This window comes from Bombina bombina, unplaced genomic scaffold, assembly GCF_027579735.1.
Source record: "Bombina bombina isolate aBomBom1 unplaced genomic scaffold, aBomBom1.pri scaffold_504, whole genome shotgun sequence".
Taxonomy (NCBI): Eukaryota; Metazoa; Chordata; class Amphibia; order Anura; family Bombinatoridae; genus Bombina; species Bombina bombina.
Genome location: NW_026511258.1, coordinates 260001 through 372806, shown reverse-complemented (window position 1 = coordinate 372806; position 112806 = coordinate 260001). Strand labels below are relative to the sequence as shown.

The 112806-nt window shown below is 42.2% G+C and overlaps 1 protein-coding gene across 1 annotated transcript; it reads left to right on the top strand.

Moving 5' to 3' along the window:
• Positions 1–8138: 8138 nt before the first annotated feature.
• On the top strand, positions 8139–92958 carry CLPTM1 (CLPTM1 regulator of GABA type A receptor forward trafficking). Its single transcript, XM_053696511.1, has 14 exons — positions 8139–8268; positions 16477–16586; positions 16670–16793; positions 16872–17030; positions 39047–39164; positions 39248–39333; positions 39440–39560; positions 39718–39962; positions 46503–46596; positions 46736–46926; positions 66081–66176; positions 66265–66400; positions 77434–77601; positions 92351–92958. The coding sequence occupies exons 1-14, from the start codon at positions 8209–8211 to the stop codon at positions 92536–92538; spliced, it is 1896 nt and encodes a 631-aa protein (XP_053552486.1). The 5' UTR covers positions 8139–8208; the 3' UTR covers positions 92539–92958.
• The last annotated feature ends 19848 nt before the right edge of the window (positions 92959–112806 follow it).

Sequence of the window (112806 nt, the reverse complement as noted above, 5' to 3'; positions counted from 1 at the left end):
ACAGTACCAGATTACTGTACATACTGTATATATAACAGTACCAGATTACTGTACACACTGTATATATAACAGTACCAGATTATTGTACACACTGTATATATAACAGTACCAGATTACTGTACATACTGTATATATAAAAGTACCAGATTACTTTACACACTGTATATATAACAGTCACAGATTACTGTACACACTGTACATATATAACAGTACCAGATTACTGTACACACTGTATATATAACATTACCAGATTACTGTACATATTGTATATTTAACAGTACCAGATTACTGTACACACTGTATATATAACAGTACCAGATTACTGTACATACTGTATATATAACAGCACCAGATTACTGTACACACTGTATATATAACAGCACCAGATTACTGTACACACTGTATATATAACAGTACCAGATTACTGTACATACTGTATATATAACAGTACCAGATTACTGTACACACTGTATATATAACAGCACCAGATTACTGTACACACTGTATATATATAACAGTACCAGATTACTGTACACACTGTATATATAACAGTACCAGATTATTTTACACACTGTATATATAGCAGTACCAGATTACTGTACATACTGTATATATAAAAGTACCAGATTACTGTACACGCTGTATATATAACAGTCAAAGATTACTGTACACACTGTACATATATAACAGTACCAGATTACTGTACACACTGTATATATAAAATTACCAGATTACTGTACATACTGTATATATAACAGTACCAGATTACTGTACACACTGTATATATAACAGTACCAGATTACTGTACATACTGTATATATAACAGCACCAGATTACTGTACACACTGTATATATAACATTACCAGATTATTGTACATACTGTATATATAACAGTACCAGATTACTGTACACACTGTATATTTAACAGTACCAGATTACTGTACATACTGTATATATAACAGTACCAGATTACTGTACATACTGTATATATAACAGTACCAGATTACTGTACACACTGTATATATAACAGCACCAGATTATTGTACTCACTGTATATATAACAGTACCCGATTACTGTACACACTGTATATATAACAGTACCAGATTACTGTACACACTGTATATATAACAGCACCAGATTACTGTACATACTGTATATATATAACAGCACCAGATTACTGTACATACTGTATATATAACACCACCAGATTACTGTACATACAGTATATATATAACAGCACCAGATTACTGTCATACTGTATATTTATAACATTACCAGATTACTGTATATAGTGTATATATAACAGCACCAGATTACTGTATATAGTGTATATAACAGCACCAGATTACTGTACATACTGTATATATAACAGCACCAGATTACTGTACATACGGTATATATAACAGTACCAGATTACTGTACACGCTGTATATATAACAGTACCAGATTACTGTACATACTGTATATATAACAGTACCAAATTACTGTACACACTGTATATATAACAGTACCAGATTACTGTACATACTGTATATATAAAAGTACCAGATTACTGTAAATGCTGTATATATAACAGTACCAGATTACTGTACACACTGTACATATATAACAGTACCAGATTACTGTACACACTGTATATATAACATTACCAGATTACTGTACATACTGTATATATAACAGTACCAGATTACTGTACACACTGTATATATAACAGTACCAGATTACTGTACATACTGTATATATAACAGCACCAGATTACTGTACACACTGTATATATAACAGCACCAGATTACTGTACACACTGTATATATAACAGTACCAGATTACTGTACATACTGTATATATAACAGTACCAGATTACTGTACACACTGTATATTTAACAGTACCAGATTACTGTACATACTGTATATATAACAGTACCAGATTACTGTACACACTGTATATATAACAGTACCAGATTACTGTACACACTGTATATATAACAGCACCAGATTACTGTACACACTGTATATATAACAGTACCAGATTACTGTACATACTGTATATATAACAGCACCAGATTACTGTACATACTGTATATATAACACCACCAGATTACTGTACATACAGTATATATATAACAGCACCAGATTACTGTCATACTGTATATATATAACAGTACCAGATTACTGTATATAGTGTATATATAACAGCACCAGACTACTGTATGTAGTGTATATAACGGAGCAAGATTACTGTACATACTGTATATAACAGCACCATATTACTGTACATACTGTATATATAACAGTACCATATTACTGTACACACTGTATATATAACAGTACCAGATTACTGTACATACTGTATATATAACAGTACCAGATTACTGTACACACTGTATATATATAACAGTACCAGATTACTGTACACACTGTATATATAACAGTACCAGATTATTGTACACACTGTATATATAACAGTACCAGATTACTGTACATACTGTATATATAAAAGTACCAGATTACTTTACACACTGTATCTATAACAGTCACAGATTACTGTACACACTGTACATATATAACAGTACCAGATTACTGTACACACTGTATATATAACATTACCAGATTACTGTACATATTGTATATTTAACAGTACCAGATTACTGTACACACTGTATATATAACAGTACCAGATTACTGTACATACTGTATATATAACAGCACCAGATTACTGTACACACTGTATATATAACAGTACCAGATTACTGTACATACTGTATATATAACAGTACCAGATTACTGTACACACTGTATATATAACAGCACCAGATTACTGTACACACTGTATATATATATAACAGTACCAGATTACTGTACACACTGTATATATAACAGTACCAGATTATTGTACACACTGTATATATAGCAGTACCAGATTACTGTACATACTGTATATATAAAAGTACCAGATTACTGTACACGCTGTATATATAACAGTCAAAGATTACTGTACACACTGTACATATATAACAGTACCAGATTACTGTACACACTGTATATATAAAATTACCAGATTACTGTACATACTGTATATATAACAGTACCAGATTACTGTACACACTGTATATATAACAGTACCAGATTACTGTACATACTGTATATATAACAGCACCAGATTACTGTACACACTGTATATATAACATTACCAGATTATTGTACATACTGTATATATAACAGTACCAGATTACTGTACACACTGTATATTTAACAGTACCAGATTACTGTACATACTGTATATTTAACAGTACCAGATTACTGTACATACTGTATATATAAAAGTACCAGATTACTTTACACACTGTATCTATAACAGTCACAGATTACTGTACACACTGTACATATATAACAGTACCAGATTACTGTACACACTGTATATATAACATTACCAGATTACTGTACATATTGTATATTTAACAGTACCAGATTACTGTACACACTGTATATATAACAGTACCAGATTACTGTACATACTGTATATATAACAGTACCATATTACTGTACACACTGTATATTTAACAGTACCAGATTACTGTACATACTGTATATATAACAGTACCAGATTACTGTACACACTGTATATATAACAGTACCAGATTACTGTACACACTGTATATATAACAGCACCAGATTACTGTACACACTGTATATATAACAGTACCAGATTACTGTACATACTGTATATATAACAGCACCAGATTACTGTACATACTGTATATATAACACCACCAGATTACTGTACATACAGTATATATATAACAGCACCAGATTACTGTCATACTGTATATATATAACAGTACCAGATTACTGTATATAGTGTATATATAACAGCACCAGACTACTGTATATAGTGTATATAACAGAACAAGATTACTGTAGGTACTGTATATAACAGCACCATATTACTGTACATACTGTATATATAACAGTACCAGATTACTGTACACACTGTATATATAACAGTACCAGATTACTGTACATACTGTATATATAACAGTACCAGATTACTGTACACACTGTATATATAACAGTACCAGATTATTGTACACACTGTATATATAACAGTACCAGATTACTGTACATACTGTATATATAAAAGTACCAGATTACTTTACACACTGTATATATAACAGTCACAGATTACTGTACACACTGTACATATATAACAGTACCAGATTACTGTACACACTGTATATATAACATTACCAGATTACTGTACATATTGTATATTTAACAGTACCAGATTACTGTACACACTGTATATATAACAGTACCAGATTACTGTACATACTGTATATATAACAGCACCAGATTACTGTACACACTGTATATATAACAGCACCAGATTACTGTACACACTGTATATATAACAGTACCAGATTACTGTACATACTGTATATATAACAGTACCAGATTACTGTACACACTGTATATATAACAGCACCAGATTACTGTACACACTGTATATATATAACAGTACCAGATTACTGTACACACTGTATATATAACAGTACCAGATTATTTTACACACTGTATATATAGCAGTACCAGATTACTGTACATACTGTATATATAAAAGTACCAGATTACTGTACACGCTGTATATATAACAGTCAAAGATTACTGTACACACTGTACATATATAACAGTACCAGATTACTGTACACACTGTATATATAAAATTACCAGATTACTGTACATACTGTATATATAACAGTACCAGATTACTGTACACACTGTATATATAACAGTACCAGATTACTGTACATACTGTATATATAACAGCACCAGATTACTGTACACACTGTATATATAACATTACCAGATTATTGTACATACTGTATATATAACAGTACCAGATTACTGTACACACTGTATATTTAACAGTACCAGATTACTGTACATACTGTATATATAACAGTACCAGATTACTGTACATACTGTATATATAACAGTACCAGATTACTGTACACACTGTATATATAACAGCACCAGATTATTGTACTCACTGTATATATAACAGTACCCGATTACTGTACACACTGTATATATAACAGTACCAGATTACTGTACACACTGTATATATAACAGCACCAGATTACTGTACATACTGTATATATATAACAGCACCAGATTACTGTACATACTGTATATATAACACCACCAGATTACTGTACATACAGTATATATATAACAGCACCAGATTACTGTCATACTGTATATTTATAACATTACCAGATTACTGTATATAGTGTATATATAACAGCACCAGATTACTGTATATAGTGTATATAACAGCACCAGATTACTGTACATACTGTATATATAACAGCACCAGATTACTGTACATATGGTATATATAACAGTACCAGATTACTGTACACGCTGTATATATAACAGTACCAGATTACTGTACATACTGTATATATAACAGTACCAAATTACTGTACACACTGTATATATAACAGTACCAGATTACTGTACATACTGTATATATAAAAGTACCAGATTACTGTAAATGCTGTATATATAACAGTACCAGATTACTGTACACACTGTACATATATAACAGTACCAGATTACTGTACACACTGTATATATAACATTACCAGATTACTGTACATACTGTATATATAACAGTACCAGATTACTGTACACACTGTATATATAACAGTACCAGATTACTGTACATACTGTATATATAACAGCACCAGATTACTGTACACACTGTATATATAACAGTACCAGATTACTGTACATACTGTATATATAACAGTACCAGATTACTGTACACACTGTATATTTAACAGTACCAGATTACTGTACATACTGTATATATAACAGTACCAGATTACTGTACACACTGTATATATAACAGTACCAGATTACTGTACACACTGTATATATAACAGCACCAGATTACTGTACACACTGTATATATAACAGTACCAGATTACTGTACATACTGTATATATAACAGCACCAGATTACTGTACATACTGTATATATAACACCACCAGATTACTGTACATACAGTATATATATAACAGCACCAGATTACTGTCATACTGTATATATATAACAGTACCAGATTACTGTATATAGTGTATATATAACAGCACCAGACTACTGTATGTAGTGTATATAACAGAGCAAGATTACTGTACATACTGTATATAACAGCACCATATTACTGTACATACTGTATATATAACAGTACCAGATTACTGTACACACTGTATATATAACAGTACCAGATTACTGTACATACTGTATATATAACAGTACCAGATTACTGTACACACTGTATATATATAACAGTACCAGATTACTGTACACACTGTATATATAACAGTACCAGATTATTGTACACACTGTATATATAACAGTACCAGATTACTGTACATACTGTATATATAAAAGTACCAGATTACTTTACACACTGTATCTATAACAGTCACAGATTACTGTACACACTGTACATATATAACAGTACCAGATTACTGTACACACTGTATATATAACATTACCAGATTACTGTACATATTGTATATTTAACAGTACCAGATTACTGTACACACTGTATATATAACAGTACCAGATTACTGTACATACTGTATATATAACAGCACCAGATTACTGTACACACTGTATATATAACAGTACCAGATTACTGTACATACTGTATATATAACAGTACCAGATTACTGTACACACTGTATATATAACAGCACCAGATTACTGTACACACTGTATATATATATAACTGTACCAGATTACTGTACACACTGTATATATAACAGTACCAGATTATTGTACACACTGTATATATAGCAGTACCAGATTACTGTACATACTGTATATATAAAAGTACCAGATTACTGTACACGCTGTATATATAACAGTCAAAGATTACTGTACACACTGTACATATATAACAGTACCAGATTACTGTACACACTGTATATATAAAATTACCAGATTACTGTACATACTGTATATATAACAGTACCAGATTACTGTACACACTGTATATATAACAGTACCAGATTACTGTACATACTGTATATATAACAGCACCAGATTACTGTACACACTGTATATATAACATTACCAGATTATTGTACATACTGTATATATAACAGTACCAGATTACTGTACACACTGTATATTTAACAGTACCAGATTACTGTACATACTGTATATATAACAGTACCAGATTACTGTACACACTGTATATATAACAGCACCAGATTATTGTACTCACTGTGTATATAACAGTACCCGATTACTGTACACACTGTATATATAACAGTACCAGATTACTGTACATACTGTATATATAACAGTACCAGATTACAGTACACACTGTATATATAACAGCACCAGATTACAGTACACACTGTATATATAACAGCACCAGATTACTGTACACACTGTATATATAACAGTACCAGATTACTGTACATACTGTATATATAACAGTACCAGATTACTGTACACACTGTATATATAACAGTACCAGATTACTGTACATACTGTATATATATAACAGTACCAGATTACTGTACATACACTGTATATATAACAGCACCAGATTACTGTACACACTGTATATATAACAGTACCAGATTACTGTATATACTGTATATATAACAGTACCAGATTACTGTACACACTGTATATATAAAAGCACCAGATTACTGTACACGCTGTATATATATAACAGTGCCAGATTACTGTACACACTGTATATATAACAGCACCAGATTACTGTACATATTGTATATTTAACAGTACCAGATTACTGTACATACTGTATATATAACAGTACCAGATTACTGTACACACTGTATATATAAAAGCACCAGATTACTGTACACGCTGTATATATATAACAGTGCCAGATTACTGTACACACTGTATATATATAACAGTACCAGATTACTGTACATACACTGTATATATAACAGTACCAGATTACCATAACAAATATGGCCGCCACGGTTTCACATATAGGAAGTAGGGCAAGGTGACTCTGGCTTCTAGGCGACGCACCGCTTCCGGTGATGTCACGCACTGTGATTGGCCAGGATCACGGAAGTAGTGTGAAACATTAAAAACCCAGTTTTGGCGAAGGCGCAGTGACAGAGCAGGAGACGAAAAACATGGCGGCGCCGGGAGGTGAAACCCAGAGACCAGCAGAGGAGGCCCAGAGAGACAGCCAGGTGAGGGGGAGACATTCGGGATCCGGAGTCGCATAGAGACCCAGGGACATTCTATTAGAGAAGCCTCCCAGGATAGTCATTCAGTGAGACCCTGAGATAGAGAGATACCCAAGTGAGACCCTGAGACAGAGAGACCAGATCCAAGTGAGACCCTGAGACAGAGAGAGACCAGACCCAAGTGAGACCCTGAGACAGATAGAGACCAGACCCAAGTGAGACCCTGAGACAGAGAGACCAGACCCAAGTGAGACCCTGAGACAGAGAGACCAGACCCAAGTGAGACCCTGAGACAGAGAGACCAGACCCAAGTGAGACCCTGAGACAGAGAGAGACCAGACCCAAGTGAGACCCTGAGACAGAGAGACCAGACCCAAGTGAGACCCTGAGACAGAGAGACCAGACCCAAGTGAGACCCTGAGACAGAGAGACCAGACCCAAGTGAGACCCTGAGACAGAGAGACCAGACCCAAGTGAGACCCTGAGACAGAGAGACCAGACCCAAGTGAGACCCTGAGACAGAGAGACCAGACCCAAGTGAGACCCTGAGACAGAGAGAGACCAGACCCAAGTGAGACCCTGAGACAGAGAGAGACCAGACCCAAGTGAGACCCTGAGACAGAGAGAGACCAGACCCAAGTGAGACCCTGAGACAGAGAGAGACCAGACCCAAGTGAGACCCTGAGACAGAGAGAGACCAGACCCAAGTGAGACCCTGAGACAGAGAGAGACCAGACCCAAGTGAGACCCTGAGACAGAGAGAGACCAGACCCAAGTGAGACCCTGAGACAGAGAGACCAGACACAAGTGAGACCCTGAGACAGAGAGACCAGACACAAGTGAGACCCTGAGACAGAGAGAGACCAGACACAAGTGAGACCCTGAGACAGAGAGAGACCAGACCCAAGTGAGACCCTGAGACAGAGAGACCAGACCCAAGTGAGACCCTGAGACAGAGAGAGACCAGACCCAAGTGAGACCCTGAGACAGAGAGAGACCAGACCCAAGTGAGACCCTGAGACAGAGAGAGACCAGACCCAAGTGAGACCCTGAGACAGAGAGACCAGACCCAAGTGAGACCCTGAGACAGAGAGAGACCAGACCCAAGTGAGACCCTGAGACAGAGAGAGACCAGACCCAAGTGAGACCCTGAGACAGAGAGAGACCAGACCCAAGTGAGACCCTGAGACAGAGAGAGACCAGACCCAAGTGAGACCCTGAGACAGAGAGAGACCAGACCCAAGTGAGACCCTGAGACAGAGAGAGACCAGACCCAAGTGAGACCCTGAGACAGAGAGAGACCAGACCCAAGTGAGACCCTGAGACAGAGAGAGACCAGACCCAAGTGAGACCCTGAGACAGAGAGAGACCAGACCCAAGTGAGACCCTGAGACAGAGAGAGACCAGACCCAAGTGAGACCCTGAGACAGAGAGAGACCAGACCCAAGTGAGACCCTGAGACAGAGAGAGACCAGACCCAAGTGAGACCCTGAGACAGAGAGAGACCAGACCCAAGTGAGACCCTGAGACAGAGAGAGACCAGACCCAAGTGAGACCCTGAGACAGAGAGAGACCAGACCCAAGTGAGACCCTGAGACAGAGAGACCAGACCCAAGTGAGACCCTGAGACAGAGAGAGACCAGACCCAAGTGAGACCCTGAGACAGAGAGACAAGACCCAAGTGAGACCCTGAGACAGAGAGACAAGACCCAAGTGAGACCCTGAGACAGAGAGACCAGACCCAAGTGAGACCCTGAGACAGAGAGACCAGACCCAAGTGAGACCCTGAGACAGAGAGACCAGACCCAAGTGAGACCCTGAGACAGAGAGACCAGACCCAAGTGAGACCCTGAGACAGAGAGACCAGACCCAAGTGAGACCCTGAGACAGAGAGACCAGACCCAAGTGAGACCCTGAGACAGAGAGACCAGACCCAAGTGAGACCCTGAGACAGAGAGACCAGACCCAAGTGAGACCCTGAGACAGAGAGACCAGACCCAAGTGAGACCCTGAGACAGAGAGACCAGACCCAAGTGAGACAGAGAGACCAGACCCAAGTGAGACCCTGAGACAGAGAGAGACCAGACCCAAGTGAGACCCTGAGACAGAGAGAGACCAGACCCAAGTGAGACCCTGAGACAGAGAGAGACCAGACCCAAGTGAGACCCTGAGACAGAGAGAGACCAGACCCAAGTGAGACCCTGAGACAGAGAGAGACCAGACCCAAGTGAGACCCTGAGACAGAGAGAGACCAGACCCAAGTGAGACCCTGAGACAGAGAGAGACCAGACCCAAGTGAGACCCTGAGACAGAGAGAGACCAGACCCAAGTGAGACCCTGAGACAGAGAGAGACCAGACCCAAGTGAGACCCTGAGACAGAGAGAGACCAGACCCAAGTGAGACCCTGAGACAGAGAGAGACCAGACCCAAGTGAGACCCTGAGACAGAGACACAGAGAGACCCAAGTGAGACACTGAGGCAGAGACAGAGGGAGACCAAACCCAATTGAGACCCTGAGACAGACAGAGACACAGAGAGAGGGAGTGAGACACTGAGACGGAGACAGGGAGAGATACCTAGGTGAGGCAGAGACAGGGAGAGATACCTAGGTGAGGCAGAGACAGGGAGGGATACCTAGGTGAGGCAGAGACAGGGAGGGATACCTAGGTGAGGCAGAGACAGGGAGGGATACCTAGGTGAGGCAGAGACAGGGAGGGATACCTAGGTGAGGCAGAGACAGGGAGGGATACCTAGGTGAGGCAGAGACAGGGAGGGATACCTAGGTGAGGCAGAGACAGGGAGGGATACCTAGGTGAGGCAGAGACAGGGAGGGATACCTAGGTGAGGCAGAGACAGGGAGGGATACCTAGGTGAGGCAGAGACAGGGAGGGATACCTAGGTGAGGCAGAGACAGGGAGGGATACCTAGGTGAGGCAGAGACAGGGAGGGATACCTAGGTGAGGCAGAGACAGGGAGGGATGCCTAGGTGAGGCAGAGACAGGGAGGGATACCTAGGTGAGGCAGAGACAGGGAGGGATACCTAGGTGAGGCAGAGACAGGGAGGGATACCTAGGTGAGGCAGAGACAGGGAGGGATACCTAGGTGAGGCAGAGACAGGGAGGGATACCTAGGTGAGGCAGAGACAGGGGGGGATACCTAGGTGAGGCAGAGACAGGGAGGGATGCCTAGGTGAGGCAGAGACAGGGGGGGATGCCTAGGTGAGGCAGAGACAGGGGGGGATGCCTAGGTGAGGCAGAGACAGGGGGGGATGCCTAGGTGAGGCAGAGACAGGGGGGGATGCCTAGGTGAGGCAGAGACAGGGAGGGATGCCTAGGTGAGGCAGGGAGGGATGCCTAGGTGAGACAGGGAGGGATGCCTAGGTGAGGCAGAGACAGGGAGGGATGCCTAGGTGAGGCAGAGACAGGGAGGGATGCCTAGGTGAGGCAGAGACAGGGAGGGATGCCTAGGTGAGGCAGAGACAGGGAGGGATGCCTAGGTGAGGCAGAGACAGGGAGGGATGCCTAGGTGAGGCAGAGACAGGGAGGGATGCCTAGGTGTGGCAGAGACAGGGAGGGATGCCTAGGTGAGGCAGAGACAGGGAGGGATGCCTAGGTGAGGCAGAGGCAGGGAGGGATGCCTAGGTGAGGCAGAGGCAGGGAGGGATGCCTAGGTGAGGCAGAGGCAGGGAGGGATGCCTAGGTGAGGCAGAGGCAGGGAGGGATGCCTAGGTGAGGCAGAGGCAGGGAGGGATGCCTAGGTGAGGCAGAGGCAGGGAGGGATGCCTAGGTGAGGCAGAGACAGGGAGGGATACCTAGGTGAGGCAGAGACAGGCAGGGATACCTAGGTGAGGCAGAGACAGGGAGGGATACCTAGGTGAGACGCTGAGATAGGCTAGCAGTCTCTCTCTCTCGTTCCAAAAGTGCATAGATCACATGACCGCTTCATCCATTGCGGCGGCACCAGTTCACTATGAACACTGTAGCTGGATAGACAGCAGAAGAAAAGAATGAGAGCTGGCGAGCTGTTAAAATTTACCAACCTTTATTGCGGATCAAGTCCAGCTTAAAAGCAGCAACAGACCAGTGTAGACCACATGAGATAAATAAGGCTGACCTGTTTCAGCTACTCTGCCGAATCATAGCCCTAAAATCAATCTGTTAAAGTCGCCCCTATAACTGGTTACCTCGTATTTCATTAGTGAAAACCTAACGTGATGTCACTCCATCTCTTAAAGGGGAATACCCCTAACACACAATGCAAATACTACAGCAAATAAGCAAACACATGAAGCATAAATACACTATATACAAAGTGTAATATATAATTCAATGAAATGTATATAAATAAATAAATGTGCCAATTGTGATGAATTAATCATTAATTAATATACTCAACTTTATAGCATCACTTACTAAAGCACAATCCTAACTTTGAAGAGATCTCTTTTGCTAGAAACATTGGGAATTCTTTTAAAAATCTGTTTAATTTTTATCCTTTTTATAGTAGGGGCTCAGTCACTGAAATGTTATACCAACGAATAGAAAAATATTTTGTGTTTCTGGTATCACTCATGGTAATCTTGATACTGAAGAGCGTAAAGCCCTCCAAAGTTTACGTAATTCTCAGGATTTGGTTATTCTTAATCTGAAAAGGGGGGATGGTCATTGGTCGTAATGAATCGGCTACTTATATGCGAGAAGCTCATACAGTTGTCTAATGATGCTAATTATTCAGTGTTACATTGTGACCCTACTAAGAAATTCCACCAGGAGCGTTATGGACTTTTAGATGACGGGCTGGTGGCAGGACATATAGACAAAGAGACTTTTGAGCATCTATATGTGCAAAATCCGGTTATACCCATATTTAATTTATTTGCAAAGGTCCATAAATCCCTTGAGGACATGAGTGAAATAGGTTTATTACTTGAACACCTATTCAAGTGACTTGACGATTTGAGTTTGGATGGCTAACTCTTGATGTAGATGCTCTTTATACCTCTGTCCTTCTTGATAAGGGTTTAGAGGCCATACAATATTTGTTGGAACACCAATCAGATTGTACTATTTCATTTCGTCAATATATACTCTTGAGTATTGTCATTTGCCCTTACTCACAATTTTTTATTTGAGGGGGTTCATTATCTCCAAAAATGTGGGACAGCGATGGGGGGAAATTTGCCCCCTCTTGTGCTAACCTACATCTGGGTTAGTTGGAGCTGTGGGACATCTGAACCCCTTCAGAAAATATATTCATTGCTATTAGCGCTTTTATAGATGATTTTATCTTGATATGGAATGGTCTATTGGATTGGATATTTTACAAGAATTTGTTGAGTGGATTAATGGGAGTGATATAGTCCTGAAATAAACTATCTCCAGCTTAATAGGTAAATCTCATTCTTATTTGATCAACTTTTCAGTTGTACTTTATTGGAAGGAGATACATTATTACATTAAAAACAATTTAAGTAGCTTTATTTAACTAAAACAACAATATTTATGTTTCATTTTTAATGCTTGACCCTTCCAACTCACTCTTAGGTCATACAATCTTCTATTCAGTGAGCTTCTTGAAACTTAGTATGGGTAACGCATGGACAGGTCCAGTTTGCGTGATACCATTGGTGGTGATAAAGTGTGATTATTGGAAAGGCAAGAAATGTATTGGATATTCAAGTTAAGGGCTAGAAAACAATATTAATTATTGGTAGTAACTTAGCTTAATCTTGTAATTAGACCCGTGTGTGTGTGTATATATACACACATATACAACAAAACTCTGTGTAGTGGGTATTGGATGTGGGTTCCACTTGTTGGTGCCCGGTCGGACCATGGGCTCACAGCACAAGCCATGGGGAGCATTTTTGTGTCCCTAGTGACTTGTGGAAGTCTGATAATCTTAGAGTGGTTACCTTTACATTACACACCTGACTGGCAATTTTTACTACGAGGTGAAATAAGGTGACTGGCCTGAAAACATCTACCTAGAGGAGAGACACAATGGACAGTCCATATGGGTATTGAGTTACAGCTCCTCTGTGAATGTATTGGGTATAAATGCCGTTGAGCGATGTACTATGTTCTGACGCATATGAGTATGTATGTAATATCTCATCTGTTCCCATAATAGTTGAGGTTTACCTGTCAAATTGAGGTATGATAGCAAGGGAAGTGACATTGGCTATCTGTATATGGCAATACAGTCTATATGTGCATTATATGCACGTTTTGTCTTTGGTTGTAAATAGTGTGGGTTAAAATGTCATGTATTGTAATGCTATTAGCGTTGTATATGGTAATATATCTACTTCCTTTGAGTGAAGTGGCTTAGGTTTTATTTACGTAGCATAACATATATCTGCCATAAATGTGGCGTGACATCCGATAATCTAGGTGATGAGAATAGAGTTGCCGCTTACTGAAGACCCCAATGTAGTGCTCTGACTGAAAATAATACATCACCATGGAAGTTGGGAGTCAAAGCTTTAACTCTGTGGTCCACTAGAACGTTTGTACATGCCTTTATATTAGCAGCCTAAGCCCCGCATATAAGATCTTGCCAATTGCACAAATACACACACGGTTATTGGACATTTAGTAAGTTACCATGACAACGCTTAAGCGTAGGTGTAAATATACCCGTATGTTATACTTACTTTTCACAAATTTAAGGAATATATGTTAGGCAGTTGATATGCTACAACACTGTGTTTGAATAAGAATTCCGTCACACGTCTATGAGTAATTAGTCAAATCTCCCTGGTTAAACCTTTCCTTCTGTATATCAGTATCTATGACAACCGGGAGCTTGACAAGTTGCCATGACAACGTTTAAGCGTAAATGTAATTGCACACATTTTTTCCACACTTAAATGAGGGCATCACTGTAGTACTAAAGTCCCTCAGTTATATAATATGTTTTTTCACGATTATATACACTTGACAAAGAATGATACATTGATCACGATATTTTACATAGAAGTACGAAACCGGAAGAGATGTATGCACTACATTCGGTCTAGTGAGTCAGTGGAACTCAAGCAGCGTTCCATAGCGGAGGTTTTGGCGCCACTGTTTGAGCTGGGTATGAGTTTTGTTTGTTTGTTATGTACACTATAAATGTTTGACACATTCACTGTTGTTTTATGCTGACGAATGGGGACAAGTTCCCCGAAAACGTTCCAAATAAAGTAATCTTGTTACTTCACTTCAAAAAGCCCTGAGAGTGCATCTTTTTTGGTTGTATAGGTATTACTTGTAAGTCTGCACCCAGGCGGTTGTCCTTTGTGGGAGAAGCTGGTATTTAGATGCATATATATTATATTTATTATTTTTATATATAAACATACTGTATATATGTGTGTGTGTGTATATATACACAGTGTGTGTGTGTGTATGTATATATATATATATGTACACACATACACACACACACATATATACAACCTAACTTTGGAAGTTAGGATTGTGCTTTAGTAACTATAAAGTTGAGAGTATATTAATTGATGATTAATTCATCACAATTGGCACATTCTTTCATTTATTTATATACATTTCATTGAATTATATATTACACTTTGTATATAGTGTATTTATGCTTGATGTGTTTGCTTATTTTCTGTAGTATTTGCCTTGTGTGTTAGGGGTATTCCCCTTTAAGAGATGGAATGACATTACGTTAGGTTTTCACTAATGAATTACGAGGTAACCAGTTATATGGGCGACTTATTGATTTTAGGGCTATGATTCGGCAGAGTAGCTGAAACAGCCTTATTTATCTCATTTGTTCTACACTGGCTGTTGTTGCTTTTTAAGCTGGACTTGATCCGCAATAAAGGTTGGTGAATTTTAACAGCGCTCTACTAATTTTATCTTCTAGAATGTCACCAGGCAGAGAGCGTTAGAGAACTGTCCTTATATAGATGCACTTGTCAGGCCTAGAGCTGTATAAAACCTGAGCATTGAGTAAATACAATCCTATCCTTTAGGGAAGGCGATATTACAATGTGTAATCGAGATCTCATCAGGAAGTGTCACATTTGGCTGCTTTTGTCCCTTATTCTGTGTTGACCTTTGTGCTGCTTGTTTTATAGTTGACTGATCCTCGCATATTTCTATCACACATTAGGTGGTGAGGGGGGGGATGGAAGGTGACACTTCAAATCTCCTCTGTCTCTTTCGTCTTAAGTTGTTTGTTTATTTTTACAGACCAGCCTCAATGGATCAGCAGGAACAGAAGCCGTGGTGGCGCCCGACCAACAAAACCAGCAGCAGCCTCCCCCCAATGCCTGGCAGGTGATTAAAGGCGTCCTGTTCAGGTGAGTGACTGTTGTCTCACAAGCTGGACATGTCACCAGTGATCGGTTTTATGCTCTAATATTCATCTCTGTGTCATGTTCAGGATCTTTATAATCTGGGCCATCAGCAGCTGGTTTCGAAGAGGCTCCACCCCCCAGGACCAAACCACACCCGCTGGTGTTCCGCGACCCCCAAGCCGTAACCTGTTCCCCAAGGACACCCTGATGGTACGTTATCTATTCTGTGTGACTTGTGCTGTGCAGAAGAGTGTTAGTTGGGTTATAATGCAGTCCCCTCTTTTTTAGGACCTCCATGTATTCTTGTCTGAGCACGAGCATTTTACAGAGTTTAACTCAACGTCAGCGCTGTTCTGGGAGCAGCGGGATCTGGTTTATGGGGACTGGAGTAGTGGGCAGAACGGTGATGGCTGCTATGAACAATACGCTGAGATAGACGTTCCAGAGGTTACTAATGTCTCTATCTGTTATTTCTGTGTGCGCTTCCCCTGACACCCTGTTAGTGACACCTCTGTGCGCTTCCCCCTGATGCCCTGTTAGTGATACCTCTAATCTGTGCGCTTCCCCCTGACACCCTGTTAGTGACACCTCTAATCTGTGCGCTTCCCCCTGATGCCCTGTTAGTGATACCTCTGTGTGCGCTTCCCCCTGACACCCTGTTAGTGACACCTCTGTGCGCTTCCCCCTGATGCCCTGTTAGTGATACCTCTAATCTGTGCGCTTCCCCCTGACACCCTGTTAGTGACACCTCTAATCTGTGCGCTTCCCCCTGATGCCCTGTTAGTGATACCTCTGTGTGCGCTTCCCCCTGACACCCTGTTAGTGACACCTCTGTGTGCGCTTCCCCCTGACACCCTGTTAGTGACACCTCTGTGTGCGCTTCCCCCTGATGCCCTGTTAGTGATACCTCTGTGCACTTCCCCCTGATGCCCTGTTAGTGACACCTCTAATCTGTGTGCTTCCCCCTGATGCCCTGTTAGTGATACCTCTGTGCGCTTCCCCCTGATGCCCTGTTAGTGATACCTCTGTGCGCTTCCCCCTGATGCCCTGTTAGTGACACCTCTAATCTGTGTGCGCTTCCCCCTGATGCCCTGTTAGTGACACCTCTAATCTGTGTGTGCTTCCCCCTGATGCCCTGTTAGTGACACCTCTAATCTGTGTGCGCTTCCCCCTGATGCCCTGTTAGTGACACCTCTAATCTGTGTGCGCTTCCCCCTGACGCCCTGTTAGTGACACCTCTAATCTGTGTGTGCTTCCCCCTGATGCCCTGTTAGTGACACCTCTAATCTGTGTGCGCTTCCCCCTGACGCCCTGTTAGTGACACCTCTAATCTGTGTGTGCTTCCCCCTGATGCCCTGTTAGTGACACCTCTAATCTGTGTGCGCTTCCCCCTGATGCCCTGTTAGTGACACCTCTAATCTGTGTGTGCTTCCCTCTGATGCCCTGTTAGTGACACCTCTAATCTGTGTGCGCTTCCCTCTGATGCCCTGTTAGTGACACCTCTAATCTGTGTGTGCTTCCCTCTGATGCCCTGTTGGTGACACCTCTAATCTGTGTGCGCTTCCCCCTGACGCCCTGTTGGTGACACCTCTAATCTGTGTGCGCTTCCCCCTGATGCCCTGTTAGTGACACCTCTAATCTGTGTGCGCTTCCCCCTGATGCCCTGTTAGTGATACCTCTAATCTGTGTGCGCTTCCCCCTGATGCCCTGTTAGTGACACCTCTAATCTGTGTGCGCTTCCCCCTGATGCCCTGTTAGTGACACCTCTAATCTGTGTGCGCTTCCCCCTGATGCCCTGTTAGTGACACCTCTAATCTGTGTGTGCTTCCCCCTGATGCCCTGTTAGTGACACCTCTAATCTGTGTGCGCTTCCCCCTGACGCCCTGTTAGTGACACCTCTAATCTGTGTGCGCTTCCCCCTGACGCCCTGTTAGTGACACCTCTAATCTGTGTGCGCTTCCCCCTGATGCCCTGTTAGTGACACCTCTAATCTGTGTGCGCTTCCCCCTTATGCCCTGTTAGTGACACCTCTAATCTGTGTGCGCTTCCCCCTGATGCCCTGTTAGTGACACCTCTAATCTGTGTGCGCTTCCCCCTGATGCCCTGTTAGTGACACCTCTAATCTGTGTGCGCTTCCCCCTTATGCCCTGTTAGTGACACCTCTAATCTGTGTGTGCTTCCCCCTGATGCCCTGTTAGTGATACCTCTAATCTGTGTGCGCTTCCCCCTGATGCCCTGTTAGTGACACCTCTAATCTGTGTGCGCTTCCCCCTGATGCCCTGTTAGTGATACCTCTAATCTGTGTGCGCTTCCCCCTGATGCCCTGTTAGTGACACCTCTAATCTGTGTGCGCTTCCCCCTGATGCCCTGTTAGTGACACCTCTAATCTGTGTGTGCTTCCCCCTGACGCCCTGTTAGTGACACCTCTAATCTGTGTGCTTCCCCCTGACGCCCTGTTAGTGACACCTCTAATCTGTGTGCGCTTCCCCTGACGCCCTGTTAGTGACACCTCTAATCTGTGTGCGCTTCCCCCTGACGCCCTGTTAGTGACACCTCTAATCTGTGTGCGCTTCCCCCTGACGCCCTGTTAGTAACACCTCTAATCTGTGTGCGCTTCCGCCTGACGCCCTGTTGGTGACACCTCTAATCTGTGTGCGCTTCCCCCTGATGCCCTGTTAGTGACACCTCTAATCTGTGTGCGCTTCCCCCTGATGCCCTGTTAGTGAAACCTCTAGTCTGTGTGCGCTTCCCCCTGACGCCCTGTTAGTGACACCTCTAATCTGTGTGCTCTTCCCCCTGACGCCCTGTTAGTGACACCTCTAATCTGTGTGCGCTTCCCCCTGACGCCCTGTTAGTGACACCTCTAATCTGTGTGCGCTTCCCCCTGACGCCCTGTTAGTGACACCTCTAATCTGTGTGCGCTTCCCCCTGATGCCCTGTTAGTGACACCTCTAATCTGTGTGCGCTTCCCCCTGATGCCCTGTTAGTGACACCTCTAATCTGTGTGCGCTTCCCCTGATGCCCTGTTAGTGACACCTCTAATCTGTGTGTGCTTCCCTCTGATGCCCTGTTAGTGACACCTCTAATCTGTGTGCGCTTCCCTCTGATGCCCTGTTAGTGACACCTCTAATCTGTGTGCTTCCCTCTGATGCCCTGTTAGTGACACCTCTAATCTGTGTGCTTCCCTCTGACGCCCTGTTAGTGACACCTCTAATCTGTGTGCTTCCCTCTGATGCCCTGTTAGTGATACCTCTAATCTGTGTGTGCTTCCCCCTGACGCCCTGTTAGTGACACCTCTAATCTGTGTGCGCTTCCCCCTGATGCCCTGTTAGTGACACCTCTAATCTGTGTGCGCTTCCCTCTGATGCCCTGTTAGTGACACCTCTAATCTGTGTGCGCTTCCCTCTGATGCCCTGTTAGTGACACCTCTAATCTGTGTGCGCTTCCCCCTGACGCCCTGTTAGTGACACCTCTAATCTGTGCGCTTCCCTCTGACGCCCTGTTAGTGACACCTCTAATCTGTGTGCGCTTCCCCCTGATGCCCTGTTAGTGACACCTCTAATCTGTGTGCGCTTCCCCCTGATGCCCTGTTAGTGACACCTCTGTGTGCGCTTCCCCCTGATGCCCTGTTAGTGACACCTCTAATCTGTGTGCGCTTCCCTCTGATGCCCTGTTAGTGATACCTCTAATCTGTGTGCGCTTCCCCCTGATGCCCTGTTAGTGACACCTCTAATCTGTGTGCGCTTCCCCCTGATGCCCTGTTAGTGACACCTCTAATCTGTGTGCGCTTCCCCCTGATGCCCTGTTAGTGACACCTCTAATCTGTGTGCGCTTCCCCCTGACGCCCTTTTAGTGATACCTCTAATCTGTGTGTGCTTCCCCCTGATGCCCTGTTAGTGACACCTCTAATCTGTGTGCGCTTCCCCCTGACGCCCTGTTAGTGACACCTCTAATCTGTGTGCGCTTCCCCCTGATGCCCTGTTAGTGACACCTCTAATCTGTGTGCGCTTCCCCCTGACGCCCTGTTAGTGACACCTCTAATCTGTGTGCGCTTCCCCCTGATGCCCTGTTAGTGACACCTCTAATCTGTGTGCGCTTCCCCCTGATGCCCTGTTAGTGACACCTCTAGTCTGTGTGCGCTTCCCCCTGATGCCCTGTTAGTGATACCTCTAATCTGTGTGTGCTTCCCCCTGATGCCCTGTTAGTGATACCTCTAATCTGTGTGTGCTTCCCCCTGATGCCCTGTTAGTGACACCTCTAATCTGTGTGCGCTTCCCCCTGACGCCCTGTTAGTGACACCTCTAATCTGTGTGCGCTTCCCCCTGACGCCCTGTTAGTGACACCTCTAATCTGTGTGCGCTTCCCCCTGATGCCCTGTTAGTGATACCTCTGTGCGCTTCCCCTGATGCCCTGTTAGTGACACCTCTAATCTGTGTGCGCTTCCCCCTGACGCCCTGTTAGTGACACCTCTAATCTGTGTGCGCTTCCCCCTTATGCCCTGTTAGTGATACCTCTAATCTGTGTGCGCTTCCCTCTGACGCCCTGTTAGTGACACCTCTAATCTGTGTGCGCTTCCCTCTGACGCCCTGTTAGTGACACCTCTAATCTGTGTGCGCTTCCCCCTGATGCCCTGTTAGTGACACCTCTAATCTGTGTGCGCTTCCCCCTGACGCCCTGTTAGTGACACCTCTAATCTGTGTGTGCTTCCCCCTGATGCCCTGTTAGTGATACCTCTAATCTGTGTGCGCTTCCCCCTGACGCCCTGTTAGTGATACCTCTAATCTGTGTGCGCTTCCCCCTGACGGCCTGTTAGTGACACCTCTAATCTGTGTGCGCTTCCCCCTGATGCCCTGTTAGTGACACCTCTAATCTGTGTGCGCTTCCCCCTGATGCCCTGTTAGTGACACCTCTAATCTGTGTGCGCTTCCCCCTGATGCCCTGTTAGTGATACCTCTAATCTGTGTGTGCTTCCCTCTGATGCCCTGTTAGTGACACCTCTAATCTGTGTGCGCTTCCCCCTGATGCCCTGTTAGTGATACCTCTAATCTGTGTGTGCTTCCCCCTGACGCCCTGTTAGTGACACCTCTAATCTGTGTGTGCTTCCCCCTGATGCCCTGTTAGTGATACCTCTAATCTGTGTGTGCTTCCCCCTGATGCCCTGTTAGTGACACCTCTAATCTGTGTGTGCTTCCCCCTGATGCCCTGTTAGTGATACCTCTAATCTGTGTGCGCTTCCCCCTGACGCCCTGTTAGTGACACCTCTAATCTGTGTGCGCTTCCCCCTGATGCCCTGTTAGTGATACCTCTAATCTGTGTGTGCTTCCCCCTGATGCCCTGTTAGTGACACCTCTAATCTGTGTGTGCTTCCCCCTGATGCCCTGTTAGTGACACCTCTAATCTGTGTGCGCTTCCCCCTGATGCCCTGTTAGTGATACCTCTAATCTGTGTGTGCTTCCCCCTGATGCCCTGTTAGTGACACCTCTAATCTGTGTGCGCTTCCCTCTGATGCCCTGTTAGTGACACCTCTAATCTGTGTGTGCTTCCCTCTGATGCCCTGTTAGTGACACCTCTAATCTGTGTGCGCTTCCCCCTGATGCCCTGTTAGTGACACCTCTAATCTGTGTGTGCTTCCCCCTGATGCCCTGTTAGTGACACCTCTAATCTGTGTGTGCTTCCCCCTGATGCCCTGTTAGTGACACCTCTAATCTGTGTGCGCTTCCCTCTGATGCCCTGTTAGTGACACCTCTAATCTGTGTGCGCTTCCCTCTGATGCCCTGTTAGTGATACCTCTAATCTGTGTGCGCTTCCCCCTGATGCCCTGTTAGTGACACCTCTAATCTGTGTGCGCTTCCCCCTGATGCCCTGTTAGTGATACCTCTAATCTGTGTGCGCTTCCCTCTGATGCCCTGTTAGTGACACCTCTAATCTGTGTGCGCTTCCCCCTGATGCCCTGTTAGTGATACCTCTAATCTGTGTGCGCTTCCCCCTGATGCCCTGTTAGTGACACCTCTAATCTGTGTGCGCTTCCCCCTGACGCCCTGTTAGTGATACCTCTAATCTGTGTGCTCTTCCCCCTGATGCCCTGTTAGTGATACCTCTAATCTGTGTGCGCTTCCCTCTGATGCCCTGTTAGTGACACCTCTAATCTGTGTGCGCTTCCCCCTGACGCCCTGTTAGTGACACCTCTAATCTGTGTGCGCTTCCCCCTGATGCCCTGTTAGTGATACCTCTAATCTGTGTGCTCTTCCCCCTGATGCCCTGTTAGTGATACCTCTAATCTGTGTGCGCTTCCCTCTGATGCCCTGTTAGTGACACCTCTAATCTGTGTGCTTCCCTCTGATGCCCTGTTAGTGACACCTCTAATCTGTGTGCGCTTCCCTCTGATGCCCTGTTAGTGACACCTCTAATCTGTGTGCTTCCCCCTGACGCCCTGTTAGTGACACCTCTAATCTGTGTGCTTCCCCCTGACGCCCTGTTAGTGACACCTCTAATCTGTGTGCTCTTCCCCCTGATGCCCTGTTAGTAACACCTCTAATCTGTGCGCTTCCCCCTGACGCCCTGTTAGTGACACCTCTAATCTGTGTGCGCTTCCCTCTGATGCCCTGTTAGTGACACCTCTAATCTGTGTGCGCTTCCCTCTGATGCCCTGTTAGTGACACCTCTAATCTGTGTGCGCTTCCCTCTGATGCCCTGTTAGTGACACCTCTAATCTGTGTGCTTCCCCCTGATGCCCTGTTAGTGACACCTCTAATCTGTGTGCGCTTCCCCCTGACGCCCTGTTAGTGACACCTCTAATCTGTGTGTGCTTCCCCCTGATGCCCTGTTAGTGACACCTCTAATCTGTGTGCGCTTCCCCCTGACGCCCTGTTAGTGACACCTCTAATCTGTGTGCGCTTCCCCCTGATGCCCTGTTAGTGACACCTCTAATCTGTGTGCGCTTCCCCCTGATGCCCTGTTAGTGACACCTCTAATCTGTGTGCGCTTCCCCCTGATGCCCTGTTAGTGACACCTCTAATCTGTGTGCGCTTCCCCCTGACGCCCTGTTAGTGATACCTCTAATCTGTGTGTGCTTCCCTCTGACGCCCTGTTAGTGACACCTCTAATCTGTGTGCGCTTCCCCCTGACGCCCTGTTAGTGATACCTCTAATCTGTGTGTGCTTCCCCCTGACGCCCTGTTAGTGACACCTCTAATCTGTGTGCGCTTCCCCCTGACGCCCTGTTAGTGATACCTCTAATCTGTGTGCGCTTCCCCCTGATGCCCTGTTAGTGACACCTCTAATCTGTGTGCGCTTCCCCCCTGACGCCCTGTTAGTGACACCTCTAATCTGTGTGCGCTTCCCCCTGACGCCCTGTTAGTGACACCTCTAATCTGTGTGCGCTTCCCCCTGACGCCCTGTTAGTGACACCTCTAATCTGTGTGCTTCCCCCTGATGCCCTGTTAGTGACACCTCTAATCTGTGTGCGCTTCCCCCTGATGCCCTGTTAGTGACACCTCTAATCTGTGTGCGCTTCCCCCTGATGCCCTGTTAGTGACACCTCTAATCTGTGTGTGCTTCCCCCTGACGCCCTGTTAGTGACACCTCTAATCTGTGTGCGCTTCCCCTGACGCCCTGTTAGTGACACCTCTAATCTGTGTGCGCTTCCCCCTGATGCCCTGTTAGTGATACCTCTAATCTGTGTGTGCTTCCCCCTGACGCCCTGTTAGTGACACCTCTAATCTGTGTGTGCTTCCCTCTGATGCCCTGTTAGTGACACCTCTAATCTGTGTGCGCTTCCCCCTGACGCCCTGTTAGTGATACCTCTAATCTGTGTGCGCTTCCCCCTGACGCCCTGTTAGTGACACCTCTAATCTGTGTGTGCTTCCCTCTGATGCCCTGTTAGTGACACCTCTAATCTGTGTGCTTCCCCCTGACGCCCTGTTAGTGACACCTCTAATCTGTGTGCGCTTCCCCCTGATGCCCTGTTAGTGATACCTCTAATCTGTGTGCTTCCCCCTGATGCCCTGTTAGTGACACCTCTAATCTGTGTGCGCTTCCCTCTGATGCCCTGTTAGTGACACCTCTAATCTGTGTGCGCTTCCCCCTGACGCCCTGTTAGTGACACCTCTAATCTGTGTGCGCTTCCCCCTGATGCCCTGTTAGTGACACCTCTAATCTGTGTGCGCTTCCCCCTGATGCCCTGTTAGTAACACCTCTAATCTGTGTGCGCTTCCCTCTGATGCCCTGTTAGTGACACCTCTAATCTGTGTGCTTCCCTCTGATGCCCTGTTAGTGATACCTCTAATCTGTGTGTGCTTCCCTCTGATGCCCTGTTAGTGACACCTCTAATCTGTGTGCTTCCCCCTGACGCCCTGTTAGTGACACCTCCTAATCTGTGTGCGCTTCCCCCTGATGCCCTGTTAGTGACACCTCTAATCTGTGTGCGCTTCCCCCTGACGCCCTGTTAGTGACACCTCTAATCTGTGTGTGCTTCCCCCTGATGCCCTGTTAGTAACACCTCTAATCTGTGTGCGCTTCCCCCTGATGCCCTGTTAGTAACACCTCTAATCTGTGTGCGCTTCCCCCTGATGCCCTGTTAGTAACACCTCTAATCTGTGTGTGCTTCCCTCTGATGCCCTGTTAGTGACACCTCTAATCTGTGTGCTTCCCTCTGATGCCCTGTTAGTGATACCTCTAATCTGTGTGTGCTTCCCTCTGATGCCCTGTTAGTGACACCTCTAATCTGTGTGCTTCCCCCTGACGCCCTGTTAGTGACACCTCCTAATCTGTGTGCGCTTCCCCCTGATGCCCTGTTAGTGATACCTCTAATCTGTGTGCTTCCCCCTGATGCCCTGTTAGTGACACCTCTAATCTGTGTGCGCTTCCCTCTGATGCCCTGTTAGTGACACCTCTAATCTGTGTGCGCTTCCCCCTGACGCCCTGTTAGTGACACCTCTAATCTGTGTGCTTCCCCCTGATGCCCTGTTAGTGACACCTCTAATCTGTGTGCGCTTCCCTCTGATGCCCTGTTAGTGATACCTCTAATCTGTGTGCTTCCCCCTGATGCCCTGTTAGTGACACCTCTAATCTGTGTGCTTCCCCCTGATGCCCTGTTAGTGACACCTCTAATCTGTGTGCGCTTCCCCCTGACGCCCTGTTAGTGATACCTCTAATCTGTGTGCTTCCCCCTGATGCCCTGTTAGTGACACCTCTAATCTGTGTGCGCTTCCCTCTGATGCCCTGTTAGTGACACCTCTAATCTGTGTGCGCTTCCCCCTGATGCCCTGTTAGTGACACCTCTAATCTGTGTGCGCTTCCCCCTGATGCCCTGTTAGTGACACCTCTAATCTGTGTGCGCTTCCCCCTGATGCCCTGTTAGTGACACCTCTAATCTGTGTGCGCTTCCCTCTGATGCCCTGTTAGTGACACCTCTAATCTGTGTGCGCTTCCCCCTGACGCCCTGTTAGTGATACCTCTAATCTGTGTGTGCTTCCCCCTGACGCCCTGTTAGTGACACCTCTAATCTGTGTGCGCTTCCCCCTGACGCCCTGTTAGTGATACCTCTAATCTGTGTGCGCTTCCCCCTGACGCCCTGTTAGTGACACCTCTAATCTGTGTGCGCTTCCCCCTGACGCCCTGTTAGTGACACCTCTAATCTGTGTGCGCTTCCCCCTGACGCCCTGTTAGTGACACCTCTAATCTGTGTGCGCTTCCCCCTGACGCCCTGTTAGTGACACCTCTAATCTGTGTGCTTCCCCCTGATGCCCTGTTAGTGACACCTCTAATCTGTGTGCGCTTCCCCCTGATGCCCTGTTAGTGACACCTCTAATCTGTGTGTGCTTCCCTCTGACGCCCTGTTAGTGATACCTCTAATCTGTGTGCGCTTCCCCCTGACGCCCTGTTAGTGACACCTCTAATCTGTGTGCGCTTCCCTCTGATGCCCTGTTAGTGACACCTCTAATCTGTGTGTGCTTCCCCCTGACGCCCTGTTAGTGACACCTCTAATCTGTGTGTGCTTCCCCCTGATGCCCTGTTAGTGACACCTCTAATCTGTGTGTGCTTCCCCCTGACGCCCTGTTAGTGACACCTCTAATCTGTGTGTGCTTCCCCCTGACGCCCTGTTAGTGACACCTCTAATCTGTGTGCGCTTCCCCCTGACGCCCTGTTAGTGACACCTCTAATCTGTGTGCGCTTCCCCCTGACGCCCTGTTAGTGATACCTCTAATCTGTGTGTGCTTCCCCTGACGCCCTGTTAGTGACACCTCTAATCTGTGTGCGCTTCCCCCTGACGCCCTGTTAGTGACACCTCTAATCTGTGTGCGCTTCCCCCTGACGCCCTGTTAGTGATACCTCTAATCTGTGTGTGCTTCCCCTGACGCCCTGTTAGTGACACCTCTAATCTGTGTGCGCTTCCCCCTGACGCCCTGTTAGTGACACCTCTAATGTGTGTGTGCTTCCCTCTGACGCCCTGTTAGTGACACCTCTAATCTGTGTGCGCTTCCCCCTGATGCCCTGTTAGTGACACCTCTAATCTGTGTGTGCTTCCCTCTGATGCCCTGTTAGTGACACCTCTAATCTGTGTGTGCTTCCCTCTGATGCCCTGTTAGTGACACCTCTAATCTGTGTGCTTCCCTCTGATGCCCTGTTAGTGATACCTCTAATCTGTGTGTGCTTCCCCCTGATGCCCTGTTAGTGATACCTCTAATCTGTGTGCGCTTCCCCCTGATGCCCTGTTAGTGACACCTCTAATCTGTGTGCGCTTCCCCCTGATGCCCTGTTAGTGACACCTCTAATCTGTGTGTGCTTCCCCCTGACGCCCTGTTAGTGACACCTCTAATCTGTGTGTGCTTCCCCCTGACGCCCTGTTAGTGACACCTCTAATCTGTGTGCGCTTCCCCCTGACGCCCTGTTAGTGACACCTCTAATCTGTGTGCGCTTCCCCCTGACGCCCTGTTAGTGACACCTCTAATCTGTGTGCGCTTCCCCCTGACGCCCTGTTAGTAACACCTCTAATCTGTGTGCGCTTCCGCCTGACGCCCTGTTGGTGACACCTCTAATCTGTGTGCGCTTCCCCCTGATGCCCTGTTAGTGACACCTCTAATCTGTGTGCGCTTCCCCCTGATGCCCTGTTAGTGAAACCTCTAGTCTGTGTGCGCTTCCCTCTGATGCCCTGTTAGTGACACCTCTAGTCTGTGTGCGCTTCCCCCTGACGCCCTGTTAGTGACACCTCTAATCTGTGTGCTCTTCCCCCCTGACGCCCTGTTAGTGACACCTCTAATCTGTGTGCGCTTCCCCCTGACGCCCTGTTAGTGACACCTCTAATCTGTGTGCGCTTCCCCCTGACGCCCTGTTAGTGACACCTCTAATCTGTGTGCGCTTCCCCCTGATGCCCTGTTAGTGACACCTCTAATCTGTGTGCGCTTCCCCCTGATGCCCTGTTAGTGACACCTCTAATCTGTGTGCGCTTCCCCTGATGCCCTGTTAGTGACACCTCTAATCTGTGTGTGCTTCCCTCTGATGCCCTGTTAGTGACACCTCTAATCTGTGTGCGCTTCCCTCTGATGCCCTGTTAGTGACACCTCTAATCTGTGTGCTTCCCTCTGATGCCCTGTTAGTGACACCTCTAATCTGTGTGCTTCCCTCTGACGCCCTGTTAGTGACACCTCTAATCTGTGTGCTTCCCTCTGATGCCCTGTTAGTGATACCTCTAATCTGTGTGCGCTTCCCCCTGACGCCCTGTTAGTGACACCTCTAATCTGTGTGCGCTTCCCCCTGATGCCCTGTTAGTGACACCTCTAATCTGTGTGCGCTTCCCTCTGATGCCCTGTTAGTGACACCTCTAATCTGTGTGCGCTTCCCTCTGATGCCCTGTTAGTGACACCTCTAATCTGTGTGCGCTTCCCCCTGACGCCCTGTTAGTGACACCTCTAATCTGTGCGCTTCCCTCTGACGCCCTGTTAGTGACACCTCTAATCTGTGTGCGCTTCCCCCTGACGCCCTGTTAGTGACACCTCTAATCTGTGTGCGCTTCCCCCTGATGCCCTGTTAGTGATACCTCTAATCTGTGTGCGCTTCCCCCTGATGCCCTGTTAGTGACACCTCTAATCTGTGTGCGCTTCCCCCTGATGCCCTGTTAGTGACACCTCTGTGTGCGCTTCCCCCTGATGCCCTGTTAGTGACACCTCTAATCTGTGTGCGCTTCCCTCTGATGCCCTGTTAGTGATACCTCTAATCTGTGTGCGCTTCCCCCTGATGCCCTGTTAGTGACACCTCTAATCTGTGTGCGCTTCCCCCTGATGCCCTGTTAGTGACACCTCTAATCTGTGTGCGCTTCCCCCTGATGCCCTGTTAGTGACACCTCTAATCTGTGTGCGCTTCCCCCTGACGCCCTTTTAGTGATACCTCTAATCTGTGTGTGCTTCCCCCTGATGCCCTGTTAGTGACACCTCTAATCTGTGTGCGCTTCCCCCTGACGCCCTGTTAGTGACACCTCTAATCTGTGTGCGCTTCCCCCTGATGCCCTGTTAGTGACACCTCTAATCTGTGTGCGCTTCCCCCTGACGCCCTGTTAGTGACACCTCTAATCGGTGTGCGCTTCCCCCTGATGCCCTGTTAGTGACACCTCTAATCTGTGTGCGCTTCCCCCTGACGCCCTGTTAGTGACACCTCTAATCTGTGTGCGCTTCCCCCTGATGCCCTGTTAGTGATACCTCTGTGCGCTTCCCCTGATGCCCTGTTAGTGACACCTCTAATCTGTGTGCGCTTCCCCCTGACGCCCTGTTAGTGACACCTCTAATCTGTGTGCGCTTCCCCCTTATGCCCTGTTAGTGATACCTCTAATCTGTGTGCGCTTCCCTCTGACGCCCTGTTAGTGACACCTCTAATCTGTGTGCGCTTCCCTCTGACGCCCTGTTAGTGACACCTCTAATCTGTGTGCGCTTCCCCCTGATGCCCTGTTAGTGACACCTCTAATCTGTGTGCGCTTCCCCCTGACGCCCTGTTAGTGACACCTCTAATCTGTGTGTGCTTCCCCCTGATGCCCTGTTAGTGATACCTCTAATCTGTGTGCGCTTCCCCCTGACGCCCTGTTAGTGATACCTCTAATCTGTGTGCGCTTCCCCCTGACGCCCTGTTAGTGACACCTCTAATCTGTGTGCGCTTCCCCCTGATGCCCTGTTAGTGACACCTCTAATCTGTGTGCGCTTCCCCCTGATGCCCTGTTAGTGATACCTCTAATCTATGTGTGCTTCCCTCTGATGCCCTGTTAGTGACACCTCTAATCTGTGTGCGCTTCCCCCTGATGCCCTGTTAGTGATACCTCTAATCTGTGTGTGCTTCCCCCTGACGCCCTGTTAGTGACACCTCTAATCTGTGTGTGCTTCCCCCTGATGCCCTGTTAGTGATACCTCTAATCTGTGTGTGCTTCCCCCTGATGCCCTGTTAGTGACACCTCTAATCTGTGTGTGCTTCCCCCTGATGCCCTGTTAGTGATACCTCTAATCTGTGTGCGCTTCCCCCTGACGCCCTGTTAGTGACACCTCTAATCTGTGTGCGCTTCCCCCTGATGCCCTGTTAGTGATACCTCTAATCTGTGTGTGCTTCCCCCTGATGCCCTGTTAGTGACACCTCTAATCTGTGTGTGCTTCCCCCTGATGCCCTGTTAGTGACACCTCTAATCTGTGTGCGCTTCCCCCTGATGCCCTGTTAGTGATACCTCTAATCTGTGTGTGCTTCCCCCTGATGCCCTGTTAGTGACACCTCTAATCTGTGTGCGCTTCCCTCTGATGCCCTGTTAGTGACACCTCTAATCTGTGTGTGCTTCCCTCTGATGCCCTGTTAGTGACACCTCTAATCTGTGTGCGCTTCCCCCTGATGCCCTGTTAGTGACACCTCTAATCTGTGTGTGCTTCCCCCTGATGCCCTGTTAGTGACACCTCTAATCTGTGTGTGCTTCCCCCTGATGCCCTGTTAGTGACACCTCTAATCTGTGTGCGCTTCCCTCTGATGCCCTGTTAGTGACACCTCTAATCTGTGTGCGCTTCCCTCTGATGCCCTGTTAGTGATACCTCTAATCTGTGTGCGCTTCCCCCTGATGCCCTGTTAGTGACACCTCTAATCTGTGTGTGCTTCCCCCTGACGCCCTGTTAGTGATACCTCTAATCTGTGTGCGCTTCCCTCTGATGCCCTGTTAGTGACACCTCTAATCTGTGTGCGCTTCCCTCTGATGCCCTGTTAGTGACACCTCTAATCTGTGTGCGCTTCCCCCTGATGCCCTGTTAGTGACACCTCTAATCTGTGTGCGCTTCCCCCTGATGCCCTGTTAGTGATACCTCTAATCTGTGTGCGCTTCCCTCTGATGCCCTGTTAGTGACACCTCTAATCTGTGTGCGCTTCCCCCTGATGCCCTGTTAGTGATACCTCTAATCTGTGTGCGCTTCCCCCTGATGCCCTGTTAGTGACACCTCTAATCTGTGTGCGCTTCCCCCTGACGCCCTGTTAGTGATACCTCTAATCTGTGTGCTCTTCCCCCTGATGCCCTGTTAGTGATACCTCTAATCTGTGTGCGCTTCCCTCTGATGCCCTGTTAGTGACACCTCTAATCTGTGTGCGCTTCCCCCTGATGCCCTGTTAGTGATACCTCTAATCTGTGTGCGCTTCCCCCTGATGCCCTGTTAGTGACACCTCTAATCTGTGTGCGCTTCCCCCTGACGCCCTGTTAGTGATACCTCTAATCTGTGTGCTCTTCCCCCTGATGCCCTGTTAGTGATACCTCTAATCTGTGTGCGCTTCCCTCTGATGCCCTGTTAGTGACACCTCTAATCTGTGTGCGCTTCCCCCTGACGCCCTGTTAGTGACACCTCTAATCTGTGTGCGCTTCCCCCTGACGCCCTGTTAGTGACACCTCTAATCTGTGTGCGCTTCCCTCTGATGCCCTGTTAGTGACACCTCTAATCTGTGTGCGCTTCCCCCTGATGCCCTGTTAGTGACACCTCTAATCTGTGTGCTTCCCCCTGACGCCCTGTTAGTGACACCTCTAATCTGTGTGCTCTTCCCCCTGATGCCCTGTTAGTGACACCTCTAATCTGTGCGCTTCCCCCTGACGCCCTGTTAGTGACACCTCTAATCTGTGTGCTCTTCCCCCTGATGCCCTGTTAGTAACACCTCTAATCTGTGCGCTTCCCCCTGACGCCCTGTTAGTGACACCTCTAATCTGTGTGCGCTTCCCTCTGATGCCCTGTTAGTGACACCTCTAATCTGTGTGCGCTTCCCTCTGATGCCCTGTTAGTGACACCTCTAATCTGTGTGCGCTTCCCTCTGATGCCCTGTTAGTGACACCTCTAATCTGTGTGCTTCCCCCTGATGCCCTGTTAGTGACACCTCTAATCTGTGTGCGCTTCCCCCTGACGCCCTGTTAGTGACACCTCTAATCTGTGTGTGCTTCCCCCTGATGCCCTGTTAGTGACACCTCTAATCTGTGTGCGCTTCCCCCTGACGCCCTGTTAGTGACACCTCTAATCTGTGTGCGCTTCCCCCTGATGCCCTGTTAGTGACACCTCTAATCTGTGTGCGCTTCCCCCTGATGCCCTGTTAGTGACACCTCTAATCTGTGTGCGCTTCCCCCTGATGCCCTGTTAGTGACACCTCTAATCTGTGTGCGCTTCCCCCTGACGCCCTGTTAGTGATACCTCTAATCTGTGTGTGCTTCCCTCTGATGCCCTGTTAGTGACACCTCTAATCTGTGTGCGCTTCCCCCTGACGCCCTGTTAGTGATACCTCTAATCTGTGTGTGCTTCCCCCTGACGCCCTGTTAGTGACACCTCTAATCTGTGTGCGCTTCCCCCTGACGCCCTGTTAGTGATACCTCTAATCTGTGTGCGCTTCCCCCTGATGCCCTGTTAGTGACACCTCTAATCTGTGTGCGCTTCCCCCTGACGCCCTGTTAGTGACACCTCTAATCTGTGTGCGCTTCCCCCTGACGCCCTGTTAGTGACACCTCTAATCTGTGTGCGCTTCCCCCTGACGCCCTGTTAGTGACACCTCTAATCTGTGTGCTTCCCCCTGATGCCCTGTTAGTGACACCTCTAATCTGTGTGCGCTTCCCCCTGATGCCCTGTTAGTGACACCTCTAATCTGTGTGTGCTTCCCTCTGATGCCCTGTTAGTGACACCTCTAATCTGTGTGCGCTTCCCCCTGATGCCCTGTTAGTGACACCTCTAATCTGTGTGCGCTTCCCCCTGACGCCCTGTTAGTGACACCTCTAATCTGTGTGTGCTTCCCCCTGACGCCCTGTTAGTGACACCTCTAATCTGTGTGCGCTTCCCCCTGACGCCCTGTTAGTGACACCTCTAATCTGTGTGTGCTTCCCCCTGACGCCCTGTTAGTGACACCTCTAATCTGTGTGCGCTTCCCCCTGATGCCCTGTTAGTGATACCTCTAATCTGTGTGTGCTTCCCCCTGACGCCCTGTTAGTGACACCTCTAATCTGTGTGTGCTTCCCTCTGATGCCCTGTTAGTGACACCTCTAATCTGTGTGCGCTTCCCCCTGACGCCCTGTTAGTGATACCTCTAATCTGTGTGCGCTTCCCCCTGACGCCCTGTTAGTGACACCTCTAATCTGTGTGTGCTTCCCTCTGATGCCCTGTTAGTGACACCTCTAATCTGTGTGCTTCCCCCTGACGCCCTGTTAGTGACACCTCTAATCTGTGTGCGCTTCCCCCTGATGCCCTGTTAGTGATACCTCTAATCTGTGTGCTTCCCCCTGATGCCCTGTTAGTGACACCTCTAATCTGTGTGCGCTTCCCTCTGATGCCCTGTTAGTGACACCTCTAATCTGTGTGCGCTTCCCCCTGACGCCCTGTTAGTGACACCTCTAATCTGTGTGCGCTTCCCCCTGATGCCCTGTTAGTGACACCTCTAATCTGTGTGCTTCCCTCTGATGCCCTGTTAGTGATACCTCTAATCTGTGTGTGCTTCCCTCTGATGCCCTGTTAGTGACACCTCTAATCTGTGTGCTTCCCCCTGACGCCCTGTTAGTGACACCTCCTAATCTGTGTGCGCTTCCCCCTGATGCCCTGTTAGTGACACCTCTAATCTGTGTGCGCTTCCCCCTGACGCCCTGTTAGTGACACCTCTAATCTGTGTGTGCTTCCCCCTGATGCCCTGTTAGTAACACCTCTAATCTGTGTGCGCTTCCCCCTGATGCCCTGTTAGTAACACCTCTAATCTGTGTGCGCTTCCCCCTGATGCCCTGTTAGTAACACCTCTAATCTGTGTGTGCTTCCCTCTGATGCCCTGTTAGTGACACCTCTAATCTGTGTGCTTCCCTCTGATGCCCTGTTAGTGATACCTCTAATCTGTGTGTGCTTCCCTCTGATGCCCTGTTAGTGACACCTCTAATCTGTGTGCTTCCCCCTGACGCCCTGTTAGTGACACCTCCTAATCTGTGTGCGCTTCCCCCTGATGCCCTGTTAGTGATACCTCTAATCTGTGTGCTTCCCCCTGATGCCCTGTTAGTGACACCTCTAATCTGTGTGCGCTTCCCTCTGATGCCCTGTTAGTGACACCTCTAATCTGTGTGCGCTTCCCCCTGACGCCCTGTTAGTGACACCTCTAATCTGTGTGCTTCCCCCTGATGCCCTGTTAGTGACACCTCTAATCTGTGTGCGCTTCCCCCTGACGCCCTGTTAGTGATACCTCTAATCTGTGTGCTTCCCCCTGATGCCCTGTTAGTGACACCTCTAATCTGTGTGCGCTTCCCTCTGATGCCCTGTTAGTGACACCTCTAATCTGTGTGCGCTTCCCCCTGATGCCCTGTTAGTGACACCTCTAATCTGTGTGCGCTTCCCCCTGATGCCCTGTTAGTAACACCTCTAATCTGTGTGCGCTTCCCTCTGATGCCCTGTTAGTGACACCTCTAATCTGTGTGCGCTTCCCCCTGACGCCCTGTTAGTGATACCTCTAATCTGTGTGTGCTTCCCCCTGACGCCCTGTTAGTGACACCTCTAATCTGTGTGCGCTTCCCCCTGACGCCCTGTTAGTGACACCTCTAATCTGTGTGTGCTTCCCCCTGACGCCCTGTTAGTGATACCTCTAATCTGTGTGCGCTTCCCCCTGACGCCCTGTTAGTGACACCTCTAATCTGTGTGCGCTTCCCCCTGACGCCCTGTTAGTGACACCTCTAATCTGTGTGCGCTTCCCCCTGACGCCCTGTTAGTGACACCTCTAATCTGTGTGCGCTTCCCCCTGACGCCCTGTTAGTGACACCTCTAATCTGTGTGCTTCCCCCTGATGCCCTGTTAGTGACACCTCTAATCTGTGTGCGCTTCCCCCTGATGCCCTGTTAGTGACACCTCTAATCTGTGTGTGCTTCCCTCTGACGCCCTGTTAGTGATACCTCTAATCTGTGTGCGCTTCCCCCTGACGCCCTGTTAGTGATACCTCTAATCTGTGTGCGCTTCCCCCTGATGCCCTGTTAGTGACACCTCTAATCTGTGTGTGCTTCCCCCTGACGCCCTGTTAGTGACACCTCTAATCTGTGTGTGCTTCCCCCTGATGCCCTGTTAGTGACACCTCTAATCTGTGTGTGCTTCCCCCTGACGCCCTGTTAGTGACACCTCTAATCTGTGTGTGCTTCCCCCTGACGCCCTGTTAGTGACACCTCTAATCTGTGTGCGCTTCCCCCTGACGCCCTGTTAGTGACACCTCTAATCTGTGTGCGCTTCCCCCTGACGCCCTGTTAGTGATACCTCTAATCTGTGTGCGCTTCCCCCTGACGCCCTGTTAGTGATACCTCTAATCTGTGTGCGCTTCCCCCTGACGCCCTGTTAGTGACACCTCTAATCTGTGTGCGCTTCCCCCTGACGCCCTGTTAGTGACACCTCTAATCTGTGTGCGCTTCCCCCTGACGCCCTGTTAGTGACACCTCTAATGTGTGTGTGCTTCCCTCTGATGCCCTGTTAGTGACACCTCTAATCTGTGTGCGCTTCCCCCTGATGCCCTGTTAGTGACACCTCTAATCTGTGTGTGCTTCCCTCTGATGCCCTGTTAGTGACACCTCTAATCTGTGTGTGCTTCCCTCTGATGCCCTGTTAGTGACACCTCTAATCTGTGTGCTTCCCTCTGATGCCCTGTTAGTGACACCTCTAATCTGTGTGTGCTTCCCCCTGATGCCCTGTTAGTGACACCTCTAATCTGTGTGCGCTTCCCCCTGATGCCCTGTTAGTGACACCTCTAATCTGTGTGCGCTTCCCCCTGACGCCCTGTTAGTGACACCTCTAATCTGTGTGCGCTTCCCCCTGACGCCCTGTTAGTGACACCTCTAATCTGTGTGTGCTTCCCCCTGATGCCCTGTTAGTGATACCTCTAGTCTGTGTGCGCTTCCCTCTGATGCCCTGTTAGTGACACCTCTAATCTGTGTGTGCTTCCCCCTGATGCCCTGTTAGTGATACCTCTAATCTGTGTGTGCTTCCCCCTGACGCCCTGTTAGTGACACCTCTAATCTGTGTGCGCTTCCCCCTGATGCCCTGTTAGTAACACCTCTAATCTGTGTGCGCTTCCCCCTGATGCCCTGTTAGTGACACCTCTAATCTGTGTGCGCTTCCCCCTGACGCCCTGTTAGTGACACCTCTAATCTGTGTGCTTCCCCCTGATGCCCTGTTAGTGACACCTCTAATCTGTGTGCGCTTCCCCCTGATGCCCTGTTAGTGACACCTCTAATCTGTGTGCGCTTCCCTCTGATGCCCTGTTAGTGACACCTCTAATCTGTGTGCGCTTCCCCCTGACGCCCTGTTAGTGACACCTCTAATCTGTGTGTGCTTCCCCCTGACGCCCTGTTAGTGACACCTCTAATCTGTGTGTGCTTCCCCCTGATGCCCTGTTAGTGACACCTCTAATCTGTGTGTGCTTCCCCCTGACGCCCTGTTAGTGACACCTCTAATCTGTGTGTGCTTCCCCCTGATGCCCTGTTAGTGACACCTCTAATCTGTGTGCGCTTCCCCCTGACGCCCTGTTAGTGACACCTCTAATCTGTGTGCGCTTCCCCCTGACGCCCTGTTAGTGATACCTCTAATCTGTGTGTGCTTCCCCTGACGCCCTGTTAGTGACACCTCTAATCTGTGTGCGCTTCCCCCTGACGCCCTGTTAGTGACACCTCTAATCTGTGTGCGCTTCCCCCTGATGCCCTGTTAGTGACACCTCTAATCTGTGTGCGCTTCCCCCTGATGCCCTGTTAGTGATACCTCTAATCTGTGTGTGCTTCCCTCTGACGCCCTGTTAGTGATACCTCTAATCTGTGTGTGCTTCCCTCTGATGCCCAGTTAGTGACACCTCTAATCTGTGTGTGCTTCCCTCTGATGCCCTGTTAGTGACACCTCTAATCTGTGTGCGCTTCCCCCTGACGCCCTGTTAGTGACACCTCTAATCTGTGTGCGCTTCCCCCTGATGCCCTGTTAGTGACACCTCTAATCTGTGTGCGCTTCCCCCTGATGCCCTGTTAGTAACACCTCTAATCTGTGTGTGCTTCCCTCTGATGCCCTGTTAGTGACACCTCTAATCTGTGTGCGCTTCCCCCTGACGCCCTGTTAGTGATACCTCTAATCTGTGTGTGCTTCCCCCTGACGCCCTGTTAGTGACACCTCTAATCTGTGTGTGCTTCCCCCTGACGCCCTGTTAGTGACACCTCTAATCTGTGTGTGCTTCCCCCTGATGCCCTGTTAGTGACACCTCTAATCTGTGTGTGCTTCCCCCTGACGCCCTGTTAGTGACACCTCTAATCTGTGTGTGCTTCCCCCTGATGCCCTGTTAGTGACACCTCTAATCTGTGTGCGCTTCCCCCTGACGCCCTGTTAGTGACACCTCCAATCTGTGTGCGCTTCCCCCTGACGCCCTGTTAGTGACACCTCTAATCTGTGTGCGCTTCCCCCTGACGCCCTGTTAGTGATACCTCTAATCTGTGTGTGCTTCCCCTGACGCCCTGTTAGTGACACCTCTAATCTGTGTGCGCTTCCCCCTGACGCCCTGTTAGTGATACCTCTAATCTGTGTGTGCTTCCCTCTGATGCCCTGTTAGTGACACCTCTAATCTGTGTGTGCTTCCCTCTGATGCCCTGTTAGTGACACCTCTAATCTGTGTGTGCTTCCCTCTGATGCCCTGTTAGTGACACCTCTAATCTGTGTGCTTCCCTCTGATGCCCTGTTAGTGATACCTCTAATCTGTGTGTGCTTCCCCCTGATGCCCTGTTAGTGACACCTCTAATCTGTGTGCGCTTCCCCCTGACGCCCTGTTAGTGACACCTCTAATCTGTGTGCGCTTCCCCCTGACGCCCTGTTAGTGACACCTCTAATCTGTGTGTGCTTCCCCCTGATGCCCTGTTAGTTATACCTCTAGTCTGTGTGCGCTTCCCTCTGATGCCCTGTTAGTGACACCTCTAATCTGTGTGTGCTTCCCCCTGATGCCCTGTTAGTGATACCTCTAATCTGTGTGCGCTTCCCCCTGATGCCCTGTTAGTAACACCTCTAATCTGTGTGCGCTTCCCCCTGATGCCCTGTTAGTGACACCTCTAATCTGTGTGCGCTTCCCCCTGATGCCCTGTTAGTGACACCTCTAATCTGTGTGCGCTTCCCCCTGACGCCCTGTTAGTGACACCTCTAATCTGTGTGCTTCCCTCTGACGCCCTGTTAGTGACACCTCTAATCTGTGTGCGCTTCCCCCTGATGCCCTGTTAGTGACACCTCTAATCTGTGTGCGCTTCCCCCTGACGCCCTGTTAGTGACACCTCTAATCTGTGTGCGCTTCCCCCTGACGCCCTGTTAGTGATACCTCTAATCTGTGTGCGCTTCCCCCTGACGCCCTGTTAGCAAGAGTGCTGTTCGGTGTGAACTTCTTAATGTCTTGCAATGTGTTTCTCTCATGTTCATCATGGTAGTACGGAAGCAGGTGATGATTAATATTAAGCCGCCAGAATATTTAAACAAATTAATGAACAGAAACTCCTCCTGCCCACTTCCCTTCATGAACTTTTTGATTAAAGGCAGAAATATGCTGTAGATATGACATACAGTATGTATTATGTCTAAACCTTGGGAAACAGTTTTATGAATTATGAGGCGTCCAGTCATCAATCAATGCGCTGTGATTTTGCAGCGCTTCGCTGTTTTCTTCAATCAGTGCTTCGCTGTAAGTGCACCGTGTTAAGGAAAGCTTACACCGCCAGAGCAGTGTCTTCTCCTTTCTGCAATGACATTGCAGATCACGGCATCTTCTGCCCTGGGGTTCAGAAAACTTAACTCTTGTAATTACAAAGTGTTTTATGTCCTTTTTAATCTAATAAATAATCTCCTGCTTCATGTGCAGTTACAATGAACTTAAAGAAACCTAACTGTAAGTACATAAAAAGTATTGTATAAGTCCGGTAGACCCCAGACATCGCTTTTCTGTGTAGTGTAACTACATGTTTGTACCGTATGCATGATATGTGTCTTTTTGCAGAGCGTGAAAATGAACGGCTCTTACTATATCCATGTGTATTTAACAAAGAGTGGCTTCCACCCAGATCCAAGTGACAAGGCGCTACACAGGAGGCTTGCCACCGTGCACACGTCACGCAGTAAGGACTTGTTTCTGCCTTGTATCTACATCCCCCCCCCCCGTCTTCCTGTTACCGTGACATTCTCTTTCTCTTGTTCACAGTGCTAAATAAATACAAACGTCGTCGCTTTCTCAAGACCAAAAATCTTCTGACTGGAGAGACAGAAGCTGACCCAGAGATGATCAAGGTGATTCTGTCTTTCTCTCACACATGTATCTCTGTCTGTCTGGGTTTAACTATATTTAGTGCAATTTATTACTTCCAGGACATTGTGTTTTTGTTTTTATTTGCAGAGAGCTGAGGACTATGGTCCTATTGAGATTATCTCTCATTGGCATCCAAATTTAACAATTAACGTTGTAGATGACCACACACCATGGGTACAAGGTAGTGTCCCACCGCCTCTGGACCAATGTAAGTTTTTGTGTAGCTACCCCTTGAGTTAATCCTCCTTACCTTATTGTTATCTTATAAGTCTACCTACAACTTCCCCTTAGTAACCTCCCTGACCCTTAAGTTTTATAAATGTTCCAACAGATCCCCCAACTTTACGATATGGTTTCCTCCACAGTTGTGAAATTTGATGCGGTGAGCGGAGATTACTACCCTATTCTCTACTTCAATGACTACTGGAACCTACAGAAGGACTATACACCGCTTAATTCCAGTTTGACTTCTTTACCCTTGCGGGTGTCCTTCTGTCCTCTTTCCCTATGGCGGTGGCAGTTATATGCTGCTCAGAGCTCTCGGAGCCCCTGGAATTTCTTTGGGGAGGAGATGTATGAGCAGTCAGATGAGGAGCAAGACTCTGTGAAGGTGAGAATGGTTAGACATAGTGGTTAATCCTACTAGAGAGACTAATAGCAATGAATCCTGGGTAGATCATTCAGCAATGCCGTTCATAATTTAATGTATATGGAGCAAAATGTCTGGCATTCTTGCTCACTGAACGTAGGTTGCTTGCCTGAAGCATACATTTGTAGCAAAAATAAAGTCTGCCGGTTAAACCAACTGCTCTGCATTGTAATTAAAATGGAGCCCATCTCTCAAAAACGTGTGCTGAGATGACATTGAGCCCAAACATATATTTCTTCTGTTAAGTGTGATCAGTCCACGGGTCATCATTACTTCTGGGATATTAACTGCTCCCCTACAGGAAGTGCAAGAGGATTCACCCAGCAGAGCTGCATATAGCTCCTCCCCTCTACGTCACTCCCAGTCATTCTCTTGCACCCAGCAACTAGATAGGTCGTGTGAGAGGACTATGGTGATTATACTTAGTTTTATATCTTCAATCAAAAGTTTGTTATTTTAAAATAGCACCGGAGTGTGTTATTACCTCTCTGGCAGAGTTTGAGGAAGAATCTACCAGAGTTTTGCTATGATTTTAGCCGGAGTAGTTAAGATCATATTGCTGTTCTCGGCCATCTGAGGAGTGAGGTAAACTTCAGATCAGGGGACAGCGGGCAGATGAATCTGCATAGAGGTATGTAGCAGTTTTTATTTTCTGACAATGGAATTGATGAGAAAATCCTGCCATACCGATATAATGTCATGTATGTATACTTTACACTTCAGTATTCTGGGAGAATGGTACTTCACTAGAATTACACTGTAAGAAATACATAAAGCTGTTTAATAACTAGAGATTATGTTTAACGTTTTTGCTGGAATGTAAAATCGTTTTCATTTGCTGAGGTACTGAGTGAATAAATGTTTGGGCACCATTTTTCCACTTGGCAGTTGCTTAAATCTGTTTTTTCTGTCAGTTTCTGTTCTCCCTCACTGCTGTGTGTGTGGGGGAGGGGCGCTTTTACTATGCATCAAATATTTCAGTCAGCAACTCATTGTATTCCCTGCATGATCTGGTTCATCTCTACAGAGCTCAGGGGTCTTCAAAACTTATTTTGAGGGAGGTAATTTCTCTCAGCAGAGCTGTGAGAATTATAGTTTGACTGAAATAAAAACTTTTATTCTGTAATTTGTTTCCTGCTTTCAGAAATTGTTATCTTTGCTAATGGGATTAAACCTTTGCTAAAGTTGTGTTGTTTACAAGGATTGAGGCTATAACTGTTTCAATTTATTAATTTTTAACTGTCATAGATCTTCTGTGCTTCTTAAAGGCACAGTACGTTTTAATATTATTCTATTTGAATTGTATTTCCAAGTTGCAAGTTTATTTGCTAGTGTGTTAAACATGTCTGATTCAGAAGATGATACCTGTGTCATTTGTTGCAATGCCAAAGTGGAGCCCAATAGAAATTTATGTACTAACTGTATTGATGCTACTTTAAATAAAAATCAATCTGTACAAATTGAACAAATTTCACAAAACAACGAGGGGAGAGTTATGCCGACTAACTCGCCTCACGTGTCAGTACCTACATCTCCCGCTCAGAGGGAGGTGCGTGATATTGTAGCGCCGAGTACAGCTGGGCGGCCATTACAAATCACATTACAGGATATGGCTACTGTTATGACTGAAGTTTTGGCTAAATTACCAGAACTAAAAGGTAAGCGTGATCACTCTGGGGTGAGAACAGAGTGCGCTGATAATATTAGGGCCATGTCAGACACTGCGTCACAGGTGGCAGAACATGAGGACGGAGAACTTCATTCTGTGGGTGACGGTTCTGATCCAAACAGACTGGATTCAGATATTTCAAATTTTAAATTTAAACTGGAAAACCTCCGTGTATTACTAGGGGAGGTGTTAGCGGCTCTGAATGATTGTAACACAGTTGCAATACCAGAGAAAATGTGTAGGTTGGATAAATATTTTGCGGTACCGACGAGTACTGAGGTTTTTCCTATACCTAAGAGACTTACTGAAATTGTTACTAAGGAGTGGGATAGACCCGGTGTGCCGTTCTCACCCCCTCCGATATTTAGAAAAATGTTTCCAATAGACGCCACCACAAGGGACTTATGGCAAACGGTCCCTAAGGTGGAGGGAGCAGTTTCTACTTTAGCTAAGCGTACCACTATCCCGGTGGAGGATAGCTGTGCTTTTTCAGATCCAATGGATAAAAAGTTAGAGGGTTACCTTAAGAAAATGTTTGTTCAACAAGGTTTTATATTGCAACCCCTTGCATGCATTGCGTCGATCACGGCTGCAGCGGCATTCTGGATTGAGTCTCTGGAAGAGAACATTGGTTCAGCTACTCTGGACGACATTACGGACAGGCTTAGAGTCCTTAAACTAGCTAATTCATTCATTTCGGAGGCCGTAGTACATCTTACTAAACTTACGGCGAAGAATTCAGGATTCGCCATTCAGGCACGCAGGGCGCTGTGGCTAAAATCCTGGTCAGCTGATGTTACTTCTAAGTCTAAATTGCTTAATATACCTTTCAAAGGGCAGACCTTATTCGGGCCCGGGTTGAAAGAGATTATCGCTGACATTACAGGAGGTAAAGGCCATGCCCTGCCTCAGGACAAAGCCAAAGCCAAGACTAGACAGTCTAGTTTTCGTTCCTTTCGTAATTTCAAAGCAGGAGCAGCATCAACTTCCTCTGCACCAAAACAGGAAGGAGCTGTTGCTCGCTACAGACAAGGCTGGAAACCTAACCAGTCCTGGAACAAGGGCAAGCAGACTAGGAAACCTGCTGCTGCCCCCAAAACAGCATGAATTGAGGGCCCCCGATCCGGGATCGGATCTAGTGGGGGGCAGACTTTCTCTCTTCGCCCAGGCTTGGGCAAGAGATGTTCAGGATCCCTGGGCGCTAGAGATAATATCTCAGGGATACCTTCTGGACTTCAAATACTCTCCTCCAAGAGAGAGATTTCATCTGTCAAGATTGTCAACAATCCAGACAAAGAAAGAGGCTTTTCTACGCTGCGTACAAGAGCTCTTGTTAATGGGAGTAATCCATCCAGTTCCACGATCGGAACAGGGACAGGGGTTTTACTCAAATCTGTTTGTGGTTCCCAAAAAAGAGGGAACTTTCAGACCAATCCTGGACTTAAAGATCCAAAACAAATTCCTAAGAGTTCCATCGTTCAAGATGGAGACTATTCGGACAATTTTACCTATGATCCAAGAGGGTCAGTACATGACCACTGTAGATTTAAAAGATGCTTACCTGCACATACCGATTCACAAAGATCATTACCGGTACCTAAGGTTTGCCTTCCTAGACAGGCATTACCAGTTTGTGGCTCTTCCATTCGGATTGGCTACAGCGCCAAGAATCTTCACAAAGGTTCTGGGTGCTCTTCTGGCGGTACTAAGACCGCGGGGAATCTCGGTAGCTCCATACCTAGACGACATTCTGATACAAGCTTCAAGCTTTCAAACTGCCAAATCTCATACAGAGTTAGTGCTGGCATTTCTAAGGTCACATGGATGGAAGGTGAACGAAAAGAAAAGTTCACTCGTTCCACTCACAAGAGTTCCCTTCCTGGGGACTCTTATAGATTCTGTAGAAATGAAGATTTACCTGACAGAGGACAGGCTAACAAGACTTCAAAGTGCTTGCCGCACTCTTCATTCCATTCAACACCCGTCAGTGGCTCAATGTATGGAGGTAATCGGCTTAATGGTAGCGGCAATGGACATAGTACCCTTTGCACGCTTACACCTCAGACCACTGCAACTGTGCATGCTAGGTCAGTGGAATGGGGATTACTCAGACTTATCCCCTTATCTGGATCAAGAGACCAGAAATTCTCTTCTATGGTGGCTTTCTCGGCCACACCTGTCCAGGGGGATGCCATTCAGCAGACCAGACTGGACAATTGTAACAACAGACGCCAGCCTTCTAGGTTGGGGTGCCGTCTGGAATTCCCTGAAGGCTCAGGGACTATGGAGTCAGGAGGAGAGTCTCCTGCCAATAAACATTCTGGAATTGAGAGCAGTTCTCAATGCCCTCCTGGCTTGGCCCCAGTTGACAACTCGGGGGTTCATCAGGTTTCAGTCGGACAACATCACGACTGTAGCTTACATCAACCATCAGGGAGGGACAAGAAGCTCCCTAGCTATGATGGAAGTATCAAAGATAATTCGCTGGGCAGAGTCTCACTCTTGCCACCTGTCAGCAATACACATCCCGGGAGTGGAGAACTGGGAGGCGGATTTCTTAAGTCGTCAGACTTTTCATCCGGGGGAGTGGGAACTTCATCCGGAGGTCTTTGCCCAAATACTTCGACGTTGGGGCAAACCAGAGATAGATCTCATGGCGTCTCGACAGAACGCCAAGCTTCCTCGTTACGGGTCCAGATCCAGGGATCCAGGAGCAGTCCTGATAGATGCTCTGACAGCACCTTGGGACTTCAGGATGGCTTACGTGTTTCCACCCTTCCCGTTGCTTCCTCGATTGATAGCCAGAATCAAACAAGAGAGAGCATCAGTGATTCTAATAGCACCTGCGTGGCCACGCAGGACTTGGTATGCAGACCTGGTGGACATGTCATCCTGTCCGCCTTGGTCTCTACCTCTGAAACAGGACCTTCTGATACAGGGTCCCTTCAAACATCAAAATCTAACTTCTCTGAAGCTGACTGCTTGGAAATTGAACGCTTGATTTTATCAAGACGTGGGTTTTCTGAGTCAGTTATTAGTACCTTAATACAGGCTAGGAAACCTGTTACCAGAAAGATTTACCATAAGATATGGCGTAAATACCTACATTGGTGTGAATCCAAAGGTTACTCTTGGAGTAAGGTTAGGATTCCTAGGATATTGTCTTTTCTACAAGAAGGTTTAGAAAAGGGTTTATCTGCTAGTTCATTAAAGGGACAGATCTCAGCTCTGTCCATTCTGTTACACAAACGTCTGTCAGAAGTTCCTGACGTCCAGGCTTTTTGTCAGGCTTTGGCCAGGATTAAGCCTGTGTTTAAAACTGTTGCTCCACCATGGAGTTTAAACCTTGTTCTTAATGTTTTACAGGGCGTTCCGTTTGAACCCCTTCATTCCATTGATATAAAGTTGTTATCTTGGAAAGTTCTATTTTTAATGGCTATTTCCTCGGCTCGAAGAGTCTCTGAATTATCAGCCTTACATTGTGATTCTCCTTATTTGATTTTTCATTCGGATAAGGTAGTCCTGCGTACTAAACCTGGGTTCTTACCTAAGGTAGTTACTAACAGGAATATCAATCAAGAGATTGTTGTTCCTTCTTTATGCCCAAATCCTTCTTCAAAGAAGGAACGTCTACTGCACAACCTGGATGTAGTCCGGGCTCTAAAATTTTACTTGCAGGCAACTAAGGAATTCCGACAAACGTCTTCTCTGTTTGTCATTTACTCTGGGCAGAGGAGAGGTCAAAAAGCTTCCGCTACCTCTCTTTCTTTTTGGCTTCGTAGCATAATTCGTTTAGCTTATGAGACTGCTGGACAGCAGCCCCCTGAAAGAATTACAGCTCATTCTACTAGAGCTGTGGCTTCCACTTGGGCCTTCAAGAATGAGGCCTCTGTTGAACAGATTTGCAAGGCTGCAACTTGGTCTTCGCTTCATACTTTTTCCAAATTTTACAAATTTGACACCTTTGCTTCATCGGAGGCTATTTTTGGGAGAAAGGTTCTTCAGGCAGTGGTTCCTTCTGTATAAAGAGTCTGCCTATCCCTCCCGTCATCCGTGTACTTTTGCTTTGGTATTGGTATCCCAGAAGTAATGATGACCCGTGGACTGATCACACTTAACAGAAGAAAACATAATTTATGCTTACCTGATAAATTCCTTTCTTCTGTAGTGTGATCAGTCCACGGCCCCACCCTGTTTTTAAGGCAGGTAAATATTTTTTAATTTATACTCCAGTCACCACTTCACCCTTGGCTTTTCCTTTCTCGTTGGTCCTTGGTCGAATGACTGGGAGTGACGTAGAGGGGAGGAGCTATATGCAGCTCTGCTGGGTGAATCCTCTTGCACTTCCTGTAGGGGAGCAGTTAATATCCCAGAAGTAATGATGACCCGTGGACTGATCACACTACAGAAGAAAGGAATTTATCAGGTAAGCATAAATTATGTTATTGTAGACCCTTGAATGTTGTGTGTTTTGAAATAAAATGAGTTTAGTTAAGAAATATGGCATCGACCCTTGGAAGCCGCATGTTGGGGCTAAAGTGGCAAGTGATGCCCAGAAATATGTATCGTAGGTATTTGGTGGAGAGTTTTTGGGATAATATGATGAATAAAACATCAATATGCAACAGGTTTCTGGAAATTGCAAGTTTTGACTTAAAATTGAAAAATGGACTTAATAACATATGTTGTAGGCCCTTATCTGTTTTGAAATGGAGAGATGAGCACAGGCATATGCTGTAGGCATCTAGTTGTTGCTTGTTCAGGTAGAGCACTGAAAGAAAAGCCCACAAGGACAAGCCGAATGTCTTGGTAAAACATGTCCTCTCTTCCAGGTTGCCCTTCTGGAGACCAACCCATATCTCCTGGCTCTGACCATCACAGTATCCATTGTGCACAGCATCTTTGAGTTCCTGGCCTTTAAAAATGGTTAGTAGAGGACAAGGGAGGGCACATGAGGGATGCCGAGACACAAGGGGAATAGAAAGGTAGAGGTGACAGACAAGTTGTGGTCACTTCTGACAGTTCAGAATTTGTTACATGATCTTTAATAATATTTTCTGTTTAGACATCCAGTTTTGGAACAGTCGCCAGTCTCTAGAGGGCTTGTCTGTGCGTTCGGTCATTTTTGGAGTCTTCCAGTCGCTGGTGGTCCTACTGTATATCTTGGATAATGAGACCAACTTTGTGGTGCAAGTCAGTGTAGGCATTGGCCTGCTCATAGACTTCTGGAAGATCACCAAAGTCATGGATGTAAAGGTAAGTAGCATCCTGGAGGACCAGGTTATTGTTCTCAATGAAGTTTTCTAATAACTGCTTTTCCTTGACTCATCCTTTGTCATATTTAATAATGCGCATTCTTAATGCGGTGGGCAAGAACCCAAATCCACCTCCCATGATTCCCCTGTTGTCTTTATTTTCTAGTCTAACATCTCTTGAAGGTCTTCGTGTGTTCATATAGAATGATCCTTACATTTATCTGACATTATAAGACGTTCTGTGCTTTACTTGTGGTATTCTCTTGCAGCACTATGTATTCTGATTTTTCCCTATCTCACTCCTGTCTTTTTTACCAAGTGTAGAAAATATGGGAGTCAAAATTAATTTTTCACAGTTTAGATTCAAATACACCACTTGTTCTTGGTCTCTCTTGTTGAAAATGATCTTCTTGCAGTGAGATTGTACTGAGGTAGGCGTAGGAGTGTCTTGAGATATATATAGAAATGTGTTGATGTTGAGGGCAAATAACAATGCAAGTTTATTTCCAAATTTGTTTCACATGAATAAAATGTCGATGTTTTGACCCATATGTGGGCCTTCTTTGAGACAATTATTATCTGAAAAAATACAGAATATGCAAATGTAATCTAAGTAGACAATATACTGTACCAAACACTAAACATTAATTAACAATTAATTACAACAGTGACAACCCTTCACCATAGAAAACATCAAGAAAATAGCGTACTAGATCACTTCTGAGCTCACCATATTAAAAGCCAAGGAAAAGAAAAAAATCAAATCTCTCTCACACAGTAACCACATAAGCATCTATTGTTCACTACATCAAAAGTGTATGGGCCACAACTCCCACAATCAATAAAATAGTACATAAGCACTAGCTGTTATGTACACACCCACCTATGATAAAACCAGTATGACCCAAAACGATGTAATCGTATCATTCCAGATGGAAAATCACTGTGTGCACAGGCATGCAGAGCAGAGACCCCAATACTACACAATCCGCTACACACACACAAGAAAAGAGCAAGTACGATTCACGCACCCAAATGCCATATTCCGCATAGCCCCTGTGTACAAACCCAAAGATCTGATACACTGATCACAGTTCAAGCATAACAATACACTTTAATAGTACATATGCGTGTAAACCAACATGAGATTTATTACCCACATGCTGTTAACAAAAATGTTCCCACTGCCGATACCACCATCACCCCACAGATCAACATGCACTAATCTAGGCATAGCCAACTGATAAACATATCAACGCTTGCATAAATGAGTAGTGTTCTCAACCAGAACAATAAATAACTTACTATTGTAGTGCAGTCTTCATTACTCGCAATGGCGTTCAATGCCGGACTCCCAGTAGAGCAGAGATATCAGATACTGGAAGCGTTATACACAGCCTATAAATGGAGCAGTCACAGTGAGTAATAGCCAATCATCTGGGCGCATACACGCACACCCATAAACAGGAGAGCCCCGTATACATGCAACCTGTACAGACTCCTTGGTGAGGTAATCATTATGTAGCATTCACGCATAGACAGAGAAACAGTGATAAATTAATACAGGCATAAGCGATGGACAGCCGCAGTGGGGTGTGAATGCAAGATCTAAAAATAAAATAAATACATACCGACTGCCACCCTTTACGTGACAAATGTTACACCATGTAGCAATAGTAACACCCCGCAATGGACATATAGAGCCTAACTAATGTCCCCTCAGCTACCCACACACACAAAAACAATTGCCTACAATAAATAGAGCAGATCTTGACAAGCCTCATAGTGCAATGTAGTGTCCACTATGTAGCACTGACCGTAATAATGGCAAGAATGTATCAAAACAAAGGCTAAACAATGGTAACATAATGGAGTGCCAGATTCACATGCATGGACCCTAATATAAAGTCCCATATAACATCATACAATAAGCCTACTACTATAGACCAGGGCAAAAAAAATAAACTACTCCACCTAGCCACCAGTGCTGGCCACCACCAGCGAACTCACCTGGAGGTGGCAGCAGGGGCTGTCAGGTACAAACCCCTACATCACACTGTAAGTATACTTTGATTATTCAAACCAAACCAGACCGTACACACAACCTTGTAGTGTAACCAAGCCACAAGAAAACCACCCAATACTGACACAGGATGGGTGCATAACCCCATTAGGGATCACCATCTGATATCACCACAACAATATGTTGAAGCAAGGGATCACAACCGAGTGGCCCCTAATAGCATAATATCAGCAAGAGGCATGTATACAAAAACAAGGAAAAACAAATAGTAGCGGAGATAGTACACCAAACGAGACCACACTCCATGCTCAAAAGTGGCACTATTAGAGAGGACTGACATATGTAGAGAAGAAACAGGACACCCTGAGAAGTGACCAAAGAAACACATAATCAATGCTTATAACTAGGTGTTCATAGTGACATCCTATGCTCAGATGGAAAACTTCAATAAAATAGAGCATAGTCAATGCTGGCATTCAAGCCAACTGGAGTAAGTGTGTTCAGCCTGTGTATCCATTTTGCTTCACACTTCAACAGTTCCCGGTTCCTGTCACCACCTTGTTTTAAGGGGACCACTCTTATCAATCAGCATGAACCCTGAGTGATGAAATGGGTTGTTGATGTTCTAGAAAGTGCCTTGCCACAGGCTGTTCCGATTGTCCCCCCTTGAGGGCAGTTCTAATTGCACTTTTATGATATGCAGGTCTCTCATGGAAAGTAGTGCTGGTCTTGCCAATGTAATAATGACCACACGGGCAAGACAGAAAATATACCACAAAGTCCGAAGTCTAGGTAAGCCGGTGTCTAATCCAATAAGTCTTGGTTGTTCCCGGATGGTGGAACTTCTCTCCTGTGAGGAGGGTGCTACAGGTCACACAGCTGCCACATTTGTAGCAGCCATTTTTTACTTTTTGGAGCCATATCTTTTCCGGTATCTCTGATGCTCTACTGGGAGTCCGGCATTGAACGCCATTGCGAGTAATGCAGACTGCACTACAATAGTAAGTTATTTATTGTTCTGGTTGAGAACACTACTCATTTATGCAAGCGTTGATATGTTTATCAGTTGGCTATGCCTGGATTAGTGCATGTTGATCTGTGGGGTGATGGTGGTATCGGCAGTGGGAACATTTTTGTTAACGGCATGTGGGTAATAAATCTCATGTTGGTTTACACGCATATGTACTATTAAAGTGTATTGTTATGCTTGATCTGTGATCAGTGTATCGGATCTTTGGGTTTGTACACAGGGGCTATGCGGTATATGGCATTTGGGTGCGTGAATCGTTCTTGCTCTTTTCTTGTGTGTATGTAGCGGATTGTGTAGTATTGGGGTCTCTGCTCTGCATTCCTGTGCACACAGTGATTTTCCATCTGGAATGGTCATACTGGTTTTATCATAGGTGGGTGTGTAAATAACAGCTAGTGCTTATGTACTATTTTATTGATTGTGGGAGTTGTGGCCCATACACTTTTGATGTAGTGAACAATAGGTGCTTATATGGTTACTGTGTGAGAGAGATTTGATTTTTTTCTTTTCCTTGGCTTTTAATATGGTGAGCTCAGAAGTGATCTAGTACGCTATTTTCTTGATGTTTTCTATGGTGAAGGGTTGTCACTGTTGTAATTGTTAATTAATGTTTAGTGTTTGGTACAGTATATTGTCTACTTAGATTACATTTGCATATTCTGTATTTTTTCAGATAATAATTGTCTTGAAGAAGACTTACATATGGGTCAAAACGTCGACATTTTATTAATGTGAAACAAATTTGGAAATAAACTTGCATTGTTATTTGCTACCTAATAAGTCCTGTGACTGCCCTCCAACATCAACACATTTCTAAATATTAACAAGAGGATAGCACCCAGGCTGTGATTACACCTGTGTGGAAGGAGTGCTGGGCCACCGGCTATTTATTATATATATTTATAGATAGACCTTATTGCAGATTTATATGTGATGTACGTACTGATCTGGTGCACATTAGTAACGGTGTGAGATTTGTGTGTTTATTACAGATTTATATGTGATGTACGTACTGATTTGGTGCACATTAGTAACGGTGTGAGATTGTGTGTGTTTATTACAGATTTATATGTGATGTATGTACTGATCTGATGCACATTAGTAACGGTGTGAGATTGTGTATGTGTTACAGATTTATATGTGATGTATGTACTGATCTGGTGCACATTAGTAACGGTGTGATATTGTGTATGTGTTACAGATTTATATGTGATGTACGTACTGATCTGATGCACATTAGTAACGGTATGATATTGTGTGTGTTTATTACAGATTTATATGTGATGTATGTACTGATCTGATGCACATTAGTAACGGTGTGAGATTGTGTGTGTTTATTACAGATTTATATGTGCTGTATGTACTGATCTGGTGCACATTAGTAACGGTGTGAGATTGTGTATGTGTTACAGATTTATATGTGATGTAGGTACTGATCTGGTGCACATTAGTAACGGTGTGAGATTGTGTGTGTTTATTACAGATTTATATGTGATGTACGTACTGATCTGATGCACATTAGTAACGGTGTGAGATTGTGTGTGTTTATTACAGATTTATATGTGATGTACGTACTGATCTGGTGCACATTAGTAACGGTGTGAGATTGTGTGTGTTTATTACAGATTTATATGTGATGTATGTACTGATCTGGTGCACATTAGTAACGGTGTGAGATTGTGTGTGTTTATTACAGATTTATATGTGATGTATGTACTGATCTGGTGCACATTAGTAACGGTGTGAGATTGTGTGTGTTTATTACAGATTTATATGTGATGTATGTACTGATCTGGTGCACATTAGTAACGGTGTGAGATTGTGTGTGTTTATTACAGATTTATATGTGCTGTATGTACTGATCTGGTGCACATTAGTAACGGTGTGAGATTGTGTGTGTTTATTACAGATTTATATGTGATGTATGTACTGATCTGGTGCACATTAGTAACGGTGTGAGATTGTGTGTGTTTATTACAGATTTATATGTGATGTACGTACTGATCTGGTGCACATTAGTAACGGTGTGAGATTGTGTGTGTTTATTACAGATTTATATGTGATGTATGTACTTATCTGGTGCACATTAGTAACGGTGTGATATTGTGTATGTGTTACAGATTTATATGTGCTGTATGTACTGATTTGGTGCACATTAGTAACGGTGTGAGATTGTGTATATGTTACAGATTTATATGTGCTGTTTGTACTGATCTGGTGCACATTAGTAACGGTGTGAGATTGTGTGTGTTTATTACAGATTTATATGTGATGTACGTACTGATCTGGTGCACATTGGTAACGGTGTGAGATTGTGTGTGTTTATTACAGATTTATATGTGATGTATGTACTTATCTGATGCACAACATTAGTAACGGTGTAATATTGTGTATGTGTTACAGATTTATATGTGATGTATGTACTGATCTGGTGCACATTAGTAACGGTGTGAGATTGTGTGTGTTACAGATTTATATGTGCTGTATGTACTGATTTGGTGCACATTAGTAACGGTGTGAGATTGTGTATATGTTACAGATTTATATGTGCTGTTTGTACTGATCTGGTGCACATTAGTAACGGTGTGAGATTGTGTGTGTGTGTTACAGATTTATATGTGATGTACGTACTGATCTGGTGCACATTAGTAACGGTGTGAGATTGTGTGTGTTTATTACAGATTTATATGTGCTGTATGTACTGATCTGGTGCACATTAGTAACGGTGTGAGATTGTGTGTGTGTGTGTTACAGATTTATATGTGATGTACGTACTGATCTGATGCACATTAGTAACGGTGTGAGATTGTGTGTGTTTATTACAGATTTATATGTGATGTACGTACTGATCTGATGCACATTAGTAACGGTGTGAGATTGTGTATGTTTATTACAGATTTATATGTGATGTATGTACTGATCTGGTGCACATTAGTAACGGTGTGAGATTGTGTGTGTTTATTACAGATTTATATGTGATGTATGTACTGATCTGGTGCACATTAGTAACGGTGTGAGATTGTTTGTGTTTATTACAGATTTATATGTGATGTACGTACTGATTTGGTGCACATTAGTAACGGTGTGAGATTGTGTGTGTTTATTACAGATTTATATGTGATGTATGTACTGATCTGATGCACATTAGTAACGGTGTGAGATTGTGTATGTGTTACAGATTTATATGTGATGTATGTACTGATCTGGTGCACATTAGTAACGGTGTGATATTGTGTATGTGTTACAGATTTATATGTGATGTACGTACTGATCTGATGCACATTAGTAACGGTATGATATTGTGTGTGTTTATTACAGATTTATATGTGATGTTTGTACTGATCTGATGCACATTAGTAACGGTGTGAGATTGTGTATGTTTATTACAGATTTATATGTGATGTATGTACTGATCTGGTGCACATTAGTACACCTGTGTGGAAGGAGTGCTGGGCCACCGGCTATTTATTATATATATTTATAGATAGACCTTATTGCAGATTTATATGTGATGTACGTACTGATCTGGTGCACATTAGTAACGGTGTGAGATTGTGTGTGTTTATTACAGATTTATATGTGATGTACGTACTGATTTGGTGCACATTAGTAACGGTGTGAGATTGTGTGTGTTTATTACAGATTTATATGTGATGTATGTACTGATCTGATGCACATTAGTAACGGTGTGAGATTGTGTATGTGTTACAGATTTATATGTGATGTATGTACTGATCTGGTGCACATTAGTAACGGTGTGATATTGTGTATGTGTTACAGATTTATATGTGATGTACGTACTGATCTGATGCACATTAGTAACGGTATGATATTTGTGTGTGTTTTATTACAGATTTATATGTGATGTTTGTACTGATCTGGTGCACATTAGTAACGGTGTGAGATTGTGTGTGTTTATTACAGATTTATATGTGATGTACGTACTGATCTGATGCACATTAGTAACGGTGTGAGATTGTGTGTGTTTATTACAGATTTATATGTGATGTACGTACTGATCTGGTGCACATTAGTAACGGTGTGAGATTGTGTGTGTTTATTACAGATTTATATGTGATGTATGTACTGATCTGGTGCACATTAGTAACGGTGTGAGATTGTGTGTGTTTATTACAGATTTATATGTGATGTATGTACTGATCTGGTGCACATTAGTAACGGTGTGAGATTGTGTGTGTTTATTACAGATTTATATGTGATGTATGTACTGATCTGGTGCACATTAGTAACGGTGTGAGATTGTGTGTGTTTATTACAGATTTATATGTGCTGTATGTACTGATCTGGTGCACATTAGTAACGGTGTGAGATTGTGTGTGTTTATTACAGATTTATATGTGATGTATGTACTGATCTGGTGCACATTAGTAACGGTGTGAGATTGTGTGTGTTTATTACAGATTTATATGTGATGTACGTACTGATCTGGTGCACATTAGTAACGGTGTGAGATTGTGTGTGTTTATTACAGATTTATATGTGATGTATGTACTTATCTGGTGCACATTAGTAACGGTGTGATATTGTGTATGTGTTACAGATTTATATGTGCTGTATGTACTGATTTGGTGCACATTAGTAACGGTGTGAGATTGTGTATATGTTACAGATTTATATGTGCTGTTTGTACTGATCTGGTGCACATTAGTAACGGTGTGAGATTGTGTGTGTTTATTACAGATTTATATGTGATGTATGTACTGATCTGGTGCACATTAGTAACGGTGTGAGATTGTGTGTGTTTATTACAGATTTATATGTGATGTATGTACTTATCTGATGCACAACATTAGTAACGGTGTAATATTGTGTATGTGTTACAGATTTATATGTGATGTATGTACTGATCTGGTGCACATTAGTAACGGTGTGAGATTGTGTGAGATTGTGTATGTTGTTACAGATTTATATGTGATGTATGTACTGATCTGGTGCACATTAGTAACGGTGTGATATTGTGTATGTGTTACAGATTTATATGTGATGTACGTACTGATCTGATGCACATTAGTAACGGTATGATATTGTGTGTGTTTATTACAGATTTATATGTGATGTTTGTACTGATCTGATGCACATTAGTAACGGTGTGAGATTGTGTATGTTTATTACAGATTTATATGTGATGTATGTACTGATCTGGTGCACATTAGTACACCTGTGTGGAAGGAGTGCTGGGCCACCGGCTATTTATTATATATATTTATAGATAGACCTTATTGCAGATTTATATGTGATGTACGTACTGATCTGGTGCACATTAGTAACGGTGTGAGATTGGGTGTGTTTATTACAGATTTATATGTGATGTACGTACTGATTTGGTGCACATTAGTAACGGTGTGAGATTGTGTGTGTTTATTACAGATTTATATGTGATGTATGTACTGATCTGATGCACATTAGTAACGGTGTGAGATTGTGTATGTGTTACAGATTTATATGTGATGTATGTACTGATCTGGTGCACATTAGTAACGGTGTGATATTGTGTATGTGTTACAGATTTATATGTGATGTACGTACTGATCTGATGCACATTAGTAACGGTATGATATTGTGTGTGTTTATTACAGATTTATATGTGATGTTTGTACTGATCTGGTGCACATTAGTAACGGTGTGAGATTGTGTGTGTTTATTACAGATTTATATGTGATGTACGTACTGATCTGATGCACATTAGTAACGGTGTGAGATTGTGTGTGTTTATTACAGATTTATATGTGATGTACGTACTGATCTGGTGCACATTAGTAACGGTGTGAGATTGTGTGTGTTTATTACAGATTTATATGTGATGTATGTACTGATCTGGTGCACATTAGTAACGGTGTGAGATTGTGTGTGTTTATTACAGATTTATATGTGATGTATGTACTGATCTGGTGCACATTAGTAACGGTGTGAGATTGTGTGTGTTTATTACAGATTTATATGTGATGTATGTACTGATCTGGTGCACATTAGTAACGGTGTGAGATTGTGTGTGTTTATTACAGATTTATATGTGCTGTATGTACTGATCTGGTGCACATTAGTAACGGTGTGAGATTGTGTGTGTTTATTACAGATTTATATGTGATGTATGTACTGATCTGGTGCACATTAGTAACGGTGTGAGATTGTGTGTGTTTATTACAGATTTATATGTGATGTACGTACTGATCTGGTGCACATTGGTAACGGTGTGAGATTGTGTGTGTTTATTACAGATTTATATGTGATGTATGTACTTATCTGGTGCACATTAGTAACGGTGTGATATTGTGTATGTGTTACAGATTTATATGTGCTGTATGTACTGATTTGGTGCACATTAGTAACGGTGTGAGATTGTGTATATGTTACAGATTTATATGTGCTGTTTGTACTGATCTGGTGCACATTAGTAACGGTGTGAGATTGTGTGTGTTTATTACAGATTTATATGTGATGTACGTACTGATCTGGTGCACATTAGTAACGGTGTGAGATTGTGTGTGTTTATTACAGATTTATATGTGATGTATGTACTTATCTGATGCACAACATTAGTAACGGTGTAATATTGTGTATGTGTTACAGATTTATATGTGATGTATGTACTGATCTGGTGCACATTAGTAACGGTGTGAGATTGTGTATATGTTACAGATTTATATGTGCTGTTTGTACTGATCTGGTGCACATTAGTAACGGTGTGAGATTGTGTGTGTGTGTTACAGATTTATATGTGATGTATGTACTGATCTGGTGCACATTAGTAACGGTGTGAGATTGTGTGTGTTTATTACAGATTTATATGTGCTGTATGTACTGATCTGGTGCACATTAGTAACGGTGTGAGATTGTGTGTGTGTGTGTTACAGATTTATATGTGATGTACGTACTGATCTGATGCACATTAGTAACGGTGTGAGATTGTGTGTGTTTATTACAGATTTATATGTGATGTACGTACTGATCTGATGCACATTAGTAACGGTGTGAGATTGTGTATGTTTATTACAGATTTATATGTGATGTATGTACTGATCTGGTGCACATTAGTAACGGTGTGAGATTGTGTGTGTTTATTACAGATTTATATGTGATGTATGTACTGATCTGGTGCACATTAGTAACGGTGTGAGATTGTGTGTGTTTATTACAGATTTATATGTGATGTACGTACTGATTTGGTGCACATTAGTAACGGTGTGAGATTGTGTGTGTTTATTACAGATTTATATGTGATGTATGTACTGATCTGATGCACATTAGTAACGGTGTGAGATTGTGTATGTGTTACAGATTTATATGTGATGTATGTACTGATCTGGTGCACATTAGTAACGGTGTGATATTGTGTATGTGTTACAGATTTATATGTGATGTACGTACTGATCTGATGCACATTAGTAACGGTATGATATTGTGTGTGTTTATTACAGATTTATATGTGATGTTTGTACTGATCTGATGCACATTAGTAACGGTGTGAGAGTTGTGTATGTTTATTACAGATTTATATGCTGTAAGTACTGATCTGGTGCACATTAGTACACCTGTGTGGGAAGGTGTGCTGGGGCCACCGGGCTATTATTATATACTATTTATAGATAGACCTTATTGCAGATTTATATGTGATGTACGTACTGTCTTGGTGCACATTAGTAACGGTGGTGTGAGATTGTGTGTGTTTATTAACAGATTTATATGTGATGTAACGTACTGATTTGGTGCACATTAGTAACGGTGTGAGATTGTGTGTGTTTTATTACAGATTTATATGTGATGTATGTACTGATCTGAATTGCACATTAGTAACGGTGTGAGATTGTGTATGTGTTACAGATTTATATGTGATGTATGTACTGATCTGGTGCACATTAGTAACGGGGGTGTGATATTGTGGTATGTGTTACAGATTTATATGTGATGTAAGCTACTGATCTGATGCACATTAGTAACGGTATGATATTGTGTGTGTTTATTACAGATTTATATTGATGTTTGTACTGATCTGGTGCACATTAGTAACGTGTGAGATTGTTGTGTGTTTATTACAGATTTATATGTGATGTACGTACTGATCTGATGCACATTAGTAACGGGTGTGAGATTGTGTGTGTTTATTACAGATTTATATGTGATGTACGTACTGATCTGGTGCACATTAGTAACGTGTGAGATTGTGTGTGTTTATTACAGATTTATATGTGATGTATGTACTGATCTGGTGCACATTAGTAACGGTGTGTGAGATTGTGTGTGTTTATTTACAGATTTTATATGTGATGTATGTACTGATCTGGTGCACATTAGTAACGGTGTGAGATTGTGTGTGTTTATTACAGATTTATATGTGATGTATGTACTGATGCTGGTGCACATTAGTAACGGTGTGAGATTGTGTGTGTTTATTTCAGATTTATATGTGCTGTATGTACTGATTTGGTGCACATTAGTAACGGTGGTGAGATTGTGTATATGTTACAGATTAGTATGTGCTGTTTGTTACTGATCTGGTGCACTTAGTAACGGTGTGAGATTTGTGTGTGTGTGTTTACAGATTTATATGTGATGTACGTACTGATCTGGTGCACATTAGTACGGTGTGAGATTGTGTGTGTTTATTACAGATTTATATGTGCTGTATGTACTGATCTGGTGCACATTAGTAACGGTGTGAGATTGTGTGTGTGTTACAGATTTATATGTGCTGTATGTACTGATTTGGTGCACATTAGTAACGGTGTGTGAGATTGTGTATATGTTACAGATTTATATGTGCTGTTTGTACTGATCTGGTGCACATTAGTAACGGTGTGAGATTGTGTGTGTTTATTACAGATTTATATGTGATGTATGTACTGATCTGGTGCACGATTAGTAACGTGTGAGATTGTGTGTGTTTTATTACAGATTTATATGTGATGTATGTACTTATCTGTGCACAACATTAGTAACGGTGTAATGATTGTGTATGTGTTACAGATTTATATGTGATGTATGTACTGATCTGGTGCACATTAGTAACGGTGTGAGATTGTATGTGTTACAGATTTATATGTGTTGTATGTACTGATTGGTGCACATTAGTAACGGTGTGAGATTGTGGTAGTTATGTTACAGATTTATATGTGCTGTTTGTACTGTATCTGGTGCACATTAGTAACGTGTGAGAATGTGTGTGTGTGTACAGATTTATATGTGATGTACGTACTGATCTGGTGCACATTTTAGTAACGGAGTGAGATTGGTGTGTGTTTATTACAGATTTATTTGTGGCTGTATGGTACTGATCTGGTGCACATTAGTAACGGTGTGAGATTGTGTGTGTGGTGTGTTACAGATTTATATGTGATGTACGTACTGATCTGATGCACATTAGTAACGGTGTGAGATTGTGTGTGTTTATTACAGATTTATAGGTGCTGCTATGTACTGATCTGGTGCACATTAATAACGGTGTGAGATTGTGTATGTTTATTACAGATTTTATATGTGATGTATGTACTGATCTGGTGCACCACTTAGTAACAGTGTGAGATCGTATATTGTGTTACAGATTTATATGAGATGTATGTACTGATCTGGTGCACATTAGTAACGGTGTGAGGATTGTATGTGTTACAGATTTATATGTGATGTATGTACTTATCTGTGCACATTAGTAACAGTATGATATTGCTGGTGTGTTTATTACAGATTTATATGTGATGTATGTACTGATCTGATGCACATAGTAACGGTGTGAGATTGGTGGTGTGTTTATTACAGATTTATATGTGATGTATGTACTGATCTGATGGCACATTAGTAGACGGTGTGAGATTGTGTGTGTTTATTACAGATTTATATGTGATGTATGTACTGATCTGATGCACATTAGTAACGGGTGGTGATATTGTGTTATGTGTTAGGATTTATATGTGCTGTACGGATACTGATCTGATGCACATTAGTAACGTGTGATATTGTGTGTGTTTATTACAGATTTATATGTGATGTATGTACTGATCTGGTGCACATTAGTACGGTTGTGATATTGTGTGTGTTTATTACAGATTTTTATGTGATGTACGTACTGATCTGGATGCACATTAGTAACGGTGTGAGATTGGGTGTTACAGATTTATATGTGTGATGTATGTACTGATCTGGTGTATATTTTACCAGTTTCTGTATTTTGGGTCATCAAGCTATATACCCTTTTCTCTTGTAAGTGTATCCAGTCCACGGGTTCATCCATTACTTGTGGGGATATTCTCCTTCCCAACAGGAAGTTGCAAGAGGACACCCACAGCAGAGCTGTCTATATAGCTCCTCCCCTAACTGCCACCCCCAGTCATTCTCTTGCAACTCTCGACAAGAAAGGAAGTATCAAGAGATATGTGGTGACTTAGTGTAGTTTTACCTTCAATCAAGAGTTTGTTATTTTTAATCGGTACCTTGGCGTTGTACTGTTTTACTCTCAGGCAGAAATTAGAAGAAGAATTCTGCATGGAGGTTTGATTGATCTTAGTGGTTTGTAACTAAGGTCCATTGCTGTTCTCTCACATAACTGAAGAATATGAGAAAACTTCAGTTGGGGGAACGGTCCTGCAGATTACCTGCTTTGAGGTATGTTCAGTATTTTTTATTTCTAGAGAGATGAATAAGTTCTAGAAAATGCTGACAGAGCCTTGTGTATTTGAGGTAAGCCTGATGCAGTGATTTAACAGCGACTGGGATCATGCTTACAAAACAGGGTAATACTCATGTTAATAATCATATTACTTAGTGACAAAACGTTTACATGATTTCATAAATAGGACTTTTTTTTTCTGTGAGGGAGAGCATTATTTGGGGCCTAGTTTCCACATGGCTAGTCAGATACTCCTAGGAGTATTTTCTTAAGGCCCCTCTGGCATCCAGTACATGTTGGCAGGGGCCTATTTTAGTGCTCTAACTGCGCAGTTTTAATTCAGACTGAGACATCCAGCTTCCCTAGAGGAGTCCTCTGGCATCTGAGGACCATTTCAAAGGGGTTATTTCTGCACAAAATCGTTTTTGAGGGCAGGTAGGAGCCTCAGCAGAGCTGTGGCAAGGTGCTCAACTGACTTTTAACGTTTTTTTAACAATTTTCAATCCGGTTTGGGGCCCTAAGGGGTTAATCATCCCATTTGCAAGATTTGAGTCTCTTGAGGAGGCTCTACAGGTGGAGACCCCGCTAGATGATATTCTAGACAGGATTAAAGCTCTTAAGTTAGCTAACTCCTTTATTTCTGACGCCATTTTTCATTTAGCCAAGCTAACGGCTAAGAATTCAGGTTTTGCCATTTTGGCGCGTAGGGCGCTATATAAGTCCTGGTCAGCAGACATTATTTCAAACTCTAAGCTTCTTAACATCCCCTTCAAGGGACAGACCCTATTCGGGCCTTGTCTGAAGGAGATAATTTCTGATATTACTGGAGGAAAAGGTCACGCCCTTCCTCAGGATAGGTCCAATAAGTTAAGGACTAGGGTTGCACCGATACCATTTTTTTAAGACCGAGTACAAGTACCGATACTTGTTTTCAAATACTCGCCGGATACCAATTACCGATACTTTTTTTTATGTCATGTGACAGTTTACCAAGCACAATACAGACTAATTATTTAAGATTCCTTCTTTATAATTATGAAGGACTGTAGCTCAAAAGACATTATGAAATAATAAAACAGGTTTTATTTGTCACAAAGTTCACAGAACATGTTTAGAAATAAAAATATTACAATAAAATATATTAACAACAACAATAAATAACAAATATAAAATTGCAACCAACCAAAAGTGCCATACAGTAAAAAATACACCAGAATACTGTTTAATCATGGTGAACAACACTATAGGCTAGATTTCATTTGACTGGTAAGCTACTGCATGGGGCAGAAAGATATTTTTTGGGCCATTTTTAGCCAGAGCTGGAAATCTCAGTTTATTAACTGCCCAGTACTTCAGGGGTTTGTCTCTAACAATGTAAAGTAATCTCTCCTACAATAATACAAATAGAGCAATTTGTATTGGCAGAACAGTAGTAAACAATTTTTAGTTTAGTCTCCACTCCAGCTTTAAATGAAATGGGAACATGCAGTTTGAAAAAAACACCACAAGATAGCATGATGGGTAGTAAGTGGAGGTATCGGTTTAAGTATCGGTGCATTTGCACGAGTACAAGTACTCATGCAAGTACTTGGTATCGGTACCGATACCGATACTAGTATCGGTATCGGTGCAACCCTATTAAGGACCAAACAGAATAATTTTCGTTCCTTTCGAAACTTCAAGAGTGGCGCAGCTTCAGTTTCCTCTAATGCAAAACAAGAGGGAAATTTCGCCCAGTCCAAACTAGTCTGGAGACCTAACCAGGCTTGGAACAAGAGGAAGCAGGCCAAGAAACCTGCGGCTGCCTCTAAGACAGCATGAAGGAGTAGCCCCCCGATCCGGGACCGGATCTAGTAGGGGCAGACCTTCCCTCTTCGCCAGGCTTGGGCAAGAGACGTCCAGGATCCCTGGGCATTAGAGATTGTTTCCCAGGGATATCTTCTGGACTTCAAAACTTCATCTCCCAAGGGGAGATTTCATCTCTCACAATTATCTGTAAACCAGATAAAGAGAGAGGAATTCTTACATTGTTTTCAAGACCTAGTTATGGGAGTGATCCACCCAGTTCCAAAGGAGGAACAGAGGCAAGGCTTCTATTCAAATCTGTTTGTAGTTCCCAAGAAAGAGGGAACCTTCAGACCAATCTTAGATCTCAAGATCTTAAACAAATTTCTCAGGGTCCCATCCTTCAAGATGGAGACTATTCAAACCATCCTATCTATGATCCAGGAGGGTCAATATATGACTACCGTGGACTTAAAGGATGCTTATCTTCACATTCCGATACACAGAGATCATCATCAGTTTCTCAGGTTCGCCTTCCTAGACAGGCATTACCAGTTTGTGGCTCTTCCCTTTGGGTTAGCTACGGCACCAAGAATCTTTACGAAGGTTCTAGGGTCACTCCTAGCGGTCCTAAGGCCGCGGGGTATAGCAGTAGCCCCCTTACCTAGACGACATTCTGATACAGGCGTCGAATTTTCAAATCGCCAGGTCCCATACGGACATTGTTCTGGCATGCCTGAGGTCCTCATGGGTGGAAGGTGAACGAAGAAAAGAGTTCTCTATCCCCTCTCCACCAAGAGTTTCCTTCCTAGGAACTCTGATAGATTCTGTAGAAATGAAGATTTACCTGACTCGAGGCCAGGTTGTCAAAACTTCTAATTCCTGCCGTGTTCTTTACGCCATGTTCTTTATTCTACTTCTCGCCCTTCAGTGGCTCAGTGTATGGAAGTAATCGGCTTAATGGTAGCGGCAATGGACATAGTGCCGTTTACCCCGCCTACATCTCAGACCGCTGCAACTTTGCATGCTCAGTCAGTAGAATGGGGATTACACAGATTTGTCCCCTCTACTAAATCTGGATTCAAGAGACCAGGGATTCTCTTCTCTGGTGGCTATCTCTGGTCCATCTGTCCAAGGGTATGACCTTCCGCAGGCCAGATTGGGACAATAGTAACAACAGATGCCAGCCTTCTGGGCTCGGGTGCAGTCTGGAACTCCTGAAGGCTCAGGGCTCGTGGACTCAGGAGGAGGCACTCCTTCCGATAAACATTCTGGAACTAAGAGCGATATTCAATGCTCTTCAGGCTTGGCCTCAGCTTGCTGCGGTCAGGTTCATCAGATTTCAGTCGGACAATATCACGACTGTAGCCTATATCAACCATCAAGGGGGAACAAGGAGTTCCCTAGCAATGTTGGAGGTTTCAAAAATAATTCTATGGGCAGAGGTTCACTCTTGCCATCTATCAGCTATCCATATCCCAGGAGTAGAGAACTGGGAGGCGGATTTTCTAGGTCGGCAGACTTTTCATCCGGGGGAGTGGGAGCTCCATCCGGAGGTGTTTGCACAGTTGAATTCAACCTTTGGGGCAAACCAGAACTGGATCTCATGGTGTCTCGTCAGAACTCCAAGCTTCCTTGTTACGGATCCAGGTCCAGGGATCCCAAGGCAGCGCTGATAGATGCTCTAGCAGCGCCTTGGTCCCTTCAAAACCTGGCTTATGTGTTTCCACCGTTTCCTCTGCTCCCTCGTCTGATTGCCAAGATCAAGCAGGAGAGAGCTTCGTGATTTTGATAGCACCTGCGTGGCCATGCAGGACTTGGTATGCAGATCTGGTGGACATGTCATCCCTTCCACCATGGACTCTGCCGCTGAGGCAGACCTTCTACTTCAGGGTCCTTTCAACCATCCAAATCTATTTCTCTGCGTGCTGACTGCTTGGAGATTGAACGCTTGATTTTATCAAAGCGTGGTTTCTTCTGAGTCTGTCATGGATACCTTAATTCAGGCTTGAAAGCGGCGTCACCAGGAAAATCTATCATAAGATATGGTGTAGATTTCTTCATTGGTGTGAATCCAAAGGTTACTCATGGGGAGTAAGGTCAGGATTCCTAGGATATTATCTTTTCTCAAGAAGGATTGGAGAAGGGATTGTCAGCTGGTTCCTTAAAGGGACAGATTTCTGCTCTGTCTATTCTTTTGCACAAGCGTCTGGCTGATACTCCAGACGTTCAGGCGTTTTGTCAGGCTTTAGTTAGAATCAAGCCTGTGTTTAAACCTGTTGCTCCGCCATGGAGTTTAAATTTAGTTATTAAGGTTCTGCAAGGGGTTCCGTTTGAACCTTTGCATTCCATAGATATTAAACTTTTATCTTGGAAAGTTCTGTTTTTAGTAGCTATCTCCTTGGCTCGAAGAGTTTCGGAGTTATCTGCTTTACAATGTGATTCCCCTTATCTCATTTTCCATGCAGATAAGGTAGTGTTACGTACCAAACCTGGTTTTCTTCCTAAGGTGGTATCTAATAAAAATATCAATCAGGAGATTGTTGTTCCTTCACTATGTCCCTAATCCTTCTTCAAAGAAGGAACGTCTATTACACAATCTTGATGTGGTTCGTGCTTTAAAATTTTATTTACAAGCTACGAAGAATTTTCGTTCAAACATCTGCTTTGTTTGTGGTCTACTCTGGACAGAGGAAGAGGCCAAAAGGCTTCGGCAACTTCTCTTTCTTTTTGGCTAAGAAGTATAATCCGCTTAGCTTATGAGACTGCTGGCCAGCAGCCTCCTGAAAGGAATTACAGCTCATTCTACTAGAGCGGTAGCTTCCACATGGGCTTTTAAAAATGAGGCTCTGTTGAACAGATTTGTAAGGCGGGCGACTTGGTCTTCACTTCATACTTTTTCTAAATTCTACAAATTTGATACTTTTTGCTTCTTCGAAGACTATTTTTGGGAGAAAGGTCTTACAGGCAGTGGTGCCTTCCGTTTAAGCACCTGCCTTGTCCCTCCCTTCATCCGTGTCCTATAGCTTTGGTATTGGGTATCCCACAAGTAATGGATGAATCCGTGGGACTGGATACACCTTACAAGAGAAAACAAAATTTATGCTTACCTGATAAATTTATTTCTCTTGTGGTGTATCCAGTCCACGGCCCGCCTGTCATTTTAAGGGCAGGTGTTTTTTAATTTTTAAACTACAGTCACCACTGCACCCTATAGTTTCTCCTTTCTCTTGCTTGTCTTCGGTCGAATGTCTGGGAGTGGCAGTTAGGGGGAGGAGCTATATAGACAGCTCTGCTTGTGGGTGATCCTCTTGCAGCTTCCCTGTTGGGAAGGAGAATATCCTCACAAGTAATGGATGAATCCGTGGACTGGATACACCACAAGAGAAATAAATTTATCAGGTAAGCATAAATTTTGTTTTTTCCCATATTACTACTGGCATTTCGCTGTTGGCGAGGGGTTATTTGTCCGTATAAAAACTGTACTTAGCGGTTGGCGGCAGAGGGAAGTTAACTCTTTATTACTCCAGGTATGAGAGCAATAAAACACCTGTCTTGTACTGTCAGGGTAAAGAAAGGGAATTATCAGAAAGTATAAATCTTGTTTTCTTTTCTTATACTATTAAACCATTGACACCGAAATGACAGTGTTCATTTTTACCTGTTAATCACCAAGGACTGACACGTTTTCTTCTCCCACAGCTGGACAGACAGAATAAGGTGGCTGGAATCTTCCCACGACTCACAGTGAAGGACAAGTCCACATATGTAGAGTCATCCACAAACGTTTATGATAACGTTAGTACCTTTTTATTTACTTTCAATGAGAGATGTACACACGTTTTATAGACTTAACAAAATATTGTTCTTTCTTCCGTACATGCAGATGGCATTCCGCTACCTATCATGGATCCTCTTCCCGTTACTGGGCTGCTATATGGTCTACAGTTTACTGTATATGGAACACAAGAGCTGGTATTCCTGGGTATTAAGTTTGTTATATGGATTCCTCCTCACATTTGGTACGTGCACAAAAGGATTTGAGGGTTATAAAATGTGTTTTATTGTTACATCCAACACATTTTATATTGGGTGGCTAAAAACAAACTATTTATATGGACTGATCAAGTGATAAAATTACTTTGTGTTTTGGTAGCCGTATGGCACTATGCAGTAGCCAGATGGCTACTTGTTACTGAAGCTATCAAAAGTGCACATTAATTGCACAGTTTAACATAAAATGATTCAATGGTAATTTTGTGCTACAAACATTGAAAAAATGTATATTTGCTAATATTAGCATAATATTGGCTAAATCTTTAGCCAGGTGGTCGGTAAAATCAGATGGCTGGTGTGCCCATTTAAATAGGTACTGGGGAGAATGCGGCTTGTTAATGTAGGCCTGATTAATATTTCTATATAGCTTGGGTTTCTAACCTTTAAGAAGTAGGGGCTTTGGAACATATTTTCATCTATAGTTAGGGTTTTCTAATGCGTTACATGCTTTACCTTATTGCATGTTTAATGTCTTGTTGATTCTTACTTAAAGGGACACTAAACCCAAACATTTTTTTTCATGATTCAAGTAGAGAATTCAATTTTAACCCCTTAACGACCGAGGACGTGCAGGGTACGTCCTCTAAAGGGATGTCGGTTAACGAACCAAGGACGTACCTGCACGTCCTCGGTCTGGAACCGCAGCTGGAAGCGATCCTGATCACTTCCAGCTGCTTTCCCGGTTATTGCAGGATGCCTCGATATCGAGGCATCCTGCAATAACATTTTTTACCCCTCCGTGCAGAGAGAGCCACTCTGTGGCCCTCTCTGCACCGGACATCGATGCCGTATTCGTTGGTGGGTGGAGCTGAAGTGGGAGGCGGGTGGGGCGGCCATCGATGGCTTCTAAGTCTGAGAGGGGGGGCGGATCGCCGGGGGCGTGCATGGGTACGCGCGGGTCACGGTAGGCGGCTACACTACAGAAACATTTTTTTTGTATAAATGCCCATAAAAACATTAAAAAAAAAAATCTAAGGGATCTGGAGGGGGTGGGGGATTGGCTCTTGGGGGGGGGGGGGGAAGCTACACTAGCAGAAAAAAACAAAAAAAATTTAAGAAAAAACCCCAAAAATGTTTTTCTCTTACTTGGTGTATCCAGTCCACGGATTCATCCTTACTTGTGGGATATTCTCATTCCCTACAGGAAGTGGCAAAGAGAGCACACAGCAGAGCTGTCGCATATAGCTCCCCCTCAGGCTCCGCCCCCCCAGTCATTCTCTTGGCCGCTCTAACAAGTAGCATCTCCACGGGAGGGGTAAGTGAATGTGTGTTAGATTTGTAGTTTTTATTTCTTCAATCAAAAGTTTGTTATTTTAAAATAGTGCCGGTTTGTACTATTTACTCTGTGGCAGAAAGTGATGAAGATTTCTGCTGAGAGGAAAACGATTTTAGCATGTTGTAACTAAAATCCACTGCTGTTCCCACGCAGGACTGTTGAGCATCAGAAAACTTCAGTTTGGGGGAACAGTTTGCAGGCTTAACTGCTTTGAGGTATGTTTCAGTCATTTTTTTCTAGTCAAGACTTAGTAATGCTAGAAGACTGACAAGAATCCCCATGTGGGAAAGGTAAGCCATATTCTGAGACTTAGTATAGAAGGAAGGCTTATTTGAAAGGGCTCAAACACTGGTGGACACTGTTAAGGGGCAATCGATTATTTTTTAACAAAAATCTGATATTTATACAAGTTTATATTACATTTGAAACACTTTTTTGGGGTTTATTCCGCATGGCATCTATTTAGAACACCTATTTTGGCTTGGGAAGGCCCCACATCCTCAGAGTGAAGAGGGAGAGGGCCTGAAATTCGCGCCTCAGTTGCGCAGTTGATTTTACAGACAGCTTCATGCAGCTCCATGTGAAGAGTCCAGAGATTACTTGAGGACTTCAGAGAGGCTTATTTTTGATTAAAACTAATCCCCCAAGGAAGGTAGGACCACAGCAGAGAGGCTGTGGCATGGTGCTTAGCTTTAATTTGCTCCGGTTTGGGCAGTAAGGGGTTAATTGACTTGAATTTGCTGTGCAATCATTTCAAAGCATTAGGATCATATGGTGAAAATTTCATAAAGATTGGATGATTTTTGGAGATTTAGTAAAAAAGTGGTGCGCTTTTTATTATTTAAAAGGCACAGTACCGTTTTTTCAAAATTGTATTTACTGTATTTGAGTGCTGTCTAAGTCTGTTTAACATGTCTGAGCCTACTGATAGACCTTGTTCTATGTGTTTAAAAGCCATGGCGGTACCCCCTTTACATTTGAGTTTAAATGTGTGCTAAGGTATCTAAACATTTTAAAGACCCATGCAGTGACACTTAAAAATGTAGCCCAAGATGATTCTTTAACGGAAGGTAACGAGGATAGTCCTCCTTCCTCTCCCCATGTGTCAACCACCAGTTACGCCCCGCGCAAGCGATGCCTTAGTACCTCTAGCGCATTGGCCCCTATTACCTTACAACAATTAGCAGCAGTCATGGATAATTCCCTTGCGCATTTCTATCCAAACTGCCAGTTTTTTTCCAAAAAGCGTGATAGCTCAGTTTTTAAGCACAGAGGATGAGCAACTCAGAAGCTTTGGATGATTTTATCCGTTGTACCCTCACAACACTCTGAAGTGGCAGTGAGGGATGTGCTGTCCGAGGGAGAAATTTCTGACGCAGGAAAGGTTTTCAGCGGGCAGAATCAGATTCCTTAGCGTTTAAATTTAAGCTGGAACACCTCCGCGTACTGCTTAAGGCTGGTTTTAGCTACGCTGGATGATTTCCCAGAAAAAATTGTGTAAAATGGACAAGTTTCTAGAAGTCCCTGTATACACTGAGGCTGTTTCCGATCCCGAAGAGGGTGGCGGATATTGTGACTAGGGAGTGGGAGAGACCAGGTGTACCTTTTGTTCCCCCCCCCTATCTTTAAGAAATGTTCCCCATAAATGACCCCCAGGCGGGACGCGTGGCAGACGGTCCCTAAGGTAGAGGGAGCGGTTTCAACACTAGCCAAGCGCAACAACCATACCAAATAGAAGACAGTTGTGCTTTCAAAGATCCTATGGATAAAAAATTAGGTTTACTAAAGAAAATATTTGTTCAACAAGGTTTCCTTCTTCAACCGATTGCCTGCATTATTCCTGTAAACTACTGCAGCGGCTTTCTGGTTTTGAGGCACTGGAGGGAGTCGCTCCAGAGAGAAGCTTCATATGACGAAGTCATGGATAGAATTCATGGTCTAAAGCTGGCTAATTCCTTTATCACAGATGCCGCTTTCCAATTAGCCTAAGTTAGCGGCGAAAAATTCTGGTTTTGCCATGATGGCGCGGAGAGCGCTTTGGCTCAAATCGTGGTCGGCTGACGTGTCGTCCAAAACAAAACTATTAAATATTCCTTTCAAGGGAAAGACCCTATTCGGCCCAGAATTGAAGAAATTATTTCGGATATCAATGGGGGGAAAGGGCCATGCTCTTCCACAAGATAGACCATTTAAGGCCAAAAACAAGGCTAATTTTCGCTCCTTTCGCCAACTTCAGGAGCGGACCTGATTCAACCTCTGCAACCGCAAAGCAGGAGGGTAACTCTCCCAGCCCAAGCAACCTGGAAGCCTTTGCAGGGCTGGAACAAGGGTAAGCAGGCCAAGAAGCCTGCGGCTGCTACCAAGACAGCATGAAGGGGTAGCCCCCGATCCGGGGACCGGATCTGGTAGGGGGCCAGACTTTCTCTCTTTGCTCAGGCTTGGGCAAGAGATGTTCCAGATCCCTGGGCATTAGAAATTGTTGCTCAGGGGTATCTTCTAGAATTCAAGGGACTCTCCTCCAAGGGAAGGTTCCACATTTCTCGTTTGTCTTCAGACCAAACAAAGAAACAGGCGTTCTTACGCTGTGTAGAAGATCTTCTAAAAATGGGAGTGATACACCCAGTTCCAATTGCAGAACAAGGACTGTGATTTTACTCAAACCTGTTTGTAGTTCCCAAAAAGGAAGGAACTTTCAGGCCAATCCTGGATCTAAAAATTCTAAACAAATTCCTCAGAGTTCCATCTTTCAAAATGGAAACCATTCGGACAATCTTACCGATGATCCAGGAAGGTCAATATATGACTACCGTGGATCTAAAGGATGCGTACCTACATATTCCTATCCACCCAAGATCATCATCAGTTCCTAAGGTTCGCCTTTCTGGACATGCATTACCAGTTCGTGGCCCTTCCTTTCGGGTTGGCCAGCGCTCCCAGAATTTTCACAAAGGTGCTAGGGTCCCTTCTAGCGGTACTAAGACCGCGGGGCATTGCAGTAGCACCTTACCTAGACAACATTTTAATACAGGCATCGTCTTTTCACAGAGCTAAGGCTCATACGGACATTGTTCTGGCCTTTCTAAGTCTCACGGGTGGAAGGTGAACGTAGAAAAAGAGTTCTCTGTCCCCGCTCACAAGGGTTCCCTTCCTGGGAACACTAATAGACTCGGTAGAAATGAAAATATTTCTGACAGAGGTCAGGAAGTCAAAGCTTTTAACTACTTGCCGAGTTCTTCATTCTATTCCTCGGCCTTCTGTGGCTCAGTGCATAGAGGTAATCGGATTAATGGTTGCGGCAATGGACGTTGTCCCCTTTTGCCCGAATTCATCTCAGACGTTGTCCCCTTTTGCCCGAATTCATCTCAGACCACTACAACTGTGCACTGCTCAAACAGTGGAATGGGAGATTATGCAGATTTGTCTCCTCAAATACAAATGGACAGAAAACCAGAGACTCTCTTCTCTGGTGGTTGTCTCCAGGATCACCTGTCTCAGGGAAATGTGCCTTCCGCAGACCGGAGTGGATCATTGTCACGACCGATGCCAGTTTGTTAGGTGGGGTGCTGTCTGGGACTCCCTGAAAGCTCAGGGCCTATGGTCTCGGGAAGAATCCTCTTCTCCCGATAAACATTTGGAACTGAGAGAGATATTCAATACGCTCCAGGCATGGCCTCAACTAGCGGAGGCGAAATTCATCAAATGGGCGGAGGATCACTCCTGCACCCTATCTGCTATTCAATCCCAGGAGTAGACAACTGGGAGGGCGGATTTTCTGAGTCGTCAGACTTTTCACCCGGGGGGTGGGAACTCCAACCGGAGGTTTTTGCTCAGCTGACCCAGCTATGGGGCATTCCGGAATTGGATCTGATGGCGTCCTGTCAGAACACCAAACTTCCCCTTTACGGATCCAGGTCCAGGTATCCCAAGGCGGCATTGATAGATGCTCTAGTAGCACCTTGGTCATTCAGTCTAGCTTATGTCTTTCCACCGTTTCCTCTTCTCCCTCGGCTAGTAGCCAGAATCAAACAGGAGAAGGCTTCGGTAATTCTGATAGCGCCTGCGTGGCCACGCAGGACTTGGTATGCAGACCTAGTGGACATGTCATCGGTTCCACCATGGACACTGCCATCGAGGCAGGATCTTCTAATACAGGGTCCATTCAAGCATCCAAATCTAGTTTCTCTGCATCTGACTGCTTGGAGATTGAACGCTTAATTCTAGCTAAGCGTGGGTTCTCTGAATCAGTTATTGATACTTTAATCCAGGCCAGAAAGCCTGTCACCAGGAAAATTTACCATAAGATATGGCGGAAATATCTTTGTTGGTGTGAACCCAAGGGTTACTCGTGGAGTAAAGTTAGGATTCCCAGGATTTTGTCTTTTCTCCAAGAAGGATTGGAGAAAGGATTGTCAGCTAGTTCCTTAAAGGGACAGATATCTGCTCTGTCTATCCTGTTACACAAGCGGCTGGCAGCAGTAACCAGACGTTCAGGCGTTTGCTCAGGCTTTAGTTAGAATCAAGCCTGTCTATAAACCTGTGGCTCCTCCATGGAGTCTTAATTTAGTTCTTTCAGTTCTTCAAGGGGTTCCGTTTGAACCTTTACATTCCCATAGATATTAAGTTATTATCTTGGAAAGTTTTGTTTTTGGTAGCTATTCTTCTGCTCGGAGAGTTCAGAATTGTCTGCTTTGCAGTGTGATTCACCCTATCTGGTGTTCCATGCAGATAAGGTTGTTTTGCGTACCAAACCTGGTTTTCTTCCGAAAGTTGTTTCTAATAAGAATATTAACCAGGAAATCATTGTTCCTTCTCTGTGTCCTAATCCAGTTTCGAAGAAGGAACGACTATTACACATTCTTGATGTGGTTCGGGCTTTAAAAATTCTATTTAAAAGCAACTAAGATTTCAGGACCAAACATCATCCTTGTTTGTTGTCTATTCTGGTAAGAGGAGAGGTCAGAAAGCGACTGCTACCTCTCTTTCCTTCTGGCTGAAAAGCATCATCCGATTGGCTTATGAGACTGCTGGCCAGCAGCTTCCTGAAACAATTACTGCTCATTCTACCAGAGCAGTGGCTTCCACATGGGCCTTCAAGAATGAGGCTTCTGTTGGACAGATTTGTAAGGCAGCGACTTGGTCTTCACTGCATACTTTTGCCAAATTTTACAAATTCGATACTTTCGCTTCTTCGGAGGCTATTTTTGGAGAAAGGTTTTGCAAGCAGTGGTGCCTTCCGTTTAGGTTACCTGACTTGTTCCCTCCCTTCATCCGTTGTCCTAAAGCTTTGGTATTGGTATCCCACAAGTAAGGATGAATCCGTGGACTGGATACACCAAGTAGAGAAAACATAATTTATGCTTACCTGATAAATTACTTTCTCTTCGGTTTTATCCAGTCCACGGCCCGCCCTGGCAATTAAGTCAGGTTCAAATTTATTTTTGTAAAACTACAGTCACCACTGCACCCTATGGTTTCTCCTTTTTCTCCTAACCGTCGGTCGAATGACTGGGGGGGCTGAGCCTGAGGGGGGAGCTATATGGACAGCTCTGCTGTGTGCTCTCTTTGCCACTTCCTGTAGGGAATGAGAATATCCCACAAGTAAGGATGAATCCGTGGGACTGGATACACCGTAAGAGAAAGTAATTTATCAGGTAAGCATAAATTCTGTTTTTTATTTGCAAACTGGTAACTGGCAGACAGCTGCCAGTACCCAATATGGCCCCCAATAAGGCAGAAGGGGAGGGTTAGAGAGCTTCTTTGGGGGGACCTTTTATTTTAGTACTGGCAGACTTTCTGCCAGTACTTAAGATGGCGGGGACAATTGTGCGGTGGGGGAGGGAAGAGAGCTCTTTGGAGGGATCAGGGGGTCTGATGTGTCAGGTGGAAGCTGATCTCTACACTAAAGCTAAAATTAACCCTACAAGCTCCCTACAAGCTACCTAATTAACCCCTTCACTGCTGGGCATAATTCACGTGTTGTGTGCAGTGGCTTTTAGCGGCTTTCTATTACCAAAAAGCAACGCCAAAAGCCATATATGTCTGCTATTTCTGAACAAAGGGATCCCAGAGAAGCATTTACAACCATTTGTGCCATAATTGCACAATCTGTTTGTAAATGATTTCAATGAGAAACCTAAAATTTGGAAAAATGGAACGTTTTTTTTTTATTTGATCGCATTTGGCGGTGAAATGGTGGCATGAAATATACCAAAATGGGCCTAGATCAATACTTTGGGATGTCTACTAAAAAAAAAAATATGTACATGTCAAGGGATATTCAGGGATTCCTGACAGATATCAGTGTCCCAATGTAACTAGCGCTAATTTTGAAAAAAAGTGGTTTGGAAATAGCAAAGTGCTACTTGTATTTATTGCCCTATAACTTGCAAAAAAGCAAAGAACATGTAAACATTGTGTATTCTAAACTCAGGACAAAATTTAGAAACTATTTAGCATGGGTGTTTTTTGGTGATTGTAGATGTGTAACAGATTTTAGAAAACGTGTGTTTTTTTCCAATTTTTCCTCATATTTTATAATTTTTTTTATAGTAAATTATAAGAAATTTTTTTTCTCCATTTAATGGCGAGAAAAATGGTATATAATATGTGTGGGTACAGTAAACGAGTAAGAGGAAAATTACAGCTAAACACAAACACCGCAGAAATGTAAAAATAGCCCTGGTCCCAAACGGACAGAAAATGGAAAAGTGCTGTGGTCCTTAAGGGGTTAAACAACATTCCAATTTACTTCTATTACCTAATTTGCTTAAGTATTTAGATATCCTTTGTTGAAGAAATTGCAATGCACATCGGTGAGCCAATCACATGAAGCATCTATGTGCAGCAACCATTCAGCAGCTACTGAGCCTATCTAGATATGCTTTTCAGCCAAGTATATCAAGAGAATGAAGCAAATTAGATAAAAGAAGTAAATTAGAAAGTTCTTTAAAATTGCATGTTCTTTCTAAATCATGAAAGAAAAAAATTTGGGTTTCATGTCCCTTTAAGCATATTAATGTATCTACGTAATCTGATAATGGCTGTGTCTTTAATGGGACATTCCGGTCAAATGCGCTTAGATGAATTACATTCTAAATAGAAACATATTTACACTATACAGATATTAACAAAAATGCTTTTAGTAAAAGTTATCACTGTTTTATTGTTAGAATGTTTCTCTGCACGTGCATGTGAGGCATAGCTAGATATTCTCAGTGCATCAGCATTACAAATATAGCTGCTCAGAGCATGAGTGGGGCTTGTATTATACCAGCAATTAACAAACTGAGTAATTACCAGGTGATATAAGCCCGTAGGCTGTCTGAGCAAGTGTTGTGTATAACATGCTGGTGCACGGTGGATACTTAAATACTCTCGTGCAACAGCTATAGCTTTTACTTCAAGCATTTTAGCTACTACGTGTATATTGCTATTACGTGAAATGCTGTAATGTCCCTTTAAGTTCTGTTTAGTTTGAAGCACAAACCTCAGTATAATGTTGTACCCGTGTGTTTTGTATTAGTATAATGTTGTACCTGTGTGTTTTGTATTAGTATAATGTTGTTACCTGTGTGTTTTGTATAAGTATAATGTTGTACCTGTGTGTTTTGTATAAGTATAATGTTGTACCTGTGTGTTTTGTATTAGTATAATGTTGTACCTGTGTGTTTTGTATTAGTATAATGTTGTACCTGTGTGTTTTGTATTAGTATAATGTTGTACCTGTGTGTTTTGTATAAGTATAATGTTGTACCTGTGTGTTTTGTATTAGTATAATGTTGTACCCGTGTGTTTTGTATTAGTATAATGTTGTACCTGTGTGTTTTGTATTAGTATAATGTTGTTACCTGTGTGTTTTGTATAAGTATAATGTTGTACCTGTGTGTTTTGTATAAGTATAATGTTGTACCTGTGTGTTTTGTATTAGTATAATGTTGTACCTGTGTGTTTTGTATTAGTATAATGTTGTACCTGTGTGTTTTGTATTAGTATAATGTTGTACCTGTGTGTTTTGTATTAGTATAATGTTGTACCTGTGTGTTTTGTATTAGTATAATGTTGTACCTGTGTGTTTTGTATTAGTATAATGTTGTACCCGTGTGTTTTGTATTAGTATAATGTTGTACCTGTGTGTTTTGTATTAGTACAACAAACAAGCTTTATATCGTTTTGTGTCAGTATAATGTTGTACCTGTGTGTTTTGTATTAGTATAATGTTGTACCCATGTGTTTTGTATTAGTATAATGTTGTACCTGTGTGTTTTGTATTAGTATAATGTTGTACCTTTGTGTTTTGTATTAGTATAATGTTGTACCCGTGTGTTTTGTATTAGTATAATGTTGTACCTGTGTGTTTTGTATTAGTATAATGTTGTACCTGTGTGTTTTGTATTAGTATAATGTTGTACCTGTGTGTTTTGTATTAATATAATGTTGTACGTGTGTTTTGTATTAGTATAATGTTGTACCTGTGTGTTTTGTATTAGTATAATGTTGTACCTGTGTGTTTTGTATTAGTATAATGTTGTACCTGTGTGTTTTGTATTAGTATAATGTTGTACCTGTGTGTTTTGTATTAGTATAATGTTGTACCCGTGTGTTTTGTATTAGTATAATGTTGTACCCGTGTGTTTTGTATTAGTATAATGTTGTACCTGTGTGTTTTGTATTAGTATAATGTTGTACCTGTGTGTTTTGTATTAGTATAATGTTGTACCTGTGTGTTTTGTATTAGTATAATGTTGTACCTTTGTGTTTTGTATTAGTATAATGTTGTACCTGTGTGTTTTGTATAGTATAATGTTGTACCTGTGTGTTTTGTATTAGTATAATGTTGTACCTGTGTGTTTTGTATTAGTATAATGTTGTACTGTGTGTTTTGTATTAGTATAATGTTGTACCCGTGTGTTTTGTATTAGTATAATGTTGTACCCCGTGTGTTTTGTATTAGATAATGTTGTACCCCGTGTGTTTTTGTATTAGTATAATGTGTCGTACCCCGTGTGTTTTGTATTAGTATATTGTTGTACCCCGTGTGTTTTGTATGTAGTATAATGTTGTACCCCGTGTGTCTTTGTATTAGTATAATGTGTATACCCCGTGTGTTTTGTATTAGTACAACAAATGCGCACGCACACACACACACACACACACACATACATACATATATATATATATATATATATATACTTATATATATATATACCACACACACATACACTCTCTCTGTCTCTCTCTCTCTCTCTCACACAAACACACACCACACACCACACACACACCTCACACACACACCACACACACACCACACACACACACACACACACACATACATACACACATACATACACACACATATACACACACACTCTCACACACATATACACACACACTCTCACACACACTCTCACACTCTCTCTCTCACACACACACACACACTCTCTCTCTCTCTCTCTCTCTCTCTCTCACACTCACACACACGCGCGCGCACACACATATATACACACACACACAGATACACATACACATACACATACACATACACACATACACATACACACATACATATATATATATATATATATATATATATATACATACATACATACATACATACACACACACACACACACACACACACACACACACACACATACACACACACACACACACACACTATATAATCTCATTTGTTAGGATTCTGTACTAATCTTTGTTTTGCTTTAGGGTTTATCACAATGACCCCACAACTCTTCATCAACTACAAGCTGAAGTCCGTGGCTCACTTGCCGTGGAGGATGCTCACCTACAAAGCTCTGAATACATTTATTGATGATCTCTTTGCATTTGTTATTAAAATGCCCATGATGTATAGAATCGGTTGTCTGAGAGATGGTGAGAAACTATGTAATCCCTTATAGCTGGGGGTGTATGCTATTACTGACAGTCAGAGAGACAATGACACTATATTATCCCTTATAGCTGGTGGTCTATTCTATTACTGACAGTCTGAGAGACAGTGACACTATATAATCCCTTATAGCTGGGGGTGTATTATATTACTGACAGTCTGAGAGACAGTGACACTATATAATCCCTTATAGCTGGTGGTGTATTCTATTACTGACAGTCTGAGAGACCCTGACACTATATAATCCTTTATAGCTGGTGTTGTATTCTATTACTGACAGTCTGAGAGACAGTGACACTATATAATCCTTTATAGCTGGTGGTGTATTATATTACTGACAGTCTGAGAGACAGTGACACTATATAATCCCTTATAGCTGGTGGTGTATTATATTACTGACAGTCTGAGAGACAGTGACACTATATAATCCCTTATAGCTGGTGGTGTATTATATTACTCGACAGCTCTGAGAGACATGACACTATATAATCCCTTATAGCTGGTGGTGTATTATATACTGACAGTCTGAGAGACAGTGACACATATATTATCCCTTATAGCTGGTGGTGTATTATATTACTGACAGTCTGAGGACAGTGACACTATATAATCCCTTATAGCTGGTGGTGTATTATATTACCTGACAGTCTGAGAGACAGTGACACTATATTATCCCTTATACCTGGTGGTGTATTATATTACTGACCAGTCTGAGAGACCAGTGACACTTTAATAATCCCTTATAGCTGGTGGTGTATTCTATTACTGACAGTCTGAGAGACAGTGACACTATATAATCCCTTATAGCTGGTGGTGTATTAATATTACTCGACAGTCAGAGAGACAGTGACACTATATAATCCCTTATAGCTGGTGGTGTATTATATTACTGACAGTCAGAGAGACAGTGACACTATATAATCCCTATAGCTGGTGGTGTATTATATTACTGACAGTCTGAGAGACAGTGACACTATATAATCCCTTATAGCTGGGTGGTGTATTATATTACTGACAGTCTGAGAGACAGTGACACTATATAATCCCTTATACAGGTGGTGTATTTATTTACTGACAAGTCTGAGAGACAGTGACACTATATAATCCTTATAGCTGGTGGTGTATTCATATACTGACAGTCTGAGAGACAGTGACACTATATAATCCCTTATAGCTGGTGGTGTATTATATTACTGACAGTCAGAGAGACCCTGACACTATATAATCCCTTATAGCTGGGGGTGTATTATATTACTGACAGTCTGAGAGACAGTGACACTATATAATCCCTTATAGCTGGGGGTGTATTATATTACTGACAGTCTGAGAGACAGTGACACTATATAATCCCTTATAGCTGGTGGTGTATTATATTACTGACAGTCTGAGAGACAGTGACACTATATAATCCCTTATAGCTGGTGGTGTATTCTATTACTGACAGTCTGAGAGACAGTGACACTATATAATCCTTTATAGCTGGTGGTGTATTATATTACTGACAGTCTGAGAGACAGTGACACTATATAATCCCTTATAGCTGGTGGTGTATTCTATTACTGACAGTCTGAGAGACAGTGACACTATATAATCCCTTATAGCTGGTGGTGTATTATATTACTGACAGTCTGAGAGACAGTGACACTATATAATCCCTTATAGCTGGTGGTGTATTCTATTACTGACAGTCTGAGAGACAGTGACACTATATAATCCCTTATAGCTGGTGGTCTATTCTATTACTGACAGTCTGAGAGACAGTGACACTATATAATCCCTTATAGCTGGTGTTGTATTATATTACTGACAGTCTGAGAGACAGTGACACTATATAATCCCTTATAGCTGGTGGTGTATTCTATTACTGACAGTCTGAGAGACAGTGACACTATATAATCCCTTATACCTGGTGTTGTATTATATTACTGACAGTCTGAGAGACAGTGACACTATATAATCCCTTATAGCTGGTGTTGTATTATATTACTGACAGTCTGAGAGACAGTGACACTATATAATCCCTTATAGCTGGTGTTGTATTATATTACTGACAGTCTGAGAGACAGTGACACTATATAATCCCTTATAGCTGGTGGTGTATTATATTACTGACAGTCTGAGAGACAGTGACACTATATAATCCCTTATAGCTGGTGGTGTATTATATTACTGACAGTCTGAGAGACAGTGACACTATATAATCCCTTATACCTGGTGGTGTATTATATTACTGACAGTCTGAGAGACAGTGACACTATATAATCCCTTATAGCTGCGTGGTGTATTATATTACTGACAGTCTGAGAGACAGTGACACTATATAATCCCTTTATAGCTGGTGGTGTATTCTATTACTGACAGTCTGAGAGACAGTAACACTATATAATCCTTTATAGCTGGTGTTGTATTATATTACTGACAGTCTGAGAGACAGTGACACTATATAATCCCTTATAGCTGGTGATGTATTATATTACTGACAGTCTGAGAGACAGTGACACTATATAATCCCTTATAGCTGGTGTTGTATTATATTACTGACAGTCTGAGAGACAGTGACACTATATAATCCCTTATAGCTGGTGGTATTCTATTACTGACAGTCTGAGAGACAGTGACACTATATAATCCCTTATAGCTGGTGTGTATTATATTACTGACAGTCTGAGAGACAGTGACACTATATAATCCCTTATAGCTGGTGGTGTATTATATTACTGACAGTCTGAGAGACAGTGACACTATATAATCCCTTATAGCTGGTGGTGTATTATATTACTGACAGTCTGAGAGACAGTGACACTATATAATCCCTTATAGCTGGTGGTGTATTCATATTACTGACAGTCTGAGAGACAGTGACACTATATAATCCCTTATAGCTGGTGGTGTATTATATTACTGACAGTCTGAGAGACAGTGACACTATATAATCCCTTATAGCTGGTGTTGTATTATATTACTGACAGTCTGAGAGACAGTGACACTATATAATCCCTTATAGCTGGTGTTGTATTATATTACTGACAGTCTGAGAGACAGTGACACTATATAATCCCTTATAGCTGGTGTGTATTATATTACTGACAGTCTGAGAGACAGTGACACTATATAATCCCTTATAGCTGGTGGTGTATTATATTACTGACAGTCTGAGAGACAGTGACACTATATAATCCCTTATAGCTGGGTGGTGTATTCTATTACTGACAGTCTGAGAGACAGTGACACTATATAATCCCTTATAGCTGGTGTTGTATTATATTACTGACAGTCTGAGAGACAGTGACACTATATAATCCCTTATAGCTGGTGGTGTATTATATTACTGACAGTCTGAGAGACAGTGACACTATATAATCCCTTATAGCTGGTGGTGTATTCTATTACTGACAGTCTGAGAGACAGTGACACTATATAATCCCTTATAGCTGGTGGTGTATTCTATTACTGACAGTCTGAGAGACAGTGACACTATATAATCCCTTATAGCTGGTGGTGTATTATATTACTGACAGTCTGAGAGACAGTGACACTATATAATCCCTTATAGCTGGTGGTGTATTATATTACTGACAGTCTGAGAGACAGTGACACTATATAATCCCTTATAGCTGGTGGTGTATTCTATTACTGACAGTCTGAGAGACAGTGACACTATATAATCCCCTTATAGCTGGTGGTGTATTCTATTACTGACAGTCTGAGAGACAGTGACACTATATAATCCCTTATAGCTGGTGGTGTATTATATTACTGACAGTCTGAGAGACAGTGACACTATATAATCCCTTATAGCTGGTGTTGTATTATATTACTGACAGTCTGAGAGACAGTGACACTATATAATCCTTTATAGCTGGTGTTGTATTCTATTACTGACAGTCTGAGAGACAGTGACACTATATAATCCCTTATAGCTGGTGATGTATTATATTACTGACAGTCTGAGAGACAGTGACACTATATAATCCCTTATAGCTGGTGATGTATTATATTACTGACAGTCTGAGAGACCAGTGACACTATATAATCCCTTATAGCTGGTGGTGTATTCTATTACTGACAGTTCTGAGAGACAGTGACACCTATATAATCCCTTATAGCTGGTGGTGTATTATATACTGACAGGTTCTGAGAGGACAGTGACACTATATTATCCCTTATAGCTGGTGGTGTATTATTATTACTGACAGTCTGAGAGACAGTGACACTATATAATCCCTTATAGCTGGTGTTGTATTATATTACTGACAGTCTGAGAGACAGTGACACTATATAATCCCTTATAGCTGGTGTTGTATTCTATTACTGACAGTCTGAGAGACAGTGACACTATATAATCCCTTATAGCTGGTGGTGTATTCTATTACTGACAGTCTGAGAGACAGTGACACTATATAATCCCTTATAGCTGGTGGTGTATTATATTACTGACAGTCTGAGAGACAGTGACACTATATAATCCCTTATAGCTGGTGGTGTATTCTATTACTGACAGTCTGAGAGACAGTGACACTATATAATCCCTTATAGCTGGTGGTGTATTATATTACTGACAGTCTGAGAGACAGTGACACTATATAATCCCTTATAGCTGGTGGTGTATTATATTACTGACAGTCTGAGAGACAGTGACACTATATAATCCCTTATAGCTGGTGGTTGTATTATATTACTGACAGTCTGAGAGACAGTGACACTATATAATCCCTTATAGCTGGTGGTGTATTCTATTACTGACAGTCTGAGAGACAGTGACACTATATAATCCCTTATAGCTGGTGTTGTATTATATTACTGACAGTCTGAGAGACAGTGACACTATATAATCCCTTATAGCTGGTGGTGTATTCTATTACTGACAGTCTGAGAGACAGTGACACTATATAATCCCTTATAGCTGGTGTTGTATTATATTACTGACAGTCTGAGAGACAGTGACACTATATAATCCCTTATAGCTGGTGGTGTATTATATTACTGACAGTCTGAGAGACAGTGACACTATATAATCCTTTATAGCTGGTGTTGTATTATATTACTGACAGTCTGAGAGACAGTGACACTATATAATCCCTTATAGCTGGTGGTGTATTATATTACTGACAGTCTGAGAGACAGTGACACTATATAATCCCTTATAGCTGGTGGTGTATTCTATTACTGACAGTCTGAGAGACAGTGACACCTTTATAATCCCTTATAGCTGGTGGTGTATTATATTACTGACAGTCTGAGAGACAGTGACACTATATAATCCCTTATAGCTGGTGGTGTATTATATTACTGACAGTCTGAGAGACAGTGACACTATATAATCCCTTATAGCTGGTGTTGTATTATATTACTGACAGTCTGAGAGACAGTGACACTATATAATCCCTTATAGCTGGTGGGTGTATTATATTACTGACAGTCTGAGAGACAGTGACACTATATAATCCCTTATAGCTGGTGGTGTATTCTATTACTGACAGTCTGAGAGACAGTGACACTATATAATCCCTTATAGCTGGTGGTGTATTATATTACTGACAGTCTGAGAGACAGTGACACTATATAATCCCTTATAGCTGGTGGTGTATTCTATTACTGACAGTCTGAGAGACAGTGACACTATATAATCCCTTATAGCTGGTGGTGTATTATATTACTGACAGTCTGAGAGACAGTGACACTATATTATCCCTTATAGCTGGTGTTGTATTATATTACTGACAGTCTGAGAGACAGTGACACTATATAATCCCTTATAGCTGGTGTTGTATTATATTACTGACAGTCTGAGAGACAGTGACACTATATAATCCCTTATAGCTGGTGGTGTATTCTATTACTGACAGTCCTGAGAGACAGTGACACTATATAATTCCCTTATAGCTGGTGGTGTATTATATTACTGACAGTCTGAGAGACAGTGACACTATATAATCCCTTATAGCTGGTGGTGTATTATATTACTGACAGTCTGAGAGACAGTGACACTATATAATCCCTTATAGCTGGTGGTGTATTCTATTACTGACAGTCTGAGAGACAGTGACACTATATAATCCCTTATAGCTGGTGTTGTATTATATTACTGACAGTCTGAGAGACAGTGACACTATATAATCCCTTATAGCTGGTGGTGTATTATATTACTGACAGTCTGAGAGACAGTGACACTATATAATCCCTTATAGCTGGTGGTGTATTATATTACTGACAGTCTGAGAGACAGAGACACTATATAATCCCTTATAGCTGGTGGTGTATTCTATTACTGACAGTCTGAGAGACAGTGACACTATATAATCCCTTATAGCTGGTGTTGTATTATATTACTGACAGTCTGAGAGACAGTGACACTATATAATCCCTTATAGCTGGTGGTGTATTCTATTACTGACAGTCTGAGAGACAGTGACACTATATAATCCCTTATAGCTGGTGGTGTATTATATTACTGACAGTCTGAGAGACAGTGACACTATATTATCCCTTATAGCTGGTGGTGTATTCTATTACTGACAGTCTGAGAGACAGTGACACTATATAATCCCTTATAGCTGGTGGTGTATTATATTACTGACAGTCTGAGAGACAGTGACACTATATAATCCCTTATAGCTGGTGGTGTATTATATTACTGACAGTCTGAGGAGACAGTGACACTATATAATCCCTTATAGCTGGTGTTGTATTCTATTACTGACAGTCTGAGAGACAGTGACACTATATAATCCCTTATAGCTGGTGGTGTATTCTATTACTGACAGTCTGAGAGACAGTGACACTATATAATCCCTTATAGCTGGTGTTGTATTATATTACTGACAGTCTGAGAGACAGTGACACTATATAATCCCTTATAGCTGGTGGTTGTATTATATTACTGACAGTCTGAGAGACAGTGACACTATATAATCCTTTTAAGCTGGTGTGTGTATTATATTACTGACAGTCTGAGAGACAGTGACACTATATAATCCCTTATAGCTGGTGGGTGTATTCTATTACTGACAGTCTGAGAGACAGTGACACTATATATTCCCTTATAGCTGGTGGTGTATTATATTACAGACAGTCTGAGAGACAGTGACACTATATAATCCAGTTATAGCTGGGTGGTGTATTATATTACTGACAGTCTGAGAGACAGTGACACTATATAATCCCTTATAGCTGGGTGGTGTATTATATTACTGACAGTCTGAGAGACAGTGACACTATATAATCCCTTATAGCTGGTGGTGTATTATATTACTGACAGTCTGAGAGACAGTGACACTATATAATCCCTTATAGCTGGTGGTGTATTATATTACTGACAGTCTGAGAGACAGTGACACTATATAATCCCTTATAGCTGGTGGTGTATTATATTACTGACAGTCTGAGAGACAGTGACACTATATAATCCCTTATAGCTGGTGTTGTATTATATTACTGACAGTCTGAGAGACAGTGACACTATATAATCCCTTATAGCTGGTGGTGTATTATATTACTGACAGTCTGAGAGACAGTGACACTATATAATCCCTTATAGCTGGTGGTGTATTATATTACTGACAGTCTGAGAGACAGTGACACTATATAATCCCTTATAGCTGGTGTTGTATTATATTACTGACAGTCTGAGAGACAGTGACACTATATAATCCCTTATAGCTGGTGGTGTATTATATTACTGACAGTCTGAGAGACAGTGACACTATATAATCCCTTATAGCTGGTGGTGTATTATATTACTGACAGTCTGAGAGACAGTGACACTATATAATCCCTTATAGCTGGTGGTGTATTATATTACTGACAGTCTGAGAGACAGTGACACTATATAATCCCTTATAGCTGGTGGTGTATTCTATTACTGACAGTCTGAGAGACAGTGACACTATATAATCCCTTATAGCTGGTGGTGTATTATATTACTGACAGTCTGAGAGACAGTGACACTATATAATCCTTATAGCTGGTGTTGTATTATATTACTGACAGTCTGAGAGACAGTGACACTATATAATCCCTTATAGCTGGTGGTGTATTCTATTACTGACAGTCTGAGAGACAGTGACACTATATAATCCCTTATAGCTGGTGGTGTATTCTATTACTGACAGTCTGAGAGACAGTGACACTATATAATCCCTTATAGCTGGTGTTGTATTCTATTACTGACAGTCTGAGAGACAGTGACACTATATTAATCCCTTATAGCTGGTGGTGTATTCTATTACTGACAGTCTGAGAGACAGTGACACTATATAATCCCTTATAGCTGGTGTTGTATTATATTACTGACAGTCTGAGAGACAGTGACACTATATAATCCCTTATAGCTGGTGGTGTATTCTATTACTGACTGTCTGAGAGACAGTGACACTATATAATCCCTTATAGGTGGTGTTGTATTATATTACTGACAGTCTGAGAGACAGTGACACTATATAATCCCTTATACCTGGTGGTGTATTATATTACTGACAGTCTGAGAGACAGTGACACTATATAATCCTTATAGCTGGTGTTGTATTATATTACTGACAGTCTGAGAGACAGTGACACTATATAATCCTTATAGCTGGTGGTGTATTCTATTACTGACAGTCTGAGAGACAGTGACACCTATATAATCCCTTATAGCTGGTGGTGTATTATATTACTGACAGTCTGAGAGACAGTGACACTATATAATCCCTTATAGCTGGTGTTGTATTCTATTACTGACAGTCTGAGAGACAGTGACACTATATAATCCCTTATAGCTGGTGGTGTATTATATTACTGGCAGTCTGAGAGACAGTGACACTATATAATCCCTTATAGCTGGTGGTGTATTCTATTACTGACAGTCTGAGAGACAGTGACACTATATAATCCTTTATAGCTGGTGTTGTATTATATTACTGACAGTCTGAGAGACAGTGACACTATATAATCCCTTATAGCTGGTGGTGTATTCTATTACTGACAGTCTGAGAGACAGTGACACTATATAATCCCTTATAGCTGGTGGTGTATTCTATTACTGACAGTCTGAGAGACAGTGACACTATATAATCCCTTATAGCTGGTGGTGTATTCTATTACTGACAGTCTGAGAGACAGTGACACTATATAATCCCTTATAGCTGGTGGTGTATTATATTACTGACAGTCTGAGAGACAGTGACACTATATAATCCCTTATAGCTGGTGGTGTATTCTATTACTGACAGTCTGAGAGACAGTGACACTATATAATCCCTTATAGCTGGTGTTGTATTATATTACTGACAGTCTGAGAGACAGTGACACTATATAATCCCTTATAGCTGGTGGTGTATTATATTACTGACAGTCTGAGAGACAGTGACACTATATAATCCCTTATAGCTGGTGTTGTATTATATTACTGACAGTCTGAGAGACAGTGACACTATATAATCCCTTATAGCTGGGGGTGTATTCTATTACTGACAGTCTGAGAGACAGTGACACTATATAATCCCTTATAGCTGGTGTTGTATTATATTACTGACAGTCTGAGAGACAGTGACACTATATAATCCCTTATAGCTGGTGGTGTATTATATTACTGACAGTCTGAGAGACAGTGACACTATATAATCCCTTATAGCTGGTGGTGTATTATATTACTGACAGTCTGAGAGACAGTGACACTATATAATCCCTTATAGCTGGTGTTGTATTATATTACTGACAGTCTGAGAGACAGTGACACTATATAATCCCTTATAGCTGGTGGTGTAATTATATTACTGACAGTCTGAGAGACAGTGACACTATATAATCCCTTATAGCTGGTGGTGTATTCTATTACTGACAGTCTGAGAGACAGTGACACTATATAATCCCTTATAGCTGGTGGTGTATTATATTACTGACAGTCTGAGAGACAGTGACACTATATAATCCTTTATAGCTGGTGGTGTATTCTATTACTGACAGTCTGAGAGACAGTGACACTATATAATCCCTTATAGCTGGTGGTGTATTCTATTACTGACAGTCTGAGAGACAGTGACACTATATAATCCTTTATAGCTGGTGGTGTATTCTATTACTGACAGTCTGAGAGACAGTGACACTATATAATCCCGTGTAGCTGGTGGTGTATTCTATTACTGACAGTCTGAGAGACAGTGACACTATATAATCCCTTATAGCTGGTGTTGTATTATATTACTGACGGTCTGAGAGACAGTGACACTATATAATCCCTTATAGCTGGTGGTGTATTATATTACTGACAGTCTGAGAGACAGTGACACTATATTATCCCTTATAGCTGGTGTTGTATTATATTACTGACAGTCTGAGAGACAGTGACACTATATAATCCCTTATAGCTGGTGGTGTATTATATTACTGACAGTCAGAGAGACAGTGACACTATATAATCCCTTATAGCTGGTGGTCTATTCTATTACTGACAGTCTGAGAGACAGTGACACTATATAATCCCTTATAGCTGGTGTTGTATTATATTACTGACGGTCTGAGAGACAGTGACACTATATAATCCCTTATAGCTGGTGGTGTATTCTATTACTGACAGTCTGAGAGACAGTAACACTATATAATCCCTTATACCTGGTGGTGTATTCTATTACTGACAGTCTGAGAGACAGTGACACTATATAATCCCTTATAGCTGGTGGTGTATTATATTACTGACAGTCTGAGAGACAGTGACACTATATAATCCCTTATAGCTGGTGGTGTATTATATTACTGACAGTCTGAGAGACAGTGACACTATATAATCCCTTATACCTGGTGTTGTATTATATTACTGACAGTCTGAGAGACAGTGACACTATATAATCCCTTATAGCTGGTGTTGTATTATATTACTGACAGTCTGAGAGACAGTGACACTATATAATCCCTTATAGCTGGTGTTGTATTATATTACTGACAGTCTGAGAGACAGTGACACTATATAATCCCTTATAGCTGGTGTTGTATTCTATTACTGACAGTCTGAGAGACAGTGACACTATATAATCCCTTATACCTGGTGTTGTATTATATTACTGACAGTCTGAGAGACAGTGACACTATATAATCCCTTATACCTGGTGTTGTATTATATTACTGACAGTCTGAGAGACAGTGACACTATATAATCCTTTATAGCTGGTGTTGTATTCTATTACTGACAGTCTGAGAGACAGTGACACTATATAATCCCTTATAGCTGGTGTTGTATTATATTACTGACAGTCTGAGAGACAGTGACACTATATAATCCCTTATATCTGGTGTTGTATTATATTACTGACGGTCTGAGAGACAGTGACACTATATAATCCCTTATAGCTGGGGGTGTATTATATTACTGACAGTCTGAGAGACAGTGACACTATATAATCCCTTATAGCTGGTGGTGTATTCTATTACTGACAGTCTGAGAGACAGTGACACTATATAATCCCTTATAGCTGGTGGTGTATTCTATTACTGACAGTCTGAGAGACAGTGACACTATATAATCCTTTATAGCTGGTGTTGTATTCTATTACTGACAGTCTGAGAGACAGTGACACTATATAATCCCTTATAGCTGGTGGTGTATTCTATTACTGACAGTCTGAGAGACAGTGACACTATATAATCCCTTATACCTGGTGGTGTATTATATTACTGACAGTCTGAGAGACAGTGACACTATATAATCCCTTATAGCTGGTGGTCTATTCTATTACTGACAGTCTGAGAGACAGTGACACTATATAATCCCTTATAGCTGGTGGTGTATTATATTACTGACAGTCTGAGAGACAGTGACACTATATAATCCCTTATAGCTGGTGGTGTATTATATTACTGACAGTCTGAGAGACAGTGACACTATATAATCCCTTATAGCTGGGGGTGTATTATATTACTGACAGTCTGAGAGACAGTGACACTATATAATCCCTTATAGCTGGTGTTGTATTATATTACTGACAGTCTGAGAGACAGTGACACTATATAATCCCTTATAGCTGGTGTTGTATTATATTACTGACAGTCTGAGAGACAGTGACACTATATAATCCCTTATAGCTGGTGGTGTATTCTATTACTGACAGTCTGAGAGACAGTGACACTATATAATCCCTTATAGCTGGTGTTGTATTATATTACTGACACTCTGAGAGACAGTGGCACTATATAATCCCTTATAGCTGGTGTTGTATTATATTACTGACGGTCTGAGAGACAGTGACACTATATAATCCCTTATAGCTGGTGGTGTATTCTATTACTGACAGTCTGAGAGACAGTGACACTATATAATCCTTTATAGCTGGTGGTGTATTCTATTACTGACAGTCTGAGAGACAGTGACACTATATAATCCCTTATAGCTGGTGTTGTATTATATTACTGACAGTCTGAGAGACAGTGACACTATATAATCCCTTATAGCTGGTGGTGTATTCTATTACTGACAGGTCTGAGAGACAGTGACACTATATAATCCTTTATAGCTGGTGGTGTATTCTATTACTGACAGTCTGAGAGACAGTGACACTATATAATCCCTTATAGCTGGTGGTGTATTATATTACTGACGGTCTGAGAGACAGTGACACTATATAATCCCTTATAGCTGGTGGTGTATTCTATTACTGACAGTCTGAGAGACAGTGACACTATATAATCCTTTATAGCTGGTGGTGTATTCTATTACTGACAGTCTGAGAGACAGTGACACTATATAATCCCTTATAGCTGGTGGTGTATTATATTACTGACAGTCTGAGAGACAGTGACACTATATAATCCCTTATAGCTGGTGGTGTATTATATTACTGACAGTCTGAGAGACAGTGACACTATATAATCCCTTGTAGCTGGTGGTCTATTCTATTACTGACAGTCTGAGAGACAGTGACACTATATAATCCCTTGTAGCTGGTGGTGTATTCTATTACTGACAGTCTGAGAGACAGTGACACTATATAATCCCTTGTAGCTGGTGGTGTATTCTATTACTGACAGTCTGAGAGACAGTGACACTATATTATCCCTTATAGCTGGTGGTGTATTATATTACTGACAGTCTGAGAGACAGTGACACTATATAATCCCTTATAGCTGGTGGTGTATTATATTACTGACAGTCTGAGAGACAGTGACACTATATAATCCCTTATAGCTGGTGGTGTATTATATTACTGACGGTCTGAGAGACAGTGACACTATATAATCCCTTATAGCTGGGGTGTATTCTATTACTGACAGTCTGAGAGACAGTGACACTATATAATCCCTTATACCTGGTGGTGTATTATATTACTGACAGTCTGAGAGACAGTGACACTATATAATACCTTATAGCTGGTGGTGTATTATATTACTGACAGTCTGAGAGACAGTGACACTATATAATCCTTTATAGCTGGTGGTCTTTTCTATTACTGACAGTCTGAGAGACAGTGACACTATATAATCCCTTATAGCTGGTGGTGTATTATATTACTGACAGTCTGAGAGACAGTGACACTATATAATCCCTTATAGCTGGTGGTGTATTCTATTACTGACAGTCTGAGAGACAGTGACACTATATAATCCCTTATAGCTGGGGGTGTATTATATTACTGACAGTCTGAGAGACAGTGACACTATATAATCCCTTATAGCTGGTGGTGTATTCTATTACTGACAGTCTGAGAGACAGTGACACTATATAATCCTTTATAGCTGGTGGTGTATTATATTACTGACAGTCTGAGAGACAGTGACACTATATAATCCCTTATAGCTGGTGTTGTATTATATTACTGACAGTCAGAGAGACAGTGACACTATATAATCCCTTATAGCTGGTGGTGTATTCTATTACTGACAGTCTGAGAGACAGTGACACTATATAATCCCTTATAGCTGGTGTTGTATTATATTACTGACAGTCTGAGAGACAGTGACACTATATAATCCCTTATAGCTGGTGGTGTATTCTATTACTGACAGTCAGAGAGACAGTGACACTATATAATCCCTTATAGCTGGGGGTGTATTCTATTACTGACAGTCTGAGAGACAGTGACACTATATAATCCTTTATAGCTGGTGGTCTATTCTATTACTGACAGTCTGAGAGACAGTGACACTATATAATCCCATATAGCTGGTGTTGTATTATATTACTGACGGTCTGAGAGACAGTGACACTATATAATCCCTTATACCTGGTGGTGTATTCTATTACTGACAGTCTGAGAGTGACACTATATAATCCCTTATACCTGGTGGTGTATTATATTACTGACAGTCTGAGAGACAGTGACACTATATAATCCCTTATAGCTGGTGGTGTATTCTATTACTGACAGTCTGAGAGACAGTGACACTATATAATCCCTTATAGCTGGTGGTGTATTCTATTACTGACAGTCTGAGAGACAGTGACACTATATAATCCTTTATAGCTGGTGGTCTATTCTATTACTGACAGTCTGAGAGACAGTGACACTATATAATCCCTTATAGCTGGTGGTGTATTCTATTACTGACAGTCTGAGAGACAGTGACACTATATAATCCCTTATAGCTGGTGGTGTATTATATTACTGACAGTCTGAGAGACAGTGACACTATATAATCCCTTGTTGTTGGAGAATGTCAGGATTTGTTATAAACTCGGACCGAGTGGAGAGTATAGAATGCGAGTTTATCCTGTCCACAAACCAATAACTGGTCACTAATACAATACCATCTTCTCCTCCCTTCCTACAGACGTGGTGTTTTTTATTTATCTGTATCAGCGCTGGATCTATAGGGTGGACCCTACGCGGATGAATGAATTTGGGACCAGTGGAGAAAGTAAACCTCCCGTCAGCTCCCAGGAGGAACCAGCTCCCATTAATCCTGCCATTGAAGACACTTCCCCACCGAAACCAGTTGAAGACAAAAAGAAAGACTGATGTACCTACCTTTTTGCCCTGCCCCATAACTTCCCATATGAACTGTTGTGCCCCCTTTTGGGGGTAAATTTGGCTGCTGTTTTATATATAAACCCCTTCTCTCCCCCATGGCCCCTTGTTGAGACGGTGTTTTGTCCGTCTATTAATATGTATATGGGACTGGTGAAGTTTTGTCTTTCTCTGCCCTCCTTGCCTTTGCTCTCCTTGTCTTCCTCTGTATATGTCCCCTCGTCTCTCCCTATGTCCGTCATTCTGTTTCTTCCCATCCAATCCTGATCCATCTTTACCCTTTTCCCTTAGTCTCTTTCCTAGAATTCTGTTGTGATGTGTCTCTTCTACCCCCACTTGCCGCCTCTGATTATGGCTCCTCGGCGGGATCATCTGGCGATAACTGGGTTTAATAAATATGGCCGCTCTTTACTTTCTTTGAGCTAATTTTATGATTAAAGGGTTGTTCACCTGAGGATGACTAGCATCTGCTCCTGAGGAAACATTAGTCTTGGGTTCTCACCGAATCCTAAGATAAAACAGTGATGGAAACGGTCTCTTTCTGGCTCCCTTATCTCACTGTCTCCGTGTGGGTGGAGTTTTATAGTCATCATGCAACACAAGAGGAGGGTTGGATTTTGTCTTTCTCAGCCTCTCACTGGCTCTTTAAGTAGAGGGCGGAGTTTCATAATCCTGCCTGACTGCCCATGAGGATTCTGTGTTCCCAGCATAATGTTATAGATTTGTTTTTATATTTTGTTAATTATTGATATGGTGGTGAAAATGTTTCCCTTACCCTTAACCACCAGTGTTGGGTGATGCTATTGCTACACTATATTAATGATAAAATAATCAATACATTATTCTAAAATCCAGTTTTAATTGCTCAGTAAAAATAGGAAAATCCCTATTAAGTGTAGACACACCAGAGTTAATAATATACAAATTATAGGTCATATATCCCTTTAGGTTATAATATCCAAAAACGTTGACCAAACTGAGCCTGGGGGAATGTACCGGTTGCTGTGCTTCACGTCTGTATATTGTAGTTTGTCAGATATGACCCCTAGTTCTGTACGATGAGCATTACTAGAACAAGATAAAGCACATTAAGCATTGGTTTATGTTGCTCCCTGGCGAGCTGTTAATGTGACCACTAGGGGGCAACGGGCGATTTGTACACAGTTCGTCGCTCCCTAGCGAGGTCACAACGCAACCTGTTAATGTGACCACTAGTGGGCAACGGGCGATTTGTACACAGTTTGTCGCTACCTAGTGAGGCCACAAAGCAGCCTGTTAATGTGACCACTAGGGGCAACGGGCAATTTGTACACAGTTTGTCGCTCCCTGGCGAGGCCACAAAGCAGCCTGTTAATGTGACCACTAGGGGCAACGGGCGATTTGTACATAGTTTATGTCCCTCCCTAGCGAGGCCACAAAGCAGCCTGTTAATGTGACCACTAGTGGTCAACGGGCGATTTGTACACAGTTTGTCGCTCCCTAGCTAGGCCACAAAGCAGCCTGTTAATGTGACCACTAGGAAGCAACGGGCGATTTGTACACAGTTTGTCGCTACCTAGTGAGGCCACAAAGCAGCCTGTTAATGTGACCACTAGGGGGCAACTGGCGATTTGTACACAGTTTGTCGCTCCCTAGCGAGGCCACAAAGCAGCCTGTTAATGTGACCACTAGGGGGCAACGGGCGATTTGTACACAGTTTGTCGCTACCTAGCGAGGCCACATAGCAGCCTGTTAATGTGGCGATTAGTACACAGTTTGTCGCTACCTAGTGAGGCCACAAAGCAGCCTGTTAATGTGACCACTAGGGGGCAACTGGCGATTTGTACACAGTTTGTCGCTCCCTAGCGAGGCCACAAAGCAGCCTGTTAATGTGACCACTATGGGCAACGGGCGATTTGTACACAGTTTGTCGCTCCCTAGCGAGGCCACAAAGCAGCCTGTTAATGTGGCGATTAGTACACAGTTTGTCGCTCCCTAGCGAGGCCACAAAGCAGCCTGTTAATGTGACCACTATGGGCAACGGGCGATTTGTACACAGTTTGTCGCTCCCTAGCGAGGCCACAAAGCAGCCTGTTAATGTGACCACTAGGGGGCAGTTTATGGTGCTCCCTGAAGGTGCAGAGAAGCAGACATGAACCTTTTTCTGTATTTAGTTTGTAACGTGAATATGAATAGACTTTAAATGGGCAGTAAATATCACTTTATGTCACTCCAGTAGCCAGGTCTTTATATGGCTGCCGAGTGCCCTATAGAGAGAGTGGACACAAAACTGTCCTTTTTAAAGGGACACAAAACCCTTTTTCTTTTTGTTGTGATTCAGAGTGAATATACAATTTTAAACATTTGTATTATTAAATTGGCTTCATTCTCTTGGTATTTTTTGTTGAAGCAGCAAGCAGTGCGCTACTGGGAGCTAGCTGAGCGCATTAGGTGATAAAGGATACCAAGAGAATGAAGCAAAGTAGATCATAGAAGCAAGTTTTTTAAAATGACATGGTCTATCATGAAAGTTTAATTGTAACTTAACTCTCCCTATAAGTGAATTTTTCGTATCCGCGTGTTGCGGTTAGCAGATGGCGTTTACCCTGGATATATAACGCACAACCTGCTGTTCTGTGAAACGTTCAGTAGATCAGATGAACTTGTAATAAGCTATTTCTTTTACTAAATCGCCAGACCGCAGGACCCTTAACTGGCCAGATATTTATTATATGTAATCTAGCGCTCAGGGGAAATAACCCGCACACCTTTAGTTAAGATACAATGATTTTCTGTCCTGTAAAGGGTCCTGAGGACTGGATTTGGGAAACGCTGCCTTTAAGGGACATTCCAGACAAAATTATAATGTGCACCAATGTGTTTCACTTTACAATAGTGTTTTGTTTGCAGTACACAAGTATTAGTAAAGGCTAGCCCTGTTTTCATTGTGAGCATTTACTGTGCATGTGCACGAGGCATATTTAAATATAGTTCATGCATTAACATTTTGAAGAGTGTCTGCTCAGACCTCATGCAAACGGAGTCACTGCCAACACAATAGAAGGCACCTCTAGATCTGAGTAGACACGCTGTTCAAAATGCTGGTGCATGAAGCATATTTAGATATACGCCACATGCACAGTAAAAGCCCTAACTTAAAGGGTCATGAAACCCAAAATTGTTCTTTCATGATTCGGAGAGCAGTGATTTTAAACAATTTTCTAATTTTTTTTCCTATTAATTTTTCATTGTTCTCTTGGTATTTTTTTTTTTTAGAAAAGCAGGGACATAAGCTTAGGAGCCGGCCCATTTCTGGATCACTATATGGCAGCAGGTTTCCATTTGCAATAGCATTAGATGGCAGCACTACGTCCTGTCATATAGTGCTCCAGACACCTAGGTATCTCTTCAACACAGAATATCATGGGAACAAAGCAAATTCCATAATAGAAGTAAAGTTTTAAATATTATGCTCTGTTTGAATCACAAAAGGACATTTTAAGGTTTCGTATCCCTTTAAACCTGTGATAACTTTTGCTAGAAGCATTTGTGCTCAGCAAGTTAATGTCAACAATGCTTCTATTCACAAGCGAAATGCGCTGATGTACATGTAAGTAATAGCGGGAATGTGCCTTTAAGGGTTAAGACTGTGACATTGTTCATTTAGGTGGTTTTATGTATTTAATGATTTTATATATAATTTAATGGCTAACAAAATCAGTCTGATTCTGGCTGTAAGAGGCGAAACGCGTCAGACCAGCTAGCACACCATAATGATTACCATTATAGATTTTTTTTTTTTAGCTTTGAATAAAGAGGTAGTTTATTTTTTTACCAGTGCTGGATTTTTTAATTTTATCATTTGTTTAACCCTTTGAGGCCCATTTATCAAGCTCCGAAAGGAGCATGCGGGCCTGTGTTTCTGGTGAGCCTGCAGGCTCGCCAGAAACAGCAGTTATGAAGTAGCGGTCTAAAGACCGCTGCTCCATAACCCTGTCCGCCTGCTCTGAGCAGGCAGATAGAGATCGCCACAATTCAACTCGATTGAGTACAATCGGGTTGATTGACACCCTCCTCCTGGCGGCCGATTGGCCACGAATCTGCAGGAAGTGGCGTTGCACCAGCAGCTCACAAGAACTGCTGGTACAATGCTGAATACGAAGAGCGCATTGCTGTCTGCATTTCGCCAGGTCTGTTGGACCTGATCCGCACTGTCGGATCAGGTCCAAAAGACCTTTAATAAATAGGCCTCTTTGAGTGCTAAGCCATTTCCCACCTGGGTGCTAAGCTGGATTTGATCTTATTTTTTTAAAAAAAAAATATATATATATTTATTTTTCTTCCTAAGATATGGGGAGTCCACAACGTCATCAATTACTAGTTCGGCCAGCAGGAGGCAGCAAAGAGCACCACAGCACAGCTGTTAAGTATCACTCTCCCGCCCATAATCCCCAGTCATTCTCTTTGCCTCTGTCAATGGAGGAGGTGAATTTTGGTGTCTGAAGAAATGAAATCCTTTATGGGGATAGTTTTCCCTGCAAGCAAGGATTTGGGTATAGCTTTAGTCCACGTCAATCTCTGCCGCAGAGTAGTGGTGGCTTTTAAGCAGTTAGGAAGTTGTAAGGGGGTGATTACTTTGTTTCCTAAACATATCACTGCCCTAAGTATAGAAAGCCAGAGTTGGTTACTCTGTTCTCTTTTTTTCCACAGGTCTCTCTAAGGAGTTTCTGTCCTCTCACACCTTGTGAGCTGTCTTCCTGCTGGACAGCTAGACTGCAGGTAAGTGCTTTTGTCTTCTAGGTATAGGAGACTTTGCACTTTAAGAAGATTAATTATTTATTTTCTGCAGTGTTTTCTTTTTGTGGTTTAGTAATCTTTTAAATAGGATTGGATAGGCCGTATGCAGGCACTATGTGATTTGGGGATTGCACAATGGGACCGGGTGCTGCTAGATTTTTATTTTTGGCAAATGTTTGTTTTCTTTATGTAGTAACGGTTGTTGCTATGTTTTTTTTGGATTGCGCTCCTTTTTTTTTTTTTGTCTGTGCTTTTCCGGATGTGCTGGTCATGTGATCCTTGTGTTGATCGGCATCTGTGTTGTTGCTGCAGTCTGTCTCAGTGTATGTGCAGTTGCGTGTCAGTCTCTGTCCCCTCTTCAAGTCTCCTGGAGTTGCGGTAGGCACCTCAGTACTGCTGAGGTGTAGAGGTTGCCAACCTTTAGTTTTTTTGATAACGTTTTTTGTTTTTAGGTTTCTCTTAAAGTGACAGTTGTCCTTTATTCAATTTTTTTTTTTTTTTTTCCTGGGGCTGATTTTTCTTAGCTATGGGCATGGATAATATATGTTTTTAATGTTTAGAGGCGCAAATTGTTTCTCTTTTGCAATTTTGTTCTACTTGTTTAGCTGGAATGCTACAATGTAAAGAAAAAATATTGCCTTATGAGTCTAATGTCTCTCAGGATGATGCTGTTCAGGCAATGCTGCAGCCTTCTCAAACGTCCCAAGCCTCTATGGCGTCACATGCAGTGTCCTGCGGTTCCTCTCAACCTCCTGGTCGAGTATATTTGCCTGCAGATTTCGCCGCACAGATATTGTCTGCGGTATCTGCAGCTTTATCTGCTTTTCCAGTTTTAGGAAGACGAAACACTTAATAGATGTAAAGGGCAGCTACTATACAGGTCGATCTTCCTCATAACTCTAGGGCGGATGTTACCTCATTTCCTTCTGAGGGTGAAATCTCTGATTCTGACAGTGTTTAAGTCTTGGTCAGCTGATGTTTCCTCCAAGTCTAAGCTTTTGGCGCTTTCTTACAAGGGTAAGACTTTGGACCTGGACTGACAGAAATAATATCTGATATTACGGATGGAAAAGGTTCTTTTCTATTGCAAGACAAGAAGATTAAATTTAAGGGACATCAAAGTAATTTTCATTCCTTTCGTTATTTCAAAGGTCAAAAGCCTTCCTCTTCCACTTCCAAACAGGAGCAATCCAAGTCCTCTAGGAGACCCTGTCAGTCCTGGAACAAGGGGAAGCAATCTAAGAAACCCTCAGCTGAGTCTAAGTCACCATGATGGGTCGGCCCTCGGTCTGGAGTCGGATCAAGTGGTTTTGAGATGTCCCAGATCCTTGGGCTGTGGGCATTGTTTCTCAGGGTTACAAGATATAATTAAATTTTCTCCCTCCCAGGGGCAGGTTTCACCTCCCAAGGTTGTCTGCAAATCATGTAAAAAGAGAGGCATTCTTGAACTGCGTTCAGGATCTTTTCACTCTGGGAGTGATTGTTCCGGTTCTAGTAAAGGAACAGGGTCTGGGATTCTATTCAAATCGGTTTGTGGTTCCCAAGAAAGAGGGAACTTTTAGGCCTAAAGTGTCTCAACAAATTTCTCAGGTTGCTGTCCTTCAAAATGGAGACCATTTTGTCAATTCTTCATTTGGTCCAGGAAGGTCAGTTTATGATGACCATAGACCTGAAGGAAGCATATCTTCATGTCCCAATTCACAGGGATCATCACAAATTTCTGAGATTTGCTTTTCTAGACAAACCTTTTCAGTTTGTGGCTCTTCCATTTTGGCCTTGCTACAGCTCCCAGAATTTTTTCCAAGGTTCTGGGGGCTCTCTTGGCAGTGATCAGGTCTCGGGGGATTGCAGTGGTGCCTTACTTAGACTACATTTTGGTTCAGGCACCATCTTTTCAACAAGCAAGCTCTCATACGGAGATCTTGTTGTCTTTTCTACGTTCCCACGGATGGAAAGTGAATCTGGGAAAGCTACAAGGGTGGTGTTCTTAGGGACTATAATAGATTCCCTATCTATGAAGATTTTTCTCTCTGCTTGCCTATCTTCAGTCTGTTCGGCCATCTGTAGCCCAATGTATGGAAGTAATTGGGTTGATGGTCGCTTCCATGGACATCATTCCCTTTGCTTGATTCCATTTGAGAGCTCTGCAATTATGCATGCTCAAGCAATGGAACGGAAACCATTTGGATCTGTCCCAGAGGATAGATCTAGACGTTTTAACGAGAGACTCTCTTTCGTTGTGGTTTTCTCAGGAACATCTGTCTCAGAGCACATGCTTCCGGAGACCTTCTTGGGTGATCGTGACCATGGATGCCAGCCTGCTAGGCTGGGGAACAGTCTGGGACTTGTTAAAGGTGCAGGGATTATGGACTCGGTAGGAGTCTGCTCTCCCCATAAACATCTTGGAGTTGAGAGCGATTTACAATTCTCTGTCAACTTGGCCTTAGTTGGCTTTAGCCCGCTTTATCAGATTTCAGTCAGACAATATCACCTTAGTGGCTTACATCAACCATCAGGGAGGAACTCGGAGTTACTTAGCTATGAGGGAAGTGGCTCAGATTATTCAGTGGGCAGAAGCTCACAATTGTTGTCTACCTGCCATCCACATTCCAGGAGTGGACAATTGGGAAGCGGATTTTCTGAGCAGACAGAATTTTCATCCCGGGAAGTGGGCTCTCCATCCAGAGGTGTTCTCCAGGTTAACCCTCAAATGGGGGTGCTGGAGTTGGATCTGATGGCATCTCGGCAGAATGCCAAGCTTTCAAGGTATGGTTCAAGGTCAAGAGATCCGCAGGCAGCTTTGATAGATGATCTGGCGGTGCCTTGGGGGTTCGGTCTAGTTTATCTGCTTCCTCCGCTTGTATCAAACAGGAGAGAGTGTCTGTAATTCTAATAGCTCCTGCATGTCATCTCTGCCCCCTAGGAGGTTACCTCTAAAGAAAGGATCTTCTAACTCAGGGTACTTTCTTCCATCCAACTCTCGTTTCTCTGAAACTGACTGCTTGGAGATTGAATGCTTAGTTTTGTCTAAGCGTGGTTTTTCTGAGTCGGTCATTGAGAGCATGATTCAAGCTTGCAAGCTTTTTACTCGGACAATTTACCATAAGGTATGGCGTAAATACCTTTATTGGTGTGAATCTAAGGGCTACTCTTGGAGTAGGGTTAGGATTCCTAGAATTTTGTCTTTTCTCCGGGAAGGTCTGGAGAAGGGGTTGTCAGTCAGTACTCTGAAAGGTCAGATTTCTGCTTTATTCTGTTGCATAAGCGTTTGGCGGTTGTGCCAGATGTTCAATCTTTTTGTCAGGCCTTGGTCAGAATCAGGTCTGTGTTTAAGTTGGTTACTCCTCCTTGGAGTCTTAACCTTGTTCTTATAGGGACATTAAACCCGGAAAATGTATTTCATGATTCAGATAGAGAATACAATTTTTAAAAAGTTTCCAATTTACTTCTATTTTCAAATTTATTTAATTCTCATGTTATTCTTTGTTGAAGAGATACCTAGGTAGGTAGCATGCACATGCCTGAAGCCCTACATGACAGGAAATAGTGCTGCCATCTAGTGCTCCTGCTAATGTATAACATTGTTGCAAAACTGCTGCTATATAGTGCTGCAGACACGTGCACACTCTTGAGCTTACATTTCTGCTTTTCAAATAAGGATAACAAGAAAACAAAGTATGATCATAGCAGTAAATGATAAAGTTGTTTAAAATGTGATGTTCTATCTAGATCACGAAAGAAAAAAATTGGGGTTTATGTCCCTTTAAGGTTTTGCAGCAGGCTCCGTTTGAGCCAATGCGTTCCATAGATATTAAATCATTATCTTGGAAGGTTTTGTTTCTTGTTGCTATCTCTTCTGCGAGTCTCAGCTTTGCAGTGTGATTCTCATGCAGATAAGGGGATCCTACGCACTAGGTGGTTTCAGTTAGGAATATTAATCAGGAAATTGTTGTTCCTTCTCTCTGTCCCAATCCTTCTAAGACTTGGATGTAGTGCGTGCTTCAAAATTCTGTTTACAGGCGACTAAGGGTTTTCGCCAGTCTTCTGCCCTTTTTCTTTGTTTCTCGGGAAAGCGTAAGGGTCAGAAGGCTACTGCTGCTTCTTTTTCCTTTTGGTTGAGAAGTACGATTCGTTTTGCTTACGAGACTCCCGGAAAGCAGCCTCCTGAGAGAGTTTACAGCTCATTCCACTAGGGCTGTCTCGTCGTCTTGGGCTTTCAAAAATGAAGCTTCTGTGGAACAGATTTGCAAGGCGGCAACTTGGTCCTCTCTGCACACTTTTTCAAAATGTTATAAATTTGATACTTTTGTCTCGGCTGAGGCCTCTTTTGGGAGTAGGGTTCTTCAAGCCTAGTCATCTGTGTCCTCTAGCTTGGGAATTGGTTCCCACTAGTAAATGATGTCATGGACTCACCATATCTTAGGAAAGAAAACAAAATTTATGCTTACCTGATAAATTTATTTCCGGATATAGTGAGTCCACGACCCCACCCTTATATTTAAGACGGTTATTTTTACTAAACCTCAGGCACCTCTACACCTTTGTGTTATTCCTTTTTCTTTTTCCCTTTGGTCGAATGACTGGTCATTATGGGTAGGGGAGTGATACTTAACAGCTTTGCTGTGGTGCTCTTTGCCGCCTCCTGCTGGCCAGGAGAGATAGTCCCACTAGTAATTGATGGCGTAAGGTAAGCATAAAGTTTGGGGGTCTTAGATGCCTGAGATACAGGCTTCTAAGCAACATGCCCCCATGTCCCTATATTGTTCATTGTAAATTTTAAATAAAGTTGTGCGGTGACGTCATTGAGTGAAACGTGATGCACCAGTGATGCCTGTCACTATACAGGCCAGATCGCCGGGTGGGAGTCAGTGGGAGCCCCAGATTGCCCTCAAGGTGGGTGAGTGCTAGCGACGGCTCTGAGCCGTCATTATCACTCAAAGGGTTAATAGCCTTGATGTGTCACTGCTTTATTATAGGGATTTGTTGCATTTTTACTGAGCAGTTAAAGGGGCAGTAAAGTCAGAATTAAACATGAGTCAGCTATAGCGCACAATTTTAAACAACTTTCCAGTTTCTGTTATCAAATGTATTTTGTTCTCTTGGTGTCCTTTAACAGTAAACCTAGTAGGCTCAGGCGCAGCAATGCACTACTGGGAGCTAGCTGAATATAACTATTGAACCAATGACGAGAGGTGTATATGTGCAATCAGCTCCTAGTACTGCAGTGTCGCTCCAGTGCCGACAAAACAATAGTGAAAGTAGTTTAAAACGTCTCTCTCTGACTGTTAAGGTTCCATTTTGACTTTATTGTGCCGTTAATAAAACGAGAATTGTTTACAATATATTTTTGTGTCTATTATTTTTTTTTTGCGATTCATTTAGTGTTTATATGAATTGGTGTCTCCGGGACCAGAGCAATTTGTTGTTTGACCATCTCCCTTTACTGCTTAAGGCGCTAGTGGGTTTTAGTGTGGTTTCGCTAATGTGCATAATCTCGCATGCGCACCATTACGTCATTAGAAGCTTGCGCAGACTGAAGTAGCAAATCTCCATGATAGAGGACTAAATTACTCCTCGCATTTATATTTGCATATTAAACTGTTGCATTTTATTTTATTTGGATTAGATGTGCATGTAGTTAAACTGCAGGCGCACATCTACATGGCCGCTTTAATAAACACGATGAGTAATTTAGTCCTCCCTTGACGTCTCCCCAATAAAGATCAGACCATTCGCTTAAAGGGACACTGAACCCAAATTTTTTATTTCATGATTCAGATAGAGCATGAAATTTTAAGCAACTTTCTAATTTACTCCTATTATCACATTTTCTTCATTCTCTTGGTATCTTTATTTGAAATGCAAGAATGTAAGTTTAGATGCCGGCCCATTTTTGGTGAACAACCTGAGTTGTTCTTGCTGATTGGTGGATAAACTCATTCACCAATAAAAAAAAAAAAGTGCTGTCCAGAGTCTGAACCCCCAAAAAATCTTAGATGCCTTCTTTTTCAAATAAAGATAGCAAGAGAACGAAGAAAAATTGATAATAGGAGTAAATTAGAAAGTTGCTTAAAATTGCATCCTCTATCTGAATCACGAAAGAAACAAATTGGGTTCAGTGTCCCTTTAAGCATATAAATTACTTATGTAAGAAATAGTTTTATACTTACGGATGCTTCTAGGATGGGTAAATTCATCTGCGATAAAACTGCAACTCGTGAATCCTAATCCAGGTTGTACAAAATTTTGTTTTTTAATCAATTGTCATGGGTAACCCTATTTACAACTTTATTTTCTTTCTCCATTAACAGCTTATTTAGATTAGTCTCTTCACCTTCTATTCTTTTAACAACTGATTCTTGAGCAATGATTCCACTAATCTTCTTGGATGGAAGCTCTCATGTTAAAAGAATGTTTCTTACGAAAAAAGGTCAAACTCCCAATTCCTTTCATTTATATATAATTGGTGTCCAAAAAGACCACTGACCAGATTTCAATCTTCTTACTGGCAAATTCAGCTCCTTAACAAATCTCAATAGAGATCCTTCGTCACCCTACCATATGCCAAAGATGTCATCAATGAAGGATATGTAAGTGTGTACTCAAGTGCCAACTAACACCTATAGGCCCGGAAGAGGTGAAACCTAGCTCTCACCAAAGATAAAGTAACTGCAAAAGAATAGAGTAACCAGGCGCCAACTAACGGAGGCTAGGTGTGAGGGTTAACAGCTGAAATTTATTATTACACAATATTGATAAGTTAAAAGCAAAATATACGATAAAAACTCCTAGTTCATGGATCCATGAATCATACAATAAAATAATATATTAATAATATATTAATACAATAATAATACAATAAAATAATATAATAAAATAATAAAATATTGGTGGGTCTAAATAGACTTAGTACAATAAAGATTGCTTGATAACAAAGCTGATGCTGCAGAGGATGATAAAACAAATATTCAAAAATTCAAAAAAATGTGACCAAATAGTGACCAAAAAATATTGTCCAGAAATTAGTGTCCAAAAAAATATTGTCCAGAAGAATAAATCACTAGAATTGACTCGTGGAAAATTATATCACAACACAAATCCTCAATAATGTGTCAAAGTTGTGTCAACAATGTGTCCCAAAATAACAATCCAAAAATTGTGAAATCAAGTGTGTAGTTCAAAAAATATTAAAGAATGTGGTTTCAAAAAATGGAACGGTGAGAAAATAAAAACAAAAAATGCTGGTGAAAAAAAGGAAAAAAGAAAGAGATCCAAATTGTGTTGAAAACCTTTTTTCTGTTTTCTTCCGATGTGGGATGGTCAATTCACAGGACAGAAGAGGAACCCATATTGAAAAATGACTAAACTGTGTATACAATAAACTAAAAAAATACCTGTGGAAAGAAAGAAATGCAAACAATGTGTAGCAGGTTTACAAATATTTGCTCCAATAAAATCAGGCTTACCAGTACAAGATCTACGCGTTTCGGCCCCTCTAAGCCTTTATCAAGACTGGTTATTGTACTTACTAGTGGCCTTTTATAGCTGTCTGCTTTATTTGACCGGATGTGTGATATTACAGTACTTCCGGTTTCGCTGCTAAATGTTTATCTAAATATATCCCTTTATTCGAGTCCCTATTTTGATAGAACTCTCATATGGTGATAGTGTATTATATAAGTATTAAACCTAAGAGTTAAACTTAGTTAAAGTGTAAAAATGTTAAACCTAAGAGTATAGTCTCCGTATAATAGTGACATCACTTCCTGTCGGGGAAGGCTGCCGTTAATTGCAGCTAGTTTCGGATTTTTCTTTATTATGTTTAGTTCTATTTTCTATAATCCATATAGCGGAATACCGCGGTGTAGTTTATCTTCTATCATCTAATTGATGATCTAAACGGTTCTTGTTTTTGATAATGCCGATAATCCGGCTCTCCCATTGGTTGTGACGTCACCTGTTGGCCGCGAGGTGATAGGATGTATATAGAGGGATGTATTATCAATTCTGGGGTTTCGTTGGTTATAGTTTTTAATGAATAATCAACTGGGGAAATTTGTTATATGTTATATTGCTAATATTAGTGGGAATGAATAAAGCTTTAGTCAAGTTGTGCAAAATATAAAATGTATAAGATATGTGTATGCTTCAATTCTTCCTTTTCTTAAAACATAGTGTTATGCCGACATTTCTTGTCCTGACATTTTCATATGTGTTGTCAGAACCTGAAATACTAAAAAAACCTTATATAATATCTTCAGTACCGATTTTTCAAAAAAGTTATATATATTATAATTCTTATTAGCGGTATCAGACACAGTCTTCTATTCGTGTTAAAAATGAACGGAAAGTGGTTTCTCTGATTGGGTGAAAGTTACAGTGAGAAATACTTAAAGAGTGAGTAACGTGTTAGTCAATTCGATCTCGCTTATATTATAGAAGCACAGTCTTTTGCTGAAATCTAAATATTCTACATAGATATTTAGATGTTTAGTTCAGAGTCACTTAAAGAGTGAGTAACGTGTTGGATCAAAGTCAATTCGATCCAACTTATGTTATAGAAGCACAGTCTTTTGCTGAAATCTATATTCTACATAGATATTTAGATCTTTAGATATTTTTGTGTTTTTGTGACTCTCCTTGCTACAGATCTCTAATTGATCTCTATAACAGACGGCAGTGTTAGTGTAAACACAGGGGGCTAATTCTCTGCATGTCAATCCCTATAGACAATGGGATTGTAAATAGGAGAGAGCTTCTTTTTTTGCAGAATCACCAATTTATCTTTTCAGGTTATGTCGTAAATATATTGATCCTTACTGATGTGTTGTATCCTAGTGTGGAGCCAATCTGCTTTTTTTTAAAAAAATTAAACACCTCTGCTTAATCAACCATTTCTAGTTGTTTAGTAATTTCAAATTGAAATTATTTCTTATGGAATAATTTGTTTCTCAACAAGTACAGATATCTAACCTAAGTTGTACACTAAAGATTGATCTTCTAACTTTATGCGGTGTGCAAGTGAATTGTGTCTTATATCTAAAGTTAAATTGACTTAACTTCTAAAGAGTAGGGAGAGAAAAGGAGGGGAAAAGTTTGATTTTATCCTTATGGTGAAGCAAGCCGTATTAATTTAAAAAGTGGAAGAATTGCCCCTCTTAAGTGGGCAAATAGAAATAATCTAATATTGAGGTACTTGGCTAGGCAGGATTATATAGAACAGTGGTGATATAGGAAAACCCGATCTATTTGGAAAACACGTGAGGAGATCTAATATACTTAGAATCCCAGGGCTCTGTTAGCTTCCCAAACTTTTCAGAATTTTTCAGACTTTCCTTAGAATCCATTATACTTAGAATCCCAGGGCTCTGTTAGCTTCCCAAGCTTTTCAGAATGGGTTCTATAGCAGAAATGATATATATAAAAAATCGCTATCTAAATAAAATTAGGAATAGTCTTATTCCCTAGTTGTAATCTTTAGAGGGAAGAGTGATATACCCATCTTGAGACATCACCCAAGTTGGGTGATTGAGTAGAAGACGAACTTGTAAAAATGTATACGTGTAGAAGTGGATAATGGATGGGAGGGAAGGGAGAAGGATCTTGATGTGTCACTTATTCGTATATAGATCGTCTAGGGTTATGCTTTCCTAGAATTTTATTTTTATAGTTTTATTTCTACCATAAAGATTCAGTTCGGTTTTTCTTTTCTTTTGTATTTCATCAATTCTGTTCTTTCAATATGGCTGATTTCTTGTATTTTTTGTTCTAATTTGTTCTCGTTGTACCCTCTATCCAGAAATTTGTTCTTGATCAGTCTTGCTTGTTCTTCCCATTTTTCATTAGTGGAGCAGTTCTTCTTTATTCTTAAGAGCTGTCCAGTCGGAATATTGTCCTTCCAGGACTTGTGGTGGCAACTCATTCTATGAATGAAATTGTTGCTATCCACTTTTTTAAAGAATGTGGACGTTTCTATTTTACCTTGCTCTATTTCAATTTTAAGATCCAAGAAGACCAATTCAGTCCTGCTCCAAGTATATGTGAATTTTAAGTTGTTGGTACTCCTGTTCATCACTTCAATAGTGTAATCAAGATCTTCCTGTGTCCCCTTCCATATGATAATGATGTTGTCTATGTACCGGCAAGTTAGTAAGTTAGTCTTACAACACGATACATCAGGTCCCGCATTAGGGAACACATATCCACTATTAATGTGGGTAAATCCACCTCACTGATAGTACAACATTTTGTAATTAAACATCAGAAAGACGTTTCATCCCTTAGATGGTTGGCTATAGATTATATACCCTACCCCACAAGGGGTGGAGACAGGAAGAGATTATTGGAAAAACGTGAGATGCTTTGGATATTCAAGTTGTCAACTAAGGTTCCTCTAGGTTTGAATGCAGAATATGATCTTATAAACTTTTGGGAATAAGCAGATTTACTTATGCATTTATTTGCCATTGCATTCTTTAATTGACTAAATGTATTTTTATCTTTATCTATGACATTAGGCCATCTTTGCAGTGTTTGTCCATAGAGCATATCCCTATATTTTGATTGTAATTTGTCCTTATTATTGTTCTCCCTATATGCCTCTAACTGGTTCTTATTCCACTCTATCTTATTTTTCTATTTTGTAACTATGTCTAAGATTGTTTTAGTAGAGAGTTTAATGTACTATGTTTTTTCAACACAGATACTTCTAGTTACGTCAGTAGAAAGGTGTGTTCACTTTTACCAATGGGTGCAAAGCACACCCTTTTTAAATCAGCATGTGTGTAATACATTTTTAAGCAGTAGTGAGTACGGCATCTAGTCGAAACGCGTATACTGTAGTGTTTGCTTTTGTACCTGCGTCCCTCCATGGACTTTTTAACATTTTACAAATAAATTTTATGTTTTATACGTCTGTTGCTGTTTCAACCCTTCTTTCTGGTTGATGTACGCATAATATACACACACACACATATATAGTTACACATAATATACACACACACATATATATATAGTTACACATAATATACACACACACATATATATATAGTTACACATAATATACACACACATATGTATATATAGTTACACATAATATACACACACACACATATATATATATAGTTACACATAATATACACACACACATATATATATATAGTTACACATAATATATACACACACACATATATATATTTACACATAATATACACACACACATATATATAGTTACACATAATATACACACACACACATATATATATAGTTACACATAATATACACACACACACACATATATATAGTTACACATAATATAAACACACACACATATATATAGTTACACATACTATACACATATATATATAGTTACACATAATACACACACACATATATATATAGTTACACATAATATACACACACATATATATATATATATATATATAGTTACACATAATATAAACACACACACACACATATATATAGTTATATATATATATATATATATATATATATAGTTACACATAATATACACACACACACACACATATATATATAGTTACACATAATATACACACACACACACATATATATATAGTTACACATAATATATACACACACACACATATATATATATATAGTTACACATAATATACACACATATATATAGTTACACATAATATACACACACACACATATATATATATATATATATATATATATATATATATATATACTTATACATAATATACACACACACAAACATATATATATATATACACACACACTTATATTTATATACTTACACATAATACACACACACACATATATATATATACTTACACATAATATACACACACATATATATACATACACATAATACACACACACACACACATATATATATATATATATATATATATATATACACTGTATATGTATACTTACACATAATACACACACATATATATATATATATATATATATATATATATATATACTTACACATAATATACACACACACATATATATACTTACACATAATATATACACACACACACATATATATATATATATATACACTTACACATATTATACACACACACACATATACAGTATATATATATATATATATATATATTTACTTACACGTGATATACACACATATATACTTACACATAATATATACACACACACACATACACATATATATATATATATATATATATATACTTACACATAACATACACATACACACACACACACACACACATATATATATATATATATATATATATATATACACACACACACATATTATACACACACACATATATATATATATATATATATATATATATATATATATATATATACTTACACATAATAAACACACACACACATATATATATATATATATCTTTCCTAAGATATGGTGAGTCCACAGAATCATCAATTACTAGTGGGAATATCACTCCTGGCCAGCAGGAGGAGGCAAAGAGCACCACAGCAAAGCTGCTATATATGTCACTTCCCTTACCCATAACCCCCAGTCATTCTCTTTGCCTGCGGTGCAAGGAGGAGGTGAAGTTTTGGTGTCTGATCTACAATCAAGATTTTTTTATTTTGAAGCATAGTAGGTTTGCTCTGATCTGTCTAGCCTTAGCCCATGTCAGTCTCTTCAGTAGGTCAATAGTGGCTTTTAAGCAATTGGGAACTTGTGGTGTACAATCCTCACTGCGTTTTAAGAAGGTTCTTTTTCTTTGGTTCTGTATTATATCTTTTGTTAAAAGATAAAAAAAAAGTTAGATTTTTTTATTTGCTTCTTTTTGTATTATGGATCAGGAGGCTATGCAGGATATTACCTGTAACTTATGTTTTGATGCCCAGGTGGAACCCCCAGTACATTTTTGTTCTTCATGTATTGAAAGAATTTTAGCTTATAGAAATAGACTTTTTGACCCTGAGCCATCATTAGCTAAGGCAGATGCTGTTCAGGAGCCTCCTGTTTCAGATGTGCCGCAGCTTTCTCTTCAAGCGCCCCGATCCTATTCATCTGCACATGCAGTGCCCTGCGTTTCCTCTCATTCTCCATCTGGAGTTACTTTGCAAGATATTGCTGCCCAGGTATCTTCTGCTGTATCTGAGGTGCTGTCTGCTTTTCCCATGCTGCAGGGAAAACGCAAAAGGAATTTTAAAGAAACGGTAAGTAAGGTTTCTGATCCTGAGAAGGCTAATCAAAGTCTTTCCTCTCAGAAGTCTGATTTTAGTGCATCTGGGGGTGAGATTTTCAGATTCAGGCAGTATAATTCCTTCTACTGATGCTGAAGTTGTGTCCTTCAGAATTAAGCTTTAACACCTTCGCTTGTTACTTAAGGAGGTTTTGGCTACCTTGGATGACTCTGATACTACTATCGTTGTTAACCCTAAGAAGTCTAGTAAGCTGAACAAGTATTTTGTTCTCTCTGCGGTGGAGGTTTTTCCGGTTCCAGACCGTGCTTCTGAGATTATTGCATGGGAGTGGGAGAGACCTGGTATTCCTTTTTCTCCATCTCCTATTATTAAAAAAAATGTATGTTCACCAAGGTCTTCATGGCAGCCTGCGGTGTGTATTGCTACTGTTACTAGCGCTGCAGCTTACTGGTTTGATGCTTTGTCTGATTCTATTCAGACAGATACTCCTCTTGAGGAGATCCAGTACAGGATTAAGGCTCTTAATGTTAGCCAATTCCTTTATTTCAGATGTTTCCTTACAGATCATTAAACTGGGAGCAAAATTGTCTGGTTTTGCTGTTCTAGCTCACAGAGCCCTTTGGTTAAAATCCTGGTCTGAGGATGTTTCTTCTAAATCTAAGTTATTAGCTATTCCCTACAAGGGAGTAAGACCTTGTTTGGGCCTGGTTTGGCTGAAATGTTTTCAGATATCACAGGAGGAAAGGGATCTTTTCTTCCTCAGGATAAGAAGAATAAGCAGAAAGGGCATCAGAGTAATTTTCGTTCCTTTCATAACTTTAGAGGTAAACCCTCCGCTTCCTCTTCCAAGCAGGAAACTATCCAAGTCTTCCTGGAAGTCTGGTAAGTCTTGGAACAAGGGGAAACAGTCTAAGAAGCCTGCGGCTGACTCCAAGTCAGCATGAAGGGTCGGCCCCCAATCCAGGAATGGATCTAGTAGCGAGCAGGCTTTCTCAATTTACTCAGGCTTGGATACGAGATGTCCCAGACCTGTGGACCATGGAAATTGTATCTCAGGGGTACAAGATAGAATTCAAGACTTTTCCTCCCAGAGGTAGGTTTCTTCTCTCAATATTATCTTTAGACCAGATAGAGAGGCGTTCTTAAATTGTATCAAGGTTCTTTTTTGCCCGGGAGTTATAGTTCCAGTTCCTCTGCTGGAACAGGGTCTGGTATTTTATTCAAATCTGTTTCTGGTTCCCAAGAAAGAGGGGACTTCCAGACCTATTTTAGACCTAGAGTGTTTAAACAAGTTCCTCAGAATACCGTCCTTCAAGATGAAGACTATACGTTCCATTCTTCCTTTGATTCAAGAAGGTCAGTTTATGACAACCATAGACTTAAAGGATCCGTACCTTCATGTTCCCATTCACCAGGATCATCACAAGTTTGAACGTTTGCTTTCTTAGACAATCATTTCCAGTTTGTGGCTCTTCCTTTCGGCCTTGCCACAGCTCCCAGAATTTTCTCAAAGGTCCTGGGGGCTCTTTTGGCAGTGATCCGGTCTTGGGGCATTGCTGTTGCACCTTATCTGGACAATATTCTGGTTCAGGTGCCGTCTTTTCAACAAGCAAACTCTCATACGGAGATCTTGTTGTCTTTTCTTCGCTCCCACGGTTGGAAGGTAAATCTGGGAAAAAGTTCTCTAATTCCAGCCACAAGAGTAGTGTTTTTAGGGACCATAATAGACTCCCTACTAATGAAGATATTTCTGACAAAGGTGAGAAAAACAAAGATCTTCAACTGTTGTCTTGTGCTTCAGTCCTCTCCTCGGCCATCAGTGACGCTATGTATGGAGGAAATTGGTCTGATGGTAGCTTCCATGAACATCATTCCGTTTGCTTGGTTCCATCTCAGACCTCTGCAGTTATGCATGTTAAGGCAATGGAACGGGGACTGTGCAGATAGTTCTGGATCAGGCGACAAGGGACTCTCTTCTGTGGTGGTTGTCTCAGGATCACCTCTCCCAGGGAACTTGCTTTCGCAGACCTTCCTGGGTGATCGTGACCATGGATGCCAGCCTTCTAGGTTGGGGAGCAATTTGAGGGTCATTGAAGATGCAGGGTCTTTGGACTCGGGATAAATCAGTTCTCTCTATAAAAATTCTAGAACCAAGAGCAATTTTCAATGCTCTACTGGCCTGGCCTCAGCTAGCCTTAGTCCGGTTTATCATTTTCCAGTCGGACAACTTAACTTCGGTGGCGTACATCAACCACCAGGGGGGAACTCGGAGTTCCTTGGCCATGTCAGAGG

What these genes read in the sequence shown, in the direction of transcription:
- CLPTM1 (XM_053696511.1), top strand. Translation starts at nt 8,209, where the DNA reads ATGGCGGCGCCGGGAGGTGAAACCCAGAGACCAGCAGAGGAGGCCCAG. An exon ending in CCCACCGCCTCTGGACCAAT is followed by an intron (nt 39,561 to 39,717) that starts GTAAGTTTTTGT and finishes TTTCCTCCACAG; the next exon opens with TTGTGAAATTTGATGCGGTG. An exon ending in GTTCCTGGCCTTTAAAAATG is followed by an intron (nt 46,597 to 46,735) that starts GTTAGTAGAGGA and finishes TTTTCTGTTTAG; the next exon opens with ACATCCAGTTTTGGAACAGT.